The sequence below is a fragment of the Sminthopsis crassicaudata genome, chromosome 2, assembly GCF_048593235.1.
Source record: "Sminthopsis crassicaudata isolate SCR6 chromosome 2, ASM4859323v1, whole genome shotgun sequence".
NCBI classification, from domain to species: domain Eukaryota; kingdom Metazoa; phylum Chordata; class Mammalia; order Dasyuromorphia; family Dasyuridae; genus Sminthopsis; species Sminthopsis crassicaudata.
In genome coordinates this window covers 659,193,681-659,333,875 of record NC_133618.1, presented here as the reverse complement: position 1 = coordinate 659,333,875, position 140,195 = coordinate 659,193,681, and the positions used below count along the sequence as shown (strand labels likewise).

Genomic DNA, 140,195 nt, shown 5'->3' with positions numbered 1-140,195 from the left:
TAGGGGCTTGAGACAGAGCCTGCACTTTTGTGTAAATTCTGAATTTCAGAGTCATTGTGGGACTGAATCTGAGAAGGAAGTTCCAAGCCTCAGTTTTCTAAATGAGACCAGCTTCTGGGAATGACACAGAGGAAGAGGTGGGGGGCAAGGGTGGGGACTCATGTGGAAACATTTCAGAGAGCAGGACTGAAGTGAGGCCAGGGAATCTGGCCAGCTGGGGAGATGGGGGAGGGAGGAGGTTCCCATCCCTCCATCTCCTTCCCCGTTTTCCCTTTCCAAATTAAAAACAAGCCCAAAGGAACTCAGTACAGAGAAGCTCTCTCTCTCTCTCTCTCTCTCTCTCTCTCTCTCTCCCCCCTCTCTTTCCCTCTCTCTCTCTCTCTCTCTCCCCCTCCCTCCCTCCCTCTCTCCCCCCCTCTCTCTCCTTTCTTCCTTTTTCTTCCTTTTTTCCTTCTTCTTCCTCCTCCTTCTCCTTCTCTCCTCTCTCCTGTCTTTCTGTGTCTCTGTTTGCCTCTCCTCCTCTTCTCCTCTCTTCTCTCCTCTCCTCTCCTCTCCTCTCCTCTCCTCTCCTCTCTTCTCCTCTCCTCTCCTCTCCTCTCCTGTCTCTCTCCTCTTTGCTCTCTCCTCTCCTCCTTCCCTTTCCCCCTCCCTTCCCTCCTTTCCCCCCTTCCTTCTTTCCCTCCTCCTCTCCCTCTGTCCCTGTTGTTGCTGCTGTTGCTGGAGTAGATTGGAAAAGCTGACAAGTAGTGAGACGGCTCTGTGCCCAGGACTCTTCACCAACCAATGTGGTGCTTTAACTGGAACTCCACCCAAGCTCTCATCTCCCTGGGAAGCCAGAGGGCACTGTCAGAAGTGGGCCTGGAATGAGACTGAGGGTCTGAAGAGAACTGGACATTCTTGGATAAATGGATCTTGGACTGGACTATTTTGGTTCATTCATTTTTCTTTTCTTTTTCTTTTTCATTCATTTTTCTAAGTAATAATGAAGCAGCTTCTCTATACTGAGTTCCTTTGGGCTTGTTTTTAATTTGGTCTTGGTTCATTCATTTTTTAAAAAATATTTTAATTAAAGTTTATTGATGCTTTTTCTTTTTATACATGTCATTTACAGTCAAACTACCTCTCCACCCAATGAGCTTTCCCTTGTAACAAAGAAAAACAGTTAAAGGAAAACCAAACCACAAAGCAACCACATCTGATAGAAAATGCAACATTTTGTACTCATGATCCTTCACTTCATCAAGAAAAGTACAATTTATTCATTTCTTCTCTGTGGCCAGGAATGGTCATGTCAATGAGTGATTAAGTTGTTTTTAAAGAATCAGGAAAATTTGTTGGACTAGCAGTGATTTGAATGGCTTCATCTGGTGTTTTATTTTTTTTAATGAGAACAAAATTAAGTGTGGTTTGGTTCATGATTCTGTAAAGACAAATTCAAGTCACAAAATCCGAGTTGAAAGGGGTGGACTTTGGCCATTGTCTACTCCACCATCTTACTTACCTCTTTCAAGAATCTGGTTTACAGGATGCTCGATGTGGAACCTTAGGTTTTGCTTGAACTCTTCCAATGACAGGGAACTCATAATGCCATCATACTTTCTGTTCCTTCATCAGACAGCTCTATGTGCTAAAGCGGCCTTCCTTATACTGATACTGCCTCCCTGTAACTTTTTTTCCCATGGCTCCTTTTTGGTTCTGAGGATTTATTAGAAATCTGAAGGCTAAACAGCTCCCATTCCTTCAGTCGGTTTTCATGTGGCTCAGTGTCCCTCAACAATGTAGTCACCAGCCTTTGCAATAATCCAGTTTGTCAGCATCCTTCCCAAAACTGAAAGGCATACATCCTCCAACGTATACATCCTCATCGGGAGGATGTATACCTACCAGGAGAGAGTAAAGCAGGATGTTCTTCTTCCATGTTTTCTTTATGGTAATTTACCATTTTTGGAGGTTCTAGCAAATTAATGTGATTCAGTCTGTTGTGGCTTTCTGGATAGGTTGGATCAAGTCCCTGGTTTAGGTCTTGTGCTTCCTTTTCTGATAGAAAAGGCAACTAGGTAGGTGCCATGGATAGGATATTAGTCTTAATGGCAGAAAGACCTCAGTTCAAATCCTGCTTCAAACATTTATTGTTTGTAAGTGTCTGACTTCTAAAAGGACAATCAATGCATGAGCTAGTGCTGAGTGAAGGGAGCAGAACCAGAACATTGTACAGAATAATAGCGACATTGTAGGATAATCAACTTAGAGTATGCTCTTCTCAGCAATATAATGTTCTAAGACAATTCCAAAAGACTCAGGATGGAAAATACCATCCATATCCAAAGAAAGAATTATGGAGAACTATGGAGCAGATCAAAGCATACTATTTTCACTTTTTTTTTTTTTTTTTGGTTTTTCTTTCCCTGAGTTTTTCCCTTTTGTTCTGATTCTTCTTTCACAAGATACCTTGTATGTGTTTACATGTATTTAATATGTGCATACATGTGTAATCTAGATCAGATTGCTTGCCATCTTGGGGAAGGGAGAGGGAAGGGAAAATATGAAACTCAAAACCTTATAAAAGGGAATGTTGAAAACTATATTTACTTGTAATTGAAAAAAATGAAATCACATAAAAATGAACAAAAAAAGGACAATCAAATTGACAGCTGCACAAATCAACTAACTTCTGTGCAATCTTAGGCAATTCACTTCCACTTTCTGTAGCCTGTAAAAATAATGCTGGAATAGACAGTGGCTCTCTGATTTCACCGGGGAGGGAATTCCTTCTACCAAATTACAACCCCTCTGTGATTTAGTAGCTAAATCTTAGGGAATTGTCTGAGCACATAGAGGCTCTTATTCAGAGTCAAAAGGCTAGAGAATGTTCCAGGCTGTATTTGCATTTAGGGCTCTCTGACTCCAAGCCCAGTATTCTCCCTATGATATCTTAGGAAAAAATGGAAAAGATCATTAATTAATTAATAACAAGATGGTGATATTGGACTAGACTCCTAATGTTGAAAATGTTGGAATTGGATAGGATCTTAAATGTCCCCGTTCTACCCCCTTGACTTATAAACAAAGAACTGAATCCTTGACGTCTCTCGAGGATCTCTTTTAGTTCTGCTAATATTCTATAATTCCACTTGCCTGCCTGTCAAACTCTTTCCCCAACCTTATAAGAAGTACATGACCTAGTTTTCTGGTAACATGATGAATCTCCATTCTGATTCCTGGTTATGTACTTGCTGCACCACCATTCCTCCCCCTCCCCCCAAATCTGGAACATCATCTCCTTCATCTCCTATTCATTTATCCTGGGAGGCATTGATGGTTGAAGGGAGTGGGCTGAATCCAAAGGCTTCTGCAGATGGGGTCTGCACAGGAACCTCCAGGACATTGTCTGGATTCCATGGCAACAGAGAAATAAACACACCTCCAGATTCCAAATTCCAATCTGATGTCATTCCCCCACAACTTTCACTGAACTCCAACTGCCATTTTATTTTCTAGAGAGTTGGAGAGCTGGGCTTTGCCCAGGCCCTACTGGATGGGCCAGAGGAATGTAGCTGAGAGAGGCAGAATTCTGAGGGGAGTGAAAGAGAAAGAGATAGGGGTGTGTGTGTGTGTGTGTGCCCCCTACATACCACAGACAAATTCAGCTGTCTGCTTGTTTGTTTAGGACCCGAATTCTAGCTTTAGTCCTTGCTGATCCATTCCTTCCACCTATGTAACACAGGCCCCTCATCATGGGGACCAAAAAACTGACAAAACTGAAGAAAATCGAATTCAGTGATGAAGGTTTGAAGAAGCCTTCCTCACCAAGGAGCCAGAGGCGGCAAATTTTGCAGACCCCAGTCCTTATGGCCCTGATGAAGAGTGAGTAGAGACATCCATTCCCATTTAAAAGAAGGTTCCAGGGATTTGGAGATTATGTTATTATAAAGGACAAAGCCATAAGCCAAATAAATGAAAATTTAATGGTGATATTTCAATGATGGGGAAAATATTGATGGAAAGGGGGGGATTTTCTTCCTGGTTCCTTGATATCATATGACATTGAAAGCTAGTTGCTTCACCAGTGATGGATAAGGATGTCCTTGTTCATTGTACCTAGGAAGATGGGGGTATTTCAGATTGGGTTGGATTGACTTTTCTCCTTGCCTTCTCCTTTCTCCCTGCTAGGTCCTGGGCCTGGGAGGTACCTCCTTCCAACTTGCATAGGCTACCAAGGCCATGATGTCTCCATGCACAGAGCACCAGCCTACACTTTGCACACCAGGCACTCAGACAAGTGTGAGATTCTGGGGAAGAAGTAGGAATGGAGAATGGGAGCAAGGGGGAGGTGGGATGGGAAGGGCAAAATATGAGGGACAAGCTGAAACTACTTTTCCTTCCCTTTGGTCAAACCCTGTTTCCTGGAGAAGAGTATCTTCAATACTTCTGTAGGATGTGGATAAGGGAATGGGGGCTTATGGTGTTTGTGGAGGCTGAGATTGTCCTTCAATAATCCTGGTCCTGAAAATATGGACTAATGTTCACTAAACAGGAGGCAATAAGGTCTGCTGGAAAGAATTGAGGTTAAAAGCTCTGGGTTCAGATTCTGACTTGATCCATGTGAGAGAGGGCAAATCACCTGACCTTTCTCTGCTTTTAATTTCCTTATTTTAAAATGAAAGAGTTGGATTAGATAATCTCTAAAGATCTGTTTCAGCTCTAAATGTGTAATTTTATGTTACTCTCAGCTAGTTTCCTCCAGACTGGGAAGATCTTATCATTTAAGTCTATCCAAGGAGTGGTAGAATTAAATTTGTTACCTCACACCTTATGGACCAGGCTTTCCAAATGTAAATTCTCCCTCTCTCCCCACCTTCCCACCCCCAACTCAGCCTGTAGGGTTTTTATCCAAGTTTAGGACATAATAACAAAACTCACTTTTAACAGATTTCAGGGTCCTCTGGGCTGAATGAGTCCATGTCACTGTCTCTTTGAGGAGGCCACTAACTCACTTTTAACTCCTCTGGAGAATTAGAACAAGGCTGGGGCCCTATAAATGAAGCCTCACTTCAGATTATGATTTCTTGAAGTAGTATTTGCTTACAGATGGTTTTCTATGAATCTGTAATTTCTTTCAAATTAGTTCTCCACTAATCTAAGTTTGCAACATTTATTAATGGTGTATTCTCAGAGGCCTTTTGGTCCGGCTATCTCTCCTTTAGCAAGACATAGAACAATGGAAGAATTCAAACCAAGATAAGTGACTCCTTGTGCTAGCTAATCCTGCCAGGAGAGGGCACAGACATAGCCTGGAAGTCTCGTTATCCCTCATATGCGTCCTGAGTGCCAGCCTATTTATTCCCCTAATAACCCTTGAGGAAAGGGGTACCGCTGTAGGGCAGAGGTGTGTGGGCTGTCCATCCCTGTCCAAGGAAGTTACTATTATGAACCAGAGACTGGCTTTCGGTTTGACATATATATTGTTCTTTCATCCCCTCCACAGGTATTGCTGACACATACAGTCCTGGGCCTTGCTATTACTGGGACCCCAGGCTCACCCGCTTTGGGATGTCAAGCTGCCCCCAGGTTCCAATGGAAGAGCGGATTCCAAACTTACGTAAGATGGCGTTGGGCTGTCACTAGGGACTGGAAGGTGGGGGCTGCTGAAGCTTTCTCTTAGGGTTTTGTTAGAAGAAGGGGATTCAAGAGGGACCTCATGTTGCCATCTTGGATATGTCCCAGAGTTGGGGGCAGTCTGATTCCCCTCCTCTGGAAGGAGATGGAGAAATGGGGCATTTGCTGGTCGAGAGAGAAGTAGAGGAAGAGAGGGAGAGGAGAGAGAGGACAAGAGGTTGTAGTTCATCAAAGTTTATCAGGATTATCTAATGCAGGGGAGGTGCCGGGGAGAGGGTGCAAAAAACAGAATCAAAGCAATGGTCTATGAAGCTGTGGAGGTTAGCACAGAATCAGGGATTACAAATTACAGCAAGCATCTAGGAAATGATATTCTGTCTTAAGTAACTTCTTTTCCTGAGAAGGTGCTCTTATGGGGATGGTGACACATTGGTACACCATCCTGCTTCTTTCTTGTCTCTTTGCATCCACCGTGCCATGGATTAGAGTGCCAACCTAATGCCCTCTGCACTCTGCTGCATGTACATTCCTGTGGACATATTACAGAATCATGGGAATCCAGAAATGGTCTGGGGCTACTCTTGGGTAGTGGTGCCATGGCCAGTTTACCAGGCATCCTATCTCTGTAATCTGCTGCATTTGTCTGATGAAGACTTAAGACTATAGATGTACCCTTTATTTAATACTCTCAATTTAATACTGACATAGTATGCAAATTCAAATTTTGTCAATTTTTTATTTATTGGTTTGTATAGCTTAACCCAAAGCAAAGCACTAAAAATGCTTAGATGGACTACATTTTCTACTCTAGAATACAACGAAATGTGTATTGCAACAAAGATATGAAAGAGGATTTAGCAGTAAATTAAGAATAGAGAGTTTAATTGATTTCAATTTGTGTAGAGAGCTTCCAAAGCCCATTTCCCAATATCTATATGTCGCCAGCCTTGATGCCATCATTGCAATGTTCATGCATTACCCCAGGACTGATACCCTAATGTCAGGGTAATGTCATCATGGACATTGACATGACAACATGGACCCCTTGGGTTCCGAACTCCCTCTCTCAGTATACAGAAGGGAACAAGCATTTGTTCAGTACCTACTATGTGCCAGGCACTGTACTAATGCATTACATCTATTATCTCAGTAGTAGGATAGTATCTTCAACACTTCTGTAGGATGTGGATATGGTGTTTTGTGGAGGCCGAGATTGCCCTTCAGTAATCCTGGTCCTGAAAATAAGGACTAATGTTCTCAGATCTCAGGATCTAGTTGATCCTCACAACAACCCTGGGAGATAGCGATACTATCCTTCCCATTTTTTGCAGTTGAAGAAACCAAGGAAGATAGCAGCTAAATGAATCGCTCAGGGTTTGAGGCAAGATTTAAACTCAGGTTTTCCTGATTGCAAGCCCAGCGTTCTATCCATTGCTCCTAAGTGCTGCTGCCTCTTGAGGAAATGCCTTTTCCCCAATCATACCCTGATCCTAGGCAGCATATGTTGTCCATGGCATGAGGAGAGGAAGAAGGGCTGTGACTAGATAACTGAAGGGAGAAGCATGCAAGCAGAAAGGGTGTATGGGTGGGGAAACTGAGACCCTGTTACAAATTGTACTTGGAGGAGAGATCGGAATGGGTTGGGATTAGGAGGAGAGGATCCTCTTCCTCTGGTGACCAGGGTGTGCCCATCACTCTCCCGTCCAGGGAAGGTAGCTGGAAGCTGTTTCTAGCCTGGGTTCCTACTTCCCACCATTCCCTAGGGCAGCAACTCTACCTCCTTCCTTTTACCTCTGAACTTTCCTCTGCTTTTCGAAATGGAAATCCCTGGTGCTTTGGTAACAACTGTTAGTACCTCACCCAGGACTCTTTCCTTGGATCTCTCTGGGTCGGAGTAATGCAAACACTGATGGTGTGTCTGTGGTTTGCCCGATGGGATTTTATGGTTAACAATGAAATGATGTATTAGGAGGGAAAGAAAGGCTGATCCAACTTCCAGACATGAAGTGTGCTCTGTAGATCACTCTGAAAACACTTACCAAAGAGCCCGTGGCCGTGCCTTGATTTCCCAACATTCTTATCAATTTTGACTATTTTGTTACACTGATGGAAATGGTTTGTGATGACGTGATGACCTAAACTTGAGAGTCAAGAATTAACTATGTCTGATTGTGCAATATCATCCCACTGGAGTCGTTTCCTAGGGAAAAGGAATGTAAGAATTATGGTTAGGGATCTAAAAGTTGTGATTGCAGATTCCCATGACCTATGATAACATAAGTATTACTGGGAGAATAGGGAAGGGCTTGTAAAGTATCATCAATGATGCAACTATCTTAACAGTCACTGGGACACGGTGCCATTGCTCAAGACCTTTGATGTGCATTATATATCCATCAACCATTGCTAAAGCGATCCAGTGCAACAAAGGGGGACCCATGGGCACAGAGGGAAAGCCGCCCAGGAAACTCTGTCCCCAGAGCCTCACAGAAACCTCGTCAGGCTCTTTCGCTTCTTCCTGACACCACAGCCAGGTTCACTCTTGAACTCTCTACTTTTATAGATTGTCTGGATCTAAGAAACAGAAACTGGTGTCCTCATCAGGGTTATTGACACTAGGAGTAGACTTTCTGGGCCACAGATAATTATCCTGATTTCCTCTTTTTTCCTTCTGAGTCTTGAAGCTCAGTGGCCACACACAAGTTAGCCACCAGTACTGACTAGCAAAGGAAGTTTAACCTGATCTGCTATTCTGGCCTGGGCTGATTTTCCCCTCCTCAGGCAGCCTGGTAGACCTCCACACTCGTGGGCTCACCAGAATTATTATGGAGACCCAATCATTTGTAGGTGTAAGGCAGCTCAGCACCTCAGAACTCACTCAATCCCATCAGCCTCAGCATCTGCCCTCCCCCTGCCTCCTCTTTATCCCAGGGAGTACAGGCAAGGAGCAGTGCTCCAGACCTTTGACTTCCTTATGGTTATAATTATCTTTGGCACAATGAACATTCAAGTTGCACAAAGATTAGCAGGAGGAACTCTTATGATTTATCAACATTTATGACTCAAGGGACATCTAAGAGAAGGCAATAGTATATACACTTGAATATGTACAAACACATAGATACACATATATGTAAGTGTACATATATGTGTGTGTGTGTGCATACAGAGGGTAGAAAACAGAACCAATGGCAGAAGTGGTGAAAAGACCAACTGAGGCTTGAGCTGACTCAAGGTCGAGTGGGCCAGCTTGAGAGAATATTGATTCCCCCTTCACTGGAGGTTCTTTAGGCAGAGGCTGAATGACCACTTGTCAAGTCTTTTGGGGCCAGGATTCTTTCCCAGGATGGTTGAGGTCCTTTCCAACAATCTGTGATTCCATTTTTTTTATGGAGGAAGTTTTCCTGTTGGATAATTATCAGCATTTCTAAGTAGGAGTTTCTGAGTTGTTGTTTGCCTGAGGCACGCGACCCAAAGACTGGGAGAGTCAGGAAGGTACCGGTGACTTGTACCTCAAGTTTTGTCCATAACAGATGGTTTTGATCTGGGATGAGTTATCTAGGAGTAGATACATCTTGAGGTCTGAGGAAGAAACTAAAAAAATGCCAAGCAAGACTTTTGATCTTCAGAAGTCTGTGAGGAACATTTGAAAGATTGATGGGAGAAGAGGAAGGGCTGGACTCAAGACAGAGAACCTAGAGAAGAGGGAAGAGGAGGACAGGGACAAGTTAATCTGGAGTCGAGAGTACAGGGAGCCCAGAGCTCAGAGGCAGCCTCTGTCCCCTGGGATCATCCATTTATCACCATGGGCAGAGCTTTGGATCTTCTTTGTCAGGTTAGTGAGGAGGGAATTTAGCCTGATGGGGAATGGCTTGGTTAAGACAAAGGGTCAAGCAGGAATGTATTAGGAAGTCCTCTAAGATTGAGATCTATTAGATGAGGTTTGAGGACTTAGATGGACAATGAAGTTTCCTCTCATTACGACTCCCACGGTAAAAGTCAATCTGGAGCCTGGGCCCTGTCCACATGGACTTCAGAAAATTGTTTGGTTACTGGGGAGGAGATTTGAGAGAGTCTCTGGGGGAAATTCATCCTTGAATGAACAGTTGGATGGTTATAGTGGAAAATCAACCTTGACAAATAGGGTTTGGTGAGTTAGGCTACCATTCCCCCTGTATGGCAGGCAGATATATGGGACAGGACTGGCAGTATGTACCAGGTGGCCATTGCAAGGATGGTGTGTTGGGCTGTCTGCATCTGTATGAGCACGTTATCAAGTGATACTGGCAGCAATTCAGCTTGCCCAAAGAGGAATCACCCAGGAAGGATACATGGAAGTCTCTTTTCCAGCACAGTCACCTTGCCATTGGGAGGAAAAGGCATGGGAACCACTTTGATTTATTTCTCAGCAGGGAAGGGACGTCCACATTACTTGGGTTTACAATGTGACTGAGACTGTCTCAATGATTTCTGGCTGGTACCTTGATATCAATGCCACAGACAGGTTTTGTACTAAGTGGGATCAAAAGGCAAGATCCCAAGGGAGAAAATCAGGAGAATTTGCCTGTGGAAAAATTCATCTGACCCTGATGATAATTGTGCCTGAAGGGAGGGAGAGAGACACCATCGCACCAGGACTAGAATGAAATTCCAGTCCATATCCATTACCTGCTGCTTCTAATTTCTGACATTTTAGGAAGAGATGACGGTGGGAGGGATATAATTTTGCACCAAGCTGAGTCAGGCTTTTAGCCAGTAGAAGATGAGTTTTCTACAAACATTCTGAGTATGATGAATGCTGGGGGATTGGCCAATGTCTCAGCAATACTTTAACATTTAATCAGTAACGTTCTTGCAGAATTTCTGGATCAAACTGTATGGTATGTTCAGATGATATCCTCCTTGTCTCTTACCAGGAACAGGACTATGTACCATGAATATGAGAAGTACTAACCTGCCTACTTCAGCACGGCTTATAATTAAAGATAGAGAAGTGTGCATTCTGTCAGGAACTGGTAACATTTGGAAGATTCTTCCTAAAGCTGGAAAAGCTAGATCTAAACATTCACCACTGGAGGGCCAGAATTAGCAGCATTTTGGAGATGCTGTAAACTTTTGGATACCAGCATCTCTCCTGAAGCCGTCTGTAGGCAGAAAGAGCCCCAGGACCTTTGTTCTAAGACCAGCTTTAATATTGCGGCTGCAGAGCAGCTTGTGTTGACAGGTGTTGAGAGCATGAGAAGTGAGATTTATTCAGGGTGTACCAATATGGTTTCACAAATGCTCCAGGGAGGTTTTCCTTTCTATGTTTGCTTCTGTTCCCCTGTAATGTTTCTATTTCTGATTATATCTTGTGCAATGGATCATAGGGTAGCCCGACTGAAGTTTGGGGCTCAGAGAATCCTGGAAGGTTTGCTCAGTGATGATTCTGTTGCAAGGACCATCACAGCTATGCTTTTGACAGTGCCTCCTGATCTCCTTCCAGTTCTTTGAGGTCATACATAGAACACTGAGACACAGAAACTCTTAATAGGGAACTGAAGAGGAAAAAGATTCACTTTGGAAGGAGGCAACTTTGATCACCCCAAATCCTTCAGGTTTGCATTTTGTGGAAACCAATAATTCCGTCAGCACAGCCTTTGGTCTCCAAAGGTTGATAAGAAATAATAGACAGGATAATAGTCCATTGGAGAGATTGGTTGGTAGAGAAGAGGAAGAGGACTCAAGACCAAGACTGTGACATTGATGTGTCAGAGAGAGAGGAGGGACTGAACTGTGGAACTTAATGAAGTTCCTGTTAATTAATGCTGGTGGAGAGCAATTATGTTAATTAAGGCAGGGAACAATTGGCCATCAAACCTGTCCCTGGAGACATGACAGTGTTACTTAGAGGGGATATCACTTTCAGGAGTTTGCTGGCACCAGCTCTTACCAGTTTTCTAGAATCAATTGTTAACTTTTCATTGTGGTCATTTATACCTTGGAAATTGAGAAATGCTATAAATCAAGGCTTAATCTATTATCATTTATTAACTTAGGCTAAAGAAAGTGATGGAGAGAATGTTAATAATTCAGATCAAACTTAAAAGTGGAGCCAGTTGTTAAACATTTACCAGTTATGATCCATACTCCTCACAATAATTCATTTTATTTGAAGCAGCTTTGTATTTCTTTGGGGTTTCATGCTCTGGAGATGCTCCTGTTTTTGAGATTTTTCCCTTCAGGGGATCCTTGTGGGTAGAAGAAAGAATATATGTGGGCTTTATTTTGTGGTTTGGATGCTGGCCGAGGAGGGATGGCTGTGCAGCTGAGGAAGGTGTTTTGGTAAACAGTGAGAGAAATCTGCATGAATGAGAAGAGTTTGGGAGCTTGGAGTCCTATTCCATGGAGATGAAAATGTCAGTGCATGTGAAAGCTTGGCTTGGGAGTTTAGCTGGCCCAGGGGGATGCAGTGTGAGTTTGAGGGCATTTGTGGTTTATCTCTAGTGTAGGTTCTGCTATTCTCCTGTGACCCTCACGTTGTTGAGTAGTGATGAGAAAGCATGGGGAGGGACCAGCCAAGATGCTGGAGTAGCAAAAACCAGCAGAGCCAAGGTCTAGCCACATAACTATTTCAAAAATATCTTGAAAATTACACCAGACTGAGATTACGCCAGAGTGTGATTGAGAAATATGAAGAAAAAAATCATTTTTCCCAGCTCAGTATAGGGAAAGACAAAGTTCTGTGCACACCAGAAATGGGATTAAGCCAGAAGTGACACTGAGGAACATGCCAGTACAAAGACTGAAAGAGGGCTGAGGCTGTATACCAAAATGAGAAAGATCTGTAGATCTGGAAGAAGGGCTTGGCATCTCAGGGAACAGAAAGATAGTGGTCACTTACTTGCCAGGGCTAGATCTAGATTCAGTGTGAACTGACTAGTGGGGTTTTGCTGCAGGTGAAAATGGAGAAATGGATGGTCATGGGCTTCTTGACTGAGCTACAAGCGAGTACAGAGGTGAGCAGCAGGTCCCAGAGAGGTGCAGGAACTCAGATTCAGCCTAAATCATAGGGGAGTCTTCTGTCATTTTGAACATACAGAAATTTCCAGCTGGGTGGTGATGGAGTCTTCAAAGCAGTCTGGTGGAACTCCAACCAGGGACAAGTCTGCAGTTGTGCTAGATCAGACCCACCCTCAGGTCAGGGACTTGCAGAGTTCACAACATGAGAGCGGTGCGCTGAAAGCTTATGGGTCCCCAGCCTGAGTTTTCTTTGAGATTCTAGAATAATACAATATTGATTACCCACAGAAAGCAGCAGGAGCCAAGAAGACACAAAACAGACCTGAGAACAGCCAGTCATTATCTCCAGAAGAGCCAGAGATCTCCCACAAAGTCTAAAGTCAGAAAATAAGGCTGAAAAGAAACCATTATAATGTCTGAATGCAGGTCATTCTGGAGAGAGGTTAGAACAACCCAATCTTTCAACATTATTGGCAGCTGGATTGGATATGTGATAATTGATGTGCTATGTGTGTGAACATGATTGGAATGGGTAACAAGAAAACTTGGGAGTTGGCAATGCCCCATATGACTATGCTGTCATCCAGGCCCAAATTCTGTGGTAGCTCTGATTTAGTTTCAGAAATAGCAACATGTGTCACTTTTCAAGTTGTGCCATTGATTGCTTGCCTAAAATTGCCTGCAATGTCTATAAGAATCTTGTTCCTGAAGGTATAAATCTGACTGTGATTTGTCCCATCAGAGGTTATTTTCAATTAGAGGTTACATTTCATAGCCAAGTTTGGCAAGACCTTCCAGACACTGTTAGAAATGTGGATGCTCATTACAAGAACCTACCACTTAACAGGTCAGATGACGTGGAGAAAACAAATGTGGAGGAGGTCTAGTTTTGTGGCTTTTTATGGCACACTTGCAACAGAAATTGATATATATTTATTTGATTTTTTTTTAAGAAGAAGTGCATTCCAGACATTCATTTTTATATCAGCTCAATGTTTGGGTCAAGTATAATTTTCTCATTTTGTTAACAATACAATTGAGATATTTGTTTGATTTTTTAAAAGAATGATGTTCTCCTTGCTACAGGGAAGTTCTCATTTCAGTTAGGCCTCTATTCCTTTGCCTTGTCAATATTCTGAAGCCCTCGTGATCACCTGTCTCAGCATAGAAGACGTACACGTTCTGTGGTCTCAGAATACTCTGCTGTGATCATGAGACTGGAGCAAACGGCAAGGGAAGGGGTGAAGAATAAGGGCCAAGTCCACATCCACATCCCATATCCCACACCTTGCAGGGCTAACCAATCATTTATGGAGTGAATATTTATTGTTCCACTTCTCCTGACTTAAGCCACACTTTGCATGACAGTGGAAATGACGACTCCATTTGTGTGGAGTTGCATGGAGAATTATGAGGTTTTCATGTCTTGGATTGTAGGTCATATCTTAACTTTGATGCAAGTAGGACAAGTGTTTCGGGGACTAACACTAGGAGTAGGGCTTGAGGTAGTTATTGCACATTTATGCTACCTCATCTTGGTCACTGGACATTCTAAATGAAGGAGCCATTTCAGTAACTGGTCAAATTACTGAGCAGGGCTCAAAACTCGGACTGTTACAATCTTTCCTTTTTGGTGCTTTCTTGGAATGACATTTTCCCAATGGGTTTTCCTTGGCTATCAAATTGGAATATGGATTAATAACTCATAAATTATATCTCACGGCTCAGACTCTTTCCCACCAAGAATGAAATCTTTCCTCCTAATTTTTTCCCCTCTGAGGCAATTGGGATTAAGTGACTTGCCCAGGTCATACAGGTAGGAAGGGTTAAGTGTTTAAGGCCAGATTTGAACTCAGGTCCTCCTGACTTCAGGGCTAGTGCTCTATCCACTTGGCCACCTAGTGGCCCCCCTTCCTCCTATTTTGCTTGACACCTGAAAGGATTACTCATTTACATTTAGTTTAAATGTCTGCCACAGTGAATAAGAAGTCAACAGCTAGAGAGTGGGTCATCTCTTGTTCCCAGGAAGGTCTGAAATCTCAGTTTCTCCTACCTGTATTGTTCCTCAGACGACACTGCAGATTCTCTTGGTAGGGGATCCTAACAACCACTACTCCTTCCTTCCTTCCACAAGGCAGTTTTGTCTTAAAGGTAACTGGCGAGGGGTGGTCTTTTACTGCCAGTGGATCCTGTAATACTCATTTGATGCCATTTTAAGTTCCTCAAGGTCCTGCTAGCTACCAGACAGATGAAGCTCTTTCATAGACTGGTCAGTAGAGGTGAGATGGTCTGAAGTCTTCTCAGGGTTCCCTCTCACTGGTCTCTGGTGTCCTCCAAAGCCCAGTGATTCTCTTTTAAAATATCTCCCATGTGAGGGTGTCTTAGAATGATCTCAGGAATCATTCATGGAGGGCTAAGACTAGCAAAGCAGTCAATAAGGATTCTCCCATTTTGTATTCCTCTTGTCTGGGTTGGAACCATCATCTCACTTCCTGGGAATGGCGGCAGGGGTAGGGAAAGAGGTCTTGATCAAGTTGATCTGTGACAATAGCCATTCTCCTCTCCCCCTTGAGGAGGCATGTGCTCCTGGGGAAAGCTTTGAGATAACTTGTGCATCACGGTCAGTCAACAGCTGAGACCCTGCTAGGAACTCTGGGGGTGGGACCAAGCCAAACTGGGAATCCATTTGTAAAGGTCGCTTGGACCAAGGGTGCCTTGGACCCAAATTCTCATTCCCATCTCGAGCCCTACTGCTTTGTCTGAATGATGTCCCCTTTGACTTCTAGGTGTGTGGCCTACACCGGCGCCCTGTACATACTTCTGGGAGAAGGTTCATCCCCCTGGTGAGCGCCGGTCACCTCAGTACTCTATAGGCTACCGCTATCCATATGGTGTATCTTTCCCTAACCCGGCCCCCAACCATTATCCACAGCCCTCCCGGCTGGGCTACGGCACCCCTGTTAACCATTCTGCCCCATGTTATGGTTTTGGTTCTACTTCTGCCCGAGGGGATATCAACAAGGATTTATACCGAAGCCCTGGCCCGGCAGTCTACGACCGGCCGGAGCCATCAGTTTACAAGACTCGGAGCCCCAGCCACACCATGGGCAAACCCTTTGGATTCCCTCGTGAGGAGACAAACTACCCAGGTCCTGGTTCCCACGACGTGGAAGCAGTCACCGCTAACAAGCCCCAGGCACCTTCCTTCTCCATGGGCGTCAAACATTCACCCCACCTCACTCCACTGATCGTGGATATAGAGGACTGACCCTGTCCCCACCCCTCCCCTTTTCCGTACCACCATGACTCTCTTCCTCCCCCCTCCTCATGATTATAGGGCAGCAGTAGAAGGGGCCTCTGAAGGTGAGCTTTGTTTTTTTTTTCTCAGGATAATTTTAGAGCCTGCCTTCAAGCTTGCTATGCCCTGGTGCCAGTTTTTTTGATGGGCATCTCTCCAGTTATACCCTCTGCCCAATAACCCTCCCCTCAATTAGGTTAAGAAGGATCTCCATTTTCCTCCCCAAAATGTATGCATTTGTTCTTAAATAAAATTGACTTTGGTACAGTGGCAGAAATGGTCTCATTTGAGTGCCTAACACACAAAAGACCCTAAATTAGCTGTTGAATTTAAAATTTAAATTTAGATGAATGGATGAAGATAAAGGGTGAATAAATGAAAAACGAGTGAACAGGAGAGATTAGTGAATGGATGAATAAGACCAAAGATTTCATGCCATGTTCATCCTTCTTGTGCTTCCCCTCTCATTGATTACATTAATCTGAAACCAATGGAATTGAAAAGGACTGGGATCTGGGGGGCTTCTTGTCAGATGAATTGGAAGTGCATGTTGAACATCCATACCAGAGCTATCAGGCCATATGTGGACCTTTGCAGATGTGCATTTGCATGTGATATATTAAGTATGGATGTGAATCTCTGCATGTATGGCTTACTTGGGGCAAAGTTCTGAAGTCCTTATTTTCCTGCTTTGTGTCCCCTCTGTTTCTCTTAAGGGCCTCTTATCCAGGGAAAAAAGTTGACAAGGTTCTTCCCCTTGAGGGACTACTACATCCTAGTTTTCATGAGGAAAGCCATTCTGAGTATAAGTTTTGAAGTTTGGGAATCTGGGGAGTATTGGACGGATCCAAAAGGGAGAAAATTCCAGTGGGAGGGGATTTTTGGGAGAGGTAGCTGGGGCATGTGTAGTGGGCTATTTGGAGGCTTCCTGAGGCTCTTTAACAGGGTTTTTGAGGGTCAGTTTCATCCAGGACTTTCTTCAAGTACAACTGTCCTTGGCTTGGCCAGTGCTGTAAGAACTAGGGTCTGGCATTGTCTGTGGGAATAACCAAGTTTGCCCATTTTTTTCCCCAAGAAGTGGTAGCCTGCATCTTCATGATGGTGTAACTGGGTCCCAAAGCCAATTATAGGACTTCCTTCTCATTGGTGGAGGTCAAAGCTGGGTGAGGGGTGGGTAGAGATGGAGAGATGAGAGATTCAGTCTCTCAGCTACAAACCTTCAGGGCAGGTTTGCTTTGGGGTATTTCTGGCTTCCAGTTTGGGGAGAGAGAAAATGGACAATTCCAATCTTTTCTGGTTGCCTGAAGAGAGAATTAGACTGGGGCTTACATGAAAGCAGGAGCCTCCATATATCCCTACCTTCAGCCCACCACACTGAAACGTGGGGGAATTTCCCCAAGGGCGAGATCGTGGACTCACTCTCTTGGATGAGCCAAGTTGTTTTGTTCCCAATAAGAGTTTCTCCACTCTTGTAAACTTTCTCTGATTTGTTTTACTAGTAACTTTGATAGATGGGTTTCTTTGCTACTTTGTGTGTTCATTGTGGAACTAGTATTTGGTGGGAAGTGAGTCCTCCTTTTCCCCATGAATAAAGAATGATCAGGAGTTTAGCTTGAACCTCAAAATCACATCCACTAAATACTATTTAAGGGATCAGGGAATAAAATATACTTGGAAGAAGGGAAAGAAGAGGCTGGAGGCATATATTGTTTCCTTGTGAGCCATACAGGAAGCCCCATGCTGCATCAGCATGGAGAGTCTCACCAATCCTTTCCACTTCTGTTCCCCGACTCTCTACTTCATTTCTAAGTAGCCCATGGTTCAGTGGCTAGAGCACTGGACCAAGAGTCAGAAACACCTGGATTTATATTTGGCCTCAAAATTTTTTTTATTTTTGCCTTTTTAACAGCTTTTTAATTTAAAAAAAAAATAGCTTTTTATTTTCAAAATACATGCAAAGATAGTTTGCAACACTGACTCTTGCAAAGCCTTGTGTTCCAAATTTTTCTCCTGCTCTTTTCCCTCCCTCCTCCTCTAGACAGCAAGTAATTCAATATAGGTTAAATATGTATGATTCTTCTGAACATAGTTCCACATGTATTATCCTGCACAAGAAAAATCAGATCAAAAAGGGAAAAAATGAGAAAAAACAAGCAAGCAAACAACAAAAAGGTGAAAATACTATGTTGTGATCCACATTCAGTCCCCATGATCCTCTCTCTGAATGCAGATGTCTCTAAAGACTATTGGAATTGGCCTCAATTACCTTGTTGAAAAGAGTAAAGTCCATCACTTGTTGCTGTATACAATGTTTTCTTGTTCTACTCGTTTCACTTAGCATCAATTCTTGTCTTTTAGGTCTTTCTGAAATCAGCCTACTGATTATTTCTTATGGAATAACATTCCATTACATTCATACCCCATAACTTATTCAACCATTCCCCAACTGATGGGCATTCAATCAGTTTCCAGTTACCACTACAAAAAGGGCTGCTGCAAGTATTTTTGCACACAGGGGTTCTTTTTTTATGATCTCTTTGGGATATAGACTCAGTAGACACCCTGCTGGATCAAAAGGTCTGTACAATTTTATAAGCCTTTGGACATAGTTTCAAATTGCTCTTCAGAGTCGTTGGATGAGTTCATAACTCCACCAACAATGTATTAATGTTCCAGTTTGCCCACATCCCCTTTAACATCTTTTTCTGTCATCTTAGTCAGTCTGAGAGGTGTGAATGATAGCTTGGAGTTGCTTAATTTGCATTTCTCTAATAGTGACTGTAGAGTACTTTTTATATGACTAGAAATGGCTTTAATTTCTTCCTCTGAAAATTGTCTGTTCATATCCTTTGACCATTTATCAATTGGGGAATGGCTTGTATTCTTAGAAATGTGCGTCAATTCTCTATATATTTTAGAAATGAGACCTTTATCAGAAACACTGGATGTAAAATTTCTCCCCTCGCCCAGTTTTCTGCTTCTCTTCTAATCTTGACTACATTGATTTTGTTTGTGCAAAAAATTTTAAAATTAATATAATCAGAATTATCCATTTTGCATTTCATAATGTTCTCTACTTCTTTGGCCATAAATTGTTTCCTTTTCCACAGACCTGAAAGTAGACTATCCTTTGTTCTCCTTATTTGCTTATAGTAACACCCTTTATGTCTAAATCGTGAACCCATTTCAGTTTTATCTTGGTTTAGGGTGTTAGGTATTGGTTAATGCCTAGTTTCTGCCATACTATTTTCCAATTTCCCCAACAATTTTTGTCAAATAATGAATTCTTATTCCAGAAACTGGAGTCTTTGGATTTGTCAAATAGTTACCGACTATTGTGTCTTGTGAACTTAATCTATTCCACTGATCAGTGGAATTTCTTAGCCAGTACCAAATGATTTTGATGACCTCTGCTTTATAATAGATCTGTTATAACTTTTAGATTTGGTATAACTAGGCTACCTTTGTTTGTATTTTTTCATTAGTTCCTTTTTCCAGATGAATTTTGTTATTCTAGCTCTATAAAGTAATTTCTTGGCAGTTTGATTGGTATGTCAATGAATAAATAGATTAATTTAGGTAAAATTGCCATTTTAATTATATTGGTTCTGGCCTTAGATTTTTACTAGCTATGTGACCTTGAGCAAGGTACTTCATTGCTCTGCCTCAGTTTCCTCATCTACAAAATGGGGAGAACACCTATCTCCCAGGGTGGTTGTAAAATGCTAGGGAATACTAATTCCCTTCTCCCATTTTAAGGTTCATTCCCCCTCCCCCCGTTTCTGATTATTTCTGGCCGTCTTGCTCATTCACTCATCCCCTTTCACTGTTTCTCCTCCCTCATTTCCAGTGCCTTTTATGTCTTTATGTCTCTTTTCCTTTTCTCCTTTTCACTTTTCTTTCCTGTCTCTATCACTTTTTTTATCTCTCTCAATTTTCTGTCTCCATTTTTGGCACTGTCCTTACCTGCTCCTAGGGAATGGCAAAGAACCTGAAAAGAGAACATCTGTGGGAGGAAGAGATTAGGCTCTGAAGAAAAAGAAGAGATGGTAAAGGCCTTTCTCAGTCTACAAATATATCAAAATACGTGAAAGATTAGGAATCTAATCCCAACAACAGTAACTCTCCTCATCACTGATTGATATGGGGATCACAGAGCTATGAAAGTTTTATTAGCTAGCTGTGTGACCTTGGAGAAAACATTTTTCTTCATGAAGGCCTGATTTTTCCCTTCGTAAAATTAGGTTATTGGACTAGATAGATTCTACATTTTCTTGAAACACTGACTTTTTAAACATTCAATTTTCAGTTCCAAATTCTATCCTTTTCTCCTCTTCCCCAACTTATTAACAAGACAAGAATAATCATTAAAAATATATAGACTTGTAGAATTAATATCCTCATTAGCCATGTTCCAACTAAAAGAAATAGAAGAAAATATGCTTTAATCTTACTCTGAGTCTAGCAGCTTTCTTGAAGTGGAAAACGTGTGAGTATTGGAATTGTAGTTGATCATTATATTGATCATAGGTACTAAGTTTTTCAAGATTGATTATGTTTACAACATTGCCATTACTGTATAAATTATTGTGATTCTGTTCACTTTAATCTGCAGCTATTCATACAAGTCTTCTCAGGCTTTTCTGAAACTACCCCTTTCATAATTTCTTATAACACAGTAGCCATTCAATTACACTTATACCCCATAATTTGTTCAACCATTTCTCACTTGAACTGGAATTCCCTCAGTTTCCAATTCTTTATTTATAAAAAGGGCTGCTGGAAATATTTTTCTACATACGTTCACCTTCTTTCTTTGATCTCTCTGGAATATAGACATGGTGATGGTATAGAACTGGGTCAGAGGGTATAAATGATTTAATAACAGTTGGAGCATAGTTCTGGATTTCTTACCTGAATGGTTAGATTGGTTCACAGCTCCACCAGTATACTTATTTTTCCACATCCCGTCTATCATTTGTCTTCTTTTTTTTGTCATTTTAGTCAATTTGATGTATGTGAGGTGGTATCTCAGAACTGTTCACAGCACACATTAACTTGTGCATTAGTATAAAAGGTATATATCTTGTCAGGTCTTATCCCAGATAATTGTACTGCACGTTTAATGGCCTTTAATAAAATTCTAGCCACAAGCACTGGGTAAGGAGTAAGGCTTTGTTCTGATGGTGCTGGGAGGTTCACCCTCTATCACACTGTCTCCTTGATGAAGGACTGCTGTGGGTGCCTCTTGTGTAGCAAAAACTGATATTTCCAAGGGTTTTTGAGTGACTCAACCGTATTGGATAAAGCCAGTTCAACTTGTCTCAAAGCCTCTTGAGCTTCTTTTGTAAGTTGGCGTGGTGAATTTAAAGCACTGTCTCCCCTTAAAATGTCATATAATGGTTGCAATTGACAGGTAGTCAAACCTAGCACGGGACGCATCCATTGGATATCTCCTATCAATTCCTGGAAGTCATTTAAGGTGTTTAGCTTCTCAGTTCTTAAGGAAAGTTTCTGTACTGTAAGCACCTTAGGATATACTTCATATCCTAAATATTGAAAAAGAGCATGTCTTTGAATCTTTTCTGAAGCTATGTGCAATTTATAATTCCTTAGTGTTTCTATGGTTTTTTGTAGACATGCTTCTAACATTTGTTCCTCAGGTGCACATCCCAATATATCATCCATGTAATGTAATAACATTACTTTTGGAAATGCTTTTCTTACTGGAGTAAGAGCAGCAGCAGCATACATTTGGCACATAGTAGGGCTGTTTTTCATTCCCTGTGGCAAAACTGTCCATTCATATCTTTTATAAGGCTCAGCTGGGTACTGAAAAGGCAAATCTTTTCACATCCTCCTTATCTAGAGGGATAGAATAGAAAACAATCCTTAATGTCTATAACCCACAGAGGCCATTCTCTTGGCAACTGAGTAGGAGATGGAAGTCCAGGTTGAAGAGTTCCCATAGTTTCCATCTGTTCATTTACCTTTCTTAAATTAGTCATCATCCTCCATTTTCCAGATTTCTTTTTTTACAACAAATACTGGGGAATTCCAAGCACTTAGAGAAGGTTATAAGTGTCCTTGGTCAAGTTGTTCCTGTACTATGTCTAATAAGGCCTGAATTTTATCGCTACCTAAGGGCCACTGTTCTATCCACACTGTGTATCAGTTTTCCATTGGATAGGAACAGGTGAAAGTGGTGGCAGGCCTTCAGCAGCAGCCCTGCCTAAAGAACCGAAGTACTCATTTTTAACCCTAATTGTTTTAAAATGTCTTTTCCCCATAGATTGATGGGGATTTTTCAACTATAAAAGGAGTAAAAACTCCTGTTTCACCTTCAAATATCCATCTCAAAGGGGCAGCACTAACTTCAGCTGCTATTGATCCTCCTACACCAGAGATGTAGGTGTCTGCCTTAGTCTTTGGCCAGTGACTGGGCCAGTTGGCACCTCTAATGACTGTGCGATCTGCACCTGTGTCTACCAGTCCTTCTAATGCTATGCCATTTATATAGATGGTGAGCATAGATCGGTCAGCTGTCACAGCTGCTGTCCAGTATATTCCTGGGTTTTTCTGCTTGGAGTCAGAACGTGGGTGACTGTCACCAGATTGCTTATTAGGGATCTGTATCAATAAACCCGATGCTACTACTTCCCCTGGTTGATAAGTCGCACATTGTCTACCTGTGTTAGTGACTGGGATATTAGCTACACATTCCCCAGTTTCCCACATCAGTGTATGAATGAACACTGTCCTTTTCCTCCTCCCCCTTCTCCCTTGGCCCACAAAGGTGAGGCTGAGGGAAGAGGAATTGGAAAATTCCCCAAAGGCTGATTTAAAATCCAATCCAAGCTTTGCACATAAAAAGAACTAAACTTCTTAATGGAAGAGTAATCAATAAATTCCTTAAAACAATAATGCACGAGGTAAACCAACAAAATGCTAAGAATTTCTCCAACTGAAGTCCATGTGGTTCTTTTATTTCCTTCCTTAGCTTCAGCCATTGGTTTGAACTCTTCCTGTTCTATCTGTAGTAACCTAGCTTTTTCTTCTTTCTCTATCTCAATCTGTAGTTTAACCTGCAATTCCAGCAACTCTTGCTGTCGCATTTTGTACTCTATACTGTCATACATACGCATTAGCTCTAGGTTGCTCCCTCTCCGAGCTATATTTAGTGGGTGTGGGGATAGCCTTCTGGGAGCTTGATTACAAGCTTCCTGCTGTTCTTCAGTGGTGATCTTTGTTAAAAGATCTTCCATCTGGCTCTTTAACCTACTTACCTGGGTCCATATTGCTTCTCTGCCTTCCCTCCTAAGTGGAGTTTCTACCGGATCTTTCAGAATCTTAATTCTGAATATTAAATATTTTCAAAACTTCTCTGTTTGAGCGCCATTTGTAGCATGCACTCCTGGCAGTTACAATTACTAGTCTATCCTAGGTCCAACAGAGTACCTTTGACCACTGACCTTTGCAGTGTGAACTCTACCCAGCTCGCCTCCTCTGAGGCCACGATCTCTTGAACCTATAGTTTAATAACTGGTAGTGCACTTAAGAACAGCCACGTGTAATCTTAAAAGCCTTTATTATACCTACTCACATAATGCACTGACTTGATGCCCTGACTTCTTGGTTCCCTAGTGAACACCTGGTCAGAAGACCCATGTGTTCACTACTAAAATCCTTACCTCTTTTGGCTATCCATCTTGGCTTGGCCACCCAGGCTAGGGAGCCAGGGTGAAGAGCGCCAGGGTAAAGAGAGCGACTGCTGTCTGCAGTGGGCTTATATAGGGCCTGTGAGGTCACACACACAGCCAACCAGCAAGACAGTCACCCATTACGAAGCTATCTCAATATGGCCAAGATCCCACCTACAAGACAGTCCTAATATCCACAGAAATTTCTTCCGGGCCTCAATCTCCCGTTGCACCATGTCCACCCATTTAAAGGGCCCTTACAATTTCCTTCTCTTGTTTTGCGGGAACCGCATCCTTACAATTTCTTATTGAGTACCAAATTATTTTGATGATTACATATTTGTACTATCATTTGAGATCTGGTACTGTTAGGCCCCTTACTGTTTTTTTCATTAATTTCCTTGATATTCTTGATTTTTTGTTCCTCCAGAGGAATTTTCTTATGATTCCCTCCACTTAAAAAAACCCTGACATCTTGGAGCTCAATTCCATAGGTGCTGCCAAGGAACAAATGAGAAGAATGGGTCTATTTCTTTGCAGTGATCTTTTCTGGAAAGTCCATGGTACCTAGTTGACATTGGGAGTCAAATTGATGGTTAGACAAGGGGAGAAAAGGAACATAGAGGAAACTTAAACTTCCATTTATTTCACCTGTAGCAACTGCGAGCCTATAGCTCTTAAGTGGAGATAAGTTAGCACAAGATTTCCCTAATTTCGATATGAAGATGGCTTCTTCTGTGAGATTCCTTTCTATATTAACATTTCTTAACTTTTTATCTAATTTGATCACTTCTCTTCTTCAGTTTGAATCTCTTTCTGTTGTGGGTCAGTGTATTGGTGGAACTGAGGGTGGGGAATGAGGGAACTCCACACACTCCCACAATGTCAGCTAATATTGTATAAGCAAGAAGTGATGGTACAGACCTGGGGCAGCTGGAGTTAACTTTGTCCTCAAGCAGATCTGAAACTTCAAGGAGAAGGATAAAAGTAATAATTTTTCCAGGAAGCTCCTGAACCTCTTGGTTTGCTGTTTTTTTAACCTTCTGGTCCTCCAGCTTTTATTTGTTTTTATCCTCTGAACTGCTTGTAAACCTCCCTGAGAATTGCTCCCAGCTGAGGGTATCGCAATAAAAGGAATAATTGCTTAAGCCTTTTTGGCTCTTGAGTGATCCACTATATCAGGCAGCCCGAACACTTCTCAAATCCCACACTCTTCTTTTCTCCTTGGCTTTTTGTATTTATTTGTCTTTCAGGCTTTCTATATTCCTTTTGGAATCCCTCAATGTCCTTTTCATTGTGTGCCTCATAATCTTCATAAATTTGTTTTTTTTTTTCCTATACATACTTGATCCCTAAGTCTAGATATCATCCCACTTCCTGGTCCTTGGGCCCTACCCATGATATCCCTTATCACTGATATACTTCCTCTTCCTAAGATTCAGTTTCAATTTCTGATACTTCCCCATTTTGGAAAAATTCACCCCTGGTTCTCAGTCCATATCCTTAGCACTCACCACTATTCCTTAGATTTTTTCCATTCCTAACCAGTCCCATTCCTAATACCCATATCCTCTTCCTCTAATATATCTGTCCCTCAGGGTCTCATCTCATCTCTGATAATCTTATTTAATTCCTGAGTCTCATTAATCATTCCTGATATTAACCTGCGCCCGTTGGTATACAGCCCCTAATCTCTGGTTCTCATCCCTTTTATTTCCAATTAATAGTTGTGCTGGGCTTTGCTCTGGGCAGAATCCCATGGAACATTTTTATCTTGATGACAAAGGGATTGGAGATCATATCATACAAGGACTAATTGAAAGAACTGGAGAAGAAATCTGGAGGGCTATAACAGCTGTCCTCACATATCTCAAGGATTGTCATGGGGAAGAGAGATCAGGTTAGGCCACCTGGGCAGAACTAGAAATAAGGGGTAGACAATGCAGAGAAGCAGATTTTCCACAACATAAGGACAATTGGAATCATCCATGTATGGGACAGGAAGCCTCAGAGGAGGCAAAGGCTAGAAGATCATTAATTCTTGGCATATAGCTATAATGATTGTTGCCTAGGGACTACCATTTAGTGACAAGTTGGACCAGATGGCTCTGAAGTGCCACTTCCCTTAGTCTCTTAACTCAGAGTCTGTGATTCTGTCACATAATCCTGAAGCTGTAGTACTCCGTCCCTGGTTCTACTTTACATTCTCATTCCTGATATTAAACCCTTAGTACTGCTTCTTTCCAGGCATTGAACACCTGTCCCCTGCCACTGCTACTGGGTCTTTTTTCCAATGCATGTATTAATTTATATTATTATAAATTTGGTGGCTTGATTTATATGTTCTCTAGTTCATCTCCAAAATGTCTGAGCTAATCCATGATCCCATCCACAGCAATGTTCCCAACTTCTTAGCATTTTTCTGCTAATGAGAAGATCGTTTCCCCTCTTCAATTTAAACTGTATTTTGATCAATAATGACAGCCATATAAACATGAGAGAGAAAAAATTAAATCTTACCTAATCTGCTATGTCATTTTATATAATAGAGCTAGACAAATGACCATAAAGAAAACAAGAAATACATTTCCCATGTTTGTTTTCAAGTCCTTCCAAAGTTCATTCATCTTATGGCTTTTTTTTTAGTAGACAGTTGTAGTCAACATGGGAATAATTCTGGTACTGCTGATCTTTTTTTTTTTTTGAATCACTAAATATAGGTCTTCCTGTCTTTCCTGATATTTAACATTTCTTATTTCTAACTATCACATCATTCTACTGCATTAATATAAGGTAATTTATCCATATACTGCTCAATCATTGGCTATGTAGGAGAAATCTCAACTTCCTATTCCTATTCTTCATCTAAATTATTTTCTTCCCTAGATATAGTCAAACTCTGTATTGGTTGTGTGTAGTTTTTTTTTCAATCACAAATAAAGTGAACATATATTTTTGTATAGTCATGAATAAATTTGCATCAATGTGTTATTTTCATTTTAAATGATATTTTCAGGGCAAAGTTTTGTAAAGGGATTCCTGGGCCAATAAGCTTAGCCAGTTTTGCAACTCTTAATGTATATTTCCCAGCTGCTCTCCAAAATGTTTGAGCAAAATCTATGACCCCCCCCCAATAGCAGTGCAGTAGAGTTCTTATCTCCCCACAGCTTTGCCCTTAAGAGAGAGGATTATTTCCCCTCTTACTTTTGCTATTCAGATGGTTTGGTATAATGAGCTTCTTTCTGCTATCTGGGGACTGAGTGTTCCAATAGATTGTAAGTTTCTTGAGGGTAGGTTTATCTTATGTATTCCCAGGACAAGTCGTGGTACCTTGAACACAGCAGGTGATTAATCAGTGCTTCATGTTGTTGCTGCTCTCTCATGACTTGATTGCCAAGGTTGCTCCTGTGGGGGCCACAGATGGGCCTTTTTTAGCTTAGCAGCACATCTCCTCAGTCTGGGTGAATCAGGACCACACTTGCAGAGGCAAGTTCTGATGGTCTGTGGTATTTGCCTCCAGAGTTTCCTTTTTGTTCTTCCTGTGGGCTATCAGCTGCAAAACATCATTCTTGAAGCAGGACCTACTCTTGGTGGTCCTGCTCAAACACCGAGTTCTAGAATGATGATCTGGAATTCTGAGCTACTTCTGTTTAGGAACTAATGCTGATGTAGTAGCTTTATTACTTAACAATTGGCATTTTTAAAGAGTCTTGGCCAGTATCCTAAGATAGCCCACGACTGTAAATAACCTACTTAATTCCTGGTCAGCCTACTTGTATTTCTAGCAGTATATATGTTCCCAAGAAGCTCCATGAGAGAAAAAGAAGGAAAGGAGAAAGATTTCAACACTGGATATTTTTCTTTAATGAATAAATGCTTCTTGACTTGACTTATTGACTACCCAGTCAAAAAAAAGAAAAAAAAGGACAGTCCTCACAAATTAAACAATATAGCATATAAAATGTTCACAAAGTACGTGGTAGAAATGATCTTGAAGAAAGCTTCATAGAACATTATATCCCACAGTGTCCTAGGCCAAAATTGTTTGTTGGGGGGATTTTCTGGGATATGTTGCTTATCTACTGGCTTACCATATCTACACATTTCCATGGGCAGATTAGGGACCATACATCAATCAAAGAATTGTGGTATCTCAGAGGCCATTTAGCTAAGCTATATTTAAATATGAATTTCTTCTAAGTACATCCCTCCAATAGGGTCATTCAGCTTCTGCTCTTAAGCGTCCTACTAGTAAGGCTCAGGAAGGCTATTGCTCCAGGAAATCCATTCCATGCTGGAACAACTCTTTAGTTGGAGGCCATTTTTTCCCATATGGAACCTAACTTTACCTCATCTACTCCTGGTTCTGCCCTCTTGGACCCAAGAAATATAAGCCCAATCTTTCTTCCAAAAGATAGTTCTTCAAATACATGAAGATAACTATTAACGCTGTTGGAAGTCTTTGGCCCTTTGCCATCTTTTAGGCTGCTTCTGCTTTGTCATTGCCTTCACAAATTTAATTGTTCAGAAATGGGTATCACACTCGTGTAGTGGTTTGTCTGGAACAGTTTGGTGGAGCTTTTACCTCTTTCCTTCTGGATACAGCTTTTCTTAAAACAGATTAAATTTACATGAGCTATTTTGATGCCAAGTCACCCTATAGAGTAGACCCATGTTAAAAGCAGTTGGTTCACATACAAATCAAACTCGTGTCCTTGGCTTCCCTTGTCCATTCCATTCCACCCCATTGGAATCAACAGGGGAAGCAAGCTATTGCTCACATCTTAATCTGAGTTGTAGCCAACAAACTCCTGCTCTGCATTCATCCTTTTGTTTGGATGTCCCTCTTAATCTTTGAGAATTATTACTGGAAATTATTAGAGATGCTTGGAGCCACTGCAGGAAAGGAGCAATGTAGGTTCTCATCCTGGTGAGCTGCTGACTTGCTATGTTTCTCTGTGTGACTTTTTTCATCTCTGTATTTTTAAATTTTATAAATCTTTAAAATGAGGAAGGACCAAGTGACTTCCAGCAAATTCCTTCATCTCTGGGGACCTCTAAATGAGACCTTTTCAAATCCCTCCAGCTACTATTCTCCCTTTTCCCCTCACCTAATACTTATATGTAGTTTTACATATAAATGGTTAGCATTTATATAACCTTTAAGGCTTTAAATTTTATATAATTTCATATTTTTCTAACTAATAATATGTACATAGGTATTTACTTAACCTTTTATAAACTTAAAATTTTACATAACTTTTAAGACTTTGACATTACTTTGCATCTGGTTTTTTTTTGACCCTCAAATCCATTCTGTAAAGAAAGTTGTTATTATTCTCCCAATTTTATAGGTGAAGAAACTGAATCCAAAAAAGGTTTAAAAGATTTGCTCAGTCACACAGCTAGTAGGTGTCTGAGGGAGAGGTAGAATTCAAGACTTTTTGATTTCCACATTCTATTCACTGTCATATTTCCTTCACAATCTGTCATTTTACCTTTGTATCCACAATTCTTAGCACAGTTCATTGGATATAGAAAGTGCTTAATGAACAACTATGATCGCTTGATCTCACTTTTCTCTTTTGAAAAAGGCTCTGAATTCAGAGAATTCAAAAGAAGCAATGCAAACTTTCAGTGTTGATAGTAAAAAATTGCAAATCACTAATAATAAGAGAAGTTCAAATTGAATCAACATGGAGGTTTCATGTCACACCCATAAATTTTAACAAAGAAGATGAGGACTGTGGGAAGTCAAGACCTACTGATTGAACTGTGAATTGACCTAACCATTTTGGAGAAAAATTTGGAATTATGTCAGAACAATTATTAACTCTCCATGACCTTTGATTCAGTGATTACCTTTCCTCTCCCTACTATGGGCATATAATTCAGAGAGTTCAATAACAGAAATGAAGGCCTCATATACCTTTACCAAATTGTCTCAGGAGCTCTTTTTGTAAAAGCAAAAAGCTAGAAGCAGAATGAGTGTCCATTAATAAGAATGATATTCATAATCAACTTTCTGTGTATATTTGTAATAGAATCTCCTGGCAACATAGACCTTAGTGGATTGTAAGGGAAGTTTGAGTCAGCATTGTGATATACCAGCTAAAACCCTAATGTAATCTTGGTATGCATTAAGAGAGGCTTAGTTCCCAGAAATAAGGAGGTGAGACTCCTGCTGTGCTTTAGAGACCATATTTCAAGTACAGTTTTCAGTTGTGGCTATGATAGCTAATGAAGGCATTGACAACCTGGAGGAGATAGAGGCCAACAGTCAGGAGAGTCAAAGGGATTTGACTCCATGCCCTTAAGGAGTTATTAAAGGAATTAGGGATGTTTAGTCAGGGAAAAGAAAAGACTCAATTATCAACATCATAACTCTTTTCAATAGATTGCCTCTTCAAACAGAAGTTGGATGTTGTATTAGGGGTTCCTTTTTAGATATGAGTTGGTTTAGATGACTCCTAAAATTCTGTGATCTTGTGATTTTGGAAAAAAGACAAGAATGGGAATTTACAAATCTCGACTCTAGAACCAGCACATTATTCACTGTGCACTTAGCTGTCTGTCTCTATTTCAATATTATTTGTCTTGCCATTTCTTTGCAGTGAAGATGAGTGACTTAAGAGTAAATAAAATGTTTAAAAAAATAGGAATTCAGGGACACTTGGGAAGACTTTATGTTAATTAATACAAAGGGAAGTAAAGAGAACCAGGAGAGCAGCATACGATTGCAATAGTATAAATTAAAAGGACATCAAAACAAGTCTGAACTATGACTAACTGTAAAGATGGTGCTTGGTTTCAGCAACCAGATAATGAAACATACTCCCCCTCAGGAGAGAGGTGGAAGAATCTGATAATGGACTATTGGTCTATGTTGGTTGGTGTTGCTGTATTGATGCATTTTGCCCAAGGATTTTGTTTTTTCTTGGTTCTAGGGGTGGAGTTGGTAAAATTGGGCAGTGATGGTAGTACTGAAAATATAAAAAGCTTCAATAAATCCACAAAAAGATGAAGCAAGGAAATTGGGATAGAGGCTTTCAACGTATTTTTTTTTTGACTTTGAGACCAATATCCTCTAAATCTGTGATATTATCCATCCTTTCATTTAGAGGAACACTGTGAAGGAGAGCCACCTTTTTTTCTTCTTTTGAAGAAAGGACTAAATAAATAAAGGAGGTACAACAGTCATTCTGTTGAGAAAGTCATTCTGATTTCTTTTTTGTTTTTTTTAACTTTGATAAGCCAAATGAAAGCCAGAGCCAGAAAAGTCAGCATTTCTGAGGATTAGAGAGAGCTACACCTCTTGTCCAGGATCTTGGGCTCTCTGCCCTGCTGTCAGACAGGCTGACCTATTTGATTCAACCCTGAAAGTTGTTGAGAAACCTGTTTCTCTGGGCCTGGTCAAGCTAATCCCTGGGCTAATGGGATAGTAATTACCAACTTTGTTTATTGAGGCCTCATGTTACCTTGGGCCTCTTTTTTATGTTTCATCTGAATAAATACAGGTATTTGAGAAGAGGGGGGGGATCTTGCATTTCCCTCAAGAAAAGGTTAAAAAATGTATTCTGAACCTTCTTTTTCCTACACCCATCAATGCACACAATATCCTAAAATGTTCCTCAGAGAGCTTACTGAAATAATGCCCTCTGGAAAACCTCTGGATACTGGGTCTTGGGAACCATGAGCGGTCATTTGGCTCAGCTTTATGTTTTTGTTACTGTTCAGCCTTTTTAGTTGTGTTCAACTCTTTCTGACCCTGTTTGGGTTTTTCTTGGCAGCGATACTGGAGTGATTGGCCACTTTCTCTAGATCATTTTACAGATGAGGAAACTGAGGCAAACAGAGTTAAGTGACTTGTCCAAGGTCACACAGCTAATAAGTGTCTGAAGCCAGATTTGGGACTCAGGAACATGAATCTGCCTGACTTTAGGCTCAGCACTCTATCCACTTTGTCACCTAGATGCTTTATAATTCTCTTCAAAATAAATTTTATTTAATAAAACAGATCCATACTTCCTTATTTTGGGCTGCAGCCACAAAGACCACTTTCCTTCTGCTATGAGATTCCTCTTTCCCAGACAATTAATGAATAATTAATCATGAATTTATGAAGCACATACTTGGTGCTAGACACTAAGATAAAAATGAAAATAGTCCTTGTTCTCAAAAAAGCTCATGTTCTTTAGGGATGGCAACATGTATAGAAATCACTATACATAAAATAAAAAAGAGATTTTCTTTTAGGGTAGGATCAGGAAAAAAATGTAGAAAGTGGTTCTCAAATTGCTTTGAAGGACATACATAAGGAAATTTAAGACATAGGTAAGGAGGATCTGAATATTAGGCATAGAGCACAAAAGCATGGAAATAGAGAGGGAATATCATCTGTAAAAATTAGGAATTACACAAATCCAGTCTGGTTTAAAAATAGTGTGAAAAGGAAAAGAAAGTATTAAAAAGGCTGGAAAAGTGTGTTTAGGCTTACTTGTGAAGAGCCTTAATGTCAAATAGAGAATTTATACTTTATCCTTGACTTCTAGGAAGCCAGTGAGATAGACAGAAAATTTATTACAAAGTAAAGCTCTGCAGTTCTTGGAGATCATTGCATGCAATAATAGTAATATTGTAATGATAATCAGCTATGAAAGAGTTGGCTACTCTGATCAATACAATGATCCATTACAGTTCCAAAGAACTCATGATGAAAAATGCTATCCACCTCCAAAAAGAAAACCAATGAATTCTGATCGTACATAGAAGCAGATTTTCCTTCACTTTATTTTTATTGCCTTTCTCCCCTGGTAACAAGGCTAATGTGAATGGCTAATCTATATCATGGCTATCTTATTTCTTGCCTTCTCAGTGAGTGGAAGAAGGACTAGAAGCAGGAATTGGAAGGCAGGAATAGAGAATTCAGAACTGAAAATTTAAAAAAAGAACAGAAAAAGAACAATTAAAGCTTTGTCCATAGCAGAGTAGAATGGAAATTATTCTTTTTGTAGTACCCCAAGCTGTTTTATTTTGTTATGTAACTTAGCACATCATAGATGCTTAATGTATACTGAGTGGAATAGGGTCCATTAGATAGGAGAGGTTAGATTAAGATAGTATAGTATAGAAAGGAATAGAAGGAACCCCAAGGGCCTCCCATTTAACATAGCCCTGGCCATCAAAGTTTTTGAAAGAAAAACAAACAAATAAAACCAAACCTAAACCAGTCCCTCTACTTCTGGGGAAACTACCAGTTGCTAAAGGTTGGGCCAATTCTCTCTCTTTGTCTGTCTCTGTCTTTGTTTCTCTGTCTCTCTCTTTCTCCCTCCTTCCCTCTCTCCCTTTATCCCTCTCCATCTCTATATCTATATACACCCCCCCCATTTTTTTGTGGCTTGTATTGTTGGTACCTGAAAGAAAACTTCTGAAACTGTCAAGAATCAACAGATTTTTAAAATTTGTAATGTAAGAGAGAAGAAAAAAGGAGAATGGAGAGAGGGAGATTTTCGACTGGCTATTATAAGGTACAGAAAAACCAACTTACCATTAAGAAATACCTGCTTTAAAAAAGATATGGGATCTATGACAGAGAAAAGCAGATAACTAAACACCTGCAGAAATAGGGTAGAGATAATCTAAATACCAACTTCTTAAATTGTGGTTCAAGAACTCATGTAGAATCTTGTAACTGAATGTAGGAGTCATTAAATTATGATTATCAGTAAATGTTTGATTTGTACACCTATTTTACATACCTATATACCTGTAGTCATGTAAAAATGTCTTTGGCAAAAAAGGGTTCGCTAAGTGGGAAAAGTTTAAGAAGCCTTGCTATAGATGGCACAGTTACATGTAATTACTGCAGAGAAGTATCTATGGGAAAGAGAAAGTATAGGCTATTTCTTCACATATATATTATATCTTGTGCTCACTCAGCAAACTGCAGTCATCTATTAATTACTTGAAGCCAGAATGAAATTCTTTAAGTTCAAAGTTAAACTGTATTTGTGACCTCAGAAGCAAGGAAGTCCAGCTCATCCATTCAATTCAAGCTTTTATTGAATATCTGTTATGTGCCATGTCCCGAGCTGTAAAGACAAAATGAAACAACTCCCGCTTCAAGGAACTTATATTTTATTGAGAGGAAACATATCATAAAATTAAAAACCATCTATACAAAGTGATTTCCAAGGGGCAGCTGGAAGAAGGGGTCGCCCAGGAAGATTGCTATTAGTTAGAGAGAGCTTCTAGAGAGCGGGGTTCTATCTAGTCCCGGCCCTGACTGTAGGTTCTTGAAGAGTGGAGTAGGGATGTCAGTAGGATGGGCTGGCATGGGTGGGAATGAGGCCCAAGGAATAGAGTTTTAGGTTGGAGAGCCTGAAAAACAATCAGAGACATAGATCTCCCTTCACAACATACTGCAATTTTTCATAGAGATTTTATAGAGATTTTTCATAGAGATTCATAGAGATTTTCATAGAAAATTGAAATAATTAGCAATGAGACCCAAGGAGTTCAATTCTTTCTGTTGAAAAGTCTCAAGTCTGTGAAGACCTTTTCCTCTTCCTCCATTCCCTTTCCTCCTGCCCTTTCCCCCAAAAAAGCTCAAAAAAAATTACCCGAAAGTGAGCCTGGGGCCCAGGAAAATAAGAATGCTAGGTGTGGTCCACACCTGTTGCTGTGTCCTAGCAACAACCTCTTGGAAAAATCCCACAGGACTTCAGCTGACTAGAGCAGTCTCATAAAGGCTTTGGATTCAGAAAAAAGGAGGAGTGTGAGTGGGAAAGCTCATTTAAAAGGCACCAATCAATTTGCTGGGACAAACTTGAGTCCTATTGAGTGTATCTTCTCAGATCTAAACCAATAGGATGAGAGAAATCGGGCTGGAGTCAGCCAATCACACAGTTCATAGACTGGGAATTTAAATGAAAAGAGTAGCTTGGAGGTGGAAAGCTCCTAACTTCAATGCGTGGGTCCATGAGATCTCGGCTTGAAAGGCCAGGTGAGTGTGGCCTTCCTTCCCTGCTCTACAAGTCAGTGTTTGACAACTGGCCTGGCTTTGATTTCTCTGGGAGTGCCTTCCCCTTCAGCTGTTTATTTTTGTTTATTCAAACGCTGCCTCTCTCTTGTAGGTCTTTTGATGTCTGCTGGTGGACCTTTTGAAGCTCGGGAGGAACGAGGGGACTTCCTTTGGAAAAAACTCAATTCCCCAAGGAACTGATGCTTGTTTGTGGTTGGAGCAACGAATATTGCTGCTTATCCCCCTGGCTCTTCTGAGAAGCCCCCCTGCCAAGCCTCAGAATCCGGTGAAGCTTTGCATCCTCATTCTCGTGGGTACAGTCTTATCTCTTCCCCATTCCCCACCCCCCCATCTCCGCCTCCAGAGACACATCCTTTCCATCTTCCCCATGGACCAGTAGTGTGTCATCTCTCCTAATTGTAGCTTCTGCTGCTTATGTGCTTCCTGGCTCCCTCAGGGAACAGGAACCTTCTCAACAATTTGTCTCTTTGTGCAGTGTCCCGTGGCAACGGGAACCAGAAACAAGTCACTTGTGGAGAGCCTGGGCAGGACCAGAATATCACTGTGCTCCAACCTTAGGTGATCTTCCTCATCCTCAGGTGAGTTGGCTTGTAGAGTCCACTCCATCTTTCTGCTCCGTGTGCGCGCCTGCGATTGGGGGTGGGGAGAGCTTTCCTTCTTTTCTGGATTTTCTGTATAGCCTGTGCTGAGTTAGATACACGGGGGTTGCCTCAGTGGGAATAACCAAGGTAAAGCTGACATTTTTAGCCTGAATAGTAAGCTCATTATGGTGAAATATCCCTGGGAAAGGACACATTCCTTGTTTGCTCTCCTTTATCTCTGAGGTACCCAAAAAGCTTTAGAATTTGATCTGGAGCAAACAGCCACTGGTGTGGCTATTCATCTGAGAGGTTCACATTTTGGGTAATGGAAGTGTCTTGCAGTTTTCCAGCATTGGGAATTCTGGGTTCAAGTCTCAGCTTGGCTTCTAGCTGGGTTCCTCTGCAAGTGGAAGGTAGCATCCTTATGGTCCCTTCCGGCTCTTAAAAAAATCCTCACTGAAATATATATAGAAAAATTGCACATGTTTAACATATATTGGTTTACTTGCCATCTAAGGGATGGAGTGGAGGGAAAGGAGAGTGTAAAAATTTGGAACACAAGGTTTTGACAGGGTGAATGTTGAAAACCATCTATTCATATATTTTGAAAATAGAAAAGTCTTTAACAATTTTTAAAAAGGAAAATACTTTCCAAAAATATTTTGCACTGAAATAAAATAATTCTTCTAAAAATCCAGAATTTTTAATTTTTAAATTTAAGAGTTTTTTAAAAAGAAAAAAAAAAGAGACAACCTATTAGGGAATATATACTCTCTGAAGGTAAGGATGGTTTCATTTTCTTGCTTCTGCATCTACAATGCTGATCTATAGTGAGCAGCTTAATATATTTAATGAATTGAATCCAACAGACTTTTGTGTAGCTTGCTCAAGCCTGATGGTTACTTTGGAATCCATGGTTCTTCTCAGACTACTCTTTGAAAATCTCTGAGGGAGGAAGAAGGAGAAAATCTACTGGATAGGGGCAAGGGGAGAAGGTAGAAAGATGGAGTTTCTAATATTAGCTTTTCTTCTATTTCTACAAGAAATTTACTTTTCCTTTAACTCTAGGATTTTCACCTAGGGAGAACTTGATTGAATAAAATGAACCCATTTCAACTAGATCTCTTAGCTTTTACATTTGCCTTTTGATCTTTTAAAAGAGATTATTAGTATGCTCGTTTGATGAGAAACAATAATTTTTTTCAAGCCCAGAATAGTGATAAGGACCTTCTTATAAGGGAAACTCCTCATTCTAAAGCAGAGAGGTATTTGTACTGTCAATGTCAAGTCTTAACGTTTCTGGGGCATTGAGAGGTTAAGTGACTTGTCCTGGATCACAAAGGCAAGAATTCTTCAGAGGAGGGACTGAGATAGAATATATTGAGATATCTGCTGGCCAGTTTGTTGCTTTATAATGAGTACTTATTTGGTATGCTCTGGATGCTTGGGGATACCAAGTCAAAAACAAAACATTTCTGGTCCTCAAGGAGTAAATCTACTGGGGAGAAACACAATGTATACAGCTAAATAAATACAAAGTAACTGCAGGGAGGAATGATAAGAACTGGGTTGGATTAGGTAAGGTACAGGAGATACTAGGGTAGGGGTGAGTAGGGAGACTATCCCAGACATGGAGAAGATTAGTTTGTTCAAAGGCACAGAGATGGGTAATGGAATCTCATGGATGGGGAACAGCAACAAAATGGCATCAGAAATAAAGTTTTGTAACTTCTGTCTCAAAACCTAATGGTATGGATCTCTTTCCTCACTGGAAAGAAAGCTTTCAAGAATTTTTGCCTTCTATAATTGTCCTTAGGGTCAAAGATTTAAAGTTGGAAGGTACCTCAGAGAACATCTAGTATGAGCCTAGAGTGACTTAAAATAAGCAGTTGTAAAGTATTCTCTTTATGTTGAATAACTGCATTTCTTTCCCATATTGACCCCATCCCAGATTTCCAAGGATGGGTCAGGCAGAAGATAGGTCACTTCCTACTCTTCCAGGCCACTTGCTATTATTTTATCTCCTCTTTAGATCAGCTAATCAATTTACAGGCATTTACTAGGTAACTATTATACGTTGGGGATACAAAGATGGGAATGAAATGTGTCCTCTAGGAATCTGCAATCTACAGGGGACCGGACAAAATATATGTAGTATATACATATTAGCATATACACAATAAATACAAGGTATTTGGGGGGAGACCATAGAATTAGAGCTCATTACCTGGTTTTGGATTCCTTTGGCACTCTGGTGAAATCTATGGACCCTTTCTCGGAATCATGTTTTAATACCTAAAAATAAAACACTTAAGATTATCAAGGAAACCAAATGTTAATAAAACTAAAGATGTAATTTTTTTGGGGCCCATCCCAGGCCATGGATGCTGCTTTAGAATATGGGGTCAATGATCAGGAAGGTTTCAGATGACCATATACGGTCTGAGCTGAGCTTTGAATCAAGGCTACTTTGGATTTGAAGAGGCCTGATTGTTGGTGGTGTTATTTCATGTCCAACTCCCCATTTGGGGCTTCCTTGGTACAGATACTGAAGTGATTTGCCTTCTCCAGTTCATTGTACAGAGGAGGAAATTGAGGCAGAGTGAAGTGACTTGCTCAGGGTAACTTAGCTCGTTGTCTGAGGCCACATTTGAACTCATAAAGATGAATCGTTCAAGTTTCAACCCATAGTGCTTGAGGCTGAAGGCACCGGACCAAATCAACAAAGAGTGAAGGAAGGATAAAAGATGATCTGTTCTGATAGAAGGGATTGCAGAATTCTTCCGGGATGATGCTGAAGAACAAGAGGGGACTTGCAGTGAATCAGTATCAGCAGCGAAGCTCTTTACTTCCTCCTCGTAGCCCAGGGTGGAGAAGGATACCCTCTGGCAGTGACAGAGGAACGGGATTATTTGGGGGAAAAGCCAAGCCCTGTGAAATGTAATGATTTGTTGTACCCAAGTACTAGGAACAGAGAAGATAGCAAAAGGGGAGTGCAGAACACTTGGGTTAATAAGCGAAATTAGGTAAGTAAGATCAGGGGTAAAGGGAGAGAGACAAGCAGCTGCAGCTAGCTAGCTTGTCCCAAGAACCAGGTAGGGCTAGCTGCACAAACAGTCATCGTAAATTAATGATCCCTAATCTAAAACATCTTTACAAAGGATATATATATATGCAAGGCTCTATCCCAGGTGCTGGAGATACAAAACCCGAAGAGTTGGCCCTTGCCTGGAGGGAGTTTTTAGTCGATCTGAGGAACACAAGCCAGACTCGGGTAAATAGCGAATACTGTGTTTGAGTCGGCGGAGTAGGGGTGGATCGGGAAAGACCTGTCAGGAGAGCTAAGACTTGAAGGAAAGCAGGGACTGAAGAGGTGGGGAGTAGGAGGGAGCTCATCCTAGGCACGAGGGACAACCTAGATGGAGGCACGAAGTGGGAGGAGGAATGCGGGATTGAAATGAATAGCAACCAGGCCAGTTTAATTGGAATGTGCCACTCACCGAGGAGAGTGTGAAGAGTTTGGGGCCAGACTGTTCAAAGTCATGTTGGGAGCTTGCACTTGATCCTTAAGGAAGGACGGAGCCACGGCAGGTTCTTGAGGGGATCTGGCAGGTCTGTGTTTTTGTTTTGGCAGCTGCGTGCGGGCGGGATCGGGGAAGGGAGAGCCGGGAAGGCGGAGGATCCGGCCCTTGTCGGAGGCGGGAGAATCGGTGATGAAATAAGTCTTGGGGCGCTCAGATGAGAGACGGATAAGGAGTGTTTTGGAGCTGGAGGTGACCAGACTCGGCCGCTCGTAGGGGAGGGGCGATCTGAGAATGATTCTGGAAAACTGCAAGGAATCCCTCCAATTTTTTCTTGGCGGCTCCGCCCTCTCTTTTAATGTGACATTTCTCCTTTTGAACAATTAGAATAGTTTTCTTTTTATTCAGATAAAGCACGTGGGGCTGGGGGCGGGTACGCGACGCCCGAGTTTTAGTTGCTCATCCTCGTAGCAACATCCCTTCATACTGGGTTTAGCGCTGAAAGGGACCTCGGCCAGCCGGCCTTCGCCAAGTGCTCACAGGAGTAGACTTGGAGCCAGGGACACACGATAAAACGTAAAACGAGCCCCCCTCCCCCAAACACCTCTTCTGTTTCCAGGCGGCTGCGCTCCCTTGAGAGATCCTGGCTAAGTGAGGACCCCGCCTTTCCCCCTCCCGCCCCGCGGTCGGGCTGGACGGCGGTTAACCCTCCTAGTTCCGTATCTAGCAGGACAAGGTAGCGCCTTTTCTCGGGTCTCTCGGGAGCTCCTTTTGGCTTGTTGGGTCTGGCCGCCCCGGGTGCAGGCGGACGGCCTCGGGCGTTCCAGAGGCTCTAACCTGGCGGCGGCGGCGGCGCGCGGGGGTTCTCCCGCTCGGCCGAGGGCGCGCCGTCGGGGATGGGGACAAGGGCCGGCGGGCGGCGGCAGTCGCTCCACATCCTGGGGGAAGTCTGTGAAACAACTCGCCCGGGCCGCAGCGTCCGAAGGCGCCGACAGTGCGGGGCCAGGAGGAGCGTCGGCAGTTAGTGAGACGAACATTACCGAAAGGCCGGTGAGGAGACTGTTTTTGACTTGTGGGGTAAATGTTTAACGACCAGCTCTACAAAAATCGGAGGCTGACATTTTCTCCACGGCTTCCTTGAGTCTCCACGATCGGGGCCGAACACTGGCCCTGAACATTTAACAAGCGGCTCCGCCCCTCCCCCCCGGCCGGCCCTCGCCCGGGTTTTGGAGCGCGGCGGGGCGGGAAGGCCCAGGGAAGCCCGCGCAGCTCCGGCCGCGCTCCCCTCTCCGCGGTGTTCCGCACCCCGCTTTTCCCGGTGACTCTCGGGCTCTCCTCCCGCCCCGTGCACTTACCTGGTCCGATATATGTCCCCTGTGACTGGGGGGGAGGCCCCCGGACCCCGGCCCTGCAGCCCGGCCCGCGGCACAGGGCGTCTCGCCCGGCAGGGCGCCCCTGGAAATGAGGGGTCTGCAGCCCCCAACTCTGGCGCTGCAAAGAGCCTCGCACCTCGCCTGCGTTGGGTAAAAGCCTCTCGGAGTAAGGATGAAGTGGAGGGTGCATGTCCTTCGCTTGGCCACCAGATGGAGACTTCGCGCTTTCTCGGTTTTCGGGGAGGGCGGGGGCGCTCTGTCTCCGGTTTCCCTGCGCGGTCGTCAGCGTCGCCTTCCGAGCATGCGCAGCGCTGGCAGCTCGGGCCGGAGCGATAAGCGAAGGCTAGGCGGGGCCATGTGCCACTTCCGGGCCGAAAGCGGCGCGAGCCGCGGCGACGGGAGGGGGAGGGGCCAGAGAAGGAGGGAGGGGGCGGAGCTGCCTCGGCTCCAATCTCGGCTGCAGCGGCGGTCCGGGCTCTGGTCCGGGTCCGGGTCCAGGTCCGGGTCGGACCTCCGAAGGAGGGGAGAGGGAGCCCTCCGCGGGGTGAGGAGAGGGGAGAGGCAGGGACCGAGGCGAGCTTGTCCCGAGGGCTCCCCCTGGGATGTCGGCCGGGGGAGTCCCTCCGGCGGGGTTCCTCTGACTCGGAGATCCCTTTGGAAGGCTTGGGTCCCGGCTGTTACGGTTCAGGGTTCCTCTGAGGGCTCGGGGTCCCTCTCGTGGGGGGTCTTCCATCAGTCCCTTTGAGGGGTGTGATTGGAGGTCCGCCGGGAGCTCGGCGGTCCCACCTCTGAGGGAGCCTCTTTGGGAGAGCGCGGGTCCCAGCTTTCAGGTCTGGGCGTTTCTCAAATGGGGCCCTGGGGTTTGGGGGTCCCTTTGGGGGCTCCTCTGAGGGATCTCGCCGAGGGTCGGGGCCCTTCTGGGTGGGGGCCATTTGGAGCGGTTACCGTGGAGCGGTCTCTGAGGGGCATTGGACGAGGGGCTCACTGCTCTGAGAGGGGCCTCCGGGGAATCTGGGGGTCTCGGAGGGACCAGTCTCATCCTCAAGGGGGCGGGGCGGGGGGCTGTCCCATGGGTCACAGGTGGGCGGGGTTCCCTGAGGCGCTGTGCGGGGTGCAGGGGGACCCCAGTCCAAGCCCGGGCAGGGACCTCGCGGGAGGTGCAGAGCCCAAGTTGTGGGAGCTTGTTCGGAAAGGGTACGAGCGGGGTTTGGATTGGGGTGCGGGAAAGGCCGCGGTTCGGTGGGAGAAGCCGAATTGAGGGTGACACCCCTCCTCCCTGCGGCGCACAGCTGAGCTGTAGTACTGAGAGGGAGGAAACTGAACCCTGAAACTGACCAGGGGCTGGTACCCGGGTGTCCAGTTTGGGAGGGATCTTGTGGGCGGAGCCCGAAGGAGCCCGCTCCTGATTGGTTCAACCAGACATTGGGGGCGGGGTCGACTCTGAGTCCCTAGGAGTGAAACCCGAGCTTCTAAGAAGGAAGCGAATCTTTTTTGTGTGCTCCGAGCTTGCCGGGGTTCTTCTGCCTCTTAGCTAAACCACTTGACTTCTTTTTTACAGCAAGAAGGCACCGAGGAGGAAGAGGAGGAAGATGTTTGACTGGGACCTCCTCAAGATGGTGAGTCCTGTCCTTGTGCAATATTTTCATGATTGAAATGGACATGTGAAATTTACAAGAACAGCACGAATCGGGACACTTGAGTCTAGATGCCTCTTGTATCTTTCGGAGACGGGAGAGCACTGACACCTTTCCGTGGCTCCAAGTTACATCTGGGAGTGGAGGTCTGAGCAGAGAGCACTTGGGCTCCACACTGGTTAACCCTCCTTTCTTCTTGTCCCTGATTAGAGAAGTTTTCGTCTTCTTGCTGGTTTTGGTTTTGTTAAATAGTTTTTCCTTTCCTGCCTCTTTACGAACCAGCTTTTTATTTACCGATTTCTTTTTTTACCTCACTGGCTTCAAAGCATTGTTTGTCGTCATTGGAAATGGGCAGAATTTAGTCGTGACGGTTTCCTTCTGTGAATGATTATTTTCTCCAGTAACAAAACAAACAGAGATGAAGGCAAAGCGGCGTTCAGTTGGATGTAGTCCGTCATGGGGCTGATTTCAGTGACTGTGATTCATGTTTAAGCTTGGCCTTTTCACAAACCCTGTGTGAGACTTTGGGCACCAGGGATGATCGCAGGGAAATCCTGGGTATTTTCAGTCGGTTTTGTCAGTAGTCAAAGCCCTCACTGAAATACAGGTGCACACACACAACTCACAATAAGTGTATGTGCATATGCAGTGATGTAGGGTGTTTATGTTCACACATGTACACATAGAGATATAGATATCTAGATACACACATATAGATATAAAGATGCACACACATATGTATATATTTGCTGTTGACCTGGGGATGTCCTTGTTTTATTATCATTGTTATTTTAAAGAATACAAATTGTAAAAACTCCCTTTTCCCCCTTTCTGTGGTTAAACTCCGGGAAAGATCTGATTTAACATTGTCTCCTCCCCACTTGATTTTCATGCTTTCTTCCCCCCCCCACTTTCCCCCAATAAGTTCCTTTGTATAGGATACAGCTGAATGACATGTTCATGAATGGACTTGCTACTTTGTGCATTCTTAGGTTTTGTTCATAGTCAAATTCAGTATACATTACATCCAGAATACTTCAGAAGGAGCGTCAGAGTTGGGTTGGAAATGGTAGGTGATTACACTCTGTTTCTCCCACTCTGCGTAATGCTGTCTGTGTTTTGGGAATGGAAATGTTTTACCAGTTGTCCTGGTGTGGATTCCCATAGGTGTATCTAGCAGATAGCACAACTATTACATGAGATAATCTTGTGGGAAAGAAAAGCGCTCCTTTTCTTGAATTTTTGTTTAAGGTGGAATGGCAGAGAATCTACAGCCAGTGCCACAAGTGTCAGAACTTGGTTCTTTTAAAGAGCTTGATTATCCGCTCTGTGTGTGTCTGTGTGTATCCTGCATGCTTGGGTGTTTTGTGAGCCGCAGAGAGAGGTATAGGACATGATTCTTACCTAGACCAGGGATCCTCATACTTTTTAAATAGGGGCCAGTTCACTGTCCCTCAGACTGTTGGAGGACTGGACTCACACTCTTGTCTCCGCCCCTCAGCCCATTTGCCATAACCCAGCGGGCGCATAAACGTCCTCAGTGCTGGCATCTGGCCCTCGGGCTGTAGTTTGAGAACCCCTGGCCTAGAATATGTAAGATATTTTTGTGGGAAAATATTGTTAGACTAAGTGCCCTCGGCAGTCTGGGAAGACTTCATGGAGGTGAAAGCCATCTGGGCCTTGAAAACATGGCTTTGGTCTCAAGTAATTCAGACCCTGTGGGAGCAGTGAAGGAGCATGCTAAGTGTATAAAAAGGGTGGACAAAGGAGCCGGAGCTTCTGGGAGGAGGTCAGACTTAAGGATGCCTGGCCACCTGAGGGGACCATAAAGGATGGAGACTTTATGGGGCAGAGATTGACAGGTGTGGTAACCCTGGGTCCAGGGATGGGAAAAGATGGGATGGGTGCCAGATGGAGTGTGGCGGGGATCTAGTTTGGCTGCACTTTGACCTTAGTCTAGAAAAGTAGTGTGGAGCCCAGCAGTGAAGGTCCTTGATGCTGGACTAGTGATATTTCACTTTACATGGGAGGGCACAAGTGGCCCGTAAAGGGCTTTGAGCAGGGCGCTGAGACCCGAGCAGAAGGAATCCCTGACTCAGCAGTCTGGAGACCTCATCTGGGATATCATCTGCATGACCTGGGACGGGCCCCTCACCTGTCCCTGCAGCAGCACAAGGGCAAGTGGCCTAGGAGGCCTTCGAGTCCCTTCCACCACTTGATCTGTGGTGTGTATTTTTGGACATGGTCGATATGGAAATTTGTTTTGCTTGAATATGCTCAGTTGTTTCAAGGATTTTGTTTATCCTTTTTCCCCCTTCCCCCCTAGGTGGTGGAAGGAAGTGGAAGGAAGAGAAAATAAAAAGCTTGTTAATGGAAAAGAAATGTGATATTGCAATAGCCAGTAGCTCTTGTCTGTATGGCTCATAACCTGCGGCTTTGTTATTGTAGCTGTTTTCCTCTCTCTCCCTCTGGACCAGAAGCCCCTGCAGGGCAGGAAGCATGTCTTGTGCTTCTTCAGGGCCCCCAAGGCACAGAGTGAGCATTTTTGATGCCTGGAGAGGTCACTACAATGGTGGTGGGAGTGGAACAAGAACATGCCAGAGAAGGCACCAGCCCTCAATTGATGGTGTTCCATTGTCCTGGCTTTCATTCAGAGGATGGTAGGAAGATGGATTTGTAGCAACAACAAAATTAGTGCTTCATATGAGATAGATGCTATCATTATCCCATTTTACAGATGAACAAAATTGAGGCAGACAGAAGTCAAGAGACTTGCTTAGGGTCATATATATATGACATCAGATTTTGAATTTGGATCTTGACTTTAGATTGAATTTAAAACCGATCAGGGAATGTAGCTAGCTTTTCTTTTCTTTTCTTTTCTTTTCTTTTTTTTTTTTTAATTAAACCAGACATTAAAGAAATGTGCAACAATATGTAAACGGTGAAACTGTTCTCACTCAGATTTTTTTTTATTTGTTTAGGAAAATATAGCTATTTTTCAAAAAAATTTCCCTGTTAAATGTGGAATAGGTTAAATTTTTCAGTTTTAATTTCTAATACAGAAATATTGATATGATTAGGATTGTGCTAGAACAATCAGGTTAGATTTTCAGATTAGTTCTCAATCTAAAAATACAAATCAAAGCATTGTCATTTTGCAGGTTGTTTAGATTTAAGGAGGTGATAGAAAAATACAAATTAAATAAAAAAAATCTGTGCACATACACTTATTTCCCCTCAAGAGCCCAGTTGTTAAATCTTTTGCTGCACACCCCTATATTATTCTTTGAATATTCCCATAAACTCTAAATTTAGCAAGAGTACAGCAGGGGGCTCAGGGAACCAAGTCATCAACAGACTGGGGACTAATGAACGATATTATCAACAATCGAAGGCATTTCTGTAATGCTTTAAGATCTGCAAAGGGTTTTCCATCTGCTTTCTCACTTAAGCCGCACTATACCCTTGCAAATACTCCACAGAAATAAAATAAGATTTCAACAGGGTCTGAGATTAAAAAGTTTGAGAACTGCCAGACATGTTCTTCTTTGTGCAGGTCTTGAATCAGGAGGCGAGTGCTGTGGTTGTGGTGCACTGATTGGAAATAGGGAGGAGACTAGGGGACTGTAGCAGCCCTTCCACTGTGGCAGGGTCTTTGGCTATTGGAGATGAGATCAGATTTCAGAGAAAATGCTTCTGCCCCCTAATCCTACGGATCTTGTGATTGGTTGGTTGGGACCCTGTACTCTAGACCCAACAAATGAGGGTTGTAGATGTAAAAAAGCAATTGTTTCTAGAATGGAGATTTATACAGTTAGCCAGATAGAAGGTGCAAAAGCAAAAATTTCTGACCATTTTCTGCTGGAACCTGTTTTAACTCCCGTTTCTGCCACTATAATACAAATGTAGACCCGGAAGTGGGGAGGGAGATCTGTAGGGTAGAGCTGAGTCCAAGTGAATACACAGGGCTAAGTGTCATAGAGGATATGAGTAGTAATTATTCAACTCTGTTAATATTCTGCATAGGAAATGACCTAAGTTATTTGTTCCAGATTACACAAGAAGTAAATAAGAGAACTAAAATTTTGCCTGAGATCCTCAGACTCTATGTCCAGTGCTTGAGCCACACAGGCCTCTTGTGAGACTTTTCTGGGCTCACCAGACAAAAGACAGTTGTTAACTAGAATTAGATTAGGCCTTTGTGACTTGGGCTTGTTGTTCAAGAGAGAGTGCATTTCTTAAGAAACTGGATGCCTTTCCTGGCCCTAGAGATATCATAGGTTTTTTGATCTTGATTTCTGGGCTCAAGTCTCACTTCATAAGCTTGAGTTTTGTTAACTTTTTTTTTTTCCTTTTTTGGAAATTTCCTCTTTTCCAGGTCCTTTACAGGGCAGGTAAGCCAAAGAGTAGGCCTAGGAATGGTGGGTAACAAGTAGGCAGAGAAATGGATTTGGGTTCTGTGTAAAGTAGGATGAATTTCCATGTGGGCACTCCTGTTGGCCCTCCCTCTCAATAGTGGCTGGTGAACCACTTGTTGGGTATGTTGTAGTGGGGAATTTGTATCCAGACACAAATTGAGGCAGGTGGCCCCTGAAACCCCAGAGTTTCTCTGGGAAAACTGTTTTTATACTCAGCACCTTGTCAGCTCACTCAGTTGCCTCTCCTGTTAGGAGAACTGGAGAGCAGAGCAGTAAACTCCTTCCAAAGGCTTTCTTTATAGAGAGCTCTGAACTTACAGAAATTCCCGGTAACTCTCAATTCTCCATTTGCTGCTTAGTTTGGTTTTGACTCCATAGAACATCATCTCCTCTCCCCCATCCCCCTTTCCATCTGCTTTTTGTGTGTTGTCTTCTTCATTAAATTGTAATCTCCTTGAGGATGGAGAGTATTTTTCTTTTGTTTGTATCCCTTTCACTTAGCCCATAATAGATACTTAATAGATTTTCATTGAATTGAATATGTGTGCATTGAAAAACCAGTTCAGTAATTATTTCTACTTCTAAGAATGGTGGGAAGAGTTTTCAGAAGGTTAGAAACTCTTACTTTATATTTGAATATATGTTCTAAGTGGGTAACTATCTATACTTGATATTGTTACAATCTAATGTGAGCACCAAGAAGGAAATAATCATTTTCTTAGAGGTTTTGATGATGGATGAAAGCAGTAGTGTATTCCCAAATTAAAATTTTCCCAAAATAAAATTATGTATAAATAATATAGAGAACAGTAGTATATTCCCAAAACAAAATATATTTGGCTTTGTAATTTATTGGGAGTTTTTGATAACATTTGCCTTCCTAATTGTGTTTTGTCTAGTTTCATGTTATATATAGTTTGTATTCCCTCAGAATATACTAATTGAAAGTGGGCAAGTCAGGCTGGGATTAAATATTTGCCCCAGAGAATTGGTTTTCATATACATTAAGTCCAAATGCCAAAGTATATAAACATATAAATTGGAGTTATGGCATTATACATGGAACTTCAGGGTAGAGAGGAATAAAGTCATAAAATATTATGACAGTGTAGCAGAGTAATTGGGAAAGAAGAGAAGGGTGGAGGTGAAGGTAATTTATTGGAAGTAGCTTAGCAAATATTTATTAACTCTCCTTCCATATCTAAGGTACGGGGCTAGGTCCAGGGCACATCTATGGCTTCTGGAGCTTGTCTTGTGTTCAAGATGGAGGGCATTTATTTCCAGAGAAGTGATTAGGCTGTCAGTGTGGAGGAAGGAGGTCATCTCTGAGGACAGTAGTGAAGGAGGGAGCTGGCTCTTCCTGAGGAAAACATCCTGAGATCATAGATTTAAAATTGGGAGAGACCTCAGAGATTCAGAGTTCTCCTCTGACTTGCATGGATCAGAAGTGGAATCTTTGTCCAGATCCATTGAGTGGCATTAATGTGGAAGGGTGGCCCAGATCCTGCTGAGAGTTCTTGGGGTTGTAGAGGGTGCCTGTCCTTCCCTAGGACCATGGAAAGGGCCTCAGCTTCCCCTCCTGTATCCCCTTCCCTGGCCGATTGCCATTCTTAGAATACTTCCAAGCTGCAGGTGGCATAGGCCATGACTCAAAGGTTGGGTTCAACTGCAGGCCCTTGTGTGGTTAGCGGAGGTTTCTGTCCTTCACATAGTGACCTTGGTTTGGCATAAGGGCAGAAGACATGTCCTTGTGGTCTTATAGGAAAGGAGAGCCCAGAAATCTTCGTTTCGGTCTCCTGATTCCTTCTCTTCCTCATTCGCCTCCCTTCACATCCCACCGGTCAAAAGTCCTTTCCTTCTGGGAAGGAGAGCTTCACTAGGACTTGGTCCAACACACCCTTTATGAGTTTTTCCTCTTGGAGTTGTGGAAAAATGTAAGAATTTCATTAAAATTTTTAAAATCTAGATCAACTTTAATTCTGAAGTGAGATTCCAGAAAGATTTGCTTGCTTCTAATGAATGTCAGGAGCTTGGCAAGAGGGACACCTTATGAGATGTAATGTTTCATACTGGCCGGCTGTCAGTAAAGACTTTGAGAAGATTTTGATTTGTGTGTCACAGTGTCCTTCACTAAAGTCCTGAGGCTGCACTACAATGTGGTTGTGACCCTGGGTTCTCCATGCTGTACCAGTGGAGCGCAAGGACGACCAGGGGCTGCTGCCCGAGTCTGGAGGGGGGCTGGATGTCTCATAATGACTGTTCGTTTCTGGCTATAATCGCTCATGAAGACTAGCCCCATTCCTAGCAAAGGCCATCATCTGCTTTGCCACCAGGATCCCTGAAGCACCACGGAGAAAATCAGAATGGTTGCCCGCCTCTAGGTTAGATCTCCTCCCTCTCCTGGTGCTCAAAGAGACTTTGCCCTCTGGAAAACTCTTGAATGCATCAGCTCTTAGTCAAGATACTTTTACTCTAAGTTTATCTTAGAGATAGTAATAACTGATAACACTCATTTAGGGACAGAATAATGACTCTGCTCTTAGAATGTACCCAGTAGGTAAGAGTTCAGAGTTTAAATCATGTTTTCTGGTGGGTCATCTTAGGACAGAAATCATCTCTTGACAGAAATGTGAGGGTCCAGTCTGTTTAATGCTGGAGTAGATGATTCTTCAGATAATTAAAAAAAATAAATTTGTAACTAATTGGTAATGAGGGAAGAAGGGAGCTTACAAATTTGAGTGTATCTTCTCCGCCATCTTGGCTCCGCCCCCGCCTCTCTCTCATTGAGAGTAATTATGGCAAAGTGACTTGAAAGGAATAGACTTTTTGAGACAGTATTGAATTGTTTTGGTACTCCAGATCCTGTGAGATTTAGGCAAAAGGAAATAGTCCTTTTTAGTTTGTAAGAGCAGACTGGAGGCCTGCTGCCTTGGGCATCCTCTTGGACTTGTGCCTTATCTGGACATCTGGGGGGGGCAGAAGAGAAGGGTGTCAGAGCTCCCTCTAGGTGGCTTGCAGGTGCCTGGGGACTTCCCCAGGAAGGCGATTCTGCTTCTGGTCTGTTTCTTTATGGCTTGTGGGCAGCCGCTGGGTCAGAACTTCTTCTCACTACCATGTTGTAATTCTCTTGTTTTGGCATTGGGACCATTGGGGCAAGGCCGCAGTTCTGAAGGAGCATTCTCCTTTCAGTCTACTCTTGGGAGGACAACCTAGTTATTGGATTGCATTGATTCCATGAATTCCCATCTATTTTCTGATATTTATCTAGCTACTTAATCTGGTTTTACCAAGATCTGGTCATGACCGTTTTGTTCTGAGTACTTTAGAAACAGGGGTGAGATTTGTTTGCTCAGTCATGATAATAGTAGAAGTCACTACCGAGGCAAGCTTATAAATCATTTTTTAGAAATATCTTCTTTAATCAATAACTCTTTTTATGGAATACATAAGTAGATAATAGATCCTGAATCTGTTGGCATATTGTTGACCTTTATTTGGAACAGGGAAGGCGGTCTTTGAGTATCTAGTGTTTTTTTCAGAGCTTCTTATATCTCTGGCTCATTTTGCAATCTTTATATGAGAAGCATTTATCTCTAAAAAGCTTTGGGTCAGCCAGATTTAGGAGATATAACTTGAGAAAGAACTTTGTTCCTGATATGGGTGGAGGTTTATCTGGAGAATCATGGGTAAAGTAGACTTAGAATGATGATTTTTTTTTTTTTGCCTTTATTTTTCCTCCCCCCATTGATTTCTCTCTTCTTTTTCCTACAAAACATGGACTTGTTTTGATAGAGTTGAACTCTTTATGAAGCTGAGAAGAGAATTAACTCCTACACTGAAGACTGTGCTAGAATAGCACTTGCTTTGAATAATTGTGGTATTTTTTTATTCTAATAGGAAACCTGGCATCTCCTTAGACAAAGGATTTGTTTTTTTTCATTCAATAGTGATCTCTGGATAATAGATTTTGTATAGAGTCACTTTCTAAAGGATATAACTTTGCAATTGAATGAAAAGCTTTGTAGTTGAAGGTCAGCCAAAGACCTAGAACTGGGAGGAAGTCAGAGTGCCCAATGGAAGTCCATTTTCCTCTATAACTTTGGAATTGGAAGGAAAACTTTGTAGTTAAAAAGGTCAGCCAAAGACCTAGAACTGGGAGGAAATCAGAGTGCCCAGTGGAAGTCCATTTTCCTCTGGATCACCCTATATTTAAACTGTTGTGTGGCTTTTCATCTAAACAAAACAACATACTAGAAATGTGATCTTTACAACCTTCTTTGATAACACTTTTCAAAATGTTGACTATTCCCGCCATCCCCAGAAACAGTAAAACTTTTGAGAGAAATTTTGCAAAGGTTTCAGTGTTTAGAAAAACGAATTTATTTTTAATGTTAGAATTTCTCGTCCTATCTAGTTGCTGAGCTAAGAGACCCAGGAGAAGAGGAGTTCAGATTATTTCTTCTCTACTAGAGACATGTTGGGATTCTGTCGTATTTCTTCCTGTTATGTGGGAAAGGCCTGTGAATGTTAGTAATTCAAGTAGTTATTTTAGTTCAGATCTCATAAATGAATCTGAGATAACCCTTGCTTTTTTTTTTTTTTTAACTTACACAATTTACTTTCCCTTGATTGATTTTCTTGGTCAGTCAAATCAATAAATGGGAGCACTCAGTGACTATCAGGTGTCAGTGTGCCCTGGGCCTGCCTTTTGGCTCAGCAACAAAGATGTTAATTGAGCTTCTATATTACAGCCTAATATTATTTGAAACTTCCTTTCCTGAGGAGTGCTTAGATTCTACTTTCCAGCCTTCCTTATGATCAGGCCCTTCATTCTTATCCATCTTTATCTTTTCAATATTCTTTTAGTATTTTCTCCTATAAAGTATGAATAATTATATTTGTGACAATGGGACTATAGTGACAATTGCAGCACTTCTGGCTTAAGCGGAAGTGATATCCAGAGAGAAAATGGGAAAGCATTTGAGAACTCCAGGTCCACTAGCAAATGAGTGTCAGAGGGCAAGGTGTGTGGATGCTTAAAAGCAAAAGCTTTTTTCTCCCCTCCCCATTTGTTACTTATTTGGCGTCTGAATCACAGAGCAGATCTCTAAAATCTCATTCCCAGCCCCGTCTGCCTTTTCTTTCTGAGAGAAGGTAAAGTCCTTTGGGGAAATTTGTTTTTCTGATTCTTTTTTGTTCATCCTAACCAGGAAAATAATTATGTAGCTGCAGATGGGCTTTTATTGACTTTTGTTTCAAGGTTTTTTGTTTTTTTTTCTTTTACCCCATTGGCTTTGGCTGGAGGGGGGAGATAATTAGTTATATAGAGTGATTTTATTTTAGGTACATTTCATCTTGTTTGTGAATGTGGAAGTGAGTTTGTGTTGCCACAGTGAAGTTGTTGACTCAGTGAAGAGAGCCTTACTTAATTTTAATAGTTCTCAGTACATAACAGGAACTTAATAAAGGTGTTCTGATGGTTCCTGACAATAAATATCTTCCTATTGACTGTGATCAGTAGCTTATGATTAGGAGAGACTACATAGTTTGCCAGACCAACTCCATTCTAACACTTTGCTTCCTCAGATTCGATTCCTTCTGTTTGATTAGGATTATTTGAGATGGAGGGAAGAGAGGAACTCATTAATCTTGATCGTAATAATCCAGTGCCCTTTTGAGATACTGCCAAAAGTGTTTTTTGCCCCAGTTTTAGATTTGGATTCTGAAGCTACCAAGTTTTATGGTTCAATGATAAATGATAAAATAACCTACCTTTGGCTCTATTCTTCTAGGATTACAGTGGAGAAAGTCAGTATTAGCTCCCTGGCTGTTTTCCTGAAGAATTTCTCACTTTGTTGGGTAAACTTGATCCTTAGCTTGAAGTTCAATTCTTATTAGGAGTGGGTGTTGTATTTTGTCAAAAGCTTTTTCTGCATCTATTGAGATGATTATATTATTTCTGTTGGTTTTGTTATTGATATGGTTGATTATGGAATAGTTTTCCTGATATGCAATCAGCCCTGCATTCCTAATTTAATTCTTATTAATCCATGTAGTTTTCATTAGCTTGTCTTGGTCAGTCTTGCAGATCATTTCCCAGAGCAGTCTGTGAGAAGCTAGGTGGAACGCATTTTTGTTTTCCACGGTATTATAGGCTGTAAAGCCAGAGTTTCCAGCTCTTCTTGAAAAGCTCTTGGGACTTGGATTGTGCAATAGTGATAGTTTAAAAAAAAAGAGAGAGAGAGAGAAGCAGAGGAGAGCAAAACTTATTCCCTGATAACACAATTTCAGGGTGGAAAGTTTTGATCTTAGGTAGTATCTTGCTAAAGATTAGTTATCAATTGTAACCTATCAATGGACTTTTATGCGTGTAATCCTGATAAATCAGGATTGACACTGACTTTTGTATTTCTCCCATAAACTCAATGGACTTGGTGCCCTGTCTGAATGGCAGGCCAATCAGTCAATTGGTACATTCAAAGGCTCACAGAAAAACTGAATTAACCATCTACCTTTGAAATAAAGCAGCTCTTTTTAGTCTCTTTTAACCTCATGTCACTGTGGATTATCATCCCCTTTTGGATCTCACAGTGATATGTAATGTTATGTTCCTCTTTCAGACAATAAGGAATCAATAGAAGACCTTGTGCATGTAGTTTATTTGCAGTCAGACACAAAAAGAACCCAAGCTTCAGGCCCACATTCAAGCCATCACCTTCTCTGGGTCTGAAAGTAAAGTCTGAGGGTTAAACTCTTTTTAGGGTACTTGGAATGAATTAGATAAATGGACCATTTTTTCTGCTAGTAGACCTCTGATCTGTCACTGAAAACTGGACTGGAAAATGTACCAAGCATGTCATCAGCCAAGTCCAAGGGCATGTTCTGGTAAGACACCAGTGTATACATCTGTCTTTCTCTGCTAATGGTAGAGAGTGAGACTAGAAGAGAGTCTCACAGAATGAATGGATGGGGCAGATCCCCCCCTCCAACATCTTTCTAGTCTGTGGTTAGTTATTGGACATTCGTGATCTTCAGTGTCTTGTGGCCCATAAAAATCTTTTTTTTCTATTTATTTTCTTCTTGACTATTTGAGAGCTAACTCTGCTCCAGAGTGAATCCGAACCCATATGGAATCATTTTAAAAAGAAAAAAGGGCAGTGGGGTAGACCCAGCTTGTGGATACCTTCCCAGGGCTAAGAAATCTAGTGGCCCTGTGGTCTTAAAGTGACCTTTCCGTGGGTTAGATTCCATAGTGTTTGCTTTTTATGACCTTCTCCTCAGAGTCCTCGGCTTTGGAGATGCTTTTCCTTAGAGGGTCTGTGTTTGCATTCTCTTCTTAGGATCCGTCCCCTTTGTGACCCACAAGCTAGTCAGGGAGCAGGAGAGTAAACACAAGGACAAGAGTCAGAATAATTCCCAAAGGCCTTGGCAGTTTAGTGAACCACAAACTCATAGGATTCAACAGTGTGGAAAGACAACCCGAAAAAGGGATAGAAGACTATTCTGACATAACTATGGTGTTCAAAATGAAGTGTCTTTGTACTCTTTGATTAGACAAAATACAGAATACTATATTAAGTTCATATTTTAAGGATAATGAAATAGTTCTGTAAAGACAAGCACACTAATGCTGGTGCTGAGAATTGATTTAGCTATTCTGAAAAGCAAACTGGAATTATATATGAAAATGACCCAGAGGTTGAATGCATATAACCCAAGGTAGTCAAAATTAGAAAGATAAGCCCCATATATGGCAAAATATTTATTGCAAGTCCTTTTGTAGCAGCAAAGAACTAGAAACAAAAGTAAATTCCCCTAAGTTAGGAGTCTATACATGTTGGAACAATGACCATAAGTTAATACAATAAAGATGAGGAAGACTTACATGAATTGATGCAGAATGAAGAAAACAAATATAGCAAATAATAAAAATGATTTCAATGATGAAAGAACCACCACAAAGTCATCTTGGTCCTAGAGATGTACTAAAAGTCTATCCCTGATCCTTTGCTCAAGTAAAGGATGATGCAATGTCCCTGCTGCATTCAATAAGTTAGGTCTTTTATGTTGCGAGTTTTGCTGAACTAGGTTCCTTCCCCCATCTCTATTTTTTAATATCTGTTTCAAAAGATCATTTTCTGAAAGTAAGAGTGTGAAAGGACACATAAGTGAATCAAAAGCCAAAGATAATATAGTTTTTTTAAAATCACTGACAAACTTGAGTGTATCTAGAGGAAGGTAAATAGGATGATGAAAACCTGTAGTAAGATCAAGTAATGAAATAGGGATATTTCATCTGAAGAAGAAAAATTAGGGAGAGTGAGAAATGGGACAGACACAGGACCATTTGTAAGTACGTGAAAGGACAAGCCACATCAAAGAAGGATGACATTTATCCCATGTGGCTCCAAAGGTCAGGACTAGAATGGATGAATACAAATGGAAGAGGCAAATCTAAGGAAAATGTTTTAATAATTAGAGTGGTCCAAACTAAGAACAGGCTACTTCATGAGATAACGAATCCCCAATTCTAGAGATCTTCAAGGGTATATCTATATAGGGGTCATTCCCATTTGGGTCCAAGTCACATTTAATGACCTCTGAAGACCGTCTAATTCTAATCAAAGGAAGCTAATAGGAAATGGGAGGAGGGAAGGGGAAAAAAAAACAACCTAGGTCATCATCATCATCATCATTATTATCATCATTTTGCTAATAACTAAATAACTCTTTAACTAAATAACACTGCAAATAATGTAAATGTAAATATTATACCCATTTCACAGATGAAGAAACTTAAGGCTCATAAAGCAACTGGCCAATGTCACACAGCCAATGGATATCAGAGCTGAGATTCTGGCACTGTTTTCTTGAAAATTCCAGTACACCTCGTATCATATACAGCTGCCCTCTCTGAAGCAAAACATAGATGGTGTAGGTTACTGGCAAGATGGGTCCCTTTGTATTCTTTCTTCTACTGCCACACATTTACAAAATAAAACTGAAAATCAAAGAAAACCATTTCTCCTATCCAATCTAGAAATTTCTATGGAGGTGTCACAGAAACCGATCCCCTGGTAAAGAGGTGAGAGTCTACTACATCTGGGTTCCATTTCCTCCTGAGAACTGGGAGGACAAGATGACAGGCCCAGAAGTTCCTGGGCTCTTCCTTCTGGCCCAGCTCCACTTCTACCTTTGGCTTGCTCCCTGACTAGCTTGTGGATCATAAAGGGGACGGATCCTAGAAAGAGAATGCAAATGCAGACCCTCTAAGGAAAAAGCAGCTCCAAAGCCGAGGACCCTGAAGAGAAGGTCATAAGGCATTTAGGCTTGAAAGGGACTTTGAAAGATTTTATAGTTCACATAATTTCATTCTCCATTCAAAGTGGAGAAGTAGGAGGAAGGAAATGGAGATGATAAGTCTGTAAGTAAGGAAAGAGAATTGTGTTACTATTTGTAGGAAAAAGCTTAACCTACTGCCATGATGTGTGAAGTCGCCCAAGACACATGACCTATCTCTCAAAGTATTAATTTTCAATATGTAGCAGTTTTTTGTACTTTAATTTCTGGAATGTCATTACTTTTAAAGTTTAATTTAAAAAATTTCCCAGTTGATGCTTTGCCAGAAGCAGTTTTATTACCTCTGAATCATGGTATGATTATTTTGTTTGGAAACTGAAAATGTCTCTTCACATCAGAAAGGGTCACGGCACAATTAGGGATAGTTGGGATCTGATGTCAGCTTTGCTCAAGTGTGGATTTGGGCAGAGACTGCCTCTAGGTCTCCTTTCTTGTTCTCCACTGTCATGGCTCTTTATGCAGGGAGGCTAATGACAAATTTTTCTCGTATCACAGAAGTACACTTGGCAGATAGGTACAAGGTAACGAGCAGTAACAGTCATTATTAGTGACCAGAGGACTCACTACTGTGTGTACTTCATTCTAGCCCCTGCTTAAAGCATGTGACATCTGCATAGGAGTTTGTCTTTGTCAATAGTCACTGTCACTGCTACCAGTGTCTAACAAGGACATTGACCTTCAGTTACCCTTTCCCCTTAACTCTGTGGGAAATGGGCAAAAATCTATTAGTTTGCAGACTTATTGTCCTGGATCCTGACAAAAACCTGTTAACATTTTGAGCATTGTTTATATTTTCCCCCTAAAGTTATTTCCTGTGTTTTGGGGATGGCAGGGAGACTGCAGCACTGTGAAGGCTTAGGGTATCCCTGAGAATTTAAGAAACTTGGAAGCCGCCTGCCCACTCCCAGGAGTCCACTGCCATCTTTTCCTAGTCACCTTGTGGCAAAGTCCCAGTTCTGGTACTTTATTTTTCAGTTTGAAAAAGATGAAGTCTTCTGGAGAAATTCTATACCATGGCCAGTCTATGAGAAGTTCCCAGGAAAGGGGCCTATGTCGTGTAGAATGCTGTTGGTGCTGTCACTCAGTGCTCCTGAGATATGGGGGTCATCCCTGTGCCTGGGCCCGCTCCATCCAGACCATAAAATTCCTGCTAGCAAGTGCCACTGGCCTGAAGTCAGGCAAGTTCCATCCTCCCCACTTGCCTGTGGAGTTTGGCATTGCCATCCCAAATCATATTTCGCTACCGAGATGTGCAACATGTTCTTCTTAATGCAAAGACTGAACATATTTTTATTTGGTTTATTCAAATTAATTTCTTATTTGGAAAAAAAGGCATTTTCCCTTAAATATGACAAACCTTCCCTGACTCCTGTAAAGTCCTTCTCCAGGAGACTTCACATTGTGTAGTGTTTCACTAATTCCTTTATATAATGTTGTATATTATGGTTATTTGAATTTGGGGCTTATCCCAACTGTGAATGAAAGACTGTTTTCTCCAAATTTTATTTGGTGCAACACCTTTTGCTTTGCTTGCAACGTGCTTTGTTATTCAGTATGCAATACTGCATTTAATAAACATTTGATTCAGCATTTAAAAAGATTTTGCTTAAGCTATTCAGTAATACTTCCAGGATTTGAACTCATATCTGTGTATATTCAAAAGATTGCCTGATGTGGAAATGATCTTGTGCTCTTGAGAGGGTCTCTTCAATTATGCTTTCAGTGAAAGAACCCTCTGCTTTTTCTAAGTACAGAGAGACAGGTCACTAACATGCTGTCAACTAGATAACGAATTCTTTTCCCTTGGCAACCTAGGGTCCCCTCCCTCTCCTTCAGTGACAGTAATTAGGGCTTAGCGTTATATAAATATGGTTAGAAGATATCTCTGATAGGGAGGTCCTTGTCCAGGAAATGACGAGTGGGCATGCTGCAGGAGGAACTGAGCCATTAAAGACCCAAGACCAAGGCAGGTCTTTCTAAAGACAGAGAGGCTTTCTCTTGCATCCAGGGCGACCAGAAGTATCGCTTCCTGGGATGCCTCTTGCTGTGTGGTATGCGTGATGAGCATTTGCAAAGGATGCATCCTGAAGGACGCCTGCTGGCTGAGAGGGAAGAGCGTTGGGCAGAGAGGCCACAGAAGGATGGGATTCCTGCTCTGCCCCTAATCTGTGACCCTCATTTTCCATGGCCGAGCGTTGAACTATCCCTCAGGTTCTTCACTTAACAACAAAAGAGCTGGTGACTGTCAGTTCTTCATCAGTGGTGTATTTCCATGGCCTCACGGTCTCTCTCCTGAAGGCCCTGATTGCCTGCTTCTTGGAGGAGGGCCACCTGTGCGAGCCGGAACGTGTTGTTTCCCTCTGTACACCTTTCCCTCCCACAGACTTCTCTGCTGAGAGCCACCGCCTTCCGGCCTCCTGTTCTGGAGGCAGCAGGCTCCTTGTGGAACACAGGCCCTCTGCTTTTGGCTGCAGGGGCTACATAAAGGGCTTTGTGTTTGAGGTAAAAGGCTCTGGGTCTCCCTCTCTTACCAGTATCCTATTGGCTGCCAAGTTTTACTGTCTCAATAATGTTCTTATCTCATCTTTCCTCTTCTCCCAGGGCCGCTCCTTAGTATTTCAGGTCTGCTTCACCTCTCACCTGAACTGTTTAAAAACCTCCCTTTTGTCTTCCCTGCTTCTGGCCTCTCCTGTCTCTGGTCTACCCTCCTCACAGCATGAAGAACTCCTGCCTGAAAACTTCCTTCCCTCCCACCTCTGCTGGCAGCCTCAGCTCTGTGAGATGCATGGAAGCTCGATAGGCCAAGAGGCTTCCTAAATCGCCTCAGCCTCACTTGGCTGCCTCCTGGCTGTCCCTCCTTCAGCCTTAGGATTCCCAAAGAAGCTGGCCCTGTCTCTCCCCTACTGACGGAGGGGCTCCAGGATCACTGGCGTTGGAAGCCCTTCCCAACCTGGCTCTGGGCCATGCCCTGCTGCCCTCCAGCTAGACCCTGGGCCACCAGCCTCCCTTGGTCCTGGAGAAGTTCTGTGTTCCTTATTCTCCCTGTGGACTTTCAGAGTCCTTGGATTCCTCCAGAGGCTCAGGGGCCACCTCTTTTCCAGCTCCTTCTTGATTTCTCTCAATTATTCCTGCTTTTATCTGCATTTATCGTTTGTCCACCATCCACCCCAGAAATCAGGGGCTTTCATTTTTGTCTTTGTACATGGCCCTTTCCTTTGTTGGATTGAATGGGATTACTTCCTGCCTCTTTCATTCCTTGGCCAGTGCCAGGCTTGTGTATCTCATTATGCAGAAGGAAAATGGTCTGGGCAGTGGTCTGAGTCCTTGACTCCTCCTAAGGAGGCCATGGCAGGATATGCACTTAGGCTTGAGAGTTAGAGATATGTGTGTATCTGGTCAAATAATATACTGCTTTAAGCTAGAAGATGTGGTCAAAAAGGTAATCATTAGTGTGTAAGGTTCTTGTGCTCTCATTATCTACATTCCTATCTATAAGTCATGATCTACCTGTGTCATTTAAGCTTGACCTACAGAATGTCGTCAGGCTTCTCATTTGTAGCACCCAAATTGCCCCCGTGTACATGGTGCTTACTAGTTAACGGTGAAATCATTCAAGACCTTGAAAACAGAGACTCCTGGGATGCCTGTGGCTTAGAAGGGGTTAAAAGATTCCTTAAGGCTAGGTTACATCAGGCTTTTCTCTAGGGAGTATACCTACACTGGAGCATCCAAGAGCAGCCTTCTCCATCCCCCAGGGACACTGTCCTGCCAGGCCCACAGAGCCCAATAAAGTGCTAAGCTGAGCAGCCTTGCAAGGCTCTCCATCCCCAAGGACTGATGCTGTTTGTTTATGCTAAATTGGCAAGGGCAGTGATAAGCCTAGACATGGGTCTGAGAAGGATGTTGTGGTCACTGACCCATTGTGTGACCATGAAAAGTAACTTTTTAAGGACCTGAATTTCCTCTTAAAAACGTGAACTTTAGACTGGGTGGTCTTGTGGCTAACCAGAGACAGTCTATTTGCCAAGTTATATTGCATTTTGAGTTTTCATAATCCATTTAGTCATCTATCAAGTTTATTTTCTGTCTCTCTATCTGTGACAAATTAAAAGGCTAGTTGGCTAATCATACCTATGGAGTATATTTTACTGATAAAACTGAGTTTAATTGGAAAAAAGGGATAAATTTTGGATTTTGAATTCCTTGTATATTTGAAAATCCAAGTATCTGATTTATTTCTCTCCGCGTGACGTGTGTATTGTTCCTTGCTGTCTGTCCTGATGGTTGGAGAATGAAGGCTGGTAATTAGGTAGAAACCATGATCTTCAGAATGAATTTTCTCTGAATGGCTTTCCCTCGCTCTGTCACAAATTTGACTTCTCAGTTCTAGACTTTCCCACCAGAAACTTCTTTTTAGCTTTTGGAAGCTGATCGTGCTTTTTGTAGACAATAGCTTCTTTAGATCCTGTCAAAGCACGAGCTCTGGCAACTGCCTCTGCTGTAGGTCGTTGTGTTTGGTAGCAGCAGGAAGGCGGCCCTGGGGAATGGCCCAGGATAGACACCAGTCTCTTGAGGAGCTTTTGTGTTTCCTCAGTGTCCTCTGGAGAGGGCCTTCTCCTTGCTGTGTGCTAATGGTGCCATCCTTTGCCAGAGCCCTCAGAATGAACCCCCTCTTCTCTCTTACAGATTGGAAGAGCACTTATTCTGAATCCTTGAGGGGCAGCAGCATGAATATGACATAACTACTTGTTTCTGTATCATGTACAGGGAGAATCCTCATGTGGGAGAGGGATTTGGCTTGTTCTGCTTGGCCCTGGAATGCAAAACAAGACCAAGGAGAAGCCTTCTGACATGGCAGAGTGCAAAGGGGCAGATCATGGTTGCTTTAAAGAGCAGCTTTTAATCCATAGGACTTGAATCTTGGGTCCAGCAGTGGGCTTAGTGCTTCTCTTGTCTGACACCCAAACGAGCTATGTCCCCCTGGAATTGCTATCTTAGAAGAAAGTACCTTTGTCCAAGCTGGAGGTCTGGGAGAAGAGACTACCCGTGGAGTCTGTTGTAGATAAAGTTCTTGCTTAAGTTGCAGCCAGATGGACCTTGAAGTTATCTGATGGTTATAGCCCCTTCCCTTTTGTTTCTTGGAGGCTACACGCCTCTAGCAAGCCTCAGTGACAGCACTATGCTTCTTTAAGACACAGTTCAGGTGCACAGGGACGTCCTTTAACTTCTCAGCTGTTAGATTACCTCCCTCATTTAGTTATCTTGTATTAATTTATGTGTGTGTATGTTTAGTTCTCCCTTTTGGGGAATTATGTTCCCTAAGCAAAAAAGATGTGAGCAAAAATTAAAACAGTAGGCCAGACTAAGAGTGCGGAGGTTCTTAATTATAAAGGAAAATAGTGATTGGCAAATGAAATAATCTAAGAATACTTAAATACTTCAGGAAAGACTGAATCCTCTTTTTCTTTCTTATAACAGTTCTTTTTCTTGTGTTTTGTTTCCAGAAAGCCATTGAGCCCTATCAGGAAATCCTGGAGGCATACTTGACCAATGCCAAGAACTATGTAAATGGGCACTGCACCAAATATGAGCCATGGCAATTGATTGCATGGAGTGTGCTGTGGACCTTGCTGATCGTGTGGCTGTATGGGTTCATCTTCCAATCTGAAAGTAAGTGTCCAACGACCTGTTTTTGGGATGAGGAAAGGCCATTCTGGGATGGTCAGCTCCAAGCCTTGGAGGGACTGGCCTCCCACTGACACTTGGCCTTCTTGATCTTGATCACATCTGCTGAGGGTTTTAGTGGCGCTTTTATGGCCTACCTTTTTAATATTCATTTCCTTAATTTCTCAAAAATCAAAGTCAGGGTCATCATAAACTTCTAGATTCAAGCCTGAGGAGTAACTTGGGCTGTCAAGAAAGTCCCTCCAAATTGTATTCCCTATGCAGACTTACTTGGAATGGCAGTTCATGACTGTTACTTTATGCAGGCAGTGGCAAAGTGTGCTAGCCCCTGGAGTCAGGGATTAAAATCTGGTCTTAAGACACTCAGTAACTGGGACACCCTGGACAAGTCTTCTTACCTCCCTCTGTCTCAGTTTCCTCAAGCCTTTCATTGCACATTCTTGCTGTTACTATATACGTTGTATTCCTGGTTCTGCTTGTTTTGCTCAGCATCAGTGCATGTAAATCTTTCCAGGCCTTTCTAAAATCAGCTTGGTCATCATTTTTTATAGAACATTAATATACCACAATTTGTTCAGCCATTCCCCAACTGATGGCATCTACTCATTTTCCAGTTTTTTTGCTACCACAAAAAGAGCTCCTACAAACATTTGTGCACATGTGAGTCCTTTCCCCTCCTTTATGATATCCTTGGGATATAGAACCAGTAGTGGCCCTGCTAGGGCAAAGGTATCCACAGTTTTATAGCCCTTTGGGCATAATTCTAAATGGTTCTCCAGAATGGCTGGATCATCTCAACTTTACCAACAATGCATTAATGTTGGACGGTATCTCATGAAATCATGGACTCTTTCCCAGTATAATGTTTTTAAGTACAGAAATCAAATATAATACAGAGAATTACAGAGGAAACCAAGCACATGGGAATATACTTGTCTGAATATTAACATAATGAAACCCCCTGCACTGTATTGGGTGGCTGGGATAACCTGCATTTGAGTGTTGTGGGTGCTTTCAGTTTCTGTAGCTGTGATTTTTCAGACTGATGACAGTGTCCCAGGTGAGCATGTCCACAAAAAGACTACATTCAGTGTTCTCTTCTATGTCATGTTGTAAATTTACTAATGTAGGTCAATGGCTATTTGCAGAGTAGCCTTAATTCCCTCTCTTTGAGCCTGTAGAGTTTATCTTACTTCCAGTTTTTCTAACCTCAAAAAAACACAATTCTGTGTTTTGGTGCCTGTCAGTTTAGATTTACCTTCCTGTAACTCTCCAAAGAGACCCTTCCCCGTTGTGTGCCAACGATGGCCTTCTCATCTCAGGCCCCAGTCACAGGGCAGCTTCCCTGTTTTTAAAGATCAGCTGCTCCAAGGCCCTTTATTCAGATGTTTGGGAGCCTTCTGAAGTGTTAAGAAGCCACCTTGGAGAGCTCTGATTCTGAAAAGGAGCTTCTCCTACCACTGACTTCCAGGGTCAAGCAAAATAAATCTTGTGTCCCTGTAATTCTTCACGTCACTGGAGACAACTCCCATAGGCATGCTGAGCTTTCTCTTTTCCAAGCTAAACATCTCCAGTTTCTTCCTTGAATTGATACAGGGCACAAACTCCCCATCTTGGTTCTCCTGCAGATTAGTGTCCTCCTTAACATGTGACGTTATGTCCCTAGTTTTGGACACTTACTTTCTCATTAAGATTACATTTTTTTTTTTTGGCAGCTGTATCCCACTTAAAACATTGATTTGAAGTCTTCTAAAGCCCCCAGATCTTTTCCTGTTGAATTTTCTCCAGCTATTTTTCCCTATCTTGAAGTATTTTTTTAAAGCCCAATTGTAAGATTTTGCTCTAGGGATGTAGTATAGAGGAGTGAGGAGAGAATATTGGCTCTGGAATGAGGGGGCTTGTATTATTGTGGACATATCACAACATAATTCAGCTTCAGTTTCTTCATCTGTAAAATGAGGGTGAAATTTCTTCCAGCTTTGTCTCTTTCTGGTTTGTGATCATATTTACCCCTACTAAATTTCTTCTTTTTTTTTTCCTGAGGAAATTGGGGTTAAGTGACTTGCTCAGGGTCACTCAGCTAGGATGTGCTAAGTGTCTGGAGCCAGATTTCAGTTCAGGTCGTCTTGACTTCAGCTCCTCTACTGTGCCATCTAGCTGCCCCATCCCTATAAAATTTCACTTGAAAAGAATCAGCTTAGTGTTCTAAACTGTGGAAATCTTTAAAAATCTGGACTCTGTTATCCTGTATGTGAAACAGTACCACCATTAGACTGGATTTTAATCTTCTTTATCTTTGTAGCCTCCCTGGGCTTAGGTTTATTATTAGGAGGAATGTACCTAATAATGAACATTTATTAAGTAAATGCTCCCATAACACTTATATCAAAGTATTTTATATTGTGATTTGATGAGGTTTAAAATTTTTCTTTTATGGAGGAAATTAAGTTTAAAAAGTTTACTTTTGGCCTGGGTATGTTTGGGATGGATTTCTATGGGACTGACATTGGCCCTGACTTACATTAGCACTGGATCGCTGCTTAGGCTGAGTTTTGGTAGAGACCTGGGATTTGCCAAGAGGCCAGAAGGTTTATTCCCATGGTGGGGGGATGGGGAGGTTGGGCCACCTTATCTGAGGTTTATCTCTCAGTGGCCTTGGGCAAGGCCCACTAGTGACCAGCAGCCCTCCACCTTTGAAGGCAATCCATTTTTCATTCCTGTAGAATGTCTGTAGAGTCTGTTGTCCATCAAGTCCTCCAGAAGCTTTTTTGTAAAAACTGTATATTCTTTGTCAAATCCTGTACTTTTACATCAAATTATTAAAGCAAAATCAAGAGTTTATTAAATTATGTACAGTCAGATGCTGGCTGTCATTCAGAGTGCTGGTTCTCAGCTTTATGCCATTGCAGATTTGCTACACTCCTTGAATGGAAGATTGAAGGGCTAAGGATTTGGCACATAGTGGATGCTTTAATATTTCAGAATCTATAACATTTCACACTATTATTCAGATAAATTCAGATGGACTCATAATTTAGACTGAGGTGACATCCTGACTTTTCAAATCTTTGGATAGAGAAAGATGCCATGACAACAAAAGGGAAAGAGAGGCTCACAGGAAATAAAACGACCAATTTTGATTATATAAAATTTAAAGTTTTTAATAGTATTTAATTTTTCTAATATATATAAAAATAGTTTTCAACATTCACCTCTACAAAATCTTGTTTTCCAAATTTTTCCCTCCCTTCTTCCACTCCTTCAAAACAGCAAAGAATCTGATATAAATTAAACATGTGTAATTCTTCTAAATATATTTTCATATTTCTCATGTTGTGCAAGAAAAATCAGATCAGAAATATATAAAATTGAAAAGATCTGAATGAGGAACTCTAATGCAATTAAAATGAGAAGAGAAATAGCTAACTGGGAGAATTTTTGCTTTATATTTCTTTGATAAAAGTCTCATAACCAAGATATAAAAAGACCTGATTATAATTTATAAGACTTGAATCATTCCCCCAATAAATTTGTGGTCAAAGAATATGAATGAAAGTTCTCGGGGAAAGAAATACAAGCTATCACCAATGCTATGAAAAAATGTTCCATTTCACTATTAATTAAAGAAATGCATATTAAATCAACATTTAGATTCTACCTCTCACCTGTAAGTTTGACAAAGATGACAAAGGAAGAAAATTATGTTTGAGAGGCTGTAGAAAAATGGGCACATTAGCACCTCGTTAGTAGAGCTGGAAGTTGTACTCTCATTCTGGAAAGTCATTTGGAATAGGTTCCCAAAGTGATTAAAACATACATCCTCTTTGAGCCAATTATACTGCTACTAGACTGATAATCTAGGGGATCAAAGAAAGAAGAATAAGACCCCTACAGACAAAAATAACTATGGTAGCTCTTTCTGTAGTAGCCAAAAGCTGGAAATTTGGGGAGTGTCCGCCTGTTGCTAAAAACTAAACAGATGGGGGCATATGAATGTAATGGGATATGATTATGCCATAAGCAAGTATGAAGGGGCAGTTTCAAAGAAAAATGGGAGAAGACCTCTGTGAGCTGATACAAAGTGAAGTGAGCAGAACTAGGAGAATATACTGCAATGAGGAGGGGGGGGAAACAACTAGGAAAGACTTTAGAACTCTACTTAATGCAGTGATCAACCATTAATCCAGAGGCCTGAAGATTAATTATATAGAGAGGGGTTGGAATAGAAGAAAGAGGGAGATGTATAGTTTTGCACATGGCTTTAATGCAGGGACTTTGTTTTGCTATTTTGGACTATGCAAATTAGGAAGATTTTTTTTCTTTTTAAAGATTTTAAATTTGTCTAATTTTAAAATTAATGTGGGGACAGTAGGAGATAAGTGATTAAATTCACATAAAATTAAAAAAGAATAGGAAAAAAAGATATTTCAGGGACTGTGAAGGAGGTGGAAACTTGGATCATAATTTAGCTACTTTTAGGTAAACTGGTCATAGTTCTTGGGACTACCTTGGTACTCAACTCAGGGGAGGCAATGTCTTCACAGGTGTGGATAGACCTTAGACTTGAAATCCGGAAGTACTCAGTGTGAATCCTAGCCCAAGCATTTACGAGTCAATCAGCTGCTCTATGACTTAGTTTCCTGATCTTTAAAATGAGGGAGTTGGACTTGATGGGATCTCCAAGGTTTCTCTGAGTCTCGTTCTGTCATCCTGTGTCTCTTCCTGTCATCCTGTGTCTCTTCTCTTTGGTGGGCTTTACTTCATCTGTGAAATGAGAGCTAGACGAAATAAGGGCACCCTAACTTTTTGAATAGGGAGGGAAAATGGTGTCACATGTGTAGCATACATTTAATTCCTATTAAATTTTGTTTTTTTTTACAGTTACTAATTTATTTGTTACAATTACTAATTGACCCCAGCCTATTGTCCTGACAGTTATACGGAGGGTAGGCCCCTCTTCATGTGTGCTAGCTAACTAGGTAAGAATATGTTTTGCTTAAAAAAAAATCTCATGGAGTAAACTCGGAGCAGACAGGTATCATTTGGGGCTGGATATTTAAAGTACTTTCCAGTTGACATTCTTTGGTTTTCATAATGTGATCTGTCTTGCTTTTTCTCATTTTCACCCTTCCTTTCTTTCCTTGCTTTCATCTGTTTGCTCTCATCTTTTTTTTTTTTCCTATTTCTGCCTCTTTATATATCTTTGTATTTTTAGGAGTACCTAATACAGTCTCCTTATTTTGTGGACTTCTCCTAATTCTGTAGAGGCAGTTTGTTTATTGGTAAAACAGAAAATCTTGATTAGACACATATCATGATCTCACATATGTCTCTAATACTCTCTGATGCAAATTAATAACACTTTCCCCCATAAATTCTTGTTTTTAGTCTTGGTTTTAGTTATCAAGGTATGCCTTATAAAGTAAAGTTTTTAAAAGTGGAAAGAGTGAAAAAGCAGCTTTCTGCTATTATACTGTGTAGTAAATAGTTTATGGAAATGAATAAATTATGATATCTACTGTTGATGTGTTGCGTTCCCTAAAGACTAAGCAATCAAATATTCTTGAGCACTGATGCATGGTGCTGGAAACTAGTACGGGTGGTCAAGGAGATCAAGGTCTAGTTGGAATGATAGGACACACTCTTGTAAAAAAAAATCACATACTGCCTGGTGTTGGTCTTAGTTAAGTGCAAATAAATGCTAGGAAGCACAAATTCTTTCTTTGGGAGTTGGGATGGCCAGGGCAGTTATTAATATAAGCTGTTATTAGAATGATTCCCTCTAAAGTATTAAGCAGAAAACTTCACACTTCATATCCTCTTCATGTGATCAGCTAAATGTGTTGTCACTCTTTTGGAAGAGGCCTTATATCAAGGGCCAGCTAGAAATTCTTGTTGCTCATTAGAGTCCATCGCATGTAATGGAAAAAATGATGCTGAAATACCAGTGATGGGACTAGGTTGTGGCAATGGAAGCAACAGTGGCTTTAAGAGCTCTCAAGCCAGAGATGGGAAGGGCAAGTAGCCAGCTAGCAGAGGGTGCAGCACTAGATGCTATTTGACAAATCTATTGTCTGTACCTACTTCTGAGTCACAGTTCAAGCACTTTCAGTAAAGAGGGAGTGGGAATCCTGAGGAGCAATATTGTTTTTTGTAATCAGGGTTCAAGAGCCCTTAGGAACAGTATCATGACCCTAAGAGATCAGAGGTCCTAAGGACCAATATCAGTTGTAATCCCAAGGAATTGGGAGTCCTTCCTAAGTAAAGACCAGACTACAGAACAGGAAAGCAGTGACCACACCCCTCCCCAGATTATGAGACCTTGGAAACCCCCAAAACTTCCAATTACTAAGGAAAACTGCCCCAGTAGCCTAAAATCAGGGGGTATAAAATAGAAATTGAAAAATCTATTCTCACTACTTGAAAGAGATCTAAAAATGAAATTTCCCAGGAATATTAGACAAATTCCAGAATTATCTAGAACAAAAAGAAAATATATAGTCCAAAAACCCTATTCAAATGTCATGGATTACAGAAAATTTAGCAGTTAACATGTTAAAGGAGCAAGGAGCTTGGAATATGATTTTCTAGAAGTTGGAATTACAATCAAGAATAATCTACCTAACAAAACTGAGTTTTCCTTCAAGGGAAAGATATTTAATCAAATGGAGAATTTTCAAGCATTTCTGATGAAAGACCAGAGCTGAATAGAAAATTAAAGTTTTTAATGTAAGATTTAAGAGAATCCTAAAAAGGTGAATATGAAAGGGAAATTACAAGGATCTTAATAAGGGTAAGACACTGACGTGGGAGAAGCAGAGACATGTGGGCTTCTGTAGTGTTCTCAATGGGATTGGTGGGACTCTATGATTATTAAGGAGCACTGCAAGCTTTTGCTGTTGAGAACAAGAGAGTAGATTCTATCAAAAAAGATCATGATTGGAAGCTTCTTATTGAGATAAGTAGACATTTGGAGATCCTGGGAAGTAAAATTCTGGGTCCATGGGCAAGAGAAACTACCAAAAGCTGTAGAGCACAGGGATCAAACTATGGCCTCCATATGATTTAGAAAACATTAAATTCACATTATCTATGCTGTATTTTTAAACTTATGTCAAACATTTTTCAACTCCATTTTAATCTGGTTGTACTGCTGTGAGGATTGATACCTAAGTGGAGGGTTTGCAAGCTGCTGAATAATGGGCTGTTTTGTGCTTCTTTCAGGTTTATTTTCAAGGGCCAAAAAGAAGTTTTTTAGAATCGTGAGAAGAGTCCCTATTATTGGTACTAAGGTAAGTGGCATCTTTTAATGTCCTTTTAAAATATATTTTTAATATTTTTTTTCTCACCATAGATTTCCCTAGGAATCCTTCCCATCTAAAGACAAAAAAAGGTTAGGAAATCATATAATTGACCAATACATTGAAGATAGTATAAAAATATTGTGTAAAGCTTGTGAACCTCTTGATTCTATAAGGAGTGGGTTGTGGATTTCTTCTCCTGTAACTCTTTTCTCCATACTTAATTTTTAATTATTTGAAACACTGACTTTTTTTGAGGTTAATCTTTTCATTTACATTGTACACTGCTAGTTGTACTTAATGGGAGTTATAATTTGCAATTAATTAGATTATGCATTATTCAAAAATGAAGCAGTTTTGTGTAAAGCAATACAAAATGCAATTAATGAAATGCATGTAAACTTATTCAAGGTTTTGATGTCCCCTTTCCCCCACTCATTTGTTCATTTGAATTTGCTTATGTCAAGTCGGGAAAGAGATAATGTGTTACTGCCTATCCGATTGCCTACAGTTAATTTTAAAAAAGCTTTTTTAAAATAGACCTTAAAGGAAGACTGTTTCAGATGGAGATGTTGCCAGGGCAAAAAAGAAGAGACTTGTTATTGTGTTCAGATGAAAATTTGATGTGATTAAATGGCATGAATGTGGTTGTAGTAATTTTAAAATAGGACAGGGGTTGTGGTACAGAAAGTAATCAAGCACACAGCAGAATTAGAGGGAAAGGTTGAGTAGCATCAGCTTTGAACAATTACAAGAAATCGATGTGTAACAATAATAGAAATGGAATGCCTTTTAGCTGTGTGGATGAAAGATTGCAATAAAAGCATTCTTAGCAGAGCGACCCTGTCAACAAAAGCTTAGACAGTGAAAGAAAATGGAAATGAAGTGGATGGTAAAGAGATTTTTATTGCAAGGGTTCATTTGTTTGATTGCTTTAAAAATCAAGTTTCCTTGCATAATGTTAAAGTTATGGGAGAGGTGGCTAGTTCTGATGAGGACACAGAACCTAAATATACTGATCTTTGAGGAAAACAGCCAAAGAATGTTGATACACTGATAAACAAATTTTTAATGTGAGGAAGCAGGTTATTATGTTGAATATATGAACACATTATGCTGAATAATGGGTTGCTTATGTTCTAAAAAAGAGATAATTCATCTGGGATTTATAGCATCTAAGGATCTTGTTGATGCTTCTTGTAAGGAGGTGATGCAGAAGGGGATTCAAAATGAAAACCAATGTGTTTTTTTTTTATTAGTCTCAAAATCCTTATGTTCTGAGAGACTATAATTATCCTTTGCTTCCAGTTTTTTAGAAAGCATGGATGACCAGAAGCTATTTTTAAACTTATTTTTCAAGTTATTTTAACCCAATGTTTGAAAAATAATGCAAGGATGGTAACATTGCTTTTAAAGCATTACTGATTTTTATATAATGCCTCAGATCATGCAACTATATATACTTGGCGTTAGTGGGAAAATGTGAGCATGCATGCAGATTTGATGAGATGTGGATAAAACTCTCTGCTTCTCCCACCATTATATCTGAAAAATTAGAAAGACAGAAGACAGTTCAGTCTATGCTGCTAAAATATTTCCAGTGATAATAATAATAATAATAATGCATTTATCATATCATTAGAAGGTTATCTTTAGATATGATATTCAGTAAGTTTCCAGCTTTTAAAATTTTACTTGTTATAACTACTCTATTACTATATAATAAACATGAATCAGAAATATATTTTCTTATTCTTTGCTGTTATATTCCATTTTTAGATTTAAAAAATTTTTAATCCTATTCTATTGTGCTGGAACAAATCATATTTGAAGTATAATCATAACTTCAAGAAGGAAAACTACCATTTCACTGGATTTATCATATATTTATCATATATTTATCATATATGCTACTCAGGATGCTGTATGTTGTCTTCTTGGCTCTGCTTACATTACTCCAAATCAATTCATATAAATTTTCCCATCCTTCTCTGTATTCATCACATTTGCCACTTTTAAAAACTCCTAAGGAATCTGCTTTAAATTCCTCCTCCTGAATAGTTTCCATGTTGTTGCCCTATATGTCTCGCCCCATGTCTTTCTTCCTCTGTTGAACCCCTGGATGCTTTGAAATGAGATGTGTGTTCTTTCTGAACCCCAGACCCTTGTAGATCATATGACCCATTGTATGGTCCCCATCTGATCTCTTGTTTTGGTCCCTTTTTCTGCCTCCTCCCCTATAGTCATCCTGTAGCCTCTTATCTTTCTGGGAAACTGTAGGAATTATTTCCTTCTTGTTGTCAAATCTTGTCTTGATTGGGGTATATCGTCTATTCTCCCCTAATCTCTTTTTTTCCTCTCCCTTTTCAGATGCCCCTTTCTTCTACAGGGGTTTCTCCAAAAGCTTTGATCCACCATTGGGCAAGATGTGAGCTGTATGTTTCAGGCCCATTTCTCCACCCTAACTTTTGTTTCTGTAAATGCTTTCATCTTTTATCCTGGAGTGCTTTATTTTTTAAAATAATATTTATTTTTTCCTTAATTACATGTAAAAGTTATTTTTGACATTTGTTGTTTTGTTTTTCCTTAAATTTTGAGTTCCAAATTCTATCCCTGTCTTTCTCCCTCTCTTGCCTCTGAGACAGTAAGTAAGCAATCTGATATAGGCTATATATATGTATACCCTCCCTCCCTTTGTTTCTCCCCACCCCATCTTAATTTTTTTTCTTTCTCTTTCTTTCTCAATAAACCTTTTGTTTTGGATCATGGAAACAGCTGAAGTTTTTTTTTTATATTTGGCAAATAATTTCTGTTTTGGAGAAGTTTGAGAGATTGAGGGGATCAGAGAAAATATCTAGTCCTCAATCTTGATGCTCACGTGACCAAAAGGCAGCCACTTACTTTATAATAGAATGTTCATGTTTAAAGCTATTTAAAGGTTAGGCTCAGATTTATAGTATATTGCCTTGATTATTTTCATTTCTGTTTTGGTTTTTGGTCGGTGAAATATTTGAGTTAATTTTCCTTGAGGTCTTTATCATATTAACATGTACAATTTATTATTTTTGTCATTGCAATTTTTAAGGTCATTCATTGACATTTATTATTTAAGTTCAAGAACAGGTTGGAAGGGAGTGGGGAGATATTCAGAATGAAGAGTCAAAGATGAACAGAGAGGAGGGAGATCAGAGTGGCTCCTCTGTGTCTACTCTAGATGAGGTCAATCCTGTTTTCTGAGTGTTGGTCCAGGGCACATGATGAAGCACACGATAAGGTGGAGTTCCAGGGGATCCAGTTTTAGGAAGGGATCGGAGGGTGACCGGAGGTAGCCATCCAGCCAAAGGTGGGGCTGCACTTGGACCTGCAGCCCCTAGGCCTGAAGCAGAGAAGTACCTCGTGCACTTTGGCTCTTAGGAGACATGCCTTTGAATTCTCCCATTGCCTCTCCTTTCCTTTCCTTCTGGTTTCCTTGAATGCAACTTCAACTTGTGGACTGCCTGCTCAAGAGCTGTTCTGTCCCCCATTTCAGTGATCTGACCTGGTGAAATCTGAAGAGCTGCTTCTGCCTGGTTTAAACTCCTTTTGGATACCTCGGATCTTTACTATGGCATCCTTCCTTTCCAGACACTTGAAGCTGGTCTCTTTGTTTGTAGACTTGGCTGGTGGCTCATTGGGCAGTGACAGGACCATGCTGGAGAAAGTGTTCTGGCAGCCTGTCATGTCTGCCTTGGTGGCTGGGGTCGCCTCAGCTGTGTCCAACACTGCATCCTCTAGAGTGGGGAAAGGAGGAAGGAGAAAGAATGGAGGGTATGATGAGGAAAGGGATAGGAGAGGGGAGGGAAAGGACTAGAATGGTTAAATTTAACCACTGTGTGTCTTGAAATTTGAAGTATAGGGTTTTTTCCCCCTCCTTGATCTGTGGATACTTTTGCTTGGCATTGTTTTTCTGGGTAGTTTTCTTATATTGTCTTATATTATAATGTTCAGATTTTTTGCTTTTCATGTTCTTCTGGAAGCTCTATAATCCTTAAGTTTTCCTTTGCATCTTAACTTTAAGATCAATAAGTTCTTGGATAGATCTCTTCTTCCAGATTCACCTCGACTTCTTTGTGTTTGCATTCACAATAAATTATTCTCTCTTTTATTTCTTTTGTGAGACTTGCCAATGTGAGTTCAAGTTTTTCTATTTTATCAGTTATTTCTGCTGTGCAGGTCATAAATTCTGCTCTTATAATTCTCTTTTTAATGATTTAATGTTGTTTCATGCTCTATCTGGTATTGATTAATTTTTTCTTATTCTTAGAATATTTATTCATAAATGCCTGGACTTTTGGCTGATTTGATAACTATATTCCCTTTTGATATTAATATCTTTTCTGTTGACTTAATCAGCTTTCAAAGTCTTTAAGTGGGTTTTCTTCCTGAGACATTTGGCCATCTTAGTCTTTTCCCTTATTTTTCCATATTGCTCACTTTCTGACTTGTTCCCTTTTCAGCTTGATTTTTCTGGGTATTGAAATTTATAGCTTTCTTGAGCTCTTATTCTCTCTCTCAAGTAACTTCTGAGAGGACAGAAATAGACCTAGATGTCAGGTTCCTTCCCTTAATTTTCCCATAGCCATATATATACATGTGTTCTTCCTCAGTCCTCTCTGTTCCTCATTTCTCAGATTGAGTTGTACTACATCACTGAATTTCTTGAACAAGTTACTGCCTTTTGGTTTTCCCCGGCCCTGGTAGAAGGGAGTGGTCAGAATGCGTTTTGGGGGCAAGCCTATGGATTGGGTTACCCAAATGGTGACTGGGGCAGGGGAATGATTCTGAGCGAATTAGGGTTAGGCGTTAGAGACTTTTCTGCTGTTAATTCATTGCACTATTAGTTCCTTAGTTAATGTTCTTAGTGTTTTAGACCATGGAGACAGCCGAATTTTTTCTCTAATGTAGAATTCCTATTTTGGAGACATTTTAGAGGTCATAAAAATCAAAGAAAACATCATTTCTCCATCTTGTTAGACACAAGATCTAGACATGTGTCTTTTTTTCTCATCATATTTCCTTGTCTCCATCTTTTTCCTTTAGCTTTTATACGTTAAAAAAAGCTAGATAGTACAGAAGATAGAGCACTGGCTCTGGAATCAGGTGGACCTGAGTTCAAATGTGATCTCAGAAATTTAACACTTAACTAGCTGACATTTAACCTCCATTGTCATGCCAAACGTAAATAAATTTTTAAAAAAGATTAGGCAGGAAGCACTTTTTGATTTGGTACCCATAGTGTTGGCCACTCATATTTGACCAATTTGGATATATTGAGGCAAATTATTTGAATATTTTTTGCAGAAGAATCAAATGGCCCAGTCAGGGCTAAAAGCAGTAAGATCTTTTGTTTGTTATTCAAAGAAAGGCCTTGTGGCTTATCTGGAGACTCCCAAGGGAATGTAGAGGGGGAGGCAGAGGCAACAAAGCAAGGTACTAGGGAAGGACTAACCCCGACCCCATGCCCCCTACACTCACTGGGGTTGGGGCTGACACCTCCAAAGTGGGACAGGGAAGGAGTGAGAAAGCAAAGGATACTACTGCCAAGGACGTTACCAGGCAGAGTTGGGGCAGCGAAGTGAGGCACTAGGTAGGGTGCCGAGTTTTAGAATGTGGGATCAGAGTCAGGAGTTGGAAAGCCAGAGTAAAAATATAGTCTCAGATGCCTTTGGCAGCCCCCTGCCCCCGCTTGCCTCAGTTTCCCCCATCTGTAGAATAGGGATTCCTTACAGGGCTGTTGTGAGACAAGGTCTGAAAGTACTCAGCAGAAGGCTGGGCAGTGGAAGGTGCTTGCCCAGGTCCTCCCTTCTCTCTTGCCCACCTGCTCTCCTTGAGTCTCATGAGTTCTGTGCTTGTGGCTGTTTGAGGGGCGGGCCCTGGGCAAGCTTCTGATCTCAAGGGCTGCAGAGGTTCCAGCTGGCCAGCAAGCAGGGTGGGACCTGGGTCTGTGCTGAAAGGTGTTTTTATGAATAGGATGGGCTGCCTCCTCAGCTAGGAGGGGAGGATGTTGTTTGTCTCTTGTTCTCAAAGGCACTGGGACACTGCAATAAGCAGGGAAACGGGCTTGGAGATAAGCAGCCAGCTCTTTGCCCTCTGGCCTGCAGCCATATATATTGAGTCTGTGTCAGCCTTTGGACTTTCTGGATGGCCTTTTGTTTTTTACAGGTAGAGGTAAACAGGGTCCATCCCAGGAAAAAGAGGAACCCGACAAGCTAGTTTGCAGCCGCCCTTGTCTTTCTGCCCTCAGGGACAGCCTTTCTCACCTCTCCTTCCCATCTATGAAAAGGAATCTGGTTCCATTCATTCTATGTTTGCTTTCGGCTCTAAACTTCTAGAATTCTGATGAGTTTTTCAGGGCCTTGGAAGGCCCCAGTGGACCCACAAAGGGGTTAGGATGAAGGCTCAGGGAAGATCATGAAACGCCTGAGCTCTCACAGCATGGCACGGTGGGTTCTGGGGCACAGCCCATCAGGCCAGCCTCAGGGAGGATGGGGAATGCTGGAGGGCCTGCCTCAGACCAACAGAGATGTCTGGGCTTGGAGCGGCCACTTGGCTTTTGTGCAGGCTGAAGGGAGCCTGGCACTTAGTGCTGCTTCTAATCCCCTTTGCCATCTTGTTGTGGAGATTGTCACTTATTCTCCCTTATTCTCACCCTCTGCTGCAGACACTCCTGACTGGGCTCCCTCATGAGTGGCCCACTTAGATCTGCTCTCTCCATTCTATTTACCACCCAGGTGCCAACATGTTATCACTCTGCTTCCCAGAGCTCCATGGCTTCTCCATGCTTTCGGGATCGGACTGCTCTGGTTGGCATTTTAGTCTTTCTGCCGCCTGGCTCTTCCTTGTCTCTCCCTTCATGCCCCACTTGGTCCTGCCTGGGGTCATAAGCCCCAAATGGGCTCCTTCATCTTTGTCTCTTAGAGGCCTGAGCAGCTCAAAGTCTCTGAGACTGTCCTGTAGCACTCCCCCAGCAAAATTCCCATATATTTGGGTGCGCTCACACATGTATGCCTTTTGTCTCCTTAGTAGAATGAACCCTTCTTTGGGACACTCAGCTTTATAGGCTTAGTGCCTGGTACAGAGACACTTTATTAACCTTGCAGATTCACTGGGCCTCAGCTTCCACGTCTGTAAGATGAGGGGATTGGGCCAGATGATCCCTAAGGACTCTATCCCTTCCAAATGCTCGTATCCCATTGCACGGGTACAGAACAGGACCAGGGAGAAGGGACGGGCAAAATGAATTTTTCTCCCTTAACATTGAGGAGGAAGTTATGGTCCAAAGAAGAGGGCGGGATCTGGTTCCTAAGTTTGTTAGCAGGAGAATGCAGCTTGCACAGGGCATGATATTAGAAGGAAAATGTTGTTTAAGAATGGGTGGGAGGGCAGTGAGAGGATGGGTAGAGGAAGCAGACTAAAGGGACTCTCCTAGGCAGCTGAGAATTCTGAGGATAAGGAAAAGGGGTTGTGAGAGTTTGTTAGTCATGATAGGAAAGTACCATTTGACTGGGACTCCTCCTCTAAGTGATCCTGGGCTGATACAGGGAAGTGTTCACATGTTTTTTTGCAAACACCGGAGAAGCAAAAGGAGTATGGCGATAATGAAAAGGCACTGGGTTCAAATTCTGGCCTTGCTGCTTACTTCCCTGGGGGACTTTGAGTGCACCTCCCAGCAGCTTTGATCCTCTGAGGCAGGGTCCCAGTAGGTGGCCTTTTTGAAGGCCTGCTAAATGACAAATCAGATCCTCAGGGACCTGAGAAAAGCAATCAGGCAGTGACTGGGGCTGGCAGAATTCACATTGGGTGCCTATTCCTTTATCTCTTCCCAAGGTGGCAGAGGATGCTGCCTAGTCAGATACTGTGTGTAACCTATGCTAGGCTTCTTATTGGACCAATAGCCCCCCAAAAAGCCAAGGGCTTCGGTCTGCCCACCCTTTACTTCTGCAAGAATCCATCCTTAGCCTGAAGCCTACCCTGAGCAGTGCTGCCTTTCTTGGGAGTAGAGACGCTGGGTGGAAATAGAGGCTCGTGACATGGTCCGATTGCCTCAGGTCCCAGTAGCTGTAGAGTCGGGGGCAGGAGGGTTCCCTGGTGGGGTGTATGCTGAGCCCCTGAGGAACCGTTCACTCTCCTGGGCCAGCTTAGCCCTTGCCACCCACCTGCACCCCACACCGAGCAGAAACTGCTCTTGTGAAAGGCTTTCAGTGCTGTTGTTGAAGGAAAGCGATTGCTTAAGGTGGGACCTTCCCGTCACAACTTAAACCCGTTTCCTGGATGGCTTTCCTAATTCTGCTGCTGACTCTTCTGTTGACAAGGCTGTGGTAAAATGGCACCCTTCAAGAAGTGCTGAACCTCAGCAAATAGCAAATCCCAGGGGGCATGGGAGTGGATGGGTCACCTTTGTCCTTAAATGGCTTTGCTTGTCTTCAGGCTTCTGAAAGGAAGCAGAGTCTGACCACTTGGCCACTTCCCTTCCTTTTGTGAAAACATGGGACTGGCCCCAAGGTAAGCATTTTTTATCCTGATACTAGTTGTTGATTGTGTTTCCCTTCCTTCTCGGCAGATCCAGGAGAAATTTAACAAAGCCAGGGAAGACATTCTCAAGAACCTGTCATTCCTGAAAGTGGACAATGAGTATGTGAAAAACCTGCCGGCTGAAGGTTTAAGCACATCTGACATCCTGGAGAGGCTCAAGGACTACAGCTCCCTGGGTACGAGTCTGTGTGTAAGCATGAGACCCACTTCCTCTAAATGACTACTCCCTATGTTCCCAAGTCAAAGAGAGCCGCAAAGCTGGAACCCATTAGTTTTTATTTGAGTTTCCTTTTTCTCAATGATTGGAGCAAATATTTCCAAGTTGCATTCTCCCCATCTGAATTGCATTTACATTTAGACTCCAATAACAAATAATTAGGATTTAAAATCTTATGGACCATTACAATTCACGTGGGCATGTGTAAAGTAGAATTTTTAAAAATTAATATAAAAATTAAAAATTAATCAGTATATTTCAAGAGTACCTGGTAGTATAGATTATAAAGTATAAAATTAGACACAGGCAAGCCTCCAAGTGCTTATGGTACTTAAAGTAGGGTTTGATGACTAAGAAATAAAAATGATTTTTTTAGTGGCATGGGACATGCTCCCCTTTTTGTACTTTCCCAAGCTATTTATTTCTTAGTGTTGTATTACTCTTACGAATGCCAACATAACCATACTCCCTGCTCCTCGTCTTCTTACCCCACATGCTCAAAGCAGGGCAGAAGAACGGGGGTCAGAACCTGAGCCACCTTGCTTGAAATATTACTGAATCTTAGTATAAAGATTGCCATTGCATAAAAGCAACATACTCTAGGAGGAAGTGAGCGAGCAGACTGGTCTTTGGCAGATTTATCATGAGCAGCACAGATCCTTCCATCCCTCTGCCAGGGTAGTCTTAACAATGAACACTGGCTGCTGAGGGGCCTTGTTTATTTGGGTGGCAGATGCTCTAGCTATGTGGACATGGACATTTTCCTATTACCTTTAACACCGTTATTGATATATCTCTGTTTTTGCATCCCCTCATTTCCAAATGTATCTCTCCTCCTTCTCCTAGCCAAAGAGCATCCCATATTAAAAACAACAACTACATCCACAAACAACAAAGGGGGAGGGTAAGCCTGACAGTCCATTGCACTGTAGTGAGCTGTAGCTCTTCTCCTCTACCAGAGGGAGGAAGGGAGGTATATTCTTCTGTCTTTGTAGGGCTTCCTGGGCCAAAATGATGCAGCCTTTAATGCTTCTTTTTGTCCTTTCTTTATATTGTTTTTGTCATTATGTCTACCCTTGTCTGAGTGCTACTGACTTCATTTTGCCTGGTCTAGCTCATGTACCTGTAATCACACTTTCTTAAAATGCAATAATATGTCACATTACATGTTTTAAAAAGAATTATTGATTGATTTCTAGAATGATCATAGTATAGCCATGCACCTACTTTTCACAGTCTCTCCAGGACAATTTCTGCCTTTTTTTACATTTTGTGTGTCTGGATGTGCTGTGAGACAGTTATCGGCTGGGACTGGCCCACATACATAGCCCTGTGCTCCCAGCCTGTTCAGAGGGAGATCCGATCTCAAACAACCAACTCACTCTGCTCTCCAAAGCTTCCAGGCATTTCCTCCATGGCAAGTTGAATGGCCTCATCTCAGCCTTTATCCTTCTTTGGCCTTTCTGTGGCATCGAAACTGCTGACTAACTTCTCCTGGATACCTGCTCTTCTAGTTCTTCTGGACACTTCTGTCTCTTGGCCCACTTTTCTGCCATGCCCACAATGTACTCAGGGCCCTGTTCTTGCCCTCTTCCCTTTTTTAAATCTTTCTCTCAGTGATCTCGTCAGCTCCTGTGGGTTCCATTGTCCTCTCTAACTGCCCCTTGGATATTTCAAACCCCAGATGTCCAAAACGGAACCTGTCATCATTCCACCCAAGCAACCCCCTTCTGAGTTCTCCATGACTGAGGGCACCACCATCCTGGCACCCACCCAGGCTCACAGCCTCACAGTCACCCTTGCTCTTTTCTCTGACCCCCCTCCCACACCCGGTCAGATACCACAACTCCTCATAGGCTTTCACAGTATCGTTCACACAGCCACCATCTTGGTTAAGGCCGGAATCTCCCTGCCCACAGATTCCAAAGGGACTTTCCTGAGTCACCTCCCTCAGTATATCCCAGGGGCTCTCTTTTGCCTTGAGGATCAATAACCCTTCTGTTTGATGACCATGCTCTTTCCAGCCTGGCTCCTTCCCTGGCCCCCTCCCCTTCTGGGAACCAAAGCTCCTGCTCAGCCTACTGTTTCCTGGACCAGACATTCTATCACCCGTCTCCATGCCTTTGTCCCAGGGCTCCAGTGCTCACAATGCCCCCTCCTCTTATCTACTTTTGGACTTCCTCGGCTCTTGTACAGCCCATAGGATGTGTTTAGTTGCACTTGAGTGTGTGCGTTTTGTTGTCTTCATTAGAGCTCCAGCTCCTTGAGAGTAAGGACCATTTCTTCTCTGTCTCTTCGTGCCTAGCCCTTGGCCTGGCACACAAGTGCTTTATTAACACCAATTGGTTGATGGCTTTCTATTGAAATAGTTTGTTTTTGTGCAGTGTAGACCTACCATTCAGTTCACAGCTGTTCTTTCCTCATACTAGGCTAGGTTTCTTCTGGGATAGGTTTTTTTTTCTTCCTGACTTTTATTGGAATCAAACCCACTTCCCTTATGTGTTTATAAATGCTTGATGAGGTGCCCAATGAATTAACTTGTGGTTGGGGGCTTCTTCTTTCAGGAAATTCGCACTGGGAAGAAGGGAAAGTCTCTGGGACAGTGTACGGTGGTGATGAAAAACTCACTGAGCTTCTTGTCAAGGTAAATGATGTCTATGTCAGGGGAAATATTAGCACATCAAATGTTGTGGGCCGTGTATCCCATTTCAAAGAGAACAGAACTGGGAGAGATTCACCACTGAGCTCCTAAGTCCTGAGAAGTCTTTGTCAGAGTTAACAGTGATCAGGTTAGTGATTGGTAGCTTAGAAAGGAAGAAGGGCTTAATTATATGATGGCATCGATGGATATCAGGGAGTGGAGGGGCATGTTTTGTGTTGCTGATGAGCTTGAAAGTGAGTAGTTTGAAGAAGACTGAAAAGGTGTGAAAGCCCAGCTTCATTTTCCTTAGATTCTGTTTTACACAAGTTGGAAAACAGTTGCTTCAGGATGAATTCCCCTTCTTTGCACGGTGCTTCGGGAGCCTCGTGGAGTAACCAGATGGATGCTCAGGCCTGCCCAGCCGTCCTGTGACAGAGTCAACATCCTTCCAGAAATGGTCCCCTTTTGCCTTTTGTGCTGAGTTGCATTTCTTTACAGGTTTATGGAGACTTTGCATGGAGCAACCCATTGCACCCAGATGTCTTTCCAGGGATTCGGAAGATGGAGGCAGAGATTGTGAGGATAGCTTGCAACCTCTTTAATGGTGGACCAGAGGCTTGTGGCAGCGTAAGTAACTGCCCATCTTGACTTGGTGTCCAAGGCCAGCATGGATTTCCTTTTAGGATTTGCTCAGAGAAGTTACTTTGGCATTAGGGGTGGAGGGCAGGGTATCCCTCACCCTGAGAAGGATGCCTCGGTATTGTGTGGCTTCCCCATCTCTGGGCAGAAGCAGCGTGGAGAATGGGCTGCCCTTGAGATCGGGAGACTGGAGAAGGACTTCTGGCTGGCTCATGAACTTTATGGATCTAGATGCACCCTCTAATTCTCTCTGTTTCCCTACCTCCCTTTCCAGCTGGGGTGAGGAAAGCCCTTTGGAAGCCTCAAGGCCCCATTTCTTTCCAGTGATGCTTTCCTCTGATGCTGATGTGGTTAGACCACGCCCCTTCCAGCTAATCCAGTTCAGAACCCTGAGTAGGAAAATGCCCAGTGAGCCTCCCCGAGACTTTCCTAAGCATCCACACTGAATGTTTAATTTTTGAGGAGATGCTCTTATCTTCCTGGGTTCTTGCTGTCCTGGAGACAAAAGAGTGAAGCAGTGAATTTCTTGTCAGAGCCCCCAGGTTATTCAAGGGTAGAGTAAGCTTTTTGAAGGCAGGATTATTTTTTCTTGTTATTTCCAGCTCCTAATACAGTTATTTTGTCCCTGGGAGACACTTGAGAAATAAAAATGTGTTGTATTGTATTGTATTCATTCCAGTTCATCTTTTTTTTTTTTTTTAATCCAGCCTTAGGACTTTAATTTTTTTCCTTAAAACTGATTTTTAAAATCTTACTTTTAAAAAATGACATACAGGTTTTTTTAGGAAAAGAACAAACATTCCAGGCTAAAAACTTTCTTATGAGGAGTTTATTCATGGCTTTGGTCTTAGTGTGATAGCATGAATTTCTGAGCTTAGAAAAATGCCTCCAAACCAGTGACTGTGTTTGGTAAAGACGGTTTTTGTTTTCCCCACTTTCCCCCAGCTCTATTCTCTGTACCACAGGATAAGGAGAGGCCATTCTTGGGGCTTTCTGTTCAGGGTGGGGGTCCTAGGAGAAGTGAGGACCTTCCTCAGAATTGGCAGTTAACTTGGTCTCTGACACTCCCTCCATCTGCTCCTCTATTCTCTGCAGGAGTGGAGGAGGACAGTGGTCCTCAAACTTCTTAAATAGGGGCCAGTTCACTGTCCCTCAGACTGTGGGAGGGCCGGACTATAGTAAAAACAAAACCTCACCCTCTGTCTCCGCCCCTCAGCCCATTTGCCATAACCCCGCAGGCTGCCCATAGCCATAGTTTGAGAATCCCTGTCCCAGGGCTTTCCTGTCTAGAGGGTTGGATGTCTACATCTCTGCTTGGCTTCTACCCAGGTCTCTCCCGGTCTCCTCTGCCCCTCCAGTCCCACCACTTTCCAGCTTCCCGTTGTGGGTTATCTTGCCCTGATAGAGCGTAAGGTCTTTGAGAACAGGGACTGTCTTCTGCTTCATTGTATCTCCAATGCCTAGGGGATGGGCCTGGTACCTAGTAAGGAGCTTAATGTTTATTGAATTGAATTTTCCAGATTGCTTTACTTATTGCTATTTTTTTCAAGTTCCTTCTAATTATATATAATATATATTTTTTAATTTTATAATTATAAATTTTTTGACAGTATATATGCATGAGTAATTTTTTTTGTAACATTATCCCTTGTATTCATTTTTCCAAATTTTCCCCTCCCTCTCTCAACTCCCTCCCCTTGATGACAGGCAATCCCATACATTTTATATGTGTTACTGTATAACCTAGATACAATATATGTGTGTAAATCCAATTTTCTTGTTGCACATTAAGTATTAGATTCCGAAGGTATAAGTAACCTGGGTAGATAGACAGTAGTGCTAACAGTTTACATTCACTTCCCAGTGTTCCTTCTCTGGGTGTACTTGTTTCTGTCCATCATTGATCAACTGGAAATGAGTTGGATCTTCTTTATGTTGAAGATATCCACTTCCATCAGAATACATCTTCATACAGCATTGAAGTGTACAGAGATCTTCTGGTTCTATTCATTTCACTCAGCATCAGTTGATGTAAGTCTCTCCAAGCCTCTCTGTATTCCTCCTGCTGGTCATTTCTTACAGAACAATAATATTCCATAACCTTCATATACCATAATTTACCCAACCATTCTCCATTTGATGGACATCCATTCATCTTCCAGTTTCTAGCCACTACAAAAAGGTCTGCCACAAACATTTTGGCACATACAGGTCCCTTTCCCCTCTTTAGTATTTCTTTGGGATATAAGCCCAGCTTATTGCTATTTTTAAGTCTAACTTTAAACTGCATGAATTGGCTATGAGAGGACGTTTCAGGCTTAGTTTTATGTGGAGTCACTGCCTCTCTTCTTACCTCACAGCAAAAACCCTGTGTTGTCATGTTGAACTGTACCTTAGTGATGGTTGTCAGTAATGAAGGTAAATATATGCACATTTTCCAAAGACTTTATTTTAGGAACATGAACAAGAATTTTGTTCACTTTATAGGGTTGGAACTATGAACATTCTGTATTTGGATTTATTATTATTATTCAGAGGAATATGATACTATATAGATATTCACATATGCTATAGGAAGGAAGGAAGTGAGCAGTTATTAAGTGCTTACTATGTCTTGGGCACTGAATTATTCAATATTATCTCATTTGATCCTCATGACAGTCCTGGGAAGAAAGTGTTCTTATTCCCATTTTATAGTTGAGGAAATTGAGGTTAACTGACTTTGAGGGTCCTACAGCTAGGAAGTATCTGAAGTCACACTTTAACTTGGATCTTCTTGGTTCCTATCCACTCCACCTCGCTGCCTCTGTAGGCAAATAATGTTTGTGTGAGAAACAATAGAAGGAAATTTCTCTTGACACCTTCTTGCATCTAGGGATCATAGGGATCATTTGAAAAATTTAAGGTATAGTCTAGAGACAAATTGAAGGAGTATTTTTCTGTTCAGCTGGAGAAACTGAGACAAGCTTAGTGGGTTACTTAAAACCTGTAAGTTTTCTCTTGACTGAGTTTTCAGTTGAAGCAGAGCTGTGTGTAAAAGCTCCATCTCTAGGGGTGCAGATTATGGCCTCTCCTGGCCCCCTCCTCCATAACTCACCCATGTCCTCCGAACCAAGACCAAGGGCCACATGCTCTCTTGGGGACCTCCTGCGGCTTTCTCACACCAGCCTCCCTGTGCTCTATTGCTCTGGAGGTGACTCTTTAGTTCTTTGGCCACGGAGGTTCTCCCTCCTTATTTTCATAGGGATTTTCTAGAGATGAGTAAGTAGGGTTGATATGTTTCTGTGCCCTTTTCCTCAGGAATATTAATACCCATGTTTCTTCCTCAAGAGTTTATCATCCCCCCCCTCCCAATTACTCCTTTGGCATAAGGACATAACTTCGGCCTCAAGCCCGAACCTTCGTGTCCTTTTGGTCTGGTCCCACTGTCCTTCCTGCCTTGAGTGTTCCTCCTACTTCCTCATACCATAAAACAGTACAAAGATGGTGACTCCACTGCCCTTGTGGGAGAAAATAACTCTTTATAGCAATGTCACAGGTATTTTTCATTTATCGTTTTTTTTCCTGCCCTACTTATTTCATCCTTAAATATATTCTCAAGATCATTGGGTTTCTTGGCATGCTTTCTTATAAACTTATTTTCCCCTCTACTGTTTCTCACTATTTTATAAGCTGCTAATATAAATAATTTTTCATCATCTTCCTTCTTCAGCTGATTTAAAAATGATTTTCTCTTCTAAATTTGTGCTGCCCTTGGTTGTCATGTCTTTGCTGGGTCAGGGAAGAGTATTTACTGGATGAAATAGTTTCTAGACTCTTGGCTTCCTGGTTATGATTAAATCGTTTTAATTCTCTAAAGATTTCTCAGCTCTTTTCTGGCTCTAACTCTCCGATTCTGTGTCTTTAGGAAATGACTGCCGGCAGCTTTAGTGTGTTTTCTTTCATTTCCCATTTTTCATGCGTGCTGCTGCTTATTTTTTGAATCTTCTTTTAGGTTACAGTGGCAGGAAATGAACTAGCATTTCATGTAGTATTGTGTCTGGGGCCAGTAATCGCTGTACTTCAGTGTGTAGGAACACTTGATTTCTCTGATAAGCACATGGCTCATCACCAGACCAAATGAGCTTGCAGGGACCTGTTGATGTTCATGTGGCCCTCACTTCTAAAGAGGGGGCTTCTTCCTCCCAGCTGGCAGGGTGCAGTTTCTGGTCTTAAGAGCTTAAGAACTAGCTGTACCTCGTGGTGGGAATTTCTGAACGTACTTGTTGTTTTAAATTCCCTTGCCAGTGTTTGGGGCCTGCCAGCCGTGGGCAAATCACGCTGTTAGAAATCAGTCAAGAAGAAAAGATGTTTCGGATTAGATAGCAAAACAAGACTTTTGTACTGAGGCGATCCAGGGACCAGATGACACATGCGAATTTTATGTTTGAGACTATTGGTTCTAGTGGGTTTTTTTTTTTTTTCTTGTAACCAGAGGAAACTAACATTAGCAGTGCTTGTAGATGAGCCTGGCAGTTTTGTAGGTGGGGCTCTTTGCCCTTCTAATACTTCAAAGCGAAGTGACCAGCTGGAACTCTGTGCGTCTGCATTTTGTGCCGGTTTGTAGCTGGGGAGGGGGAGACATAGGCGGTGGGGGGGGGGTTGGCTTTGAATGAGCAATGACCTTTACCCCAATAGTGCACTCAGTTGTGCAGTCTGTCCCTGAGCCACGCTGGAGGAGCTTCTGTGTGAGGGATTCTTGATTCTCAAAACCTGCGGCATGAGGGTGATGAGACACAAGTGGCCAGGGCGTCTCTCCTCTGAACCTTGCCGCCTTTCACAGCTGCTCCCCTTGTCTCATCCTGCCCCTTCTCATCCCCCTCTCCAGGCCTCTTCCTGATCGCCTCTCACCTGTCTTTCCTCTGTAGGATGAGCCTTTTGGGGAATGCCATGGCCGGTGACTAGGGGAGTCAGTCAGTCTGGACTCACTTTGTGTCAGTGTCCTTGCTGTTTGTCCACAACAAAGGGTGATGCTGTGACATGCAAATGAGATGGACTTAAGTGAAGGCAGCCTTATTTTGTCCTTTGGAGCTACTGAGTCTGGAGACCTACAGATTAGGACAAATGGGGACGGCTCTAGGTGCAGTGGGAGGCCGTGGCCTTTTAAACCAAGGTCTTTAACTGGTTGTCAGCTTGATTGAGAATGTCCAATCAGAGATTTAGCCTGGTCCAAAAAACAACCAGCCTAGTTGGTTGGTGTCCTGGAGACCCTTGGGAAGTTATAATTCTTGATTCAGAGTACTCAGGGTCAGAAAGTTCAGATGGAGCCAAATAGTCATAATCAGCATGAAGAAAGGGGGTGAGGATTGATTAAGAGGTCCTTACAGTATCAGGGAGAAAAGAGGCTCTGAGAAATGCTCTGGTGGATGGAAGAGCAGATGCTTAGCAGTGAGCATGGGCTTTGTGTTCTCCAGCCTCAGTGGGGCATTTATTGTTACACAGAATTCCCTTTCTTAATCATTAATGATTCACTTTTGAGCTCTCTGCATTGGTGCTTCCAAACTTTCTTTTATTGAGTCCCCACAGTCACTTTTGTGTTGTTTTTTTTTTTTTTTTCAGCAGATGGTCTTGCTTCTTACTTTACTCAAGAATTGAAAATATCCATTATCAGCTCCCTCTTTTACCCTAATCACTTTATTTTTTTATTTTGCTTTGTTTTTACATCTGATTTCTAAATGGATTCCTCCAATACTCAATAGCCTTTTTTCCTAGAAGTCTTCTCCTCTGCTCCTTTGTCCCATTCCCTCCTTCTCACCACAGCTAGCTCCTCTCTCTGCTTAACTTTGGAGATTGTCTCAGTCATATTCCCTTCTCATCTTCTGTCTCCCTATCTCTTGGTTTCTTCCTGGCTCTCGCCTCCTTGTGTATTCTGGTGCTGATCTCTCCAGTCCACTGAGCATGCTCTCTCCAGGATTAGGAGTTATTAAACTGTTTAATATGTGTGTATTAAGATTAAACCCAAACTTGGGTTTTGTGGCTCCCCTTTCCTCTGTGATGGTTTCTTCCCTGCGTTCATTGCTCATTTAGGATGATGTTCTCTCCTTGTTCTCTTCCTATCTGACCGTCTCCTTCTTTTTCCTCCTTGCCTGTTGCTCATATGTTACTGATTTTCCTGCATCCCAGAGGATGACTCGGTGAGCCTGCTTGCTTTCCCTTCCACTGGACATTCCGTCTCCCATCTCCACTTTCCCCCGGCTGCTCCCAGTGCCTGGAATGCCCTCCCTCTGCTTCATGGAGGCTCTTCAAGATTCATTGCAAATTCCACTTGCTACATGAAACCGTTTTTCCTCAACTTCTCTTGCCCTCCCTTCCTTAATTCCCTTGTATTTATTCTGAATGAATGATGAATCTTAGAATTCATCACCTTGTTATGGTACCTGCTTCCAATGACTCTCTTCCAAAGCTCTGTCCTGGGCCTTTCTCTCTAGATTTTCTAGGTAATCCCATCTGAGCTGATAGATTCAGTTAATCATTGCTATGTAGCTGACTGCCACATCTATATAGCCAGCCTTAATTTGTCTCTTATGCACTGGCTCATGTCTGTAACTTCATGCTGAACATCTCAGCATATAGAAGCCTCACATTCAGCGCACCTAAAAATGATGTTTTTATCCCCACTTTTCTTCTTGAAACTCTGGTTTATAAACTCAGAATCATCCTTGACTCTTACAACTTACCTCTTTACCTCAAAGCCTTTTAATTCTACTCTTATAACCTCTTATAGACCTTCCTTCTCTTCAATTTACAAGGTTATGACTTAATTTGGGTCTTAGTTCCCTAACTCTTAGACCATTGTAAGAGGAGCTACACGATATTGCACCTGGTATCTTCCCTTTCTCATCTATTTCCCCTATAGCTCCCAAAATTCCTAACACAGAGTTAGTCATGACAGCTATTCCTTGCTCAGAAACCTTCAAGGTGTCTCTGGTACTTCTAGGAAGGCAAAGTCCTCATCTTGGTGTCCAAGGCCCTTGATGTTCTGGTTTCAGGTTGGAGTGAAAGCCCTCCTTTAACATTAAACATATCATCACATGTTAGTAACTGTACCATTTGTAATTGTTATTTTGGTAAATTCATAACAACAAACTAATATGAATTAAGTAATTTGCATTTAATAGCTTTAATGGTGTCTAAATACATTTAAAAACTAGTTTTTAAATGTGAGCATATGTACATGTATGTGTACAGGAAACTTTTGGTATAGAAGGCATGTTTCATCCTGCCTCGGTGGCATGTCAGTGCTACATGAGGAGTTTATCTCTTGGCACACATGCCGGTTTGAGCTCCTAGTTTAGAGTTTTCTTTTTATAGGACCACGTTGGACATGTGATCCTGGTGACTAGTGATTTGGGGAAGTAGTTTTGCTTAGCTCATGGTTTAGACCTTTGTACAAAGATTGAATCAGAGGAGGCAGAGAAGGGGCTGGTGCTTCACTCATCCTCTTGTTTCTTCAGAACTGACTCCTGAAATGACATTCTGAGATTCCACCTGACCATAGGCTACACCCTGGGGCCTTGCCACAAGGACTAGGGGCCTTATCTCTGACTCTATTTACAAATACTTTGTTTTCTTTTGATTTAGGCAGTCAAGGGAACTCTCCTAGTTAAGGGTAAGAGAGCCACATGTCTTACAAGGACTTTCCAAGTGCCAATGGCTAGTTTCTCTCTGGAAGGCCTTCAGAATAGCTCTTTACCCTGGCAACTTGGTAGGGTTACCTTCTCTGGAATCCAATCAGATCCACCGACTACCCCAATTTCACTGAAGCCGAGGGCGCCGAGTTTTCCATCAATGCATAAAAGAAGTTGTTTCTATTAACATATGTTGTGTAACACATGGATAAGCTATATCATCTGTGCATATTTGACACAATCTGAAAAAAAAGTATGCTTAGAAATTGTATATCCCCCAAATATCTGCCAAACAGATTGGGGTTTCACTCTGGGGTCCTGGCAACAGAGGGCTCATGCTTGTGAACTTTCTATCAGCATTGCTCCATTGAAGATCAAGGAATCTCTTTACCTTTAGGTTAGAGAGTCATTTCTTTGGAATGGTTGGCAGCAATACTGGCTGGAATCCAGGGAATTCTTGAAATGAGCTCCGAGTCAAGTTCTCTCCAGTCTATTTATGGCAGAATTACAGAGAAATATTTAGGGTCCTTCATTACCATGACTACTTCTGTAGTCCCTTCTCTCGCTTCAACTCAAGCTGGGTATTCTGTGTCATCTGGAACACCAGCATCCAAGGGATCATTTTTCTAATATTTATCAGAAGTTACTAAGAGTTTCCCATATTTTTTTTTTAAATTTAAGCAGGATCTTCTTAGGTTGGTTTCCGCTGCAGCATGCCTGCTTGTCACTATCCATACATTTTTAAATACATGCTTGCATCCACACAAGTACATAGTCCGTACAGGTGTGTCTTTAGAATAATGATCCACTTTCTTGTTGCCACTTAATAGTAATAAAACTTTTTTTTGCAGCACCCTGTGAAATGTTTATTGCAGATTATCCATGTTTTACAGATGAGGAAACGGCTCAGAGAGGGGCACATCAGAGTGATTGGCTCTGGCTACAGAGCTGGTGCTCACATGAGCCAGGTTTTTAACCCAGAGCTCCTGATCCCTTCAGTCCAATGTTCTTTCTGCTCTATAGGGGAAGGTGGGAACATGACTGAATTTGGGTTTGGTTTATTAGTCATTTCTAGCCTCAATATGAGAAGAAAGAATCTTTTTTCAGGCAGGTATAAGCTATTGAAAAATAAAAGTAAGAATCGCCATCTCGGTGGCCTTTGCCTCTTGTGGGAAGGTTATCTTTGGCTGATAGACATCTGCCGGTTCTACAGGGCACAACAGCCAATGCGTTCTGGAAGCTCCTTCCAGTGGACTCCTGGCTAATATCTCCTCTTCCTTTTAGGTGACTTCAGGGGGTACAGAGAGCATCCTGATGGCCTGCAAAGCCTATCGAGACCTAGCTTATGAAAAGGGCATCAAATATCCAGAAATGTATGTATTTGCTTCTTAGCTTTGATACATTTCCCCTGTTAGAGTGCCAGGTGGCGAGAACCCCTAAGTAGGCTCACTGAGCTCTTCTGATACCCAGGACCATTCTCATCCTCAAGCCAGGGAACAGGCCAGCCAGGTACCCAACCTGACTCAAAATTCTTTAGAGTTCCCTGCCATGTTGTATATACCCAAGGCTCTTATGGGTCTAGATCTCACCCATAAAATGGCAAGAGGAGTTTTTTGGGAAGTTTGATTCCTTATTTGATTATAAGCTTTCAGTTCTTTGAGGAAAGCTTTTTTTTTTTTTTTTTTTTTTTTTTCTTGTTTTGCCTCAGGACAGGCGGCCCTGGTTTAACTCCACAACAATCCATCCTTTTGTCTCTGGTCTTTCTTAGAGCCTTGACCTGCTGCCACCCAGTGGATTGACCTTTTTTAGCATTTATTTTTCCCCACTTGCTATCTGAAGCAGGACCAGTTACCATGATTCCCCCTCACCAGTGGTACTTGAGCATCAGTTGGTGCTGTCCCTTCCCTTCACTGGGTGTGTGTACATCTTTTGGCCTTGGATGTCTAAGAGTCACAGCTTGGTGACTTGTACTAAGGGAAACTCATGGTTGTTTCTAAGATAGGAGATGATGAGATTTAATTTAGCTAAGTTTGAAAAATACCTGAACTTGACTGGTTTCCTCTGTTAATACTATTTGAAATTGATCCCATTAACAAAAAGGAGACTAATTTCTCATTTCAATTTTTATTAGACTTATGTTCATGGATCAGCTATGATGGGTTTACTTTCTAGTCCTTTTAATAGTATCACTTGAGTGTTATTTCCAGAATAATGAGGAAGGGGATTTAAAAAGAAAAATAGATTGATTTCTAATTGTTTACGATGGTCATTACTTCTGTTTGTCAGTTCACTCTCTTCCCTTGGCTTTGCATTGACTTAATTTTTCTTGCCCCCTTCAATGCAGAGGAGAGAGTTCTGGACTTGGAGTCAAGAAAACCTGGATTTTTTCTTCCTGCCCCATACCTTTACTAGTTGTGTTCCTCTGGGCAAATCCTTGATCCTTCCTGGGCCTCACTTGCTTCATCTGAAAATGAAGAGTTTGACCTTGACCTCTGGACTTCCGTCCAGTTCTAAACATTTCCTTCTGCCTTCCAGTGTGGCCCCAGTCAGCGTCCATGCTGCCTTTGAGAAGGCGGCCCATTATTTTGGGATGAAGTTGGTCCGTGTTCCATTGAATAAGAAAATGGAGGTGAATGTCAAGGTAAGCATCCTTGTCAGAGCTCTTTGTTTCCATTTTGCCTTGGATCGCATCCATGTGGCTCATTTTATTCACTGTCACACGCAAATGAGAAGTGGTGGGTTATGGGGGATAGCATCCTCAAGGACCTGGGTTCGAGTCCTTGTGACCAGGCTGGCTTGGATTCAGGTCCAGTTCTCCACCCTCTCCCTGTTGGAATAGGCCCCCCCCATATTTTTTTTTTTTTCAGTGATCATAGCTATGAGCCATCTCACAGACTCAGATGAGTCTCCTCATGGAGGAAATTCTTAGTGGGGAGTGCAGAGCCAGGGCTGCCGGTCTCAGAGAGGCCCAGGATTTGGAGGGCAGCATGCCTGAGACATCTGCCTATCAGCCGATGCACTCTCCTCCAGGAAGAGGAGCGGCAGCTGAGGGCAGGGAGTGGGAGCAGGAATGGGGGGTTCTGGAGCTTTCGGCCCTTGAGTAGGTCTGCTTACCTTTCCTGCTTCTCCTCAAACTTCCAGGCAATGAGAAGAGCCATTTCCAGAAACACTGCAATGCTTGTCTGCTCCACACCTCAGTTTCCCCATGGCGTGATAGATCCTGTGCCTGAAGTGGCCAAGGTATGGTGGGAACAAGGGGCTGTTCGAAGTGATGTGGAGGGTCTTCAGGGGGACTGAAGTCACCTTGATTGGATATGATGGAGAAAAGGATTGAACAAATACCAGAGGGATGTGACCTCTGGGGAGCTGGCTTTACATTCTAGAAAGCCCCTGGTGGGGAGGGGGCCTGGCAGCCTTTTGGGGAAGGTGGGCGGGTGAGGGGTTCCATCCTGGTCACGTGAAGCATCCCTTCTTCCTCATTTTCCAAGGTGGCGAGACCTTTAGTTCTATGCCAAGCCAGAGCTGCTCTGTTCCTGCCAAAAACGTACCAGGGACATGCTTGTATTTTGCTGTTTTAATTAAGCATTGTGTTGGATTTGGCTTCTGGTGAGTGGAGCATCAAGAAGAAGTCTAGCCTGCCTCCCTCCCTTCCCCCAGATAAGGAAAGCAACCAAGCTGAGTTCTGATCTCCCATTGGGAAGTCCGGGGAAGAGCCACAGGGAGCCATTGTTCTGTCTCAGGGTGGCTTAGGCAGATAGAGAGGGCCCAGGATGGGCCCCACAGAAGAGGGGCCAACTCTGGTGTGTCTTGTTCTGAAGTCAAGGGCTCAGAGCCGGCCTCCAGCTAGTAATGGAGGTATCAAGGGAACAGCTGGGGCAGGAGTCCAGACTCAGTCTCTCGGCACCTGCAGAGCTGCCCAAGGACTAATGGCTGAGTCCAGCAGCAGTGCCTGGAAACTCCTGACTAGGACAAGGTGACGTTGCCAACCCTGGCGTAGGAACTGGCAAAGCCCAGAGTCGGAAAGCAGAATCCCCTGCACCCCTGCTCCAGTCTGAGCTGTGAAAGCAAGAGACTTGAGAGGACAGAATCTTCCTAAAAGTGCAGAAGTCCAAAGTCAAGAAGCAGGCTGGAAGAGGGAGGAAGCAGAAAGATTTCCATCAGGGAGAGCTATGATGGTGGGAATCTCAAGATGCAAATGCAGAAGAATGAATCCAAAACAATTACAACAAAACCTCAAAGAAAAATTCAACTTAGACACAAGTCCAATCAGCATTCCTAGAAGAGTGAAAGCATGAGGTTTTTTTTTTTTTTTTTTTAAAGAACTAAAAACAATTTACAAATCAAATGAGTGATGGAGGAAAAAATGGGAAAAGAAATGAGAGATATGGAAGAAAGGTATAGAAAGGGAATTATTAGTTTGAAAAAAGTGGTACAAAATCATACCCTTAAAAATTAAAATTAACTGAAAAGAAGCTAATGACTACATAAAACATCCAGAAATATTAAAATAAAGTTAAATGACAAAAAAATAGAAGAAATTGTTAGATTTTTTTTCTTAACAAAAACAATAGACCTGGAAAAAAGATTAAGCAGAGCTAATTTAGGAATTATTAGATTGGCACAGTAGATAGAACATTGGCCCTGGAGTCAGAAATTTGGCCATAGACATTTAACACTTCTAGCTTTGTGATCCTGGTTGTCACTTAGCCCCAATTGATTCATGTTTTTCCACTCCCCCCCCCAAAATAAAAGGAAATAAAGAAAAGGAATTATCAGACTATTTGAAAAAGTGGACAAAGTAGAAATTGAGAGACTGTATCAGTTACTTCCTTAAAGAAACCCCCAAATTAAAACATCCAGGAATTTTACAAGCAAAATGAAAATTTAAATAATGAGGAGCCACAGTTAGGATCACTTAAGATTTAATAGCTGCCACTATGAAGAAGTGGAGAGATTAAAATATGATATTTTAGAAGGCAAAAAATAGTCTTACAACCAAGAATTATTTACCTTGAAGAACAGAATATAATTCTATAGTTGGGAAAAATGGATTGTTAATAAAATAAATGATTTCTAAATGTTCTCAATAAAAATAAAACTAGAATGGAATAGAAAATCTGACAAATCTTGAAGCATAAAATAAGCATGAATGAATTAATCATGAATCTAAACAGAATTAAGCTGTTTATTCTCATATGGAGACAAGATACATGTAGCCCCTCAGAACTCTTCTCATCACAGAGAGAGTTTTGTCAGAGGACCTAGGAGTAATTCTCTTAGTTTTATTGGTTTTAAAAGGAATGGAAAGGATGAGAGAAGAGGAAGATAGTGAGAGAAGGAGTTGTAGAGAAAGGAAGAATGGGGAAAATTAGATCACAAAAATGGGTTTTTAAGCATAAGTCTGGTCAGCATGGAAGAGGGAATGGAGTAGGGGAACACTTGGAACTTCATTCTCATTTGAACAAGTTAAAAAACCAGAAGAAAACACATAAACACAGTTGGGAATACAAATGCTTTTTGTTCAATTGGGAAACAGGAAGGAGAGGAATTAAGGAAAGAGGGACAAGAGAGAAGGTAGATTAGAAGAAGAGTGTATCAGAGGCAAAATAAACTCTTTAAGAGTAGGTGAGAAATAAGAAGGAAAAGAGAATAGGATGGAGGGAAATGCATAATTGACAACCATAATTGTGAATTAATGAACAGGTTAGAAACCAAAATCCCAAAATATGTTGCTTAAAAGAAACATATTTGAATAAGATAATATACAAAGAGTGAACAGGAGTTGGTGCAAAAAGTTGCCTGTACAGTAAAAAACTTAAGAAGCAAGCTAGCAAACATGATTTCCAATTAAGCAACAGCAAAATAGACAATTAAAAGAGATGAATAACATTTTTCTGAAAGGCATCATAAACAATGAATGAATATCATTATTAAACATAATTCATCAACTAACACAATATCTGAATTCTTAAGGGAAAAATTACAGGGACAAATAGATAATTCACCCCTCTCAGGCCTAGGTAAATCTATCCATAAAAATAATAACATTGAAGGACCTGAATAGAATTTCAGAAAAGCTAGTTATAATAGACCTCTGGAAAAAAATCTAATGGCAGCAGAAAACAGGCAACCTATTTATCAGTGTGCATGACACCTTCACAAAAATAACAATGTACTAAGGCATAAAAATTCAACAAACAAATGCAGAAATATTTAGTGTTGCTTTTACCAACCTTAATGAATTAAAATTGCATTCAATAAAGGGACATTGAAACAAAGATAAGAAAATTAATTGGAATTAAATAATTATAAATAATGGGTGGCTCAAAGAACAAATCATAGAAACATTTAGTGATTTTATTAACAATAATGGAAATAACAAGATAATATGCCAAAATATTTGGGATGCAGCCAGAGCTCTTTGGAGAAAATTTAGAGAAATAAATTTTTTCATCAAAGAAAAAGAACAGACCAATGAATTTGGGTATGCAACTTTAAAAAATGAGAAAATCAATGGATTAAAAACAATGACTTAAGTACCAAAATAGAAATATGGATGAATATTTACAAAAGTGTTAACTTCCCAGATTAACAAAAAAGGAAATGGAGTACTTAAGTAATGCTATTGTAGAAAAAGAAATTGTATAAACTATATGTGAAGTTCTAAAGAGAAGACTTCCAGGACCAGTTGGATTTACAAGTGAATTCTACAGAACATTTATAATATACTAATTCCAGTATTATATAAACTGAAAAAAGAAGGAAAAGATTCCTACTAAGTTCCTTCTGTGACACAATATGGTCTTGATGCCTAAACCAGAGAAAATAAAAACAGAGGAAAAAAAAAATTATAGACCAATATCGCCAATGAATGGCGATGCGAAATTTTTAAATAAAACATTAGTAAGGAGATTATTGGAACATATCAAAAAATTACACTGTGGTTAAGTTGGATTTATACCAAGAATGGTTCAATATTAAGAAAACTATAAGCCCAAGTAGCCTTATTAATTAAAAACAACAAAAATCATACAATCGCATCAAAAGACATCCAAAAAAGTTTTTGAAAAGATTAAGCATGCTTTCCTATTTTTAAACCCCATCCCCACCCCAGAAAGTGTAAGGACAAATGGTGCTTTCATTAATATGAAGAGTATTATCTATATAAGACCAAGAGTCAGTAATACCTGTCATGGGAATAAGCTGCAGGCCTTTTTGAATAAGATCAAGAGTAAAACACGGCTGTTCATTTTCATCATCGTGATTCCATATGGTACTAGAAATGCTGACTATAGCAATAGGGTAGGAGCAAGAAATTGAAGGAATAAGCATAGGCGAAGAGAGAACAGTTATTACTTTTTGCAGATGATATGATATTTTCCTTGGAGAACTCTAGAGAGTTTAAAAACTAATTAAAAAATTAACAACTTCAGCAAAGTCTGAGGATATAAAATAAGCCCACAAAATAATCAGCATTTCTGTATATTAGTAATAAAATCCATCAGGAAGCAATAGAAAGAGAAATCCCATTTAAAATAACAACAGCCAGCATTAACGTTTCGGGATCTACCTACCTAGAAACACTGAGGAACTCTGATCAATACAAATAAAGATAGCTTAAAATTATTGGCTTGGCCTACCCACAGACAATTATTATTTCAACCAATGCCATACCGATAAAACTACTTAAAGGGTTACTTTTTTGAGCTAGGAAAAAAAAATGACAATTTATCTGAGGAACAAAAAAGTCAAGAAAGAGGAATTCGTGAAAAACAATTTGAATGGAAGATCTTAGACTTTCTATAACAATAATTGTCAGTAGTTTGGTACTAAAAAATAGAGAGGTTAATCATTGGAACAGTTTAGGAACACAATAATCCCTGTGTGTGTGTGGGCAGCTAGATGGTACAGTGGTTAGAGTAGGTGTAGAGTCAGGTAGACCTGAGTTCAAATCCAGCCATAGATCCCATTTATGGCAAGTTATTTGACCTCTGTTTGCCTCAGTTTCCTCATCTATAAAGTGGGGATAATAACTCATCTACTTCCCACAATTGTTTGAGGATAAAATGAGATAATAATTGTAAAGTGCTTAGCACAGTGTCTGGTACCTCATACATGCTGTAGAAATATTAGCTATTGTTCTTTCACAAAAGCAAATAAACACAGTAGTCTAGTGTTTAAAAAAACTATTGGGCAGGAGGAATTCACTATCTGACAAAAAATTGTTGGGAAAATTATAAAGCAACAGGGCAGAAACTAGATATAGGTCAACATCTTGCACTGTTTATCAAGTCAAATTCTAAATGAGTATATGATTTATACATAAAGCCTGATACTATAAAATAGAGGAATATTGAAGAAATTACTTGTCAGATCTCTGAATAGTACAAGAATTCCTGATCAAATGAGATGTAGAGGACAGTTATGATTGCATAAAATTAAACAGTTTTTGTACAAATAAAACCAAATGCATCTCAAATTAGAAGAGAAACAGGAAAATGGGGACTTTTTGGGGCAAGTTTCTCTGATAAAGACTTCATTTTTCAAATATGTAAGGAACCAAATCATACTGATAAGAATTAGAGCCATTCTTTAATTGGTATTTGATCAAAGAATATACATAGGCACTTTTCAGAGGAAGAAAGAAAAGTTATAACTAGCCATATGAAAAATGCCCCAAATCCCTAATTATTAGAGAAATGCAAATTAAAGTAATCCCTATCAGATTGGCAAAGTTGACAAAAATGCTGGAGAAGTTGTGGGTAAATAGAGACACCAATGTAAGGTTGGTGAAGCTGTGAATTGGTGTAGCCATTTGTATTGTGCCTCCAAAGTTACTAGCCCATAAAGAACCATCAATGTTACTAGTAGGGCTATACCAAAGAGATAAGAATAAAAGAAAAAAAAAAGGACCCATATATGCAACAATAATCACAGCAGCATTTTTATATAGACAAAAGAATTAGAAAGGGAGAGGATGTAATTGGGGAATGACTCATCAAGTTCATATGAAGATGAGGAAATACTATTATTCTGAGAGAAGTGATAAAGGGCAGTTTCAAAGAAACCTGGGAAACACTGTCAATTGATATAAAGTGAAGTGAGCACAATTTGTACAGTAACAACAATATTGAAAAAAAAATCAAAGATGAAGTGTCTTGGATCAACAAAATCACCATCCACCGTTCCAGATATCCCATGAGGAAACATTTTGTCCACCTCCAGATACAGAGCTGCTAGACTCAGAGTGTAGATTGAAGTATATATAATATGTATACATATATACACACATATGTATACACACAAGAGTGAAGCAGGCCCAATATAATCCATATGTATACCCACACATGCATATATATATATATATGTATTTATATATATATATATATATGTATTTATATTTTGGAAATGACTAATGTAGGAATTTGTCTTGCCTGACTATACACATTTGTGAGGGGTTTTGTTTTTCATGCTTTCTCAATGAGTGAGGTAAGAAGGAAAGAATTTGGAACTGAAAATGAAATAAAATTGAATAAAAATATTTTTAAAAGTTAGCTATTGAAGATATTATTTTGTGGTTGAATAGAATTAAAAGATGAATGAGGTATAATAAAAGGGAAGATTTTGTTTTCTTAACATGCCATTGTTGAAACACTAAAGAGCTCCCAGGAGCATCACCGCTTTTCATTTCTTTTTGCATAAGGCATAAATACAGAATAACTTTGTGTTGAGCCCACCTTTCCTGCTGTATTCCATCACTGGATTTGGCTTGGGGGCATTAACGATTTCTCCCGTAACTTTGTTCTCTTGGTACAGCTGGCTGTGAAATATAAAATTCCTCTCCATGTCGATGCCTGTTTGGGGGGTTTCCTCATTGTCTTCATGCAGCAGGCAGGGTACCCACTGGATTACCTATTTGATTTCCGGGTAAAAGGCGTTACTAGCATCTCAGCAGATACTCACAAGGTAAGACAAGATGGAGAGAGAAAATGTCAGCTAAGATACCCCTTGACTTTTAGTTGACGTCTGTTGTGACTAGAAGCAAATGTGATTCTGGATTATTTCGTATCTCTGAGCAGTCTCCCATTCTGGAAATCTGACTCTTGGTTCTTAGCTCCCAGCAGATCCAGGCAAAAGGAATTCCTTACATGGTTAAATGGAATGGCTGGAGGTAGTTAATTAGGATTCATTACTTTGCTGATCCGGTTTTGCTTTTTTGTGACTGTAGGAATGTTGAGCTAAAGTCTGTGATCTGAAAGTTCTAGCATAAAAGGTGTCTCCATGCTTTTTGTAGGAAAAAGCTGTTTCTTATGTCTCTGAAATCTTGAGATAATGGGGTAGGAGTGTATAAGAAGTAGGGGCTGCCAGCCCTAGGAAGTTAAATCCCTTTGTTGCCATTTGAAATGGACATCATGCCTGGAGACCCTTGGGCAAGTGTGGTTAAGTGGGCCAAAGGCGCGGTCTGCTTTGCTGGCATTTGGCTGCATTTTCAGAATGTCACTTAAACAGCCAAGTCGTGTTTTTTGATGTGTGAACACTTAACAGTGAATTTTTAATCCCAGCCTGCCGCCTCCTTGTCACCTAACAAGCTTCTCTAGACTTTCCCCACCGCCCAGCCAGGGTCTGCTCAGAGGATGAATCAAACGAGGGAGGCAGATTGGCTGGAAGGAAAGCATATGGATTCTCAGCCAGACACGAGGGATTATGGGATTTTTTGCTCTGTGGCCTTCCTGTTCTCCAAAGATTGAGATCAAGATCATTCCTTCACAGATGAAATACTAGACAAAAAAGTCAACTTCTTGGCAGGAGGGGACTGTGTGTGTGGAACAAGCTGTAAGCTTTTGCTGCCAGCATTTGGGCCCATATTTTCCTGCTTTCTTGTGAGAATTTATGGTGATTTTTAGTTAGGATCAACCACCTTTCATTTCACAGCCGAGGATGCTGGGGTCATGCCCATCTCCAAGTGGCTGGGATTCACTCACCTAGGAGACTTCTGCAAGTCCTGGGCTCTTTATCACTTTCCATTCTGACTACACGTGGGTGACATTTACTTAAAAAGAGAGATCACTTTTGTCATCCAGCTGAATTCTGAGGGAATGTTATGCCACAGGAAGTACCCAGCGTCCTTACTGAATGGAGCCTTGGCCCAGTGACGCAAGAGCACAGGATTCAGCGGCCTCTGCAGCCCCTTGGCTGGCGGGGCTCCGGCTTTGTTTTCCTGTTCTCATTTGCTGCCCTTGTGTTCTCTCCCCAGTACGGGTATGCTCCCAAAGGCTCATCAGTGCTGATGTACAGCAGCAAGGAGTATCGGCGCTACCAGTTCTTCGTGGCCCCTGACTGGCAGGGCGGGATCTACGCTTCTCCAAGCATAGCAGGGTCGCGGCCTGGTGGCATCATTGCGGCCTGCTGGGCCACCTTGATGCACATGGGGGAAAATGGCTACGTGGAAGCCACCAAGAGTATCATCAGAACTGCCCGTTTCCTCAAGTCAGAGTACGTCCGTCTTGAGGGCTCACATGTTCCACTCTCTCCTTCTGTGCCCCAAGAACCTCCTACCTGAAGGGCCGCCCTTTGACCTCAGGCCTCTTTGCCCAGCAGTAGGCCATCAGCTTGGTGATGCCCTGTATCCTGCAGACCTGGATACCCATCCTAGATTTTGGCAGTGGCTCCTACCCCCGACACTCTCTCCATCAGGCTAAGGGGCTAGCTCTGCTCCCCTTGAGGCCTGATGTAGACGGAGCTCACTATACACATCAATTCAGTTTTGGCTCTGACTTGAAGTAGAGTAGGGGAGATGACATATAATATTGTTGGGTGTAGGCATGGCCCTCCTCCTGACTGTGTTCTGGAGGCTTTCATTCCTCAGGAGCTATGGAAGCCATAAGTTTTTATTGAATGCTTTCAGTGTGCAGGATATTGCTTAAAGTGGATGCTAAAAGGACCATGTATGACTAAAGATCTTTCTTTTTCTTTTTCTTTTCTGAAGGTTAGAAAAAATCAAAGGCATCTTTGTTTTTGGGAACCCTCAGATGTCAGTCATTGCCTTAGGCTCTCACGACTTTGACATTTTTCGACTCTCTAATGTCATGACTGCCAAGGGTTGGAACTTGAATATTTTGCAATTCCCATCAAGGTAAGTCTGCTGCTGGTGAGGGGTTCTCTCCAAGATGGCCCAGGGAAGTCATGGAAGTTTGACTGTGAGCCAGGAGAGCCAGACTATGGCATTTCTAGGATCTTCTAGTGTCTATATTGGCTGGATGAGAGAATGTAATGGTCAACTCACTCTCTGAGAATCCTGGGAGATTATCTAATCCATTCCATTTTTTTTTAACAGATGAGGAACTGAGATTTTGAAAGATTATAATTTGTTCACAGTACAGATTTTAATTGCTCAAGTTGGAATTTATAATCAGATGTCTGAGTCTGGGGAGTTTTGGTTTTGTTTGTTTGTTTTTGGCTCATCCCCAAACTACCTTGGAAGGTCTGGATTTCCACAGCTTAAAGAAACTTTGGCTCTTATATGTGTAGCCATATTTTAAAGTTTGTGACTAATTCCTGCTTCTTTGGAATGTCTCAGTTGCTTCACAAATAAAGATAGCATGGCTCCTGATGGTTTCAGATGTAAAAGACCCAAATTAATCTGGAATAAAGGCAACAAAGCATTTTGGGAGTGACTTTTTTTTCTCCTTTTCTTAGATATTTCTTGACCCTGACTCTGCCTGGGAGTCATAGTGCTGGCTTATACACTAATACTTAAGAGACCAGTCACATGAATAACCTGGCTGATCCCATGACCTTATTTCAGGAAAAAATGCCAGAAGAGACGAGTGGATTGCTTAATAATTATCTTCCTCTTGTTTTCTTTCCCCTCAGTATACACATCTGCCTCACTCTGCTTCACACGCGTCCCAAGGTCTCCATGTTGTTTCTGAAGGACATCCGGGAGTCTGTCACACAGATCATGAAGAATCCGAAAGCCAGGGCAACAGGCATGGTAGGAGCTGTTTTTCTCCATTTTGGAGGAGGTAGTAGGCCATGGGTGACATGCGATCATAGGATTTAGAGATGAGAGAGTCCTGCAGCAGCCTCATTTGGAAACTTAGTCCAAAAATGACTTTGGTTTTGGTCACATGGACAGTAAGTCCTAGAACTAGAAATGTTTCTTTGAAGTGGGAAAAGGAACAGCTCAGATATTCTTTGTGAAAGTTTTCTGTTTCTTTCTAGGGAATTGTGTCCTTGGATGGAAAGGCTTAAATTAAGAGAGGAAAATTCCTGAGGCTGGCGGGGAAATAGAGACAGCAATGGCAAATTAGGATTTAATTCAGAACTGTTGATTGCAGCTTTTTCCTTTCCTTTCCTTTTTCTTTTTCTTCTTTTTTTTTTTTGTATTTTTATTGATTTTGTTAAATGTTTTCCAATTAGTTTTTTTGCATATTTTATTTATTTAATATTTTCCACAGTTACATTCAAAACATTTTTTGCATTTGTTTTTAAGATTTTTGAGTTCTAGATTTTCTTCTTTATCCCCACCCACAATTAAGAAATCACTAGTGAAAATATATAAAACATTTCCATAAAAGTCAAGTTATGAAAGAAAACATAGATTTCCCATCCCTAATGAAAATAAAAACCCTTAAGAAAAATTAAATTAAAAAGGAAAGAGAGAAAAGGGAGGATGCTTCAATCTGTATTCAGACACAATCAGTTCCTTCTTTGGATATGAATATGATTTTTCACCATAAGTCATTCAGAGTAGTCATGGATCATTATACTGCTGAGAATAGCAGAGAATCGTTTACAGCTGGTCATCCCAGAACATTGCTATCCTTGCAGTACATTTTATTTTGATCATGGAGGACTTTCCAGGATTTTTTATTTTCTTCTTTAGACCATCCTGTTCATCATTTTCCAGAACTTTTTCCTATTCTTTGTAGCAACAGTAATGTCCATTCTTCTTTGGCTTCTAGGGTGCCATTTATGGGATGTCCCAGACTGTCCCTGACAGGATGATGGTAGCAGAACTGACAGAGGCCTTCTTGGACAGTCTTTACACCACAGACGCCCATCAGGGCAGTCAGAAGAATGGTTCCCCCAAACCCCACTGATCCTATGTCCGGGAATGCCTTCCAGCCCTGGTCCTGGACTGATCTCCAGAGGAAGCCGGCTGCTCTGAGCTATGGCAGTTGTTCACATTCCACTGCAAGAGCAACATCAAGACGTCTGGGTTTGAGGAATTCATTCCTTTACTTCTCTCGAAGCCCCAGTGTTGCTTTTAATTTGAGGATAACTGAAGGCTTTCCTCTTGTAATGATCTTGTCCCTGTTTTCATTCCCCCCTGCCCCAGCTTTTTTATTAGCCCTCTCCCCTTCTTATAATCATTGTGTGGCTATTCTGACCTCTCCTGGTTCCTTAGGGAAGCGAGGGTGGCTGTGGAGCAGGAGGTCAGCTTCTCCGCCTTCCCTCCCAGCAGCCGCCACTTGTCTCTTTCTTTCTCTTGAGTAGGAACCTTCACCCCCCTTCCTCTGAACTGATTTGGGCTTCTATTTCAGCAAGCCCCAGGAGCAGGCGACTGGACCCACTTGTGATAATCATGACTGACTGCTTTTTGTTTCCTAGAAGGCCATTGGGGTGAGCCATCCATTGTTCTAGTGCGATCAGGTTGGATCAGTCCATTTCTTCCCATAGAGAGTGGCTCAGCTTGGTCTTGCCGTCCCACCAAAGGGAAGATTGAACTGGACTTAACCGCTTCCGCACCAGAAATCCCCCTTTGAGTCTGTGTTTTGCTCCATCCCTGTGACTGCCAATCATTTACTCTGATGGGTTTGGGGTCCTCCTTAGATTGGATAAAGAAAAGGCTCACCAAGGTACTATGGAGTTTCTTCCTTGAACTGAAGAGATCTTGCTGCAATCTGAAGCTAGACTCTACCATATTGCAGTGGGATGGAGATCCAGTCTGGGGATTAAAAAAAAAAAGCACTGAAATGTGTTCTCTATTTCTACCTTTATCTTTTTTTCAAGCCATTCTGTAGCATAAAACTGGTAAATGAGTTGTAATCCTGGCTACTTGAAGGCACATTTTAAAGGGCATTCACCAATTTGCCTTGACTTATTCTGGCTGTTTTTGAGGAGGAGGTGGGATCTCCATTGCAGGCCTAGTTAACACCCTAAACCTTGCTTAACTCCCTATGGTACTTAAAGCGGCTCAGGGCAACAGCCTGATCCCTGCAATTCTTTGGTAGGTCAGTATCTCAGGTGGTGTGGGGTGCCCGCACAGTTCCTATGCCCACCCCCGCTCTCTAGTGCCCTGCTCTGCTTGAGCCATCCCACTTCCTGATTTCTTAGTAGCGTGCCTTTCTCTGCCATAAGCAAGCAGCCCCTCCAGACCCCAGGCCCTCAGCAAAACACATCTACTGATGCCGGGCATGGGAATTGTTGTGACATTTTCCTGTGGGCCATCCCCTCCTCTGGGGTCCTGGGAACGTCCAGGTTGTCCACTGGCACAGATTTGGCAGATCCTGTGACCTTGCAATGCTGTGAAATTGTAGTTCCACACTGCTGGTGAGGAAGCAGAGTCATATTTTGTCTTGCTTATTTAAGGTACAGAGTGGTGGGATTGCCAGGTGCCCTTAATTATGTGATGGGATGGCACATCTGGCTCTCATTATTGGTTTTGCCCTGTTTACTATACATTTTTCCCCAAGGGATTTGGGAAGGGGAGAAAGTCCCTTGGAGCTGAGAATCTCACCATTTTCTTTATCAACCTTATTTCTCTAACTCATTTACTTACTTGATGCATGGCGCCGGTTTGTGACGGAGCCAGTAGTCTGGAAAAGACAGGCACTGTACTTGGGTCTCAAGTGCTATGGGGAATGTGGTGCCCTGGAACCGGGCAGCAGGCATTCTGCCCTGCCAGGGGCTGCAGGGAGGGAGATGCAGAGCTTTGGGGGTCTCTGCAGAGCAAGCCCCAGGCTCTTCTTCCCTCACTTCTCTAAGAGACTAAGGGCTACAAGGTTGTCAGTCCTAACTTAGCCTTCATTCCAGGTCTCCTTCCTTCTCTCTTCCTACTTAGGTGTAACTGTATTGTGATGATGTGTGTGAGCCGGTCAGTGGCCCAGGAACAGGCCAGTGGCTCTGTCCGTGGCTCATTTCTTTTTTCTCTTGCTGGTAAAGAACTATACTATCAACTCACTCTTAATACTGTTTTCAGCCTCAATAATTGGAAAATTGACGGTACTGTCCCCTATTCCCTCCCTGTCTGCCCTCCGATCTTTCTACCAAGCTGCAGTAGTAACCTGTAAAAACAATTAAATTCCTAAAACCTTCATCTCTGTGGAACATTGGAGTCCTTTACACCCTCGACACAGGGATCAGGAGATTCCAGGTTGGGAAGTGGGCTTGGGGGGGCGGCCTTCTCTCAGAACATGGGGAAGGGAGGAATCAAGGAGGGCTCGTACTAAAGAGGGGATGGTCAGGAGGGAAGAAGCAGAGTAGGAGATGTTGTGAAGGTAAAATCGAAAAGACTGGCCATAGTGGGTAGGGAGACCTTAATAAAAGGGACTTTAGAAATTTGGAGAGGGTTTGGGAGTGGGTGGGAGAGAGGATAAGTTCAGTTTGAGTTCTATTACATATCCAGTTTGAGATAACTGAAAGGCAATTGGAGATTTAGAGCTGGATAAATAAAATCTGAGAATCCTCAGCCTAGAGATGGTGATTGGACCCATGGAAGCTGATGAGATCACCTTGGGGAGTAGGATAAAGGGAGAACGGAGCCTTAGCAGTCGCCTTATGGCCTCCTTAACCAGCCCTAACTTCTCTAAGCAACATAGGTTTCCATGCCCTCACCTTGATTTCAATACTTCTCTGCCTCCTTATCTTGAAACTCAACTGTGATTAAGCACTTCCTCTAACCCTTCCCCCCCTCTAGTCTCCTCTCCAGGCCAGTGATTCCTATTGATTAATTATTATAGAGTAAGCCTCTTTGTTTCTAAGTCCTATTGTCTCTCAGCAGTTGCCTTTCTAGAATAGAACTGTTTAAGGTCGCCTCTGTCCAGAGGGCCTGCTCTCTGGGCGTTTCCCACTGCCATAAGTCCCCTGGACTTCCCAGGGAGGTGTAGGTAGGACAGTGGTGAAGCAGATGTGACTCGGGTTCGCTGTGTGGTCAGTAAATGGCCCTCAGCGGGCCACAGCCTTGGGAAAGCTGGCGCAATCTGCAGAGACATCAGGGAACACCATGTGACTTCTAAAGTTCTCCTTCCCCTTGCTCACTGACCAGGGAATTTTGCTGTTGTTCAGTTATCTCAACCCTATCTAGTTCTTGGTGACCCCATTTGGAGGTTTCTTGGCACAGATACTAGAGCTGCTTGCCGGGCCCTTCTCCAGCTCATTTTACAGGGTTAAGTGACTTGTCCAGAGTCACACCGCTGGTCAGTGTCAGAACTAGGTACCCTAGGCAGGCCAGAAGCTATGGGGGCAGAGCCTGGCAGTTCCCTTTCCTCCTCCTCTTGGGCCATCTCTCCTTGGGCTCTAAAGGGTTTGTGAGCCAGCCAGACGTTGGAAAAGGCTAGTTAGTGTTCAGAGAGTGGTGCATGGAAAGCATTCTCCAGAGAAAGGGCACTGGCACTGAACCTGGATGTAACTGGTTGCTCAGGTGGAAAAAAATGACCCTGCCCAGCCTCGGTTAATTGCTCTTTTCTCCTTGGCCCCTGTATACTTTCCCACTACATCATCTCTAGGTAAACTGAGAGCCAGTCCTTTAGATCAGAGCTTCTTAATTTTTTTCCACTTGTAAACCCCTTCTTGCCTGAGACATTTTATGCAATCTTGGGTATATAAGTATATAAAATAGGTATACAAATCAAAATTTATTAATAATGAATCATAACTTTGTGACACCCCCATTTGTTTTGGGGTCCCACAAGGGGTCATGAGCCACAGTATAAGAAACTTTGCTTTAGAGGAGTTGTGTACAGGGCCCCAGAAATTTATGGGGACCCTAATCCTCGGCTTAGCACAGCCACCTCCTTTTACAGATGAGCAATCTGAAGCTTGGCCATGGAAAGTGAACTCTCAGATCTCTGAGATGGTGGAGAGCAGGGCTTCTAACTCAGGACTCTTGAGTTCTCACAGCCTAGCTGAACCCTGTCTCCCCATCTGCCTGGCAGAGGGCAAGTGGGCTGATTGGGGCTGAGGATTGGGCATAGGGAGCCATTATACCTGGGGAGGGAGAGCCATCACGGAGCCAAAGATCCCAGGATTGCTTGGGAGGAATAGCACCTGTAGCAGTTGATACTGATAGAGGGATTCATCAAGCCTCTTCTCAAAGGTCCTGCCTTCACACTGATGACTCACTGTTTCCACTTCCGCTGATGAGAATTTGGACTGAACGTGGAATACTCAGCCTGGAAGAGACTCTTCGAGGAGGTTATATAAAGCTAAGCATCGGCCCTGTTTGGGCTCTGCCTCCAGAAAGACAAATGGCAAGTCCACTTATGGGTAACTTTATTTGAGGCATGAGGTCACATTTGTTCATTACAATTGAGTTTTAAGTTTCTCACTCCAAGTTTCAGTGGATGGGACATTGTTAGTGGCCTCCTAATTATATTTCAGTAATTTATGATGAAATGTTAAACAGACCAGCAGGAAGAAATCATCACTTCACTCTTGGACTCACAGGATATGAGAAGGGAAGAAATCTTGGCTGTCTCTCAACCCAACTCTCTAGATGCCAGAAATTTGGCACAATTTCTGCACATAACCCGCAGGAGGCGAGGAAATGGGCAAAAATGACAGGGTCTAGTGCTGAGAACAGGGGAACATTTCATGGTCCACACACACTGCCCCTCCTTGTGTCCATTCCTCACCTACCCTCCCACAACCACCGAGTCTGATCCATTCATTGTATAGTTTCCTGTGTCATCCCTCCCTCCCCCCAAACCTCTATCTTCCCGGGGCAGTGGAAGGGATGGCGAGGAGACACTTTAAGCCAGAGACAGGGCCACCTGTTCAATGAAACTGGCCAGGTCAATGTCCCTTTCCGACAGGCCGGCACACTCGTGGGTACTCAGGGTGATGTGGACCTGAAAAACAAAACCAGAGGCTGAAGACTGATTTGTTTCAAGTTCGAGTTACTGCAGTTCCTACCCTTTGCACGCAATGATCCTTGGGCTCCAACCAAACTCAGCATAAAAGGTGGTAGCCCACCCACCCACTCACACTTTGGGACTGATTTGCTTGAGTCACCTGTTTTTAACTTGTTTAAAAAGAATGGACAAGTCTTTAGTTATCTTCTCTCTGATTCTGGATGAACACTACGTGTACTGTTTTAACTATTTCCACTATGATGATGGCAGCAAGGGCTCCTTAAGTGTCGGTCACTCTGTGCTACCCCACAGGCAGGTGCTGGACAGATCCATCCAGCCCCAGCCTGGCTGCCAATTGTCTACAGGAAAATGATATCTAAACAAGGAGTGGATGCAAATAAATTGGAGAAGTTGAGAAGCTGGGGGAGAAAAAGATCAGAATTGAAAAAAAATCTCTGTGTTGTATGTACTCCATCGAAGCCTCTTAGGAAGACCTGCACAATGGGGCTGAATTCCATTTCTACTTACTCACTAGGGCGGTCTCATTTTGTCACCCAGCCAGGATTGAGGGAAATATAACCTGGGATGCTAGCTTTGGAGTCAAGGCCTGGGTTCGAGTCAAAATACGTTAAGCACCTACTATGTGCCAAGTACTGTGCTGGATGCTGGAAGAACTGTGTGACTGATTTATAGGCCGGTCAGCCACCTCTCCATGCCCCTGGGCAGCTCTGGGATGATAGACAAGTTGCTGGTCTATATTAGTGGAAGGCATTTTCACACCTGGAGTATTCTATATGCCTATGAAATCAGGCCCAGATTAAAAAAAATCTTGAGCACCTACTTTGCACCCAGAACTGAGCTATCCAAAATCAGTTTTTATAAGACAGCTCTTCTTTCACAGGGTTCAGTCTAGTTAGGAAGAAAACCATAGGAAGTAATATAAAAGCAGAGACACCAAATTTTGTGAGGTAGCTTGTGGGAAGGGGAGAGCCATGGGGGAAGGAAGGCTCTAAGGGCTAGGAAGATCATCCAGGCTTTGGGGGCTAGGGGTGGGGAGGTCCCACCCCGGCTCACCTTGTTGTACACGTTGAACCATTCCGGGTGGTGGTCCAGTTTTTCAGCCTGCAGTGCGACTCTTGTCATGAACCCAAAGGCCTAGGGGAGGGAGGAAGAAGTTAGCCTTGTGGCCAGGGAATGGGGAGGAGCGGATAGCTGGGCAGGTAAGGGTTACCTCCCCAAGGCGGGACATGGTCTGGGTAACCCAACTCTAAGGAGCCTTTGGCTCAAACCTCGGCTTTAACACGTTAGCTTTCCTCCTGCTACTGAAGAGGAAACATCATCAACTGTGGCAAACCCAGGGAAGACTGGGAGAGAGTAATGAGCAGCCTCGACCGTCCCTCGGTGACCCTGGGTGGTTGGAGTCAGGAAGGTGAACTGGAATCAGCTTCTGACATTTATGAGCTAGGTGACTCTGGGTGAGTCACAACCTCTGCCTGCCTCAGTTTCCCCCACCTGCTCTTTCTTCCTCCTTTCCCAGTTCTCCCAATTAGATACAGACCTACCTACTCTCTCCCTTCTACTCTCTTCTCTTCTCCCCTTTCGTTTTAAGGCTTTGCTAAATTATTTGTAAGGTTGCTTTCAATTCTGAAGTTCTCATTAAACTTTTTGGCTCAAACTGCCTCAGTTTTCTAATCTGTTAAATGGGGACAATAATAGAACCTACTTCACAAAATTATCATGAAAATCAACTAAGTGCACATCTTAAAGGGCTCTCTAAATGTTAGCTGCCTTTCTTATTAGATGCTGGATTACCCAGTGTCCTTTGAGTCACTTGCATTCAAGCCTGTTTTTTTTTCCCATCAACCTTACGTGGGGAGGACCTTCCTCATCCAAGGGGATTAGCAAAGGGCTCCCCAAAAGGCTCCCATTTCGAGGAAGGGGGACTCCTCAGCTTCTAAATAAACACTCCTTAAAATGAATTCAGATATCACCCCAGAATGCTCTCTCTGGCCAGGGCCCTGGAGCCATACCCGGTTGAAATCCTTGAAATGGAACTGCTTGAAGATGGCATCTCGGCCCTCCAGCTCGTTCCAGCCCACGGCCCTCAGGTTCGGCAGCAGCTGGTCTCTCTCCTCAGCGCTCAGTCTATGTACTTTTCCAGCCTGAGAGGAAAAAAGACACCATGTTGCCATTTACTTTCTCTGGACCTCAGTTTCCCCATCTGTAATGGGGAGATAGACTAAATGGGTCCAATCAAGTGAGGAGAGGGTCTATTTATGATCACATGCCCCCTCCCACAGATGGGTCTCCATCATAGGAGACTTTAGATCTCAGAGATCATCCAATTCAACCTCTCCCTCACACATCCTCCATTTTAGAGAGGGACTTAAACTAGGGACAACTTTAGGAGGCCCAGGGGAGAGGGCCAGAGATTCATCCTTGGGTGCTATGACCCTGGTGGGGGGGCCCTTAGGAAGAGGAGGGCCAGGGATGGCCACAGAAGACACGGCTTGGGATGACCTTGGAGGATTTACAGGCAGGAGAAGTCATTTCATCTCCAACACAACAGGGCCTGTGCCCTGCCAGTCTGTGTCCCCCACAGTGCCTTGCGGGTGATCAGTAAATGTTGGCTGAATTGAATTATCCTTCTCTCCCCTCTCCTCCTCCTCTCCCTATTGGACAGCTGCTGAGATGGTGGAACACCACGGTGGGAGGAAAGATTCAGAGTAAACACAGCTCTAGAAACCATCACCCCTGGCCTTTCAGGCTGGCTGATAAGCTCTGAATGAGTATCTTGGCAACCAGACGTCAGGCCGAGCCTTAATATCTGCTGTCTGGTCCTTTGGCAGCTGGAGGGTGAGGGTTGGAGGGGGGTGGGGAGGCAGGCTCAGAGCTGGCTCTGGAGGAGGGGCTCTCCACCTCTTGTCTCACCCCCACCAGATGCCCGGATCCAGCAGCCTCCCAACACAAACACCTTTCTGACCTCTGGGTCAAAGGATTTAGAAATGACGACATTTGCAGAGAATCATGGGCAGATTCACCTTGTCCAGCATTCTGGGCTGAGAGGGGCTAGAGGGAAAATGACCCTTCCCCAATTCTCCCCATTAGATACACGGATCTGCCCTCTCTCTCCCTGTCTCTCCCCCTCCCTTCTCCTTCCATTTTAAAGCTTTAGAATGGAAAGGAACCTTAGAGATAAGTTCTGATGAAATCCTTGGGCTCAAACTGAGCGAGCAAATGCCTGTTTGCAAGGCTGGCTTCTTCTGCAGGCGAGGACCTCTTCCTGTCTCCCCCTCCCCTGCCCATATTACTCATCTGTCTCTGATCGGGAACATGGCATGGAGGAGGGAAAGACTGAGCCCTGTGTGGAGACCCCATCTCCACCAGGGACTGGCTCACCCCAAGCCCACCCAGGCAAGCGGGTCACAGTGGCCTCTTCCTGCCCCAGTGGCTGCCACCTTCACCCGGTTTCTGACCTCCCCCCCTCAGACTCGTGCCTCTGGAGGTCCCCGTCTTTCCTCCCCTTTCCCAAATACAGCCTTTGGGATCACAGATTTAGAAGAGGGAGGGGCCTCGGTTTAATCCATTCTACAGATGAGGAAACTGAGACCCCGAGAGAAGCTGAGATATTTAGGGTCAAAGCAGGGATTTGAATCCTGGCCCTCTACCTTTTTCCTTCCCACCCTGGCTTGTCAGCCCCTTATCCTTGCCCTGTGGATCCGTCTGTCACAGGGACATGGCTGCGGATCGGGAAGGGTCTTGGACGTCATTCCCCTTGGACAGGCTCAGGAGGGAGGAAACGGGGCTTTAGTCCCCGGGCCTGTCTCCCGCCGGCCTTTTCGGGGTTCCTTTGCAGCCCCGCGTGTCCCGTTTCTTCCCCTGCCCAGGAGCCGCTGCAGGAAGCAGGCTGTTGATTAACCGAAGGAGCGGCTGTTTTGCCTGCAGCCCTCGGCGGGAGCCCACGAAGCCCGTGGCCCGGCCAGTCCTGGGTGTGGGCGGCCCTTCCCCACGCCCCGTCCCTCGCCGGCGCGGGGCCCTTACCATGTCAGCCGTGGGTGCGGGAGAGGGCCCCGAGGACCTCAGCACAGACCGGAGGGACGAAGTCTCCACAGCTTGAGAGCGAGCTCCGGACTGCTCCGCTCCGAGGGGGCGTGGCAAAGGGCTTAAACCCACCCCCGCCCGCCGCTGTCTGGCTCCTCTCCTGTCCTAGCCAGCCGGGGCCGGCTCCCGGGGACGCGAGGGGGGGAGGGACCCTGGGGGTGGGGAGATCCAGCTTTAAAGTGCTTTCCCTGGAAAAGTCTCCGGTTCTCCCAGCTCTCCCCGAGGAAGCAACTCTGGACAATGACCCCCCCCCCCCCAGCCCCTCCTTTCTTGCTCTGGGCTTCCAGGAAAGCTTCTCTCTAAGTGCAGGGGAAGGAAAAGGGAGCAGGAGGGGAGGCCGGAGCGGGCCGCTGCCCTCTCCGGGTTAATGATTGCCGGAGGAGGGCTCTCTGCTGGGAGACACTCGGCCTGCGTTTGCGGCCCACTCCTTCCCAGAGATAGTGAATCAGAGCCAGGAGGGGCCTCCGGCGCCGGCCTTGTCCTGGGAGCTTGTCCAGTCACGCGGCAGGAGGCCGGCTCCTTCCCGCTTAAAACCAGGCCCCTCCGCCCCCCTGGCTGGGACACTCTCCTCCCCCCGGATTCGCAGTCCCAGCCAGATCCCGAAGCCGGGGTGATGCTGGACAAGTCACTTACCCCGTGAGCTTCGACTTCTTCACTGTGGAAAAGGCTAGCCCGGCTCCCTCCTCCTCCTCGCGGCCGTCGGGAGCAGTGGGCCGGAGCGGTGTGAACCATGAGCACTAGGCCTTCTACTTCCTTGTAGGAGCGCGGGAGTCAGTGAGCCAGGGCCTCGGGCTCCGGCAGCTGGGACCCGCTTTGCAAATATCGGCCGTTTTGAAGTTCCCCTCCACTGACCCATGGCTGGAGCGTGTATAGTGCTATCTCCCTGCCCAGGCCCCACTGGACGGGGATCGGAACCCCAGCCGCAGGATCTGGGAGCCAGGAGGGTTCCCAGAGACACCCCAGGAATCCCCATTGTAACATCCCCCATGGACGGTCCTTCAGCCCCCGGTGGAAAACCTTCAGTGAGAGGGAGCATCTGCTCGCTCTCAGGGCCGTGTGATCCACCATGGACAGCGCTCTTTTCCTGGTCCGCCCTTTCTGGCTTCTCTCCTTTCCCACCCCGGGGCCGCTCCCGGGACCCAAGGCCCCTCTTCCCCACAACAGCCCCGCCAAGACTTGAATCTGTCACGTTCTACCTTCTCTCCAATTCCTTGCCCCGTTTTCTTCAGTGGGTGATCACCTTTGAGTCACCATCATTACCGGTATTTACATGGTACCTTAGAGTACTCAGAGTGCTTTACAAGAACTACCTCATTTGATTCCCACATCTACCCTGGGAGTCAGGGGGTATTATGATCCCCAGGTAGAGTTGAGAAAGCTGATGGCTTGCCCAGGGTCACACAGCTCCTAAGTAAAGGAGATGGGATCTGACCTCAGGTTTTTCTGCTTCTTGGTCCAGCATTCCATCCCCTGTAGCAAAGTGCCAGGATGATCACTTCCTCCTTTCCCTTATGCCGAGGAACCCGAGTTCTGGGAACTGGCCTTCTACCTTCGCCTGCCATCTTGTAGGATTGAGGAAGGCTGTGGGCAGTTTCTAGGGCACCCCAGAGAGCCGGCGTGTTTCCTGGAGCAGAGAACTGGGACTAGGGTAGGCAAGGGGCTGCTGCCCCGGGTTCAGTACGGTGGTGAGGCTGGGAAAGAAGGCAGCAAAGAACCTATTCTCATGTAACTTTAGAAAAACTACACATTTCGTTCACTTAAGTATCCTGCCCTCTCCTCACTCCTTAGGTCCCTACTGATGAGATATTGCTGACATGTTCCAGACCTACTGGGGCCAATAATGCTGTTTTTTAAACTTTGTTTGGGGTGGGGGGTGATGTCTCTTGTCCTGGCTTTTTGGGTGGGAATCTGTAGGACTGAGCTCTGCTATCCCCCAACTTGCAGTATGGTGCTGTGATATTGCCATCAATGTAATGTGTTCTGGAAGTCTTACAATGGAAGGGGACCTTATAGATGAACTAGTACAATCCCTGTCTTTTTAAAGACAAGTAAACTGAGGCTTAGAGAAGTGAAATGCCTTGTGTAGGGTCACACAGTCAGTAATTGGCAAAACTGGGATTCAGTCCCAGACCCTCTGATTTTACACTTGGGGCTCCTTCTGTTACCTCATGCTGCACTTTTTGAGTCAATCACTTGTCATTTGTTAATCCAGTTTCCATTACTCAATGAAATGGGCCATCCCCCTCCCCAAAGCCCCAGTAGATTTAAGTACTGAATCTAACTCACTTCCCAAGGCTTTTGACTTTTCCACTTGGCCTTTCTCTTGTTAAAACTTGTCCTGTGATCGTTCTGGACGCCTTCAACACTTCTTCAACTTGCCTTCAACCCACATCCCTCTGGCTCTCACAGATTGGCCAGTAGGAGGTCCCAGGCCAAGCCCCTCTTGGCCACTCTTTGGGCCTCATGGGCTCAGAGCCAATGTAAATAGTAATTGTTGCTGTTTCGGCCCCAGATCTGGAGGGTCTTCCCCGCCTAGGTTGATCGTTTGTTTCTGACCAGCTAAAAGAGGCCATTCTCAGTCAAACGGAGACCTTGTTAAGGACCTCAGCCCAAATCTCCCATTGTATCCAGGGCCAACTCCAGCCATCCTGATCTCGGCATTTTGGTGGATTACAAGCTCAATTAGGATCAACAATGTGACACAGTAATTCTTTTCTTTTTTTGGAGGCAGAGACTGACTTGCTGAAGGGTCACACACTCAGAAAGTGTGTGAAGTGGAATTTGAACTCAGCTCTTCCTGACTCCAGTCCCAGCTCTCTCTATACTGTGGTACCACCCAGCTGGGCTTGGAGACAAGCCAAGGTGATATGGAGTGACAGGGGAGTGGAGCCAACTCAAGAATATTAGACTTTTGAAATTAAGAGGAACTTCCAAAGTGAACTAGTTCAGCCTCCCCCATTAGAATCTTCTCTAGAGAGAGATGGGCTCCATTGGTCTCATGTATATCACTGAAACCCGGTGTCTGGAGCTAGGTTGGGCAGAGGCCACTGTCCTTACTCTGCTCGGACCACATTCTTGTGGTAGCATTTTGGAAAGGGCCTGGACAAGCTGGGGCCTGCCCAGAGGAGCCAGACCTCCTGAGAGAGGAAGCATTTCAGAGCAAGACTGGCTGGTGGGCCCTGGGCTTCCCTCTCTATTGGAGAAGAGAAAATACAGAGAAGTCATGAAAATCCTATTCAAATATTCAGAGATTTTGGCTCAATAACTGGAAGGTCTTCCCACTACTGAGCCTAGAGAATAATACAGTGAAAAGGGAACAAGATTTTGGACAATAAGCAGCTTGTCTCTCTTTGAATAGCTCTAAGGTTGCAATCCTAGATGTGTAACTGTGGGCATGTCACTGGCTCTCACTTTCCTTATCAGTACAATGAAGAGACTGGGCTAGTGGACTTCTAAAGTTCCTTCCAGGTTTACAAAAGACAGGTAAGGACTAAAATGGCCCATGTGGTCCTTTCCAGCTCTAAATTCTGTGAATATGTAATTTATTGTCATGACAAGTAGTGAGCTCTCTCTTCTTGGAAGAGCTCACATTGACAATGATGTGGTAGAGAAGGTTCTCGCCCTTGGTGGGGGGTTGGGCCAGTTGGCCGTAAGGGTCCCTTTTCACTTCAAAATTCTAATTTTCTTGAGTATTTTTCACTTTCTCCTCCACTCCACATAAGTCAGCATCATCTCATGTAGGTAGCCTTAGGGCTGGAGCACTGGAAGTCCCTCAGAAAACTTAAGGTTCAAATTATTCCTCATACACATGATTTTTGTGACACTGGCCATGTCAGTTAATCACTGTCTGCCTTAGTTTCCCCAACTGTAAAACGGGTAGCATGATAGCACATGTCCTCCAAAAAGCTCAAAAGAGGTAATATTTATAGTGTTTAATGTGGTGACTTGCATATAACAGGTAAGAATGCTTGTTTCCTTCCCGTTGAAAACTTCTAGGGAGGGAGGATTCTTTATTCTTTCTAAGTTTTGCTCCTCGAATGCCCAATTTGCTGTTCTAGGTGGAAGTTGCTCAATCAATGCTGTTGACTAATGGAAAACATGAGACTGTCCAACAGATACCCAAAGCACCCAACAGTTCATCTGTTCTTACTGTCTTGCAACTCTTCTTTTTACCACAAGGGGGCAAGGTTGCCCAAGGAAACATAAGGATTTCCTTCAGACAGACAAGATCTTGTCTTCCTTACCAAGGGCCAGAGAGACAATCAGTGTCTGGGGAAACCCCATTTTCTTCTCTGTAGCCCAAAGTCCAGTTTTAGTCGCTCAAGGCTTATTGCTCCATAGCATGTAGAGCTGGAAGGGACTTGAACTAACCTAATCCTCTCATTTTACAGGTAGGGAAACTGAGGCACAGGTTGACACACCAATGACTCTAGAAAGCTAGGATTCAAACTCAGTTTCTCTGTTATAGATTCGGTGATTTTCTTGCTTGTCTCTCCTCGGCTTTTCCTTCTACTTAAACTCTCTGTCCTGGATTTGGAGTTCCAGCATGTGGCTTTTGACTCTTGGCTCAGTGTATTACATTACTGTGTGAGAGTGGCCGTTATCACTTATCCTCTGTTTGCTTTAGTTTCCTCATATGTAAAATGGGAATAATACCAGCACTTAATGGGACGATACTAATTATAAAGCACTTGGCATAGTGTCTGGCACTTAATAAGTGCTGTATAAATGTTAACTTATTATTAACTGCCTCAGTGTCCCTCTCTTTCTTTAAGATGTAACTCAGGTACCATCCATGAAAATTTCCCTTATCTCCCCACCTTCTAATAGCCTGTCTCCCCACTACCTTGTGTCTAACTCCTTTGTATGTATTTGTACTTATTCATCATGATTTATGCTGTTTATATTTTAAATGTATTTTTCTCCCCTATCAGGACGTAAGCTCTTTGAGCATAGAAATAATTTCATTCTCAGTCCTGTTATCCTCAAGGGCCTTGCACAGTGCCTGGCATATAAAGGATTTTAATAAGTGGGAGATATAGGACATGCACACGAACAAGACAGTATAATACAAATCACTTAATCTCATTCAACCTCAATTTCCTCATTTGTAAGTTAGTCTCAATGGCTTCTCAGGTTTCTTCCAGCTCTAAACGTACAGTCCTTTGATGCTAAGGCAGTGTGTGATCGGTGCTATGAGAAGGAAAGGTCCGACAAAATGCTGGAAGAGCTCAAAGTAAGGTTTGCTAGTCCCAGCTTTGCAGGGGTTGGGATGGGGAGGGCTTCACGGAAGAGGTGGCACTGAGCTTGATCTTAAAGGCTGGGTAGGCTTTCACTAAGTAAAGATGGGAGGATAATGATGGTGGTAGTAGAGGGAAGGGTGTTGAGGGAAAGGGGAGAATGTGAGCCGGACACAAATGCCAGACTGTGCCCAGTGGGCATGAAGACTGGTATGGATGGGGCACTACAGTGTATGCAGGGGCAAAGTGAAAGGCAAGGTGATAGACTGGGGCCAGAGGATGGAGAGCCTTGAATGCCAAATTAAAGAGCTTGTTTATAATACTGTAAATCCTGATCATTTTTGGAGAGAGATATGATTATGATATGACCTTAGCAGTGGTATGACTTCAGGAGTAGGAATCTTGAGATTACAGGTTAACAGTATGTAGGTTTGCATCCCTCTTTTGAAGTGAGGATCCTTTCATTTTCATATTTATACCTCTAGCATCTGGCACATATGAGACATTTAATAAATGGGGTTTTTGGTTGATGGTGGGCAAGTGTGTAGGAAAAGTCAAAGAAAAAGACTAGAGGCAGGGAGGCCAGTTAGAAAGCTTTTCTAATAGCAGAGTTGAGAATGATGGGAGCTGGACCAGGGAGGATTGGGAATGAATGGAGGCAAAATACTTGAAGAGATATTAGGGAGGGAAAAGGATGATCTGCTGAGTGATTGATATGGGGGGTGAAGGAGAAGAAGGAGACCCAGATAAAAGAGGTGATAGTGCTAACAGAGGCAGGGAACTTGAGAAGAGGATCAGGTTTTGAAAGGAAGTGATTAGTAGAAAAGATATGGGAGGCACTTGGAGATGGATAGTCAGAGAAGAGACTGGAGCTAAAGATACAAATTTGGAAGTCATCCAAAAGGAGGCAGAAGCTGTAGGAAAGTATAGTTTTTTTCTGGTAGGCAATTGGATTACAGAGCTAATAAGTATCAAGTGTCTGAGGCTGGATTTGAACTCAGGTCCGCTGGATTGGTGCCCTCTCCATTGTGCCACCTTGCTGCCTCTGTTCCCCTTTTTTGATAGCCTCTAATTATGCTGAATTTTTTCCTTGCCTCAATCCTAAATCTGCTTCTTACCACTTTTCCCCATTGTTCTTAATTTTGGACTATGGGGAAAGGCAGAACAAGCCCCTTCCTTGTTTGGTGTGATACTCCTTCAAGTGTTTATCCCCCATTGAGGCTGTTTTCTCCATTAAATACTCTCTGTGTAATCAACCAGTCTTACTGGGGATAAAATCAAGAGTATTTGTGTTCTAATCCTCCTTCTGCTACTACTAGTACCTGATCAAGTCTTTTTACTTTTGTGATCTCAGTTTACCCTTTTGTTCAGTCATTTCTCTATCACTTCCAACTCTTCATGACCCCAGATTATCTTCCAGATACTGGAATGGCTTGCCATTTCCTTCTTCAACTCATTTTACAGTTGAGGAAACTGAGGAAAACAGGGTTAAGTGATTTGCTCAGTGTAAAGGGCTAGAACTGAGCAATGCACTTGGATGATGAAGCACGTGAGACTAATTGCCAATTGGACGGTTCCCTATTAACTTGTTTAAGGTTGACCCTCCCCAGCTGTTCTGTGCTGACTTGATTGGTGGGACAAAGAGAGGGAAGTGACTTGTGTGGGAGGAGCAAGAGAAACTTGGGTGGTGGAACTCACGCTCACTTGCACTCGTGACCTGGCTTTGGGGGCGAAGGTAAAGATCTAGAATAAAGACGTTTAGTGATCCTGACTCCTGCTGATTTCTGGAAAGATAGAGTTCCAGCATTTGGCGTCCAACGTGTGGCTGGCACCCTACTTCCACCGAAGTCCTCCTGTGACCAGGAGATTAGGTGAGTATTCTAATAGAAATAAGGAACTTACCTTGTTAAGGACTAAATCAGCAATCTCTAGTAACTGAGATGGGGCAGATGTTAGGTAAATCCTGGGCCTCAGCTGACCCTGCTCCAACCCCAGCCCCTGCCTCATCTAGCAATGCTATAGAGATATAATTAAGATAATTGATGAGAAAAGTTTACTTGTTCCCATCCCACAAATGAATAATCTCTTACACTCATTGAGTCCCCTTGGTTCTTAAATGAAGAAAAACTACGTATAGATAAATGGAAGCTAGTGGGACTTGAAATGAAAGAATTTTACTCAAAAAATGGGAATTGTCAAATTTTCCCAGAGGTATTTTACCTATACAACTTGATTCTATTAGACTTAAGCTATCGAGAAGAGTTTAGAAGAAGGAAGAGTTCTAAAAAGGCACAGAGAAGGAAGCGTGAGGAACAAAAGATAGAAGATAGGCAAACTCAGGACATTGCCAGAGGGCAAGGGGATTTGAATGAGGAATCTGAGGGTGTAGACTCTGATTGTCCGGAAGAAATTTCAACCCCACCTAGAGAGCAGATTATTGATCAGCCCACATCCACTCCACCTTCTGGGACGGAGGGAGGAGGAGTAGTGGGAGGGGCGGTGACCTCATCAGCGCCCCCCCCTCCTCCCACACAGAGCCCCCCCTCCCAACAACTGCCCACTCCTGTAACTAGATTAGAAAGAGGGCTTATTGAAGCAATTGAAAATGGAAAAGAAGTGGATAATGATTTCAAACTTCAAATTTTTCCCGTGATTCAACAGCATAATTCTGCAGGTCAAGAGAGTAGAAGATATGCTCCTTTTAATATGGATGTCCTTAAAAACCTGAAAAAATCTTGCACTGTCTTTGGGGCTACATCAGATTATGTTAAGATGTTAATACACAATTTGGCTTATGAAACCTTAACCCCTAGTGACTGGAAAGTCATTGCAAAAGTGTGCTTAGAACCTGGACAAAATTTGTTGTGGTTTTCTGAATTTACTGAGCTCTGTAGAATTCAAGCCCAACAAAATAGTCAAAGTGCAGCTAATACTTCCATCACCTATGACCTACTAATAGGTATAGGTTCTTATGCAGACGCTTCTGTACAGATTAATTACTCCATAACAGCATTTGAGCAAATTTCTGCTGCTGCTATCAAAGCATGGGCTTCTCTCCCCAGTAAAAACTACAAGGGTGAGACCTACACAAAAATTGTACAGGGACCAAATGAACCTTTTGCTGATTTTGTGGCACGTTTGCAGACAGCTGTCATACGGACAAATGGTGAAAATGAAGTAACAGACACTTTGGTGAGGCAACTTGCTAGAGACAATGCCAATGAGGTTTGTAGAAGGATTATACTAGGACTACGTAAGGATGCTCCTTTAGAGGAGATCATAAGACGCTGTGCCACAATGGGCACAGATACCTTTTATAGCCAGGCTATGATGCAGACTTCCCAAGATCCCAACATGGGGAGACAGGATCCCTTTTGGCAAGGGGTTTCCAGAGAGACTCGTCAATGCTTTCAATGTGGGTAAAGTAGGCCATTTGAAAGCTCAATGTTGGCATAGAGACAGAGTGAGAAGACAGGCTGGGAGAACAAGACCCAAAACCCCATGTCCAAAATGCAACAGAGGACTCCATTGGGCCTCAGAGTGTAGACTGATTCAGGGAAACGGGATGAGGGTCCCAGCTCCAGGGCCCCAAGCAAAAAACACTTGGGGCATGATGGCAGCCGATGCCACACCCAGAGAGTGCCTCCAAGTCCAATACCCAGACATGACCAATCAGCCAGGAAGCCATCTGAGGGGAGAAAGGGATTACACAATCAGTCAGCCAGGAAGCAACATGATGGGAGAAAGGGATTACAATTAGGGAGGATAGAGTTGTATGCAGCTGGGACAATTGAGATACCCCCTGGAGAGGTGAAATCTGTTCCTCTCCAACCTATGGATCCCTTGCCTCCAGGCACAGTAGGCTTGACCATTTCACCTCCTGAGAGTACTTACAAGACAGTGTTCATTCATACACTGATGTGGGAAACTGGGGAATGTGTAGCTAATATCCCAGTCACTAACACAGGTAGACAATTTGTGACTTATCAACCAGGGGAAGTAGTGGCATCGGGTTTATTGATACAGACCCCTAATAAGCAACCTGGTGACAGTCACCCACGTTCTGACTCCAAGCAGAAAAACCCAGGAATATACTGGACAGCAGCTGTGACAGCTGACCGACCTATGCTCACCATCTATATAAATGGCATAGCATTAGAAGGACTGGTGGACACAGGTGCAGATGGCACAGTCATTAGAGGTGCCAACTGGCCCAGTCACTGGCCAAAGACTAAGGCAGACACCTACATGTCTGGGGTAGGAGGATCAATAGCAGCTGAAGTTAGTGCTACCCCTTTAAGATGGGTATTTGAAGGTGAAACAGGAGTTTTTACTCCTTTTATAGTTGAAAAAATTCCCATCAATCTGTGGGGAAGAGACATTTTACAACAATTAGGGTTAAAAATGAGTACTTTGGTTTTTTAGGCAGGGCTGCTGTTGAAGGCCTGCCACCACTTTCACCTGTTCCTATCCAGTGGAAAACTGATACACCAGTGTGGATAGAACAGTAGCCCTTAGGTAGTGATAAAATTCAGGCCTTACTAGACATAGTACAGGAACAACTTGATCAAGGACACTTACAACCTTCTCTAAGTCCTTGGAATTCCCCAGTATTTGTGGTAAAAAAGAAATCTGGAAAATGGAGGATGTTGACTGATTTAAGAAAGGTAAATGAACAGATGGAAACTATGGGAACTCTTCAACCTGGACTTCCATCTCCTACTCAGTTGCCTAGAGAATGGCCTCTGTGGGTTATAGACATTAAGGATTGTTTCTATTCTATCCCTCTAGATAAGGAGGATGTGAAAAGATTTGCTTTTTCAGTGCCCAGCGTTAACTTAGCTGAGCCTTATAAAAGATATGAATGGACAGTTTTGCCACAGGGAATGAAAAACAGCCCTACTATGTGTCAAATGTATGTTGCTGCTGCTCTTAGTCCAGTAAGAAAAGCATTTCCAAAAGTAATGTTATTACATTACATGGATGATATATTGGGATGTGCACCTGAGGAACAAATGTTAGAAGCATGTCTACAAAAAACCATAGAAACACTAAGGAATTATAAATTGCACATAGCTCCAGAAAAGATTCAAAGACATGCTCCTTTTCAATATTTAGGATATGAAGTATACCCTAAGGTGCTTACAGTACAAAAACTCTCCTTAAGAACAGAGAAGCTAAACACCTTAAATGACTTCCAGAAATTGATAGGAGATATCCAATGGATGCGTCCCGTGCTAGGCTTGACTGCCTGTCAATTGCAGCCATTATATGACATTTTAAGGGGAAACAATGCTTTAAATTCACCACGCCAACTTACAAAAGAAGCTCAAGAGGCTTTGAGACAAGTTGAACAGGCTTTATCCAATATGGTTGAAAGAGTCACTCAAAAACCCTTGGAAATATCAGTTTTTGCTACACAAGAGGCACCCACAGCAGTCCTTCATCAAGGAGACAGTGTGATAGAGTGGGTGAACCTCCCAGCACAACCAGAACAAAGCCTTACTCCTTACCCAGTGCTTGTGGCTAGAATTTTATTAAAGGCCATTAAACGAGCAGTACAATTATCTGGGACAAGACCTGACAAGATATATACCTTTTATACTAATGCACAAGTTAATGTGTGCTGCGAAACCATCCCAGAGTGGCAAATTTTATTAACCATGGCTCCAAATTTTGCACACGGGTCTCCATTAAAGATAACCAGACTACTACATAATTGGCAATGGATTCTTGAAGAAAAGGTTTCTAAAGTTCCTCTTAAAGGACCAACTATCTTTACAGATGCATCCAAACATACTATTTGCACTGTATACTCTCATGACTTAACTATAAAGAAAGTAATCAGAACTCCTTTTCAGTCCACTCAGCAGAATGAATTGTATGCAATCATTCTAGCTCTTGCTTATTATCCGGGAGACATAAATATAATATCTGATTCAGCCTATTCAGTAGGTGTGGTACAAAGAATTGCCACAGCCCAAATAAAATTTGTAGCCTCCAATATATATCAGCTCTTTAAAGAGCTTCAAGAGCAAGTGAGAAAGCATCCAGGTAAGATTTATATTTTGCATGTCCATTCCCATAGTGGACTTCCAGGTCCTATTTTTGATGGTAATTCAAAGGCAGATAGCCTTCTAACCATGCTGGCCAATACTCCTTTATTTCAAGAATCACAAGAGTCTCATTCTAAATATCATCAGGCTGCCCGAGCTTTACGTTTGCAGTTTGGAATAACAAGAGAAGAAGCTAGGAGCATAGTAAAAGCCTGTATAGCTTGCCTTCCTTTCCATGCTCCTACACTCCCTCCAGGGAAGAACCCTCGTGGTTTGAGACCTAATGAAATTTGGCAAGTGGATGTGACCCATTATAAATCTTTTGGTCATCTATCTTTTATCCTTGTCGTGGTAGACACCTTTTCAGGATTCGCATTTGCAATACCAGCAGCAAAAGAGACAGCCCGAGTGGTCACTGAATTCCTTATACAAGCATTTGCAATTATGGGTGTGCCACAAGCAATAAAAACAGACAATGGACCTGCATATACATCTAAACATTTTACACACTTTTGTGCACAGTATAAGATTTTACACACCACGGGCATACCCTTTAATCCTCAAGGGCAGGCAATAGTAGAGAGAAGAAACATAGATATTAAGACACTCCTCCAAAAACAAAAGAAAGGGGGAGCCACGGGTAACCCTAGAGAACTTCTAAATTTAGTTCTCCATACCATTAATTTTTAAATTTTTGACAAAGATGCACTGGCTCCAGCAGACAGGTTTTATAACTCACCGGAAGGGCAGTGTCCAGTGCGAGCAGCTCCACTGTCTTTAGATAATCGCCAAGTGATGTGGAGAGACCCAGAAAGTGGTGAATGGAAGGGACCAGATAGGTTAACTGCTTGGGGGAGAGGGTTTGCTTGTATCTCTACAGATGGAGAAGGAATCAGATGGGTGCCAACGAGCCGTATTCGCCTTGTCCATCGGAGAGAGACAGAGCAGACCCTTGAAACGAAGGAGAAGGCCCAAGAAACATCGGGTGGTTCCGTTGCTGACTGTGCCCACCACTGAAAGAACCTGGCAGTTATGGCGTTTGACCCATGGACATCAAAAACTTGGACTTGAAAATCCTCAGGAATCATTGGATTCTCTGAGACATCATAAGACTATTGTAGGACTGAAAGTCCTCAGGAATCATTGGATTCTCTGAGACATCATAAGACTATTGTAGGACTTGAAAATCCTCAGGAATCATTGGATTCTCTGAGACATCATAAGACTATTGTAGGACTGAAATCCTCAGGAATCATTGGATTCTCTGAGACATCATAAGACTATTGTAGGACTGAAAGTCCTCAGGAATCATTGGATTCTCTGAGACATCATAAGACTGTTGTAGGACTTGAAAATCCTCAGGAATCATTGGATTCTCTGAGACACATAAGACTATTGTAGGACTGAAAGTCCTCAGGAATCATTGGATTCTCTGAGACATCATAAGACTGTTGTAGGACTTGAAAATCCTCAGGAATCATTGGATTCTCTGAGACATCATAAGACTGTTGTAGGACTTGAAAATCCTCAGGAATCATTGGATTCTCTGAGACATCATAAGACTGTTGTAGGACTTGAAAATCCTCAGGAATCATTGGATTCTCTGAGACATCATAAGACTGTTGTAGGACTTGAAAATCCTCAGGAATCATTGGATTCTCTGAGACATCATAAGACTGTTGTAGGACTTGAAAATCCTCAGGAATCATTGGATTCTCTGAGACATCATAAGACTATTGTAGGACTGAAGTCCTCAGGAATCATTGGATTCTCTGAGACATCATAAGACTATTGTAGGACTGAAGTCCTCAGGAATCATTGGATTCTCTGAGACATCATAAGACTGTTGCTGGACTTCAAAATCTTGTGGGGATCATTGGATTCCCTAACATATAAAAAGACTGATGTGGGACTTCAAAAACTTGTGGGGATCATTGGATTTCCTAACATATAAAAAGACTGATATGGGATTTCAAAAACTTGTGGGGATCATTGGATTCCCTAACAGTGAAGCAATGGACAATAGATTGGTTTTGGACTATCTCTTGGTTGCTGAAGAAGGGGTATGTGTGTCTGGTGTTTACATACCCTCCTTCTAGGACTTCTGGAAATCTCTTACAATACCATGTTGATTTATATTGTTTGTTATATCACTATTTGCATGTACAATTCCTGTTTGTTACACCACATCAAGCCTGCACTGACTGTGGGGAGAGTCACCACTAACAGCCTCTGCGTTATTGCTATGTGCTTGTGTAATAACTCCCATGCTGATGGGTTTGTGCATACTTGTCTCTAATAAGGCCCTTCAATCCAGAAACCCGCTAGCAAATCCCCACTTCTCTTTGGTGCTTCTCATCTCCCTTCCTGAGATGTCAGGGAGGGCGTGATTATCTCCTTTTTAGTGCTTTCATCTCCCCTCCTGAGAAGTCAGGGGGGAGCGTGATCACCTCCTTTTTGGGGTTCTCATCTCCCTGAAAAGTCAGGGATGGCGCGACCTCCTGTGGTCTAAAACAAAAGAAAGCGGGAGATGTAAAGGGCTAGAACTGAGCAATGCACTTGGATGATGAAGCACGTGAGACTAATTGCCAATTGGACGGTTCCCTATTAACTTGTTTAAGGTTGACCCTCCCCAGCTGTTCTGTGCTGACTTGATTGGTGAGACAAAGAGAGGGAAGTGACTTGTGTGGGAGGAGTAAGAGAAACTTGGGTGGTGGAACTCACGCTCACTTGCACTCGTGACCTGGCGTTGGGGGCGAAGGTAAAGATCTAGAATAAAGACGTTTAGTGATCCTGACTCCTGCTGATTTCTGGGAAGATAGAGTTCCAGCAGCTCAGAGTCACACAGCTAGTAAATATCTGGGGCCAGATTTGAACTATTAACTGATTGCTAAGGTCTTTTCTCTAAAACTGTAACCTACTCTTCTAATGACTGGCTTAATGCTATTCTTTCTTGAATGTGATGCTTGGAATTAAGCAGGCTTTTTCAGAAGCAGTCTGCCTAAGTGAGAATAGAGCAGGGCTGTCGTCTCCCCAGTCTGAAACTCAGTGCCTCTCAGTGCAACCCAAGATTGAATTAGCCTCCTTGGTTGCCATGCTACACACTTGACTCCTATTGAACTTGCTCTCCACTAAATCTCCCAAATCTTTTTTGAGCAATCTGCTGTCTAGCTGTGCTTCCCTGGTTTTGTATCTATGGCTTTGATTTTTTTGATCCTGATTATAACACTTTATATTTATTCCTATTAAAATTCATCTTAGATTTGGTCCAATATTCTACTTTGCTAAAAGATAATAGTAACAATGACAACGATAGCTAAGGCTTGTATGATACTTTCTATGTGTCAGGCACTATGCCAAACACTTTACAAACATGAGATTAATTGACCCTTACAACATCCTTGGGAGGGAGGTTCTGTTATCCCCATTTTACAGATGAGGAAATTGAGGCAAAGTTAAAATGATTTTCTTGGGATCACTCTGCTAGTGTCTGAGCCTGAATTTAAACTCAGGTCTTCCTGATTCTAGACCTTGTGTTTATCCACCCTCTAGCAGCTTCATCAAAAGATCCTCTTGCATTCTGAGTCTGTTGCACAAAACATTAGCTACCCCCCTTCAGTCTTGTGCCATTTGCAAATCTGAAGAGTTTGTTGTCTGTGTCTTTATTCAAGGCATTGCTGCAATGTGTGCAACAGCACAGGACCAAGGACAGTTACCTAAGGCAGGTGTGTGTCCTTCTGGCTCTGCCCTTTCACTGTTTTTGAATCTGCCTGATTGTACTGGTGCTTGGCTCAAATCAATCAACCAACCAACCGACCAACCAACCAACAAGTATTTATTAAGCACTTACTCTGTGCCAGACAGCATATTAGTGCTAGGGATATGAAGACAAAAACCTGTTTTCAAGAAGCTTCATGTCCCATAGCTCTGTAGTCTTCGAAGACTTAGGAAAATGTAGTCTGAACTTAACAAATAACAAATAAAGTAAGAATTTCCACATAAAAAGTAGCAAAAAGAAGATTGTATATGCAACTACATGTTTCTGTTGCCTATAGCTTGACTTTCCTTTTAAGTATAAAAGAAATTCTACTTCTGTCCTAGATGTTCTGATGTGATTTCTTCTGTTCTGCATATTTAAAAAAATACTTCATATCCTCTTTTTGCTTTTCTATCCATAGCCTCCTTTCTCCATCTAACCTTTCTCCCTTCCATATTTGAAAAACAAAGAACAAAACCCTTGCAACAAATATGTTTATTCAAGCAAAACACATTTTTACATTGGCCATGTCCAAAAAATATATGTCTCACTCTGCTTCTTGATTCCATCATCTCAGGATGTATTCATCTTTGGTACTCTGGAATCATGCTCAGTTATTGAGTTGATCATATTTCTTATATCTTTCAATTTTTTGTGTGTTTACAATGTTGTTGTTATTGTATAAATTATCCTCCTGGCTCTGCTCCCTTTACTTTGTATCAGAATTCTCCCAGATTTCTCTGAAACTATCCCTTTCATCATTTCTTATGGCACAATGACCTTCCATTACATTAATATATTACATTTTGCTCAACCATTACTCTCCAGCGGAAGGGACATAACCCTCCCCACGTAGTTTCTAGATTTTTCCACCCCAAAAAGAGCTGCTACAAATATTTTTTGTATTTATGTATTTTCTTTCTGTCTCTCTCTGGTTCTCTTAGCAAGGTCAAAGGGGATGCACAGTTTAGTGACTTTTTGGACAAAGTAGGTAGATAGTGTTCTAATAAAGGAAATGATGTGCACGTATAACTATTATAACTATTTTTTTCCCCTGAGGCTGGGGTTAAGTGATTTGCCCGGGGTCACACAGCTAGAAAGTATTAAGTGTCTGAGACCAAATTTGAACTCGGGCCCTTCTGAATTCGAGGCTGGTGCTCTATCCACTGCACCACCCAGCTGCCCCTATTATAACTATTTGTAAGGCACACATGAAATCCACCTGCCCATCCTGTCCATGAGTTATAGCCTAATAGATTGTCAAAGGTTGGGTAAAATCCAGGTAGGCTATATCTGTAGCATTTTCAGCTTTATTAGGCTACTAATCCAGTCAAAAGAGACAAGGGAGTTAAACTGGTATGATGTTCCTTGATGAAACTGAGCTATGTTTTTTGAGATCACTGCTTTCTTTTTCTAGAAACCTCTTCTGTATCTTCATAATCTAATATTTCTAGATTTCTAGATTCATTCCTTTAACTATAAACATCTTGCATTTTGCCTGGAATTGAAGTGTGCTCATGCATGAGCCTGCAATTGTAGATCCCGTTCTCCCCCCCTTTTTTTTTTTTTGAGAAATAGGACAACATTTGCCTTCCTTTAGGTGGATGGCATCCATTACCCACTTCTCTATAGGTGCCAGTGAATTGGCAATCCCTTCTGCCCATTTCTGTATCAGAGAATAGAGTTTGTCTCAGTTTGGTAATTTGAACTCATCAAAGGCAGTTCAGGGCTTTCTTAATTTCTCCTTGCTCCTCTTGGGAATCAATTCCTTATTAGCCATGATAATTCTGTTCTTTCTAGTCCAAAGATCATCCTCCTTATGAGAAAAAAATGGGGGATGCAACATGGCACAGTGGATAGAGCACCAGCTCTGGAATCGGGAGGAGGCAAGAATTTGTCTTATCTTTAATTCATCCTTATTAGCAAGTCACTTAACCCCAATTGCCTCACAAAAGAAAAACAAAGAAAAAAACCAACTTCAACTAATGCTGAGAAGTTCAGCCTTCTCCCCCTGGCTTTCTTCAAGACTTATATTCCAAGCCCATCTTCTGTGGCAAGATTTTCTGGTTTCTCAAGCTGCTAGTGCATCCTCCTTCTCTCCCTCCTTCTCTCTCCATCTCTGTCTCTGTCTCTGTCTCTCTCTCTCTTTGTCTCTCTCTGTCTCTGTCTCTCTCCTATCTACCTACTTACCTACTTGTCTGTCTGTCTGTCTGTCTATCTATCTATCCATTTATCTACCTATGAAGGTAGAAACTTGTTTTTTTAATTAACCCGTGCATCTTCAAAGTTTAGCATAATGCTTAAGACACGTGGTAAGTACTGAATTTTAGATGCTTGTTGATTGATCAACTGACTTTCATGTGCTAAAATCATCTCATTCACCCCAGACAGTAGTCCTGTCCTTTCCTTGATCCTATTTTCCCTTTCAATCAATCACTCAATCAGGATTTATTAAGAAGCCACCATGTTCCAGGCACTGAGCTAGGTGTTGGGAATATGGAGTTAGCAAACACAGAGTAGAAAAATAAGAAGCTTATGTATATCTATACCTTATATCTGTAAGGACATGTGAAGCCAATCTATGACAATTTTATTAAGCTGTAGCTGTTTCATTGAGCTGGGTCTGCTCCAGAGTGAGGAGGAAGGTGAGGTATCAGGGAAGGAACCCTGGCAACACTAAGGTTATTTCATGGTACCCACTGGGGAGGAGATGGTACTGAGCACTGAACTCCCAACGCGAGCCAAATGGCTGCAGAGGCTGGGGGGCCAAACAGGCGAGAGTCCCAGTTATCTCACCCTTTTTAAGCCAACTCATGCCATTAACTTCTTCCTCTTGCTAATTAATCACCACTTCTCTTGATGGGTCCTGACTATTAAACAATTTTCATTAGTGCCCAGGATCCCTAGGCTCCCCAGGTCCAGTCTGAGTCCATCCATCTTCATTAGTGGCCTCTGGCATTGGGCAGAGCTGGCAGAGGGGGCCTGGTTCCCTCCAACCTGGGCTCTGCTGAGCTGGGTGGGGTCCTTATCTACACAGGCTCTTCCCACATCCCCCAGGATCTTGACAGGACGTTGGAGACGAGTGCCTTTGTGAGGCAGATGCCTAATAGCTCTCATGGAAAGCCCAGCAGGAGAGCCCAGGAGATCAATATTTATTGATGTCAGAAGCCAGTTTCTACAAACTGCCAACAATCTAGGAACAGAAAGGACCCTCTCCTCTGTAAGCCATTCACAAGCATATGATTTCAGAGCTGGAACATCAGGACGTGTTGAGTCCGAGCTTCTCATTTGACACATGAAAAAACTGAAAGGGCAAGTGTTGAATCTCTGAGATTAGAAATCAGATCTGACCCGTGGGCTGGTGCTTCATCCATCCCATCACACTGGCCGACTCTAAGTTGGTCAAGGTCACTTTTGGAAAAAGGGAACTGAACTTCTGTTTTTTTTTTTTAAATAAAGCCTTTTATTTTCAAAACACATGCATAGATGGTTTTCAACACTCACCCTTGAAAAACCTTGTGTTCCAAATTTTTTTCTCCTTCCCTTCTCCTCATTCCCTCCCCTAGAAGATAATTAATCCAATATGTGTTAAACATGTGTGATGCTTCTATATATATATTTCCACACTTATCATACTATACAAGAAAAATAGAATCAAAAAAGGAAAAAAATGAGAAAGAAAATCAAATACAAGCAAACAACAAAAAAGTTAAAATACTCTGTTGTGATCCACACTCGGTCACCCCAGGCCTCTCTATGGATGCCGATGCTCTCTCCATCCCAAACATATTAGAATTGCCCTGAATCACCTGGTAACCTGTTGAAAAGAGCCACATCCATCAGAATTGATCATCACATAATCTTGTTGCTGTGGACTCTTGGTTCTACTCATTTCACTCAGCATCAGTTTCTGTAAGTCTCTCCAAGTTTTCTGAACAATAATATTCCATAACATTCATATACCATAACTGACTCAGCCATTCTCCAACTGACGAGCATCCACTCAGTTCCCAGTTCCTTACCACTACAAAAAGGGCTGCCACAAACATGTTTGCATATGAGGGTCCTTTTCCTCTTTTTTATGATCTCTTTGAGACACAGACCCAGTAAAGACACTGCTAGATCCAAGGGTATTGGACTTCTGGTTTTAATCCCCGATAAACTCTATCTGTTTACCTTTCTTTGTATCCCGAGGCACTCAGCACAGTGCCTGGTACATAGTAAGTGCTTAATAAATGTTTATTGACCATTGACTATAAAATGGCTCTATTAAAATGGCACCTGCCTCACAAGGTTGTTGTGAAGATCAAATAAGATTAAAAACTACAGATTTGCAAACCTTCAAGGTGGGGTGTGGTGAGGAGGAGAATTGGGTGTAAGTCTGAATCAGAGTTGGAATCTGTGCTTAAGACCCCTTCTGGATTAATGGAAAGGAAGAAAAATGAGACTGACTTCTAACCCCTTTGCTCTTGGACTCCCCTAATGAATTAAGCTTCTGTGTTTCACTTCTGTTTTGACATCCCCTTCTTTTCCCAGTCTATCATTTCTCAGCCACAGAGCTACCCAGTCCTCCCAGGGAAGATCCAGTGGAGAAGTACGTCAAAGGTCCCTGGAATGGGGCTCTGTAAAACCATTATGAACAGCCTCCAATATTAATAATAATCTCCACTCCTAACAAAAATAATAACATCCTCAGTGCAGGCACTGAAACCAGCTCCGTCAGCAGGACTGGTGCTGCTAGCTGGTCACACTCCCAGCTCCTGCTGCTAATGATACTAAGCATTTATGGGGGACTTGGCCTAGGCAGAGACGCTACTAATTAGTTCATTAGAGCGCCTTGCTGGGGAAAGCTCTTTTGGGGTGCTTTGGAGAGGAGGCGCAGAGCAGGGCCCAAGCCCTGAGGAGGCCACCCAGCAGATTCAGGGTGGAGCTCGGCTGGGAACAGAACATACTCCCGGTTCTCAGCTCAGCTCCGTTGCGTGGCTCTGGGTAATCGCCAGCTGTCAATCTCCCCAATGGGCCTGTGGCAAGGGTGGCCCTCCCACAAAGAGACCACGGGCCGGGCTGAGGAGGGGACCCATAGGGAAGCCCAGATTTCCTGTGCTCTGTGATTCCATGCTCTGACCACGGCTCTCTATAACTCCTTGTCAATATTTATTTAACTGAATCCAATTGAATTCTGGACAAATCACTTCTCCCCCTACTATGTTTCTTCCTGGGCAAGATTAAAAGATTTGGAGAAAGGAACAAGAATTCATTAAGTACCTACTATGTGCTAAACACTTTACAAATATGATCTCGATAACCCTGGTGCTGTTATCACTCCCATTTTGCAGATGATGAAATAGAGGTAGACAGAGCTTAAGCTCAAATTTGGACTCAATACCTCCTCACTTTACATTCAGGGCCCTATTTATTGAGCCACCTCCCTGGGCTATAGGATTCCTTCCATTTGTAAATCTCTCTAGCACTATTGCTCTAGTACTACTTCTCCTCTCTAAGAGAAGGGACACGACGTTACTTTGGAACTTCTCACCCAGAAGGGCAAGCTCATTAGAAAAGATAGACCTGCCTCTGACCCTCGTTACCCCACATAGATTTGTGGATCGTGTATCCTCATCTTTTTTGGTCACTCTGGATCAGAGGCTATTTTGAGGATAGTAGCTAAGTGACAGGAGGCATTGAACACTGGGCCCGGACTCAGGAGGTCAAATCCTCCTAGCTGTGTGACCCTGGGTAGAGCATTTCACTCTGTTTGCCTCAGTTTCCTCATCTGTAAAATGAACTGGAGAAGGAAGTGGTCAACCCTGCCAGTATCTTTATCGAGAAAACCCCACATGGGGTCACAAAGATCAGGACAACTTAAGAATGACTGAACAACAAGGGTAGTGAACGTGACTCCAATTCCCTTTCAATCCCTTTCAACATTTAGGACAGGACTACTCTCAGGAGGTGTCCCGGAAAGACTCTTGGATCTAGAGGAGAAAATCATCCCTCCCTTCTACCCCGCCTCCCTTGGAGAATGGAGGTTTTCCAATGGCCGGTGCATTTTTCTTGTGAGTGGGGCTAAGTACCGTCCTCTGGAGTGAATAAAAGTGCCCAAGATCAGAAGTCAGAGAAGGGGACTGGCTGAGTCCTCGGCCTTTCCTGACCCAGTCGGGGATCCTTGAACCAGCCTGTCTCGCTATTAAGTCTCCTGGGCTCTTGGGATAAAGAGCTGGAAGGTGCTTCAGAAATGCTCTAGTTCAATCCCCTCATTCCAGAAGGGAGGTATCTGAGGGTCAGAAGTGGGGTGGCCACTGGTCAGGGATCCCCCTGGGACAGAGGCTGGGAGACCTTAGGCTTGAGCTCTGGTCTTTGGACTCCAAATCCTGCATTGCCTCCATGATTTTTTCATCTGTCAAGTGGAGAAAATAATCTTTTTGAGGTGGAGGTCCAAGATGGTCTCCTAGCTTGGGAATTCTCAAACTCATCTCGATTTCAGCCTGAAACCCCGTATGTTATCGTTAGCCCAGATCTATAGATTATTAGGAAGTCAGAGTTGGGAGGGACCTATGAGTAAATTTAATACATATTACATAAAAGGAATCTAAGACCTGGGATGTGTGTGGGGGAAGTGACTTGATTAAGGTCACTAAGTGCTTTAATGATTCAGTTGAACCTTAAACTCATACCTCTTGTCTTCTGGTCCCAAAGTTTCTAGAGTGAGCTACCTATGGGGTGTGGGCTGTGGACACGTGTTAGGAGAGTGGTTTTGAAGCTGATTTGGTGCTAAAATAAGTGGAATCAGATCTACATACTGCTCCCACCACTTCCCACCTATTCCTTGGGAAAGCTGTGAGGACTGTGCAGGGACCTTTCCTGATGGCCTTTTTCTGGAGGGGGTGATTTGAACCCCAGGGGGCTGTTAGTGTGCCAGGATAGGGTCAGCTGGCCTGAGGGAGGCCGGACTCAGTGCCTGCCAAATATGATTACTGGCGAACCAGACAGATTACATTTCTAGCCCTGGGTTGAGCCACCTGAAGACACATATGGGGCAGCCTAAATTCTCTTGTCATTTTTCATCCTTTGTAAGTATTCCGTAACTCCTTCCTTTGTCTCCATCCCCATTCCTTTTCTCTCTTAAGACAACTGCTCTCATTCTGTCTTTTCTTCTCCACAAATCTATTTTTAACTCTCAGCTGTGGGATAGTTTGGTGGTTATTTTCTTTCTCCCCCATTTTCATTGTCTTACTTTCTATTCCCAGGTCATCTGAATATTCCCATTTCCCTCTTGCTATGCTCTCTTCTCCTTTTCCCATCTCATCATTCCCTCTTCTCCTCCCTCCTTTTCTTTTCTCCTCTCTCCTCCTCTTTCTTCCCTACTTCTTCCTTCCCATGCCTCACTTTCCTGCTTTTCTAGTTTCTCTCCCCTCTCCTCTCCTCTCCATTCCCTCCTTCTCTCCTCCTCTCTCTCCAGGCATTCATTGCTTTCTTCCTCCCCTTGTCTCTGTTGCTTCTCCTCTCCATCCTTACTTTCTTTTCCCCTCCCCCAGGTAGCTCTTTAAGAAAATGTTGATGAGTGAAGCTTCTCTTCCATTATTGAGAGATGCCCAGCAAATCACCCTCAGGGGTCTAGTGGGATGGGCAGGCCTTTTTCCATTATAGAAATGCTCCTCATTTGCAGTAAATTATCCACTGAGTGGAGGGTCTGACTGGGGCTCACTCTTGGGCTTCCATCCAACTCAGCACAACAACAGGGAGAGAGGGATAGAGGAGGAGGAAGATGGAGAAGAAGAAGAGAATGAAAGAGCAGAGGAAAAAAGGAGGAAAAGGAAGATGAGGAAGATGGAGAGGGAAAAAAGGGAAGGGAGAAAGGAGGAAAAGGAGGGGGAAATAGGAGAGGAGAGAGTTAGAGAGGAGAGAAGGAAGAGGAAGAGATAGTAGGAAAGGGATGGAAGGAGGAGGAAGAAGAAAGAGAGAGTGGAAGAGGAAAATAAGGAGGAGGGGCTTGAAAAATAGAGAAGAAAGGAAGAGGAGGAAGATGAAGAGGAGAAGATAGTAGAATGAAGAGAAAAAGAGGAGGGAAAAGAAAAAGAGGAAGTGGGAGATGAGGAGGAGGAGGAGAAGAGAGTAGGAGAAAGAAAGGGGAAGGATAGGGAAGGAAGAAGGAAAGGGTGGGAGGAAAAATAAGGAAGAAGGGGAAGACAAGAGAAAGAAAGTTGAGGAGGAAGATGAGGAGAAAGACGAGAAGGAAGAGAAGGGAAGGATGAGAAAGAAGAGGGAAAAGAAGATGAAAATTTGGGGAGCGCAGATCTGAGGAGAATGTCCCTCATTCTCTCCTTTCCCCATCTCTCTCCCCTGCCTTGTATCTACTAGAAATTTGGCCTGGCGGCACTGCTCAGCTTGTGCTTTCCTTCCCTTCATGAGCATCTCAGGAAATTTTCTTTAAACCAAGTAACAACCCCATGGAGAGTGTGCTTGGTTTGGGGAGGGGAGTGCGGATCTGAGGAGAATGCCCCTGGAAACTTTAAGTTCACTATACAAAAAAAATCCCCATGTCAGTGCCTTTCGTATGAAGGACCTAAGTACCTTTTGGGGCTCCCCCCACCTTTTCTGATTTCCTAACCCTGCCCCCAAACTAGGAACTACTCTGTACCTGCCAAGATTCACTAAATACTCTTTCAAGCACAGGGTTCACCAATCCCAAAGAAAAAAAGTCTTTTTTCCAAAGTTTTAGAAAAACAATAGAAATTTTACATGGAAAACACTGCACTTCTCCAATAAGCAGACCATTTTTAGAGACTTGGGGAGCCTCAGCCACTTACAGCCTAAGTCAGACACCTGGCAGACATGGCTTCTTGGGGATCCTCAGCATGAGGAGCTGCTGCAGCTGGTGGTAGCTCCAAGCAGGTGACACTCCCCTTCTTCTCCACGTCAGAAGTCACTGATGCATCTCCTGTCACTTCTCTAGTTCTCTATGGCTACCAGCAATTGGCATCTTCTTTGGTCCTGCAGCTTCTAGCCAACAGTGACCAGTAGTGTCTCTCCAAAGGGAAAGAAACTTTCCCTCTGAGTCTTGACCTGGGACTTCATGGACTAGTCAGAGGCTCTTTTGCCTTGGTTAGAAACACCTCACCTGCCTACATCCATCTCAAGCACCTGGTGAACAGGGGCCCACTCTGGATTTCTCCATGTCTGGCCCTGGGGCCTCAGAGAAGCTTGTTCAGTATTCAGGCACATGCTGCCCAATTACTGTCTAGTCCATAATCCAAAGGGTCATTTTTAGAAGCCATTTAGCTAATTTTGAACTCGAACAAGAATGATTTGAATGAACAAATGAAAGAATTCTCTACTGAATGGTGTCAGACTTCAAGTAGAAGGATCAGAACTCAGAAGGATCCCTGTATATTGACTTAGTTTTAAAATGTAAAATTAGCTGTGTTTTATCTAATTTTTATTTATTTTGTTAAATATCTCCCAATTACATTTTAATCTGGTTTGAGCTGTAGAGGGAGTGTTGCTTTTGAATGCAATCTATGGACAGTGTGTTTGATCCCACTGCCCTACCAGATACCCAACAAATGGTCACCTGGCTTTTATGATTCTCTTTAAAGAAGGGAAGAATCCTCTTCTTGGTGATTTCCAATCCAGAGCTTTCTATCTTCTAAATAAATATTTCTACAAACAATCCCTTTTCTCCTTGTTCTCTGGGGAAGAAATGAGGGTCCAAAATCCCCTTAAAGTTAGACAAAAACTTAAAAAATACCTCAGAGGCACAAGATCTGTCAACTGTCACAGTGCATTTACACAAAGACAGAAGGATGAATATTTCTATTTCAAGATAAAATTATAATTATTGTTTTTAAGTTGTATCTGACTCTTTGTGATCCCATTTTCTTAACAAAGTTAGTGAAGTGATTTGCCATTTCTTTTTCCAGCTCATTTTATAGATGTGTTAAGTGACTTGCCTAGACTCACACAGCTAGTAAATGTCTGAAACTGGATTTGAACTCAGGTCTTCCCTCCTCCAGATCCAGCACTCTATCCACTGAGCCACTTAGCTGCTCTAAAAATTTATCTAATAGCAATTATTTTTGTTTGAAGTGCTTTTACATAGTGAGGAGAAATTATGGCAAGTCAGAGTGAAATTGTTAAAAAAAATTCTTGTGTCAATAATTGACCCACCGGGTCTTTCTAGCACTTAACCTGCTAATACAGAAGTCCCTTGGGTCTTCCCCACCTTTTCAGTTTCCTTTTGTATGTTATGTTCTTCTATTAGATCATAAGCTCCTTGGGAACAAGGTGTAGTGCTTGATGAAGTTTTTTGACTGATTAGTTGACAAAGGTTAATTTCTCCATTCTAAGGACTATAGCATGGTCCCCTTTGGTCTTCTGGTGAAAGCTGTTAACTATTCTTAGAAAAGTATTTTGTTGTCCAGGCTCATAATTGGAGGAAAAGTTAAATTTCAGCTAGAGGGCAAGTGGAAATAAAGATGCTTTCTCTCTCTTTCCCTCCCCACTCCCTCATCCGAGTTTATGGATCTCTTGAAATTTATCTATCCACCCTGGAGGGGAATTCATGAATCTGAGGTTAATCACCCTTGCTCTGGTCTTTTGCTTACCCAAAGCCTTTAAGCCCATCACACTTTGCTGCAAGGGTCCTCTGTGACTTTGTACATTTGTACCTACACACACACACACACACACACTTATAAAAGCTACCTTAAGTGACTGTATACATGGTGCCTTGCACTTCATAAATAGTTGTTGATTGGTTGATAACATACCTCTCCTCCATTGCATCATTGTGGCACAGAGGTGACCTTGGGTCTTCCCCAGTTACAAAGTCTTTGGGTAGAGTCCAAGCAATGACCAGTCTGCCTAAGTTCAAAGTTCAAAGTGGGCAGTGATTTGGCCACCAGCTGTTGAGTTTTAAAGTCACAACTCACATTGACAAGGGATTTAAAAGCTTACAAAGAGTTTCCCTTATATTGGCCCTTTCTTGGAAGTCTTACAAGAATTGTAGATAGGAGCAGAGATTTAAAGGCAGAGAGCATCTTTGACATGACCTGGTCTAACACGTCCTTTTTTTATTGTGTTCTTTTATTTCTGGTTATAGATGTACATTGTATTTTTTAATAGATAAAGAAATGGAGGTCCAGCGAAGTATCCCTGGTCATTCAGCTGGCAAGTAGTTGGACCAGGACTCAGACTCAGATGTTCATACACATGGAATTCAATGCTTTTCTTATCGCTCCCATACTGCTTCACTTCTCAGGTACTTGGGGATTTGTCTACTCAGACTTGGAGGGGTTGCTATCTGTATAAATGGAGAGACTGTACACATGGATGAAATCACAGAGCTTTGAAATATTGAAATATATAAGTATGTATTATTTAATAAATATATATGCATGTACTATACGTAGATAGGAATGAATACGCACATATTGTCACTTTATATGGATTACCTAATGCAACCTTCCATCCTCAAAGGTTGTGTATGGATATAAGGTGAAGGATTTCTTCCGTTTTCTGTCCCACCATGCTTCTCTTTTCTTTGACCCTCACTTATTTTTTAGTTACTATCACCCATTGCTGCGTGATGGATCAGTCCTGAACTACTGTGAAGACCCTGTGTGACTCAGGCCCATTGGTTGCCATTAATATTTCTGTCAATGTCACCATCATCATTATCTTTAGCATTGTTGTTCTATTGTGTCTCACTCTCTGTGATCTTATTTGGGATTTTCTTGGCAGATCCTGGAGCGGTTTGCCATTTCAGGCACAGAGGGTTAAGTGACTTGTGCAGGGTTATACAGCTAGTAAGTACCTGAGTCTAGATTTGAACTCAGATATTCCTGACTTTAGACCCAGAACTCTATCCACTGAGTTACCTCGCTATCCTAGATGCATGAAATAAATCAAGGTAATTTTGGCAAGTAGGAGATGGGTCTTGAACTGGGTCATTCTGAGAGGTGGGGGTGAGGAGGGAATGATGTGCTTTTAGGCTTGGGAGATAGTCTGCACAGGCATGGAGTTGGATGCAGGAAAATCATGTGTGAGCAACAGTAAGAAAGAAAAATAATAAGGCTGGAAATTAGGCCCATTTTACACATGAAGAAATTGAGTTTCAGAATGTGACAGCACCTTGGAAGGAGCATTGGATTTGTCCTTTGTCACATAATATCAACATATAAAATTGTAACCCAATTATTTGGGTCACTTTGGACAAATCATTTAAACTTTCTAGCCTTTACTTTCTATAATTGTGACATAAGGAGGTCAGGCTAGACCAAACCTTCTTAAACTTTTCCCACTCATGACTCCTTTTTGTCTGAGAAACACACACACACACACACACACACACACACACACACACATATATATATACACACACATATATATACATATATATGTATTTATGTATAAAACAAGTATACAAATCAAACATTTGATGATAATAAATCATAATTTCATGATCCTCCTACATTGTTATGTGACCTCTATATGAGATAGTGAGCCACATTTAAAAAGCTTGGGACTAGAGGGCCTCTAAGGATGGCAGGGAGAATCCCAAAGTGAAGGTATTATCCCATATGGAGATTACAGTCATATGCCCTAAATAAATCAACGTCATGTGGAAAATCATAATGACATTAAGGGGGAAGCTTTATCTCATTTCAAAATGGCCTCTCAAGGAATGGGGCATTTCATGCTTGGGTCTTGGTGGGGTTCATGGAGATTGATGAATCAGAACCCACTTTGACTTCACACAGAGAAGTGTTTTAGTTGAAAAAAACCCAGAATTCTTCATAAATTTGCTCGTCATCTTCATGGAGGGTCCCCACAGTGGGCCGCGAGAGGCAATTCTGATGGATCTTTTGATGAAGTAGTTCTTCCCTTTATGATGGTGGGAGTTCAGATCCAGCCTTAGATACTCATTAGCAGTGCGCCCCCCAAAAAAACACTGAAGCTTTATTTGCCGCGGTTTCTTCACCTGTTGAGTGGGGATAACACCGCATCTGTCTCACAGGATTGTTGGGAGGACCAAATGAAATAATGGTTGTAAAGTGTTTAGTTCATAGGAGACACCACATTATCCCCCGGCATCTATGAATCTATGCAATTGTGGTAGATACATGTGCATATATACTTAGTATTTTGGCAGCTCTGTCCTCTGTGATGGGTTTTGATTTAATTCTAGCACCTTAATTTTTCGGGAAGAAAGCCCTTTCTCCAAAGCCACCTTCAATCTCTGAGGGAGAAGGGAGGGGACGTACTCCTGATGATTGATGAGTTAGGGCAAAGAACAGTGGCAGTGGTGGAGATATTCAGAGGAGACCATTTCCTCAGTGACTTTAGAGAACAGGAAAGTTTAAAAAAAAATCACGATTGATTAAGACGGAGAAAGGAGAGTGGCTAAAGGAAACCCTTGGTGGATCAGCCTGTCTCGGACATACCCATAAGCCCCTAGTCCCAATGCATCTCACACGGAGTATGCTCTGGTAGGGGAGGGGGTGGAGGGTCACGCTGGGTGCCAGCCTCTGCCTCCGTCAGCAGAAGGCCGACGCTCGGCCCATAAAGCAGGAGGCTGTCTCCTCGTTGGCTGCACTTAATTCCACCTATTTCCATCCCTCTATTTTATAACGATAAAGTACAATCCCTTCCCCCGATGTGCACCCACTGTTTCCTGGGCTTCTTGGCCA

At 42.6% G+C, this 140,195-nt stretch overlaps 3 protein-coding genes and 1 long non-coding RNA gene across 10 annotated transcripts; 2 read left to right on the top strand and 2 right to left on the bottom strand.

The window, feature by feature from the left end:
- Positions 1–3,465: 3,465 nt before the first annotated feature.
- Positions 3,466–16,186, top strand: CIMAP1C (ciliary microtubule associated protein 1C). Its single transcript, XM_074296916.1, has 4 exons — positions 3,466–3,864; positions 4,171–4,281; positions 5,486–5,599; positions 15,405–16,186. The coding sequence occupies exons 1-4, from the start codon at positions 3,735–3,737 to the stop codon at positions 15,884–15,886; spliced, it is 837 nt and encodes a 278-aa protein (XP_074153017.1). The 5' UTR covers positions 3,466–3,734; the 3' UTR covers positions 15,887–16,186.
- A 17,546-nt stretch (positions 16,187–33,732) lies between these two features.
- LOC141558966 (uncharacterized) lies at positions 33,733–40,385 on the bottom strand. Its single transcript, XR_012487190.1, has 3 exons — positions 40,118–40,385; positions 37,469–37,536; positions 33,733–35,697 (listed from the first exon to the last, which is right to left on the bottom strand). It is a non-coding gene; the product is annotated as an uncharacterized LOC141558966 (long non-coding RNA).
- SGPL1 (sphingosine-1-phosphate lyase 1) lies at positions 34,734–104,595 on the top strand. 7 transcript variants are annotated; one of them, XM_074296911.1, is made up of 16 exons: positions 34,734–34,949; positions 35,136–35,238; positions 41,694–41,751; positions 61,055–61,220; positions 68,460–68,527; positions 77,136–77,283; positions 79,889–79,968; positions 80,464–80,592; positions 89,556–89,644; positions 90,807–90,912; positions 91,413–91,511; positions 98,088–98,237; positions 99,526–99,764; positions 100,258–100,404; positions 101,145–101,265; positions 102,239–104,595. In XM_074296911.1, the coding sequence occupies exons 3-16, from the start codon at positions 41,725–41,727 to the stop codon at positions 102,374–102,376; spliced, it is 1,707 nt and encodes a 568-aa protein (XP_074153012.1). In that variant the 5' UTR covers positions 34,734–34,949; positions 35,136–35,238; positions 41,694–41,724; the 3' UTR covers positions 102,377–104,595. The 7 variants fall into 7 exon arrangements, with proteins under 7 accessions (XP_074153012.1, XP_074153016.1, XP_074153013.1 ...); XM_074296915.1 differs by lacking the exons at positions 34,734–34,949; positions 35,136–35,238 and adding an exon at positions 38,835–38,853; XM_074296912.1 differs by lacking the exons at positions 34,734–34,949; positions 35,136–35,238 and adding an exon at positions 39,148–39,498.
- Positions 104,596–106,755: 2,160 nt separating this feature from the next.
- On the bottom strand, positions 106,756–111,816 carry PCBD1 (pterin-4 alpha-carbinolamine dehydratase 1). The gene is made up of 4 exons (XM_074296917.1): positions 111,392–111,816; positions 109,381–109,512; positions 108,425–108,505; positions 106,756–107,347 (listed from the first exon to the last, which is right to left on the bottom strand). The coding sequence occupies exons 1-4, from the start codon at positions 111,392–111,394 to the stop codon at positions 107,249–107,251; spliced, it is 315 nt and encodes a 104-aa protein (XP_074153018.1). The 5' UTR covers positions 111,395–111,816; the 3' UTR covers positions 106,756–107,248.
- Between the last annotated feature and the right edge of the window lie 28,379 nt (positions 111,817–140,195).

Bases quoted from the DNA above. Each gene is read 5' to 3' on its own strand.
- CIMAP1C (XM_074296916.1), top strand. From the start codon at position 3,735: ATGGGGACCAAAAAACTGACAAAACTGAAGAAAATCGAATTCAGTGAT. The intron at 3,865-4,170 runs GTGAGTAGAGAC...TCTCCCTGCTAG, and splicing joins CCTTATGGCCCTGATGAAGA to GTCCTGGGCCTGGGAGGTAC. The intron at 4,282-5,485 runs GTGAGATTCTGG...TCCCCTCCACAG, and splicing joins CACCAGGCACTCAGACAAGT to GTATTGCTGACACATACAGT.
- SGPL1 (XM_074296911.1), top strand. From the start codon at position 41,725: ATGTTTGACTGGGACCTCCTCAAGATG. The intron at 80,593-89,555 runs GTAAGTAACTGC...TCTTCCTTTTAG, and splicing joins GACCAGAGGCTTGTGGCAGC to GTGACTTCAGGGGGTACAGA. The intron at 100,405-101,144 runs GTAAGTCTGCTG...CTTTCCCCTCAG, and splicing joins ATTTTGCAATTCCCATCAAG to TATACACATCTGCCTCACTC.
- PCBD1 (XM_074296917.1), bottom strand. The intron at 108,506-109,380 runs GTATGGCTCCAG...TCCCTCCCCTAG, and splicing joins ATTTCAAGGATTTCAACCGG to GCCTTTGGGTTCATGACAAG. The intron at 107,348-108,424 runs GTGAGCCGGGGT...TTTGTTTTTCAG, and splicing joins GGTTCAACGTGTACAACAAG to GTCCACATCACCCTGAGTAC.